Below are 144,179 nucleotides of genomic sequence, written 5' to 3' on the forward strand. Positions count from 1 at the left end.
AAGCAATAGACAATGAAATTGAATGACAAGAACATAATGGAACGACTCGCTGCTACGTCGACGTTCGTAAAGAAGAAACTCCGTTCCAGGCGATCTCGAAGAAGACGCTCTCAGGTCGCTCCATTTGTTTTGCAAAATAAGACTGTTGATCTCTCCGTCCATTCCAGTTCTTATTCTTATTTTTTCGCCGCCAATGATGTTTCTTGCGATTCAAGCGAATTTTCAAATCCGAAGAAGAGGAGTTTCGATGAAATTCAAGGTGGATATGGAGCTAAGAATCAAGGAAACGAAGGAGCTGGAGAGTCAGAGTTTTGTAGAATCACGAGACCGTATTACGAGAAGGAAGGAGAAGCTAGAGGAAACGAAGTTGAAGTACTGAGTGAATCTTCTTGCGTCGAATCCAATTCTGAAGCCGATTTTCGTCTTTTCTGTGAACGAAGTTCCAAGTTAAAGAAAACGAACGATAGTTCTAAGGAAATTGAGAGAAACAACGCGGTGTCGGTGGCGGTAACGCAATCAGATGTTTCCTGCATCGAGGTGATCCCTGATGAAATCTCAAAACTCTCGTCGGGTTTTAAGGAGAACGACCTCGTTTCGTTGACGTCCGGTTTTGAGTTCTGCTCAACATCGAACTTCGAAACTGCAGTCGAAGATAATGAAAACGACGTCGTTAACGCCAATTTCACCGTTTCGAACTCCAAGTTTGTTGAGGATAAAAATCCGAAGAGCGTCTCCGATTTAGATTCTCCGCATCTATTTTGTGACGAACAGTTTCCATCGGAGGAAGTCGTATCTGATTACTCATCAAGTCATCGGACTCTGTTTTCTGAGCTGCAATCTATTAATTTCCCTGAAAGTTCGGATTTAGATTTCATCGGGGGAAGTCGTATCTGATTACTCATCAAGTCATCGGACTCTGTTTTCTAAGCTGCAATCTATTATTTTCCCTGAAAGTTCGGATTTAGATTACTCATCAAGTCGAACGATGACTCTCCGATTTCATTGACTTACTCTCTCTTTCTCGATTTCAAACAACAATTCTCCAAATCAACATCTCCTTTAGATCCTAAATTTGCTTCAGCCTTCAAGCGCTGAAAATGAGCGTCAACTTTATCCTACTGTAATGAGTTTACTGAATATTTTATTGAATTATTGCTTGAATGATAACTTTTTGTTGAATGAATCTAATGATTTAAACTTTTATGTTTTTTTTATAAAAGTTGGTGAGGTTTGAAGATGAGGAAGACGAAGAGAGTTACAAGAGGTTGAGGGAAAGAGAAAGAAGGCGGGTGTTTTTGCGTGATTATGCCGAGGAATACCGGTTCACAACTGACCATGGCGATCTTATTCTCCAGCAACGTTCTTTCATGATCGTTGGATCGTTGAGGTCAGTCAATTCAATGACTTTTTATTTCTGAACTCGCTTTAATCTCATATGAAAGTACAATTTGGGATGTCCTCTGCATTGACGATTTTCCACATGCACTGCGCCATTGAATCAAATCGTGACACGTCACCATTTTAAGGCATGAAAAAGACTTGCTACCACTTTTTCTCTTGATGTTTATGAAAGTTGTAAAGGATTACTATTAAGAGTCAATACTTTTCGTCCTTTCCTATTGGCCAATTGCTGGTTTGTTCTTTGGATCCTTTTGTGATACTGTGATAGACTGTTTTAACCTCGGTAGCATGTAGTTTCCGCGCCTTACCATGAATTCTAATTTCTAGCGTATCTCCTCCCTAAGGTAGCCTGTAACTGAATAAGACTTGGGTGAAAAGAAACTCGTTATATAGATAGCATTGATCAGTCTTTAGCTTTCAACATTTTTTTAATATATATATATATATATATATAGACAGTCACAGTTTTTTAGTTTTACATTTTAGAATAGTTTAGTGAAAATAGACATTGAAATTAACAAGCAGGGAATGAAAAGAAATTAACTGAAATAAAACAATGAAACAATATTTGTTTAGTATATATATTTGTTGTTTATGTTGTTAAATAGCCTGTACCAACCTTTTCTTTATTCGTTTATTGATAATATGTTGTCCAAGTTGATTGAGCATGTTTTCTGATTATGAAAGCAGCCAAGTACTGCAAAGGAGTTTCAGCAGGAAACAATATTCCTTGGAGTTAGCTTGCTTGACAGATTCCTAAGCAAAGGATTCTTCAAAAGTAGGAGCCTTCAGATCGTTGGAATAGCCTGTCTTACATTGGCCACCAGATTAGAAGAAAATCAGCCCTACAACAGGTGACAATTAAGATAATTCCTCTCTTTCCATGGGTTACAATTACGGCAATGAATTTGCTAATGAGAACTTATTTGTGGCTATACTTAATAATACCAGTGTGCGGCAAAAGAACTTCTACATTGGGCGCAACACGTACAGTAGAAATGAAGTGGTGGCCATGGAAAGGCTTGTGCTGGAGTGTCTCAACTTCCAATGTTTCCTGCCTACTATCTATAACTTCTTATGGTAAGCTTTTCCCTCCCAAGTGCCAAGCACCTTCAATTGGAGACATTTAAGACAATCATTTAACTTGCACGTTTACCTATATTCCCTTGAAAATTTATTCTTTAATTGAAGTCATGTGATTGAATTTTGATTGCTTCCCTAGACATGTTATAAGGTTCTGAAGCAAGACCTATTCTCAAATTATCCTAGGTTCTATCTCAAAGCAGCCAAGGCTGATGCAGAGGTAGAAAAGAGGACCAAGTATCTGGCAGTGCTTGCACTGTCGGACCATGAACAGTTGTGCTATTGGCCACCGACAGTAGCTGCAGCTATCGTCATAATGGCTTCTATGGATGCCAATCAACATGGATCTTACCACCAAGTAATCGAGGTACAAATATACACAATTATGACATCAATATCTTAATTTGAACATTGTTCTTTTTCAAAATCGTAAATATCTTCACAATGTTTCGCATTGGTTTCCACTAAATCTATATTCTGATGTTAAGTCTTATGTTTTGGCAGATTCATATGAGAACCAAAGATAATGATTTGCCTGAATGCATGACGGTATGGCTACTATACCACCAAATATTACTGTAAAATAATCTTCGTTTGCTATTATTGAGTTCACTAATAATGTTTGATTAAACAGAGCTTGAACTGGTTGGTAAAGTATTTAAGCTAGCAGAATGTCAAAGAAAAGGGCTCTGAACACAAACCATTTCCATTCTTTCCCCTCCTTCACAAGTATTTGCTTGGAAGGTTGGTGGCAAAGACCACTGCATACCTGATCAAACCAAGGGTTACAAGTAACCGTCCAACGTCCATAATTGTGGCATTATTCATTTCAAACCCTATTATTGAAGGAAATCTGTTGTAAGTTCTTCATACTTGATAATTGTCCTTAAAGCTCATGTGAAGTAGAATATACCCCAACTATATATATACATATATTTTGAGGTTTGAAAAGGTCAAAAAATAGGATTTATATTTCATTACATGTCTCCATTTAGTAACTAAGACTCCAATGGTTTCGTTTTCCCAAAATTTTCCCAACAACCAAACAGGGAAAGCAAACATTTTTTTTAATATTCCGAACAAGAAGATTTACCAAGAACTATCAATGGTATGGAAGACTGGATTGAAGTTAAATAGGTAGAAAAAGATTGGGATGTGGGGGAAGGCATCTTTAGTCAGCGTGAAATACGCGTGCTGATTTCTTGGAAGCGCGACTGAGTCTTGTTCTTTCAGCTCTAAAAACGGAATAATATCTCTTTGGTTTCCTTCTTTCTAAAAAACTACTATACTTTCGCTGCATTGAATTATATACTTTGTGAAACCTCAAGTTTTAGTAGTTTTTTTTTAACTTTTCAATTAAATTTTGAAATAAAGAGATTTATTTTTTTTAAAATTAATTCAAACACATACTTATTCATAAATCCTAATACATACTTTGTGAAACCTCAAGTTTTAGTAGTTTTTTAAACTTTTCAATTAAATTTTGAAATAAAGAGATTTATTTTTTAAATTTTTTTTAAAATTAATTCAAACACATACTTATTCATAAATCCTAATACAAGAAAATCGAATAGTGTTTTTGTGCTACAAATTAATTTAAGACAGTTTCAATTTAAAATGTTAGAATAATGAACCTAAAAAGTTAAACAAATTCATAATTATTTTCAATTGCAATTGAAAAATTATATTGTATGAGTTTAGGACTTACAATCGAAAATACTATAAAGAGTATAATATTTTCAATTGGAACATGTTTAATTTAAAAAATTATATAAAACTTTCGGTTAAACCTAATTACCAATTGATGCATCGCCTAGTAAAGAGAAAAAATTAGTTGACCCTTTTTCTTATATGTAATGTGAGTAAGAGGGAGGTATGATAGTAGGTTGCTCCCAATGCCAGGTTGAGAATAATTTCCGTGGGAGACCTCCGAATTATAAAATACCCTCCATAAAATTTGATCTCACAACCACAAGATTAAGAACATTGTACTCTACCAACTTAACTCTTAATTTCCAATGACGGAGACCGCAACACCTTGTTTTCTTTGTATTTAATTGATTCAGTCTTTTTTACTTTTACTAATATTATTGTATTATGACATTTGGCATGTCCCTGTTTCCTGAATAGAATAGGGTTTTACGCATTTCCATGCAGAAATGGAGAGAAAAGTTGTCTAGTTCATAAGAGAAAAAATTATAAAATTTTAAGGTTTAAAATAAAAATTTTAATAGAAAATATATAAAAATAGAAAATATATAATAATTTTAAATTTTCAAATATCGACTTGGTTCACGGAATGTAAGATTATCAGTAGGAATAAAATATTACCAGAGAATATGATTACTGAGAATGTTGTATTTTGTGTTTGGTTGGTTTAGCAGGAATGTAAGATTACTTAAATGAATAAAAGATTATTGGAATGTATATTTGACAAAATTGTCTTTATTATATATTTGTATAATATTACAAATTGTAAAATATTTATATATTTTCTTTAAAAAATTAAATTCATAATATTTATATAATTTTTTTACAAAATTAAAAATATAAAAAAGGTTTAATGAAAGGGTAAATTTTTTTAATCCCTAAACTTCATATAAAATTTTAATTATAGATTATTTTTTGTAAATCTAAAATAATTTAAGGATAAATTTATAATTTAACCTTCGTAGAATTTTTATTATTAAATGACAGAATAATGATATTTTTGAAAAAAAATAAAAATTTAAGGGCATTTTAGTCCAAAATGCCGGTAATGTTACAATACTTAAGGGAATGAAGGTAATGACATTCCCAGTAATATACCCCAAAAAATCTACTATTGGTAATAAAACATTACCGAGAATGAGATTCCCGACCAACCAAACATGGGAATGTGAGATTCTCATCCCATGAAAATCCCATAATCCTTGAACCACCCCTTAGGTCTATCTTTGGTTCCACCGAAGATCAGACGGAAAAATTATACCATTAATGACAAAGCTTGATTGAATTGAGAACAACTTCCCCCAATTGCAAATGACATTGCCAACTCAATTACAAACATTCCCGATCAATACTTAAGGCCCCATAGCAATTAAATTCTATTAAGACCATATAAGAGTAGATTTCATATTAAATATTACAAAATCTAGGGATGATCAAAATATCCGAATTCGATGGTCTCGATTTGACCTGACCTTATAGGGTCGTGGTTTTTATTTAATTTTTGGGTTTAGGGCTGGTTATGTAATATACAAGTTTGGGGTGGGGAGGAATCAATTTTAATGTAAAAAATCACCGGTCCGATCTGATCCGATTAATTCATAATTTTTTATATAAAATATATTTAATATTTTAAGAATTTTAATTTTATATTAATAAAATATGTTCTTTAATTATTAAAAATATAAAAATTATTATAAAATATATTATTTAACCTTTTAAAATATAATAAATAATTATAAAATATATTATTATAAAATATATTATTTTAATTATTTTAAAATATTAATATATTCATATAGGATTGAGTCGAAGTTGGAATTTAGTCTAAAAACCGGGATAGGTTCGGAGCGGGAAAAAATTAAAATTCATCGAAGCGGGGTGGGGCTGGGTACAAGAAATATGTTTATGGGTCGGGTCGAGCAGCAAAAAAACCCGCCCCGTGTCCATCCCTAACAAAATCCTTTAAATTCAAAGGGTAGATTATTAGTCTAAAAACCGGGATAGGTTCGGAGCGGGAAAAAATTAAAATTCATCGAAGCGGGGTGGGGCTGGGTACAAGAAATATGTTTATGGGTCGGGGTCGGAGCAGCAAAAAACCCGCCCCGTGTCCATCCCTAACAAAATCCTTTAAATTCAAAGGGTAGATTAAACTGGTAGTCCCTGATCTTTTAAAGCATTTTATATTTTAATCAATAAACTTTTAAAACTTACATTACAATCACCAAACTTTCAGAACGATGATAGTGATAGTAATACAAACAGATTAATCATTACTAGATTAATCACCAAACTTTTGAAACGGATAGTTTGGAAGCTATAAGACTACTAGAGCACAAAATCTTGAATGATGCTGGTTCGTCATCACTGCAACACATTGGTGAGTTGTTAAATCGTGAATAAGAACCAAGTTGGTTGATGGTTTAGCCAAGTTAGCTTGGTACCTCCCTTTCGGGTATCATTTGTTTCATACTCCACCTGAGATGATTGTACATATTCGAGATATGCGGAAAGCTCATGATATGTAGAAAGTTATAACTTTATAGTTTTCTTCTCATGTAATAATAATAAAAAAAAGCAGATTAAAAATTTAATGATTGTAATGCAAATTTCAGAAGCTTGGTGGCCAAAATGAAAGTACCCTAAAAACTTAGTGACTACCAGTATAGTTTACCCTTAAATTTAAAATATGTGAATAGGGAGGACGAAGATACAAAGCTCAAAATCCATTTCAAAACACTACTGGCTTTCCCATCTTTTCTTCCCTTTATATATGATATACAATCTCAAGAAAATTAATGCACTTTCTCAGATCATGACAATGGTGGAGACCCTCTCCAACTAAATTCCAAAATCAGGACTAATCTTCAAACTCCATTGAAATGTAGCATCAAGTAACTTTTTCTTTGAGTATTAACTGAGGGGTGACCTTTGAGGAGTGCCTTTCCTCTTGTTCAACCGTTTACGAGGCTTTAAACTTTCGATCACCCATGTTTTGGTCTCCTCTTCTGAAAGATCTATCGACGAGAGTGACGATTGCTTTCCCTCCGAACTTGGTTCTGAATTTTGATTGTCTTTCAATGAAAGATTCTGAATTTCTTGTATTTGTAATCCCATTTTATGGCTTTGGCCTTTAGGCTTCACATCAACAGCTGATACCTGAAAAAACATTGATTAGGTTATGGTTTTAGTCTTAGATGAGGAAATTAAAGTAGAAAACTTGAGTTATAAGAAATGAAACCCAAAGTTAACTATTTTACCTTGCATGCAATGGAACAAAAACGATTAGGTGGGTCTTGAAGGTATCTTCCACAAGCTTCACAGGCTGCACCGGTTTTCGATTTCGTTGATGGTTTGGCATCTTTAGGTTGAGGCCTTGGATTCAAGTGAACAGCCTTTTCACCATTGATTTTGTATGTCTGTCAGATAATCAAAACTCATTCAGTAAATAAAACTGTATATGATGATAATTCCTATTCAACCAAAGTTCATCAAAAGAGAAAAAGTAAAAGACAATCAAAGCAATCACTTAAGTGAACTGAAAGTTGAAAATGTGGATGGAAAATAATTAGAAAGCAATCCAGTAATAGAACAGGGAAAAACAATTTGGATGGTTCTGCAAACATAATGATAAGAAATCTTCTCTCTTTGATTTCAAATCTTTGATAATCACAATTTCATAGTCATCTATGCATATATCAGTAACAATTGGAAGAAATTAATAACAAAGAATTACTTATCCCGAAAAACATAAAGAATTACATCGAATTGATTACCATTACCAAGAAAACTTCAAAGCTAAAGAGTAGTGAGTTTATGGAAAACCTGAATTTTGGAACAGTTGAGATGCTCCTGCATTTTTTGAAGGCGAACTACATCTTGGTATACGTATTTGCAGATCTGAAGCGACTGATGCTGGCAATGAGCCTTGCAATGCCGGCAAAACTCGAGACAACAGTCGATGCAGAACACATTTTTTTCGTTTTTTCTTAGGTCTTGATGATCAAAGCAAGGACCAAAGAACTCACTTTCCAGAAGGGTACTGAGCCAATCTGTTTTCTGCTTAATGTACAACCCACAACCCACCTACAATACCAAATTCAATTCATTAAATATCAAACGAGCCTTGAAATAAAGTTCTAAAATTCTTGAAATTATAACAGTTAATTCCAAGTTCATATCAATGGAAACACAATAGTAAAGTTAATAAGCAATAGATAAGATTCAACTTTTAGTGTGAATATACCAATTACAAGTACAATTCATTCAAATTTCAAAAACTACAGTATTTCAAGATTCTAAATTTCAGACACCAAGAATAAAGTAGTTGAATTCATGAAAATGGTTGAGAGTTTCAACAAAATTAAATTAACCCAAGAGAGTTAACAGGCTGCTTTCCATGAGTATATGATAGCTGCAATAAATACACTATTGAAAAAAAGATTGTTTTTCTTTGCATTTATCTAAAATTTCCTGGAAACCAAACAGGCACTTTATCCCTGATAGTCAAGTAAAATCAAACAACAAAAACAAGAAACAAATACCCATCATTCAACACTTCAAAATTAACATTGGCGGAAAGAGAAAAATAAAAAAGAGGCAGATTTTTCACCATTTCTTTGCTTTGAATTGGATTATATATTTTTCCTATTTCTCACTTGCTCTGATCAATACTCATATGAATACAATTTGCAAAGAAAGATTGAGAAAAAAAGAAGAAGAAAGAGGAGAGACTGCAAGAAGAGAATCCTACAGAACGTGGAAACTGGGGAGAGAAAAAAAGTGAAACTGATATTATAAGGAATGTTCAGTGAAAAAATAAAATAAAAATAGAGTAATTTGTGCAATATCCTACAGAACGTGGAAACTGGGGAGAGAAAAAAAGTGAAACTGATATTATAAGGAATGTTCAGTGAAAAAATAAAATAAAAATAGAGTAATTTGTGCCATTTGGTGAGGAAATAATTATATTGGGCTGTTAAAACATGATCAGACGGCTATTATTAATTTGTTTAAAAAAATTAGATGATCGAAATCATGATTAAATAACAAAAAATTACTGGTAATTTTCCTCAACTACTAATAAATAAATATAATTAGTTTATATTAGGATAAACTATGTATTGAGCTACCCAACTATTCATATGGTTCCATTTTGGTCACCTTTCAAAACATCACTAACCAGGAGGAGCTAAATTTTTTTTTGGGGTATCAACTTGAAAAATTATATGAAAAAAAATTAGGTGGAAAAGTTGAATTTTAATTTTTTATTATTAAATATTTTTTAAAATATAGTGTCAATTACTTTTTTAAAGTGTATCATTTTTCTTTTATATTATATATATAAAAGTATATCATTAATATTACGTTTTGGTTGCATTTTAATCAAATAACTCAACCAAAAATCTCAAAGAATAACAATAATTTCTTAACTATTGATGTGGCTTGCTTCATATATTAATGTACGACGTTTTTAAAAAATCAATACAATTAATTTATATATTATTAATGTATGACCTTTTTAAAATTATTTATATATTAAAAAATGAAATTTAATAAATAAATAATTGTTGCATGTAGATGTGAGTTACAATAAAGATTTTGTTAACAAAATTTATATACATAGTAAAACTTTATTCAATGTAAAATTGAAAATAATAAATGAGATGTCAATTAAAACTTTTAAATACAATTTTATGGAGTAAATGAAAGGTACCCATCAGAAGGAAATGTCCTTAAAAGAGTAATTGGTGACGATCATAATTAAATGGGTAAAATACACAAATGGTACTCCGGCTATAAGGCATTGCTTTGTTGAGTCAATCAACTATTAAAGTTACAAAATTGGCCACACGCCTATTCATATGTTTAAAACTTGTCTTTTTTGATGAAAAATTGGCTAACGTTTGAGCTGAACATTAATATCTTGACAGAGATATAATAATCGTTTGAGATTCTGTGATCAGATTTTATCATATCACAATCAATATGTTAACGTCCAAATCAAACTGTCGTAATTCTTTTAAAGGAAAAGGACGATTTTGGAATATATGAATAGACAAATGACTATTTTGTAATTTTTAATACTCGGAGGACTCAACAAAGCAACACCCTATAGTCAAAGGACTATTTTATAACTTTTCCTATAATCGGGAGACCATTTGTGTATTTTACCTTAGTTCAATTCAATTCAACTAATGGGTGCATGCTCAAAATGGATTAAATAAAAAAACTACAAAACAAGATTGCAATAATTTCTACATTAATTATGTTTTAGAAATCATTGAATTTCATTTAAAAAATAAAAGATTTCTATATAACCATTAATATTTGATTTATTAATCAATTAATCTAAATTAAGTATTGTAGAAATTCATGGTGAGATATTCAATTTGTTTCATTCACAATATTAATATTTAAACTTTTAATCTTACTTAAGACTTTGTTTGATATAAATGACGAAAATAAAGAATGATAGAAATTTTATATTAATTTGACATAAGTTAAGCTTTTTTATTTTTTTTTAAATATTCTAGAGTGATTATAATATAATATATGTTCAAAATATCTTTAATATTTTAACAGTGCACATACGTCCTCGGCGCAACTGTTTCAACCCAAATCTATAAAAAAGACAAATATTCCATTTTACCAATAAAGTAACGTAACGGATGTAAGCTTACATTGTTAATGTAATTTATTATAATTGAACTTTAGTTAATATTTTCTTGTCGTTACTTCAACACGACGGTTAACAGTGTGATAGTTTTTTTTTATCTTTGGTGAATTACTAGTATTGATTGTCATTTTATTTAAGAGTTTAAGTAGTGGTAAATTTAATCGAGTCAGATAAGATTATAAAAATAATAAATTTCTTCCATCACATACTAAATTATGTCAAATTAAAATAAACAAATTAAGTCATAAAAGGAGCAAAATCATAATTAGACCTAAACTTCATATCGGAGGATGAAATATGTAATAAACCTTTTTGTAATTTACAGTGATAACAATAGAAGAAATAGAGAAAGGAGTGTTGTAACACCTTCAACTCATATTCGACCCGGATACGAGTCCAGGATGTCACATTGACTAAACAAAACAATACTTAAAAAAACCCGATAAAACATTTGAACTTATTTTATTAAAATACCATAATATACATATATTAATACAAGTTTATCAAAACACTCAGAGCATACACAACTTAACCCTTTAGTTACATGCCAACATCCATCTCCATAACAAAATGACCTATTGATTAAGTTGCTTCTGATCTGATAGTTGCAGGAGTAATGTTGTCCAGCTGCTTAACCTCGATCGTCTACTTTATCGGATCCTACGTGTGAAACACTCACACGCTAAGTCATCGACTTAGTGAGGCAATATAATAATATCAATAAATATAAAGGAATTGCTAAAATGAGATGGGTTGCAATGATAAAATGTATGTAAACAACGCAATAACCAGAACCATGTTTCTTACACATATACTTATCAAATTCACATTCATAAGTTCACCTTATTAAGTTCATTAGCCCATGGTACCTACTGAGAACCTAATGTATGTGAGTATTGTGAGGTTGTGCACTATGTTGTCACCACAGCTCGTATAATTGCATCGAAGTGCCACGTAGAATTTCACCAGAGTGCCGCGTAGAATTGTACCGTAGTGCCATATAATAATGTCCATAAGGACCACATATCATTCCTTAAGAATCATATACATATACTAGGGATCAAGTATGTGTCTCACAAGACTTCACACATGTTCCAAAGAATATATATATATCCCCAAGGACCGCGTAGACCCTCTACCCTTGGCATGCCAACTATACCTATAGTTCTCATCTACATAACATGGGCTTTCACAATTCACATAATTTGTATCACGTAGACATATTATTTTCATACCTTTATCACATAGCTCATACACTTTTTTCTTGCATATTCATGTCACATAATGCATATAGTATGAATTCATGTCATGTATCATAATATGAAATGCGATCATGTATTAAAATATTAAATCTAGACTTATCACAAGTCTAGAACTAAATAGAATTCATATTCATGTTATGCATATGCACTCATGATGAATTATGTTTCGATATAACAAATTTAAGGCAAAATGATTTTTGGACTTGAATTGAATTTACAAAATGTTTTTGGACTTAATTGAATTTATTAAAAGTTTTAAAAGGTTTCAAAAATAATTCAAAGTCCATTAAATTCGGATTTGAGCCAAAATGCTAAATGGTGTCAAAGTGCATCCATGCACCCCTGTAGTGCATCCCTGCAGTGCATCCATACACTTGCACTAGTGCATCGATACATCATGCAGTGCATCCATGCACTTAAACACCGAATGCAATTAGTGCATCGATGCATCCTTCTATGCATCGATGCATCAAGGCTGTGCATCGATGCATGCTGCTGTGCATCCATGCACGAAGGCTACAACGACTAGTTTATTTGAATTTAATGAAGGGGTATCGATGCACCATGATAGTGCACCGATGCACCATGTTATGGGCAGACTTTTTGAGTAGAAAAATATCTCCAAACGGCTCCAAAACATCCCCAACGGCTATATACAACATCAAACACATTCCAAGCTATAAATACAAGCTAAGGACACTTGAAGAAGCAAGAGAACAACTATCCAAGCAACCAAACACAAGAGAAGAGTTTTTAAATCTTATTTCATCATTCCCTTGTAAATATTTTTTTCTTGTGAGCTTAATCTTGTAAACACCTACCTTAGAGAGGTTTTCTTGTTTACTTATTTTATCCTTTCGTAAAGGGGAAACGTTCTAGCTTATCCCGTGTAAAAGCTAGGGAAAGGTTCTAGTTTAGCCTGGAAAAACTAGGGAGTTGTAAGGTTATCTCTTTGTCCTCAAAAGAAAGAACAAATTAGTGAATTTGTTGGAAAATCCTTGGTGAGGAGATAAGGTAGTGGACGTAGACTTTTGTTTAGAAAGTCGAACCACTCTAAATCATTGTGCAATTTTCTATCTTTCAATCTCCTTACTCCCTAAACTCAAAAACTATTTCGACCCCTCTTTGCAAACTGTTTCGGTTGTCGAATCGAGCTTCCAAAAATCCCAACAATTGGTATCAGAGCCTAACTCGTTAAGAAGGTTTAACCACCTTGAGACGATCCTCGAAGAAGCTCTACCAATTCCCGACGCAACCGACAAAGAAATGACTTTTTCCTCTGGTGCTTGTTATCTTGAAGAATATCATATTATGGATTCACAACCGGTCAACAAGCCACCCTTCTTTAATGGAGCAAATTATGCACATTGGAAGAACAAGATGATGTATTTTATTCAATCCTACAATCTAGGAGCTTGGTACTCAATCATGGACGGTTACTCCTCTCCAACCGGCAAGTACAACAATTGGAGTAGAGAAGAGCAGAAAATTTTTTAGCTTAATTCTAAGGCTATACATATTCTATTTTGTGCTTTAGGTCCAAATGAATATGGAAGAGTCTCATCTTGTTCCAGTGCCAAAGAGATTTGGGATAAATTCCAAGTCACTCATGAAGGAACCGACGAAGTGAGGGAATCAAAGAAAAGTCTTCTCAACCATAGCTACGAGAACTTCAAGATGAAACCCGATGAAGACATAAAAGCTATGACGGATAGATTTTCTGTGATTGTCAACGGTCTCAAAGGATATGGAGAAGTAATCCCAAATGAGAAGCTTGTGAGGAAGATGATATACTCTCTTCCAAAGGAGTGGCAATCGAAGAAAACGACCATTATCGAAGCAAGAAACTTAAAGTCTCTCACTCTCGACGAGCCAATTGGTTCCCTCCTCACTCATGAGATGATGGTGAAGGAAGATGAAGAAAGGGAAGAGAAGAAAAACAAGAAGAAGAAGGAGGTAGGCATTGCCTTCAAATCCACCAATGAAAGCTATCAAGATTCAAGTGATGAGGTGGATGAAGACGATGATGAACAAGAAGAAGAGATGGTCAAGCTCTTGAAGGAACTCAAGAGATTCATGATTTCCAAGGAAGTGAAACATGAATCAACCAAGAAGAAGAGTCCCCCGATATGCTTCAATTGTCAAAGAAAGGGGCATGTCAAGTATGAATGCCCTCTTCTATAGAAAAAGGGGAAGAAGGCATTTGTTGCATCATGGAGCGATGAAGATAATTCCAATGATGAAGATGAAGTAGTCAACCTATGCCTTATGGCCACTCAAGAAGAATTCGAGGTATCTTCTAACTCAAATGAATTTATTTCATTTACTTTTGATGAGTTACAAGATGCTTATAATAGGTTGTATTTGGGATTTGAGACCATGAATTCCAAATATACAAAATTAATTTCAAAACTCAAAATTGAAAATAAATCGATTTTGAAAGCTAGAGTTGATTTTGAAAATCAAAATGAAATTTTGAAAAATGATTTAGAGCTTTCAAAAATCAAAATAAATGATTTAGAAAAGACAAATTTTGAGTTAGGAGTTAAGCTTAAAAGCTTAACAAAAGAAAAAGAATTAATTTCTAAAAACAACCTATTATGTTTAGAAATGAAAAAATTCTCACATTGTCATTTTCATGGTCATAAGGAACATACTTGTCCTTTGAATAAAGGAAAACGTTTTAAAATTAGGCAAGTATGGGTTCCGAAGGGAACAAGGGGCATTGAAACTAACGTTCAAGGATCCAAAGCAATTTGTATACCAAAATCGAAATAAATGTCTCTTGTAGGTGTGTGAGAGCAATGGTGATGAAAGTGATGATATTCAAGATGCTCTAGCCACACATGAAAAAGGAATGGGTAACCTCTAAACTTAATATTTTTTTTAATTTTAGTTATTTGGTTGCTCATAGGATTTATGCGTGCATGAGTTTTGATTTTAAATGATTATGAGTTGTTTTTAATCTCATGTATGTTAAAAAATGGTTATGATGAACATTTTAAATTTTTAATGATTTTTTCTTCAGTTCATCATAATAAAATTTTGGTCAAAATTGGTTTTAATCCAAATGACATCTCTTTAACAATTGATATCAAAATTTTCAAATACTTTGATTTTACAAATTTTAATTTTTGACTTAAATTTGAATGTTTATGCATGTGGTTTAAATGAAAATGATATCTCTCTAACAATTGATATCAATTTTTTTTTTATGCATAACATTTTTGGAAAAACTTTATGCATATGATCTTAAATTCAACAATTGATATTGCATAAAGTATTTTAGACTTGGATATATTGAATTTCATGTGTTACTAACATGTTTGTTATTCTTTGATGAAATTCAATTTTGTTTAAGTGTCATGTTCTTAAAAGCTAATTTTTGTTTGGAATGCATTTATTGAAGGGGAGCTTTGATTTTTCAAATGATTTTTATATGTCAAATTTACCACTTACTCTCCAAAGTTATTTTGAACTTCAAAGATCGAATTATTTTTGATATAACAAAAAGGGGGAGAAGTTTGGTTTGAAAAATTCAATTTCTAAATGAAAAAGGGGGAGCTTAACATTTTCATATATTTTCCAACAATTGTTAACAATTGGTATCTTTTTCATTAAGCATTTTATTAAGGGGGAGTTTTGCCAAAAACAAATTTTCAAATGTTTTGTTATATCAAAAAGGGGGAGATTGATGAATTATGTTTCGATATAACAAATTTAAGGCAAAATGGTTTTTGGACTTGAATTGAATTTACAAAATGTTTTTGGACTTAATTGAATTTATTCAAAATTTTAAAAGGTTTCAAAAATAATTCAAAGTCCATTAAATTCAGATTTGAGCCAAAATGCTAAAGGGTGTCAAAGTGCATCCATGCAACCCTGCAGTGCATCCATGCACCTGCACTAGTGCATCGATGCATCATGCAGTGCATCCATGCACTCAAACACCGAATACAATTAGTGCATAGATGCATCCTTCTGTGCATCGATGCATCAAGGCTGTGCATCGATGCATCCTACTGTGCATCCATGCACGAAGGCTGCAACGGCTAGTAACGGCTAGTTTATTTGAATTTAATGAAGGGGCATCGATGCACCATGATAGTGCACCGATGCACCATGTTATGGGCAGCCTTTTTGAGTAGAAAAATATCTCCAAACGGCTCCAAAACATCCCCAACGTCTATATACAACATCAAACACATTCCAAGCTATAAATACAAGCTAAGGACACTTGAAGAAGCAAGAGAACAACTATCCAAGCAATCAAACACAAGAGAAGAGTTTTTCAATCTTATTTCATGTTTCTCTTGTAAATATTTTTTTCTTGTGAGCTTAATCTTGTAAACACCTACCTTAGAGAGGTTTTCTTGTTTACTTATTTTATCCTTTTGTAAAGGGGAAAGGTCCTAGCTTATCCCGTGTAAAAGCTAGGGAAATGTTCTAGTTTAGCCCAGAAAAACTAGGGAGTTGTAAGGTTATCTCTTTGTCCTTAAAAGAAAGAACAAATTAGTGAATTTGTTGGGAAATTCTTGGTGAGGAGCTAAGGTAGTGGACGCAGACTTTGGTTTAGAAAGTCGAACCACTCTAAATCATTGTGCAATTTTCTATCTTTCAATCTCCTTACTCCTTAAACTCAAAAACCATTCCGACCCCTCTTTGCAAACCGTTTCGGTTGTCGAATCGAGCTTCCGAAAATCTCAACAACTCACCCAGATTTCTTTGTCTTTCCCTCGATCAATCCTACTTGTCGATTGTTCCAGAACTCGTTTAGGCTCGATATCTACATAGTAATTCATTGATACTTATCAGTATACTAATTAATATATTTTAAACTATCATTTCTTAAGCTAAAAGAAAATCCATTTTCAACTTTTAATTGAGGTATGAATCGATGCACTACACCATGCATCGATGAATAAATCTTATTCGATGTTTGTATTTAATGGGGTGCATTGATGCACTCCTTATGCATCGATGCATCGATGGCATTCAATGTTTTCTTTTAAATTAATGCATCGTCATTGATGCATCGGTGTACAATGAATGTGCATCGATCCACATTGCCCAGAATTTTCATTTTAGCACGAAAATCTCTTCTTAGTCTACTTAACACTTTATATTTCCCCTCTTTTTATATCCTTAACTTGCATACTCTTACTTAAACTAATTATTATCCATTCCATACTTTTAAAACTTAAAAATCCAATTCTCCATGTAGAGTTTAAGAATCTAACCCAAATTCCAACATGTTCTAATTTGAATTCTAACACTTCATACCTCTTAGTTAGCTTTATGACAAGTCAAATCCCACTTCTAATTCTTATTAGGAATTCTAATCCAAGATTTCACTTTTCTACTTCATTTCTTTGATTCTTCATATTCTCCTCATCTTATGGTTTTAAGTTAATCTAAGCTTTCCTTAAGCTTAGTTATCAACTAAGGATCAATAAGCAACCTTAAATTCATCAAGAATTTGGTCACAAGAAAACTCACCTTTAGCTTGGCTTCACGGCAGAGAAGGAGAAGGAAGAAAACTCACGTGGTTTATTAAATATCCTTAAGAAACATTTAATTATTTCTTTGTCAAAAGACTCATTTTCCCCTTTAGTTCCCCATGCTTTGCTAATTGATCCTACACCAAATATTTCAATCAATTCCTTCAACTTTCAATTTATCAACTTTGATCACTAAATTTTAAAATTTCACAATTTAATCACTAACCCAATATGGGGGATGTTACAAATCTCATTCCCTTAAGAAAATTCATCCTCGAATTTTCATTGTACGAACAGATGGGGATATTGAAGTCGCATATCTTCTTCACGTTCCCACGTGGCTTTTTCTACCTTGTGATTTCTCCAAAGAACCTTGACCAATGGAACTGTCTTACTTCTTAACTGTTTGACTTCAAAAGCCAATATTCTCACTGGTTCTTTTTCATATGTCAGATCCGATTGGACTTCTACTTGTTCTGGTGCAATGATGTGAGAGGGATCGGATCTATATCTTCGTAACATGGACACATGGAAGAAATTATGGATCCTCTCCATTTCCGGTGGCAAGGATAACTGATATGCCATGGGTCCTATCCTCTTAACAACTTCATATGGCCCAATGAATCTAGGACTTAACCGACCAAAACGTAATACTTTCTTCCAGGGAGATAATTTAAGGAAAACTTTATCTCCAACTTCGAACTCAATCTCTCTTCTTTTAAGATCATAATAGGACTTTTGTCGATCAGAGGCCACTTTGAGGTTATGCTAAATTTCTCGAACTTTCTTTTCTACATCCTGAATTAAATCCGGACCAAGAACATTTTGATCTTTGAGTTCATACCAATTTAATGGAGTACGACATTTTCTCCCATATAATGCCTCATATGGGGCCATCTTTATACTAGACTGATAACTATTGTTGTAAGAGAACTCTGCCAGCGGTAAATACCTTTCCCATGATCCTTTAAATTCCATTACGCATGCTCTCAACATATCTTCCAATATCTGAATAGTTCTCTCTGATTGCCCGTCAGTCTGATGATGAAAAGCTGTACTAAAGTTTAAACGAGTTCCCAACGCTCCATGCAAAGATTTCTAGAATCTAGAAGTGAATCGAGGGTCTCGATCAGAGACTATGGAAACATGCACTCCATGCAATCTAATAACTTCTCTAATATACAGCTCTGCATACTTTTCTATAGAGAAATCTGTTCTAATCGGAAGGAAATGCGCTGACTTAGTTAATCAATCAACAATTACCCAGATTGATTCTCTTTTGTTCAGAGTCAAGGGTAACCCCGAAACAAAATCCATCGTAACATTTTCCCATTTTCATTGAGGAATGAAAAGCGGTTGCAATAATCCTGATGGAACTTGATGCTCAGCTTTGACTTGTTGACATATCAAACACTTAGACACAAATTCGGTGATGCTTCGTTTCATCCCTGACCACCAAAATCAATCATTCAAATCCATATACATCTTGGTTCTACCCGGGTGCATCGTTAATGGACTGCAATGAGCCTCTGTTAATATTTCTTTCTTCAAGTCGTCATTATCGGGTATTATAATTCTTCCTTTACAATACATATTTCCATCTGACTTAACCTCAAAGTCTTTAATCTCTTTGCTCTTTACTTGCTCAATTCTTTTCAAACACGTTTCATCTTTACTTTGCAATTCTCCTATTCGTTCCAACCATGCTGGTTTAAGTGTTAACTCTGCACAAAGACCACTGTCTCCCGTTAAAGATAATCTTGCATCCATAGCTCGTAAAACTGCAAATGTCTTTCTACTCAAAGCATCTGCTACCACGTTAGCCTTTCCAGGATTTATCACATCATAATCTTTTAAGAACTCTACCCATCTACGTTGCCTCAAATTCAACTCTTTTTGAGTCATTAGGTACTTCAGACTTTTATGGTCTGTATACAAGTAACATCTTTCTCCATACAGATAATGACGCCAAATCTTGAGAGCGAACACCACATAAACCATTTCTAAATCATGGGTGGGGTAATTCTTTTCATGTGGTTTTAATTACCTCGATGTATACGCTACCACCTTTCCTTCTTGCATTAATACACACCCCAACCCGTTATGGGATGCGTCACTGTATACTACAAAATTTTTGCTAGATTCCGGTTGAACCAATATCGGAGTTTCTATCATAATTCTCTTTAAAGCTTCAAAACTTTCTTGACATTCAGAAGTCCAAACAAACGGTACATTCTTTCTCATAATCTTTGTTAAAGGTAGCACTATCATCGAAAAATTCTTAACGAATCTTCGATAATAACCGGCAACTCCAAGGAAACTCTTAACTTCAGATACATTCTTTGGAACTTCCCAGTCCATTATAGCTTTAACCTTCTAAGGGTCCACTCTAATCCCAACTGCCGAGATCACATGCCCCAAGAAAATTACTTCGTTTAGACAGAATTCACATTTGGACAATTTCGCATAGAGATTTTTATCTCTGAGAATTTGCAAAACTAGCATCAGATGTGCGCTGTGCTCTTCAATGGACTTCGAGTAAACCAATATGTCATCAATAAAGACAACAACAAACTGGTTCAAATAGGGCTGAAAAATCCTGTTCATGAGATCCATGAAAGTAGCTGGTGCATTCGTTACTCCGAATGGTATTACGATGAATTCATAATGACCATATCTCGTTCTGAAAGCCGTCTTCAGAATATCTTTCTATTGAATCTTCAATTGATGATAACCCGAACATATATCGATCTTCGAAAATACCGAAGCTCCTTTTAGTTGATCAAACAAGTCATCAATACGCGGAAGGGGATACTTGTTCTTGATGGTCACCTTATTAAGATGTCGATAATCAATACAGAGACGCATTGATCCATCATTCTTCTTAACAAATAACACCGGAGCTCCCTAAAGTGACACACTTGGTCGAATAAATCCCTTTTCTAACAACTCTTGCAATTGATTCTTTAACTCTTGCAATTCTTTCGGAGCCATCCGATAAGGTGCCATTGCAATTGGAGCGGTTCCTGTCATTACTTTAATTTGAAATTCTACCTCTCTATCTGGAGGTAATCCTGGCAACTCTGCCGAGAAAACATCAGAGAATTCTTGAACTATTAGAATCTCCTCTAGCCCTTTCTCTATAACTCTTAAATCTATCACATTTGCAAGAAATCCTTGACATCCCTGTAGCAATAGCTTCTTAGCTGACATTACTGACATTACATTTGCTAAAGGATTAAACTTTTCACTTCTCACACTTATCTCTATTCCTCCTGGACTTTTTAGGGTTACCTTTTTCAATCTGAAATTAAAATCTCCATAGTAACGGAACAACCAATCCATCCCCAGAATCACTTCAAACTCGTAAAAGGGTAATTCCATTAGATTAACAGGGAATTCAATTCCCTGAACCTTTATGGGACACCCCTTACAGACTTTATTCACCCGAGTACTATGGCCTAAAGGATTTATTACTATAATCTCATTACTCGTAGCTTCTAAGAGAATCCTCAATTTCTTTACTAACTTACTTGTAATGTAAGAATAATTAGAACCCGGATCAATCAGTACCAATACTAATTTATCATACAGTTGAAAAGTACCTGCTATAATATCTGGGTCATCACGGTCTTCACTTGTCTTTTGATTGTACACCCGTGCGGTTGACCGAACTTCAGGTTGAACAGAGAATTCAAACTGATTCCTTCCTCTGCCTCTTCCTCGTCCTCTTTGTGAGGAAGAACCAACTCTTTCAGATGGTGCAGGCTCACCAACCATCAATGGATAATCCCGGATAAAATGTCCGGCATCTCCGCATCGAAAACAAGTCCCAGCAGCCATCCGACAAGCCCTAGAATGGTTTTTCCCACAGTGCTGGCACTGTCTCGCTTGACTCGGAGTAGATCTCCCAACACCAGATCCCACTGACTGCGTCTGTCTAGGTCTTGCCTGACTCGTTCCCCTAGCAGATGATGCAACTGATTCTGATCTAGCTTGTGATCGAAATCTTGAGTCTCTTCCCCTTTTTGATGGTGCTGAGCTAGAAGAAGCACCCGTTCTCTTTGATGTCTGAACTCTAAAATCCCTGAATCTCTCATTCTGAGCTCTTTCAAGAGCCTTGGCACGATTGATCACCTCTTGGAACAAGGACAAATTCAATACTATCAACATATCTTTCAATCTAGGCGTAAACCCTCCACAAACCATTCACAAGCCTCTTTTTCAGTAGGCCCAAGCTCGGATGCAAACCTACTCAATCTGTTGAACTCACATTCATACTCATATACAGAGCAGTTCATCTGTTTCAAATTCAAAAACTCATACTTCATATGTCGAATAAATTGATCTCCAATGTACTTATTTTTAAATTCATCTAAGAATAAAGACCAAGTCAACTGGTCACTGGGCATCCTCATGGTGACGTTCGTCCACCATATTCTCGCCTGACCCTTCAGCAACGAGACAACTCCATCTAACTTCTCCACTTCAGAACAGTGAAGACCATCCAACATGATTTTTAAATCATTTAACCAAAGATCCGCCGTAACCAGACCTTCTTCGGCTGCTCCCTTAAATTCGAGAGCTCCTAAACCTCTAAACTCTTTTGCTACATTCATCATTTGAGTTGGTGGAGCAGGAGGTTGAAGACACGTCAGAATAGCGTCTAACGTTCTGAAGAACGTATCCTGATCTTGCACAGACACTCCTTGAAATGCTTGTTCTTCACCTTGCCTGGCCAGGGCAGGTGAATTACTGCTTTCAGCAGGCCTATCTTCTCCCGCTTCACTTCGGGAGCTATTATGTCTGGACATCTAATAAGAATAAACACATTGTTCTGTTAGCAAAACAACATACTCATACTATACCAGATCAGAAGTTCTCACTATCTGTTGGCATGTATTCCATTTAAAGACTCTATAGACTCTGGTTTATGCCTAGAATCGGCTAAACCATAGCTCTGATACCATTAAATGTAACACCCTCAACTCATATCCGACCCGGATACGAGTCCAGGATGTCACATTGACTAAACAAAACAATACTTAAAAAAACCCGATAAAACATTTGAACTTATTTTATTAAAATACCATAATATACATATATTAATACAAGTTTATCAAAACACTCAGAGCATACACAACTTAACCCTTTAGTTACATGCCAACATCCATTTCCATAACAAAATGACCTACTGATTAAGTTGCTTCTGATCTGATAGTTGCAGGAGTAATGTTGTCCAGCTGCTTAACCTCGATCGTCTACTTTATCAGATCCTACTTGTGAAACACTCACACGCTAAGTCATCGACTTAGTGAGGCAATATAATAATATCAATAAATATAAAGGAATTGCTAAAATGAGATGGGTTGCAATGATAAAATGTATGTAAACAACGCAATAACCAGAACCATGTTTCTTACACATATACTTATCAAATTCACATTCATAAGTTCACCTTATTAAGTTCATTAGCCCATGGTACCATACTAAGAACCTAAGGTATGTGAGTATTGTGAGGTTGTGCACTATGCTGTCACCACAGCTCGTATAATTGCACTGAAGTGCCACGTAGAATTGCACCGGAGTGCCGCGTAGAATTGCACCGTAGTGCCATATAATAATGTCCATAAGGACCACATATCATTCCTTAAGAATCATATACATATACTAGGGATCAAGTATGTATCTCACAAGACTTCACACATTCCTCTACCCTTGGCATGCCAACTATACCTATAGTTCTCATCTACATAACATGGGCTTTCACAATTCACATAATTTGTATCACGTAGACATATTATTTTCATACCTTTATCACATAGCTCATACACATTTTTCTTGCATATTCATGTCACATAATGCATATAGTATGAATTCATGTCATGTATCATAATATGAAATGCGATCATGTATTAAAATATTAAATCTAGACTTATCACAAGTCTAGAACTAAATAGAATACATATTCATGTTATGCATATGCACTCACCTAGATTTCTTTGTATTTCCCTCAATCAATCCTACTTGTCGATTGTTCCAGAACTCGTTTAGGCTCGATATCTACATAGTAATTCATTGATACTTATCAGTATACTAATTAATATATTCTAAACTATCATTTCTTAGGCTAAAAGAAAAGTCATTTTCATCTTTTAATGGAGGTATGCATCGATGCACTACACCATGCATCGATGCATAAATCCTATTCGATGTTTGTATTTAATGGGGTGCATCGATGCACTCCTTATGCATCGATGGCATTCAATGTTTTCTTTTAAATTAATGCATCGATGCACTGCATGTGCATCGATGCACCTTAAACAATTTCTGGGATTTATCATTGATGCATCGGTGCACAATGAATGTGCATCGATGCACATTGCCCAGAATTGTCATTTTAGCACGAAAATCTCTTCTTAGTCTACTTAACACTTTATATTTCCCATATTTTTATATCCTTAACTTGCATACTCTTACTTAAACTAATTATTATCCATTCAATACTTTTAAAACTTAAAAATCCAATTCTCCATGTAGAGTTTAAGAATCTAACCCAAATTCCAACATGTTCTAATTTGAATTCTAACACTTCATACCTCTTAGTTAGCTTTATGACAAGTCAAATCCCACTTCTAATTCTTATTAGGAACTTTAATCCAAGATTTCACTTTTCTACTTCCTTTCTTTGATTCTTCATATTCTCCTCATCTTATGGTTTTAAGATAATCTAAGCTTTCCTTAAGCTTAGTTATCAACTAAGGATCAATAAGAAACCTTAAATTCATCAAGAATTTGGTCACAAGAAAACTCACCTTTAGCTTGGCTTCACGGCAGAGAAGGAGAAGGAAGAAAAAAGAAATATCCAGAACCTTGTTTCTCTCATTATCTTTCCACGTGGTTTATTAAATATCCTTAAGAAACATTTAATTATTTCATTGTCAAAAGACTCATTTGCCCCTTTAGTTCCCCATGCTTTGCTAATTGATCCTACACCAAATATTTCAATCAATTCCTTCAACTTTCAATTTATCAACTTTGATCACTAAATTTTAAAATTTCACAATTTAATCACTAGCCCGATATGGGGGATGTTACAAGTGTGGGATGATGTAAACAATTAAATAAACAAATAAATATCTTTTAGAAAAGATTTTTTTTATATTTAGAAGATATTGAAGAGTGTTTTAAATTTTATGATAACCTCATCTGTTTATTACGGATTTACTCTTTATCTTTTCCTTATAAATATTAAATTATACTTTATTATTTCATATACATTCTTTGTTTTCTCTTAAATTCTCTTTTATATCTTCAAAAATAGCAATGCTAATGGAGTTCTATTTCCTTATTTCGGGTGAACAAATTTGGGAAACTGTGTTAACCTTAGGGGAAACGACCAATTTTGGGATTACACCAATCTAGGCGAAATTGCTTCAAAGACAGGCAAGGAGGGATGCAAGATTTTATGTTAGGAGGGGCGAACTTATAAAATTTTAGGAGAGACGAAAACATATTTTCAATAGAAAATACAAAGAAATTATCTAAAATATACAGGGATTTGAAATTTTTAGGGGGCGACTGCTCTCGCCCGCCCCTTCTAGGTCCATCCCTGTCTTAGACAGAGATTACACCAATCCATGCGAAATTGCTTCTAAGGCAGTCATTACAAGACACATCGATTATATTATCTTTATTTTATTTATTATTTGTGTTAGCCAATGCTAACATCTCCATCTTGCAACAATATTTTTTTTACTAACAATTTAAAAGCAAATTATTATCGCTGTTAAACATAAACAAAGATGTTACCGAACCAAGATAATGATATTTTCTTGCTCATCTTATAAGTATGTACATGTTGGGAATAACGATCTTTCCCGCTTCGTGAAGTTAAGATAGACACTTAGAGATTAAAGGATAGTAAAGAGGGCACAAGAGTATAATTCTCCAATTTGGAGATTCTTCCACTATACAAAAGAATAGTAGGATTACAAGGATGTTTTCACAAAATTTGACTCACACTTGATAGCTCACTCAAGCTTGAGGATAAAGACTTCCCAATCTCTCTCTTCTCTCTCAAAGAGGCTCTCTAACTCTCTAGTTTCTCACTCTAAGAAGTAGACTCTCTTAGTGTTTTTGAATTTTGGATGGTTAAGAATGAAGTTTCTCACCCCTATTTATACTACTCAACCTCCGAATGGTGAAGATTACTTACATCCAATGGTGGAGGTTAATTATCTAGAATGCTCCACACACTCTAAGAAACTCTACACTCTTCCACTCCCTTCCATATTCTTCCATACTCTTCCACACATCTCCAGGGGATTTCACACTCTTCCAAAAGCTTCTAGAGAGTTCTACATTTCTTTAGAGTTCTCTAGAATGTTCTAGAAAATTCTACACTTCTCCAGAAAGCTCTAGAATTTTCTAGAACCTCTCCAATTAAGGAGGGATCCAACAATACAAACATTCTTTTATAAACTCCAAAGTCATATGTTACTAGAATCATATGTTACAATAATTAATTCTTAAGTTATCATACATTAACCATGAAAGATGGAACATCCACTTAAACGTTCTTCACAACATTTTAAATATTTTTCTACATTAAAAAATAAATGAATAAAACACTTATCGTTATCTTAAAAATACTTATGTAATAATTTTTCACCAATAGTATATCAAATAATTACATTTTATCAAAAATAATTTAAAAATATTTGATTTTGTGCAACTTCATTTGTAAGTAAAAAATCTACAGTGTCGGAGTTTCAAATACAACTCCTTTTAACATGAAGCTAACGAAAAAAAAGAAAAGTCAAATTGAAGTCTTAAAGGAGGGGCAAGAAAAGGAAGGAAATTTGTTTTACATTTAAAAATCTACTTTAATTAATTACTTTTGTAATATATTAATGAAATATATTAATTTAATTCCTATTAACATTAAATTCTTAGTTCAATCTAGAATAATTTAATTTCTTTTTCTTGCACAAAAAAATCCTTACAACAAATAAATCCATTGGGTTTCACCTATATTAATAAGGAATATACTCTGACATTTTTTGTATACAAAAATCCTACAATATTTACTATATGTATACCAAGATTTAAGAATGATATCTTAAACATGGTTGACATTAAATTTAATAAGAATTAATACACAAATCAAACAATCTTAATAGTTAGATTATTATCTTATAAAATTTTAAGTTAAAACATCACATGCAAGAGCTTATAAATATTTATTGTTAAAAAATTAAATCTTTAAACCCAAACTAATATAACAATATAAGAGGAACTAACAAATAGTATTTTGATTCTTGTAAAAGGTGCAGTGGCCCACCAACTTGTTCATAAAATATTATTTTTAGACTGACGTCAAAAACTCATTTATTGTCTAATAGATACTTTATTAATAATATTTTTTATTATTAAATACTTTAAGTCAAAATGAACTAATTATATTATAAAATCTCTTGCGCCATGTAACATGGATTTGAGATGTACATATTATATGAATGTACAGTGTTATCTTTAATAATAAAATATTAGAGAAAAATTCTAATTTAATTGCAATTTGAACACAAACAAACCACAACTCAGTTTGCTTAGCTAAATTCAAGCTTCAGCTACTATTTGGTGTTAATGCAGAAAATATGAAGCTTTCACATTTTCCAAGATAAGGTGGGGAGACGGTAAAAATACAATAAAAATTGCTTAAAAAAAGTTATAGTTACACTGCTACAATACAGAATGCTGAAGAATTTACAATATCTTTCCTATAGAAATTGTACAAATTGGCAGTCCCTTTTGATTCATGAAGCCTTCCTAACGAGAGGACAAAAAGCAGAAATTTTGAAGGCAAGCATGGACGTGGAGTGGTAAAGAACCTCGCCCAAGTTTTACAGCAGCAATCGTCAACTGTGGGTAAGTGAAATTTGTTTTCCCGTGAATTCGAAAACCTTTCTTCGTATCTTACTTCCGGTGCCTCCGCTTCTGCTCAGATCCGTACATCCTAAACTTTCATCAAGGAATTACCACTTTTTTCTATTTGCAATAGAACAATAATTTATGTGAAGGGCAAAATGTACTAGGCTAATCGGCATTTACACTAAATGAACAGCAGCACATATAACAAAATCGTTAACTTTCAAAGGACAAATGTGTCACAAAATATTTAGATAAATATACCTATAATTTGGCTCATTTTTTAAGGATACAGATCAGTGTCGCGACGAGTCATCTTGCTGGTTGTTTCTTTACCATGAATTCTCATCCCTGGTTCCTCCAAGTAACCCCCGCGCTGCATCATTGCACCCTTTCGTTCTCTCTCTCTTCCATCATATGATTGTATCCCGGTGGAGAGAGGTGGGGGTGGAGGGGCGACAGGAGAATATTGTCCAGCATCTGATGGCAAATAGTCTCTCTTAAGTTTCCGCCTTTTGACACCAGTTGCATCTGCATCATCCTCTTTCACAACATTTGCTTTCTCTATCTCCCTCTCCCTGTCTCTCTCCCTCTCCTCCACCTACATAGACACAAATGTAAGCAAAAACCTTTGCCCAAAAAAAAAACCGCTATGATGTCAAGGCCCTGATTTTTACCCAATGAGCAATTTAGAAGTCATTTTACTCTTTTTTAGCTTCACAGTTCAGAGCCAAAATTTACAAAGTCGAGAGTCTAAGCTTAAAATATAAGATCACCGAAAATCTAACACATGAATGTGAGATCATGCAGAAAGAACAGAACAGAGAGACATGCCATATGAATATGCGACCTAAAACTCGTAGGAATAGTAGGAGACCCTAAACTTGAATAAATGAGCAGAAGAAACAAGGACTTACTAGATGTGGGATAACACTACTAAACACCAAAAATAATATAAGAGTAAAGATAGAGCATTCCAATACCTTCAATGACAACCCCTCTTTTTCTTCTCTCTTTTTCTCCCGAAACTCATCCTCTCTTCTGCGCTTTCCATCATCCTGGGAAACCAAGGATTTTTCTTCCGACCATCTCCTCTCCTTCTCTTCATGCCTTGGAGAGAGTCTTTGAGTGTATCTTGTACTACCAAACCTTCTGTCAGGATCATCATCCCTTCTACCAGTAGCATTAACAGATTGAGGTACCATATGAGGAGGTAAAGGTGGCGGTAGAGGCAAGCTTTGCGCATGAAACCGGTCATCTGCATGAGACTTTTCTATGGATGTATCAGCATACCGTACTTTACTTCTTTCTTCTTTGCTGCGCTCATCCTTGACTTTATCACCAACTCTATCCAAATTTCTATCAGTGCTTCTCTCCACAGACCGCTCTCTTCCATGTCTCTCTATAGATTTATCTCTTGATTTCTCAGTCAAAATATCATCTGCACGAGACTTTTCAGAGCGCTCCAATCTATCTCTGTAATCCCTGTCATGTCTCTCACTTCCCTTATCTTTCGATCTATCCAAAGGCTTATCCACAGTCCTGTAGCCTGTCACCTCATCGGTTCCTGGCTTGTCAAAATCAGCTGATCGATGGTCTGTGGACCTCTCCCTGTCAGATAATCGAACTTCACCATCCAGATCTTTCGACTCAATATCCCCTTTACGGCGCTTACTTAATCTATCAGACTCTTCCACAGGACTCGTTCTCTTTTGCAGCTTATCAATGGACTTTGAAGATGCAACAGAACCATCTTGCTTAGGAGAATGAACCATTCGAGAAGATTGCCTTGATGCATCTGGGACTTCGGAGCCATCATCTTTCCCTGTAGAAAAACATAAGTCAGCAAGCTTATAAACAACAATATCTGCATTTAAGTCATCCATGGATATCTATTCCAATGAACCTTTAGGTGGAGCAGCAACTGTTTTACCATTGGAAATGATAGCTGAAGAAACGTTAGTAGTCCCACCTTGTCTGCCCTCTGTATGAGAGGGAACGTCTCTGTCAGTCGCAGAAATTGCAGAAGTTTTTCCAACAGCTTTGACCGACTTGCCATCATCTTTTCCAGGATCTTGCTTCTGTGTCTTTGTCAGAGATCCACTAGGTGCAGAGCGTTTGGCAGAGGCTTTTGACTGATGAAGAGCAAAAATGTGAAATGTGAAAACCCCAAAGAAAAATACGAAGAAGTGCCAAAATCACCCATAAGGGAGCATTAGATACCTCTAATTCAGCAGAGTTCTTTGCAGGAATTTTGGCTGCGTGTTTATCCAATTTATTAGAAGAATCATCAGGCTGTTTCTGATTTTCAAGTGATTTTGCTGCTCCAGCTTGTGAAGTAGGTAAGGGAACAGATGACACAGCATCAGAACCATTGGCTGACATACTACCTTTTGTTTTCAGATCAGATTTGCCGAGAGGGGCATTTTCTGCTCTTTCTGACCGCCCGTCAGATTTTGTTCTCGGAACCTGGTCCTTGACCAAATTCACATCTGATTGTTGAGTTCCCAAGGCAACTGCCCTGCCACCAGAGGCCTCATTAACATTAACTGATGAACCATTTTGTACAGAAATTGCATTACCAGGAACAGATTTTGAAGCCAGCGGCGGCACAGGCTTCAGCTCAAGATATCCCATTCCAAATTCCTCATCAGTAACCCATGATGACTGCAAAGTATAAGATTACACATGTTAGTGCATGAAAAAACAGGAAGAATAGACATCATGATTTAAATGCAAGAATAAACACGAAACAAAAATGTCCCTGGTACTCCATCAGAATCAGACTCAAATCCTCAAATGCATCTACAGTAACCCAGCAAGCAAAAATATAAAATGTTTTCTGACATGGACCAAAACCTTTGACATGTTTTCGGCATTAAGTGGGTACAATGGATAAACAGGATCATGTTAGTTTACCTTGCGTCTTTTCCTCCAATTTTATCAATTACCAAATAGATGCTGATAAGTAGTTGGACAATTTACTATAAAAAGCAAATATTTTTTTTTAAAAAAAATTAAAATTAATTTTTTTTTTTACAAAACAAAATGCATGGTTTACTTTCATGCAACTATTATGGTTAGGTGGGTGTCCCACTTTAGCTGTTAGCTAAACTTTTAAATGTCTAATTTTTGCTTTTTTTCTTCCCTTTTCTTGCGTTTAAGCAAGAAAAAAGAAGGCAAAAATCAACCAACATAAACCAAAAAACAAACCTCTACACTTATTTTGCCAAACTGTTTTAGCTTATAGGTATAACCATAACTCATTTAACCGAGTTTTTTTTATACATTGGTGCCCATATCATCTCAAGCAGTTACCTTTCTAGCAGCCAAAGCAGCAGCAACACCTGTTGCCAACACTTTGAGATCCTCTCTTTCATCATTTTTAATTTTGGCCACCTGTGCCCAAGAGGTTAAATAAAGGAGCATATAAATATATCTAAAGAAACAAATCAAATAAGAAACTGATGGTTCTCCACATTTCTTACCCGTTTTTCTAGGTTAATTCCACTCTTTCTGGTAACAGGGAAAACACTAGAAATTTTTGTCAACATTATTAAAGCATTACGAATCTCCATGTACTCAGTTGATTCCAAGCATTGGATCAATAACCTTGTGATCCTTTGGCTCCATTTCCAATGTACCTTTCATAAAAATATAATAATAAAAGAAACAAAAACTTAATCACAGAGAAGAATTAGCATAGAAATTCAAGATAAGCATAGATAATGTAAAACAGAAGCATCATAGACTACATTCCAGAAACAGATAATTACCAGTGGTTTACATGCAGATATCTAACATTTGAGAAATTAATCCATGACTAAGAAAATATTTTGGAGTATTCCAGATACCATTACAAGACAGAAGAATGAACTATATTTATAAGTTGTTTAATGAGTAAATTTCATATGAATAATTAATTTACTCAGAAAAATACCACACAAAAGCAAAATCACATTGGATCCTTAGAAGATAATAATAGAAATACTCTCAAGATATGATAAAGTTTATTTCATGTTCATTTCATAGAATTAGAGTGCACGTAAAATCCCAATGTGTACACACTCGATAAAAGCATTCAACGCAAAACTGCTTAAAGGTGCCAACCCAATATATCATCAGTTTTAACAAGGTTAAGTGTCAAAGTCGAACCACATAACTAAGCAAATGCCCATGACAAAGTTTAAATCAATTTCAAGCTTCACATATATGATATATTTCCTCAGACAAGATGTTCATATTCACTACACAGGTTGTACGCTGCAAATTGAAACAGAGACACCAAACTACTAAATGTTTCCTCAAAATGAACCTAGTGCACTGAGAATATTACAAGAACAATTCGGTACATCTGTTTTCTTGTAAAAGATGTGTAGGCCTCACCCTCACTATCAACCAAAAGGATATCTTAAGGAACCAAAATACATAAAAACTTACCTTTATGAACTGCCCATATGTAACACGCTGGCTATTTGGATATCTATAATACACAGCAAACCCCGGCATATTTCCACACTCGTGCTCATATATGGACTCATCACTCTGCAAAGGAAGCAGTGGTCAACAAAAAACCACTCCAATCAAACTAAATGTTTCAGTTAACATTAAAATTCCTCTGAAATATCAAAGCACGTATCAAAGCAGTAAATTGATCAATATTGGGTAATATGAGCCATGAGGAAAGCTTAACGGGAATCCTGTCTACCTTCCAGTAGTATGCAATCTTTAGTGTTTCATACAGAAACCTCCCTAGTCTTCCTGCTTCATACTCAGTGCAACAGCATATCATGGGTTGTAAGGTTTTGCATATCAGAACATCGATGTGATTCACAGTGTTAAAAAAAGGTGTGCCTAGAGAATGGAGAGTATGCACAAACATTGCACAATAGACGGCATCTGGCATGCTAAAGGTACATCGAGGAAATATGCAACGCTGGAGAAACTCCATGTTAATCTTTAGAGTATCAGGGCACGAACTCAGCCATTTGTCCTTTTCACGAGTAAGTCGCCTACGGGCAGATGCAACATTTTCCTCATGCTTATGAAGTTCACAAGTTAGACGATCTAAAGCTTCCTGAATTCTTTCCTTGTCCTTTTTCCGTTTGCTAATTGCTGAACTGGAATTATCAGGAAGCTCTTCCAGAGCCTTAAGAGCAGCATGCTGCTTAGCAATTTCAGACTCATAAACGTTTCTAGGAACATAAAGATCATATAGTGTAAGCCCCCAAAATGTAGCATAAAGGTCAGGAGAGAGACTATTCCAGGCTTTAGAAGCCAACATGGTTTTAACAGTGTCAAGAAGTTCAGACCACCTGCAAAATAATGATTATTGAAAGCAATCAGAGGGGCGAGCACTTCCGAAACTGTTGAGCTGTTTATTCAGCAACATGAAAATGTCCAATGTACAGAGGACGAAAATAATATTATCACATTGTAGGCTTCCGAAGAGGACCCAAATCCAGTATCACGCGGCTAGAATCATCCTTACTGTTAGACTCTGAGCATGCCCTAGCAACATCTGCAGTTTCACTAACATCTAAAGGCCAGAAAACATCAGAACTTCCTTGACACTTGAAGAGCCTCATCACAGGACGATATATCAAAAATGCAACCTGTGTTGAGAAAAATAACCTCAAAAAACATTTCCTCATTCTATCTAACCATGTCAAGATTCCCAGGCCTCTAACATGGTGCAGCGAGAGTGAAGAACACAAATGGACTCATGAAGAACTAAACATACCTCAGGATCAAGGTGGTACAAATGCACAAGATCATCAAGTGAGGGAATTAGTTGGGCATAAGCAGCAGGTGGTATCACTGCACTACATAGGAATTCTACATACTGAAGAAGAGTCCCATGGCTTCTGTCAAACTGCTCACTAACCATCTTAATGTAAGGAGCATCTGCATTTATGACAACCCTGTAGGTGATAATAGAAATGAGGTTAAACAACTGATTCCAACAGTCACTTTATAATAGATACCTTCCATTGAAATTTATTTAGGCAGGATTGGAATCCAACTACATAATTAGTCATCAATAAACACCAAATGAAAGTCAGCAGATATGTGCATACAGAAAAACAAATTGCTAAATGTTTCCAACAAATCTTGAAATTTTGAAACTTCCTCTCTTTCATGACAGATACCTAATAATAAACAAGAAACAGCGGATAGAAATGAAATAACAAGTTCAAGAAATATTTACAAACAGAACTATAGAGAACAATATAACATGTATGGATACACAAGGGCCTACATATAACCAACAACCAACACCCAAGTGTATCTACAATAAACCATTATAGGAGCAACAATACAAATCGTTGTACAACTTACAAAGAACGGTGTTGGGCAATAAGTAACAAAAGTGGAATAGCCAACTTAGGTTCATCCTTCGGAAGCAATGAATCTCTGAGCCTATTAGTGGATTTAATCAGTGCCTGCATAAACAGTTTTTAATCAATAAAAAACAATATGCTGCGACAGATATGATAGTTTGTGGACAAAATAAAAGAGTAGAACATTTTCAAACACAAATACGTAGATGATAGTTTCTGATTTTTTCTTCCATTAAAAAAAAAGAGAGTTGTATCTACTAATTTCTTCTAAATAGTAAACAATGGAACACACCACTAATAGAAAAAAAAGTTAAAACATTAATCTTTGCTTAATGAACTAGCGTAATATCAAACTTTAAATGATCACCTTATTATTTCGAGTTACGCCAAACGAAGTCACTTGATATCGAAGAGTTTCACTTCCAGCCATTGCATCCAACTGCTCCTCGGTCAGATTTTCTGTGAATTGTACATTTGCCATTTGTTGAATAAGCTCCTGCCTCGATCATAAAACTTCCAGTTAGCAATTTTAGTTTTCAGGCTTAACGATGAAAAATCTTTAAGCTTTCGGTCTTTATGTACTATGAACCTGCAGGAGAACAAGTTCAATTCCTTGGCCCTTTTTTAACTGATTAACCAGATACTGGAAAAGGCCCCTCAGCTCCATTGATGGGTACTTCTTACACCTACAAAAATATAAAAAAAAAATAAGCATAGTGAAATCTCAAAAAAATAAATGATGAAATATATCTCAAATCTAAAGGCATATACATCATAGCCGATGTTCAATGAAAAATAAAAAATAGTAAAAATGATCTGCATGAAACAACATGAAGAAAATATAGATGAGAAAGGATTCCGGGACTTTTTCATCTCATGAATTTTAAGGGTAACACTCCAAAATCCAACAAACAGAACAGCTTTATCTATAAAGACTAAGGTTTCAAGACAACGGGATGAAAAAGCTCAAGGTTGGCCTTTTGAGCTTAGAGACACGCAAAGGGAAAAATTCCGATGTCTGCAGTTTTGAAATGACGAGAATAAAAGGGCATTCAAAAATATCTAGGAAATCTACTTCATTTTCACGTTATACGAGTGTGTTTGGAATCATACATGTGTCGATGGAACTATTAGTAGAAAAGGAAAAAAATGCATAAAAAATCTCTGAAACTAGGATTACCATGCAAATTTTGCATTCTAAGTTTCAACACATTGAAAAAAAATGGCAGACAGAGTAGGTGAGACAACAACTTAATATTCTAATCTTGTTAATAATAAAGAATCCAACTGCCAGAGGATCTGTTAATAGTCAGTCACCGGCTTATCATGAAATTCTTTCTATTCAGGTCGGAAATTAGAGCCAAAATTTAATCCTCCCACCTCCTTAAATTCAAGGAAAATAAGAAGAAAAAACAATAAAAGCTAAAACTAATAAAATCACTGAAATAATATTTAAGTAAAGAGAGAGAATGAGTGCAACTGGTAGAGAGAGGATTAGAGAAAATTTGAAAAAGTTCATTGCTTCTGGTGAGGAATGGACAGTGTTCATTGATATTCTTAGTAAGAGGGTCTCAAGACGTGTGATATGGGATTTTTTTAGTCCCTATGGTCAGATTTTAAGAATATTCATTCCACGGTTTTTAGAGAAATCAAAGTACAAGTCGACGTTTGCTTTTGTCCAATTTGCTGATGAGGAAAGTAGGAAGAGAGCTATCCAATATGTGAATGGGAAGTGTTTGATGGGAGGAAAATATCTGTAGGGGTTGCTAAGTATCAAAAGGTAAATAGGAAGGAGGTTGTTGATGGGAAGAGTACGTTGATGATCAAGTCAAGAAAGCAGGATTCGACTTAGAATGGGGTAAAGGCACAGTCGATGAAAAGCTTCAGTGATGGTAGATCGTATAAGGAAGTAGTGAAGTCTGATGTTAGCAGGCGAAGAGAACAAGAGCCAGAGATTAATGTTGAGGGTAGCAAACAGAAAGCTACTGGTGCAAGGAATGTGTGGGAGATGCTTATTTCGACAAACAATTCGGAATGGGTTAAACGATCATGAACAGGTATAATGAAATCATCTTATGAGTTCGAGTCGATAAAAGAAGCTTTGGAGTCGATAAAAGAGAGATTGATTATCGAGAGTGATAGTAAGGTGGCAATTGGTTGGGTCAAGGATGTTGGTTCTTGTCATGTCGTTTATGTTCAAGTTGTTAAGGAAATTATTCAAAAGCTTAGTGTTTATGAAGGTCTTATTAGATGGGTTAGTAGAACAGCCAATATAGAGGCGGATGTTCTAGCTAAGGCTGGTATTGGTTGAGTATTATGTTCTGTCAAGGGCTGGTTCTTTTTGGCTTTTTATCTCTGGAGGGAGATTAGACTTTGTATTACTTTGTAATGTTTTAAGATTAATGAACTCCTAGGGCACTCTTTTCCTCCTTCCGCTGATTAAGGAACTATTTTCAAGTTCCGTTAATCATGAAGGGGGTTTTTAGTGAGGCCTACTATTCCTATAAAAAAAAAAAGAGTTCAGGTGTCGAGATGGGGATAAGCTTGGAAGGCTTGCATCATCACATTTGCCTCGGTTGAAGAATTCTCTTATGTTTGGGAGAATAAGATGGAAGAGCCGTCCTCGTGTTTCGATTGGTTAGCTCCGATATTAAATGAGAATGGAATACCTTTGTCTTTGTGCCAGATAAAATTGTGTGGTTTGCCTCTACTATGCTGGAATGAGGCTTTCTTGGAGAAACTTACAGGGAAATAGGGAAGGTTCATTTGTTTCAAGGATGAATCACTGCAAAGGTTTTGCTCAGGGTGGAGAGTCCATTCGATGTTCCTGAAACAGTTACTGTAGGCTCTTATGGTAGATCTTTCAAAGTTAAGATTTCCATGGGGTCTGTGTTGATTCAGCCGAAGGAGTTGGGGAGGAAGATGGATGAGAAAATTTCAAATAAGTTGAACAGTAATTACATCTTATCTGAGGCAGGGGATGATTGTGTTCATGCTATGGCAGTTGATAGAGAAGAGTCAGTAGAGTTTTCTAGGCATAAAGTTATCTCTTGGCTGAATAATGGCCATATCAGTGATATGAATGGAGTTAGTGGGGGACAGGCTGTATAAGGAAGTCAAATGCAGAAACTTCTAATTGTGAGCTGTCAGGTTTTGTGGATAGTAGGTCAATCCAAGTGGGAGGCCACGTGGGGCTAGGTCTGAGAGAAAATATTTTACCTGTTGAAGATACTAAATCTGATGACGAGGTTTCCTTAACCTTTACTAAGAAAATTTATCCTTCTGGGCCTGCTTATAATATAAAATGGATTGGAGATAAATTCATTCTTCAGCCCAATTTCAGTTCAGCTAATCCTATGAATTCTGAAGAAGATGTTGAGCCTAGGCGAGTAACAATAATTTCATGGGGGGAAAAGGAACTGGCGCAAGGTGAACAGAGTGTCGACTTGGTTGTGGAGCAGTCTGATGGGTAGAGGAGTAAACAGTAGGATCTTGTTTTAGGTCCTTATAGGCAGAATAATTTTCATAGGGATAGCGTATCAGGTGACCAAGAGGTTGATTCAAAGAAGAGGAAGGAGGTTATGGAGAATTACCAGGGCAGTTTTAAGGAGGGTAGTGTTTCTAATTTGAGTGTCAGAGAACGAATCTCGGTTTTAAGAGATGGAACCAGTTCAGGATTAATGGTGGATGATAGAAATTTAGTTAAGGAGAGCAGTTTGGATTCTTCAAGATATTCTATTCAGGACTTTTCTCGGGTAAAAAATTCAATGAACCGGAGAAGGTTAAGAATTGCACCATGTCACTCGGGTAGTGTGTGCTCGGAGGGCGAAGTGGAGGTGAGCTTTTATGATAGAGTTTATAGGAGGGTGATTAATAGTATGGTCAAGGAATCCTTGGAGCTACCAGGGAGGTCTCTCAGCCTTCTCAAGAGTATGTTCAAGCCAGAGCCGAAGCTGCAGCTACTAGGGAAGTATGTGACATGCTGAGAATTTTTTTTTTTAAAGGGGGACAATAGATTATAGAAGAGATTTTCAGGATGGAGATGTTGGGGTCTGTAAAGGGTTCCTGACTATAATTTGAGGATTGATTTTGGTGTTGTATGATATTAAATCAAATGTCAAAAATAAAAATTATGGAAGGGAGGCTTTGTCCTTTTGGTTTGAAAGGTTGGAGCCTGTGATGGAAGAGAAGGGTGTTCCTTTACCTTATTGTGCAGTATCCATGATGGGTGTCCCATTAAATTGTTGGTCAGTTTCATTCTTTTCCAGTTTGGCAGCGAGATGGGGTAAAGTAGTGAAGATTCAGGAGCAGACAGCTTAAAGAGTTGATTACAGGGTGGCTCAGATGTTGTTAAGGGTTGAGAGCCTGTTTGACATCCCTCCACATGTCATCATTAATACTTGTGGTAGGTCATTCACTATTAAGATTAAGGTAGATAGCAGCGAGGATTTCTTTCCTGAGCTTGAAGATGGGGTTGAGGAAGATGGTTCTGTAGAAGGAACAGTGGATCCTTGGGAGGAGGCTTCGTCGGAAGGGAGTAAAAGGGAGGATCGAGGAGGTATGCAAGTGTAGTTGAATATCCAGCAAATGTCAGACTATGAATAGGGCTGAAGAGTGGGTTCGAGGTATTTCTTAGGGGGTGGCTAACTTAACGAGGGTAATTTGAAAAAAAACGAAGTCAATAAAGGTTTAATTGTTGACGTTTGTACCGAGGGGACAGTACTAGGTGAAAGTTTCAGTAAGCAGATAGTGTCAGGGGCAATTTCTGAGGGGAGGAAAAAGGTGTCCAACTTACAAGGAGACACCTCGGGGAAAGATAAAGGTGTTCAAGATGATGGACTTATTTCCAGCATGGGTAGGTTAGAGGTGTTTGGGCCTGAGCAGGATAGTCCAAATTCAAACACAAATGGTAATAAGATTGAAGATTCAATATCTGTTACACCGGTTGAAAATGGTTTGCAGATTGGGTCTGAGAATTCTTCACAGCGACGACCTTCTGAGAGGAGTGCGTCGGTTAGTAAAGTCGAAAGAGGTTTCCATAACAAGGTTTATGCTAGGAGATGGGATGCTAAAAGTTGTGGCGGTAAGGATGCTGATTTTGTTTCAGAAAATGAGAAACAAGGGAAGGCAGAAGCATTAGAAGTTTGGAATGTATCTAAATTGTTGGGGGTAAAGTTTAAAGGAGAAAAGGATTTCGTCACCAGAGTTGCTCCTTTGGTAAAAGACAGGGATGATTAAAGGCTGGTGGTAGGACTAGGGGATTATGGTTATGAAATATATATGATGGTAGAGTGGTCCATTATGTGTTGGGATGTTAGGGGTTTGGGGAGGAGGGTTAAAGCTCGAGCTATTAGGAGATTTGTTGAGGAGAAAAAACCGACAATTTTATTTTTACAAGAATCCAAATTGGAAGTTGTCAGTACTATGTTAATAAGGAAAATGGGAGGCAAAATTCTTAATGGTTCGGTGGTTGTGCCTGCTATTGGTTCTACTGGTGGACTAATATCTTTGTGGAATCAAAAGGTATTTGTGGTACAGGAAGAGGTTATCCAAAGTAGATTTGTGGCCTTAAAAGGGTGGATGGATGGTTTTCCAGGGATGTGTTGTTTTATAAATGTATATGGTCCAAGTGTAGAGGCTGATAAGGAGATGTTTTTTAGGGAATTATCTTCGTTTCTGGAACAACTAGATTGTCCAGTGTGCATAGGTGGAGATTTCAATGCAATAATGACTCGGGAAGAGAAACTAGGAGGTGATGTGAATTCGGCTTCAATGAATATTTTTCGAGAATTTGTTTCTAAGGCGAATTTAATTGATTTGCCTTTAGTTGGAGGTCAGTTTATGTGGTGTAATAACAGGGAAGTTCCAACTTTTGAGAGTTGGATCGGTTTTTAGTTGATCAGAGTTTTTTTTCATACTTCCCAAAGATCAGTCAATCTTTGCAACCTTGGTCCATTTCTGACCATAATTTTATTCTGCTGGACAATAAGGTATGTAATTGGGGACCGAAGCCGTTTCGCTTGTTTAATTATATGTTGGAGGAGGAATGTTTTAGTGAGTTGTTGAAAAAGGAGCTGCTTAAATTTGGTACACAGAAGAATTCGATGTCCATTTCCAAAATAATTAACAGGGTGAAGAACGTGGCAAAAAATTGGGATAGAAAGGGTTTTCTTCAATTACCAAGCAAAATCAGATCGTTGGAGGAAGTTATCTAGGGTATGGAAATGAATTTGTAACAAGGGACTTCTATGGTGTCAATGAATTCTATTGTTGAAGCAAAGAGACAACTATGGGAGCTACAAAAGAAGGAATAATCAATTTGGTTGCAAAAGTCTAGATTGAAATGGAGTTTAAAGGGGGATAAGAACACAAGGTTTTTTCATCACAGTGCAACAATTAGAGGGAGGATAAATTGCATTAAGTCCCTCAAAGTTGACAGCGAAATCATAGAAGATCCTACTTCAGTTAAAGCAACAGTGGTGGAGTTCTTTAAGGGGTTATTTAATAAAAAAAAACACATTGGAGGCTGAGGAATTAAATTTGGATTTTCTTAAACTTTTAGAAGGTCAGAGTTCAACTTTGGAGAAGCCTTTTTCTGAAGAGGAAGTGTGGGAAGTTATTGTTCATTCGGATATCAATAAAGCTCCGGGCCCGGACGGTATGAATTTAGGGTTTGTTAAGAAGTTCTGGAGTTTTTTGAAGGATGATGTGATGTTTTTTAGGGATTTCTATGTGGGGAAGGAGTGGGAGTCGGAGATGAATTTTTCCTTCATTTCCCTTATTCCAAAGAAGGCAAATCCGGAGAGATTGGAAGATTTTAGGCCTATTAGTCTAGTGGGAGGATTATATAAAGTTCTATCTAAAGTCTTAGCTAGAAGATTGAGTTTGTGTATTAATGATATTATGAGTCCGTCTCAATTTGCTTTCATCCCGGGTAGAAACATATTGGACTGCTCGTTTATTGCAAATGAGAGTATTGACTTTTGGAGAAAGAAAGGGTTGAAGGGAGTAGTCTTCAAGGTGGATTTTAAGAGAGCTTACGATTCGGTGGATTGGACAATTTTGATGCAATTAATGAACAAAATGGGGTTTGCAGTTAAGTGGAGATCCTGGATGTATCAATGTATATCAACTGCTTCGATTTCGGTTTTAGTAAATGGGTCTCCTACGGAGAAATGTAATACATCCAGGGGTTTGAGGCAAGGTTGTTCGCTTTCACCTATGTTGTTCAATTTGGCTGCTGAGTTGTTGCATTTGTTGTTAACTAAAGCAGTGGAAATGTGACTGTTTTCAGGGTTTGATTTAGGAGTTCATGAATGAGCATTCAAGCTATCACATCTCCAATTTGCGGATGATCTTATAATTTTCAGTAAAGGTTCTATCCGTGATTTGAGGAATGTTAGAAGAGTGTTACTCATTTATGAACTTTTGGTGGGGTTGAAGATAAATCTAGTCAAAAGCAGGATTTTTGGTATTAATGTTGAGGATGGGGAGTTATCTACTTGGGCAAATGATATAGGCTATTCGGTAGTCTTTTTTCCATCAGAATATTTAGGACTTCCTTTGGGGTACAAGAGGAATTCGGCTGCTATGTGGGAGCCTATAGTGGCAAAAATTCATGCTAAATTGAGTGGTTGGATGGCTAATTCCTTGTCGATAGCGGGAAGGGTGGTGATGGTCAAATCGGTGCTGTGTTCCCTCCCCGTATATTTTCTTTCTATTTTCAGTATTCCAACCTCTGTGTTACTTAAACTTAACTCTATCATGGCTTCATTTCTGTGGGGGGGGGGGTTCGGTTGACAAGAAAAAAATCCATTGGGTCAATTGGAAGTTGGTTACTAAACCAAAAAAATTGGGGGCCTAGGAATCCCTAATTTAGCACTTTTGAACCGAGCCTTACTAGGGAAATGAGTTTGGAAGTTTGCTTCAGAAAAGAAGTCTTGGTGGAAGAGAGTGGTGTGTGCTGTTTATAATTTGGATCTGAATTCCATTATGATGGGGAATTCGTGGTCTGCTCGTGCATCGTGGATTTGGAAAGGTGTGGTAAAAAACTTCTTCAGCAATGATGGTTTTGGAGACTGTCTTAGAATGAATATGCGTTTGAAGACAGGGAAAGGGGAATCTGTGGAGTTTTGGAATGATGTTTGGTTGGGAGAAGTTCCGTTGAAAATTCTGTTTCCAAGACTTTGTTTTATCCAACAATAAAGCAGGTAAAGTGATGGAGTTTAGGGTGAATAATGCCTCGGGTTGGGTGTGGGATATCCAAATGAGAAGGAATTTGGCAGATTGGGAAATTGAACAGTGGCTACAGTTGATTTCTCTGTTGAATAATACTTCCCTTTATTCTACAGAAGATGATTGTTGGATTTGGTTAGGGAATGTTGAAGGAATTTTTACAGCAAAGTCTTGTGTCAACTCTTTCTTTGATCATGGTGGTTTTGAACAGAATCTTGTGAATTGGGAAAAACATATTTAGGTAGGGTTAGCACCTCCACGGGTGGAAACGTTTGTTTGGCAATTAGCGCACCAGAGAGTGTCGGTTAAAGAGGAGTTAGTAAAGAGAGGTGTAGCAAATATTGATGATCAATGTTGTGTATTGTGTGGTAAGGAGGTGGAATCAATATCTCATTTATTTCTGCATTGTAGGGCTGTGTGGGATCTGTGGTCGTCATTTTTGAAAATGTGGAATGTGTCTTTGGTGATTCCAAAGCATATCATTGATTTTTTCACTGTGGGATGATTTATTGCCTAAATCTTTGATTTGGAAATTCATTCCTAGGGCAGTGGTGTGGTCAGTATGGAAATGTAGAAATGAGATTATTTTTCAGAAAGGAAAGCTGGATTTGGTCAGATTGTCTTTCATTGTTAGATTTAGAGTAGCTTCATGGTTTGTAGCTCGGTTCAACGATTTGGTTATTCCTTTAGATTCCCTAGTAGGCGATTTAAAATTGGCTGATTAGGTGGGAAGATCAGGAAAGGACTGCTCTCAATCAATTCGCTGGGTTCCTCCCCCGGATGGGTTCTTAAAGCTAAATGTTGATGGAACGATGGTTTCGGGGTGGGATAAAGGAGGTATTGGTGGTCTGATTTGGGATAGTAGTGGAGTGTTGTTGCAATGGTTCTCTGAATCAGTTGGGGTGGTCCTCCTATCATGGCAGAATTGTTGGCAATTAAGAGGGGGCTTTGTCTTATGGATGAGTTAGATTTGGCTCCTAATCAGAGAGTTATTCTGGAATCCGACTCGATTAATGCTATGAAGTGGATCCAAAATTCGGGCTTATGCACTCCTTTGTTTCTATCCTTGGTGAAGGATATAGTTTCGCTTTTGGCAGCAAAGGATGTTATCATTAGGCATATTTTGAGGGCGGCAAACTGGGAAGCTGACAAATTAGCTAAAGATGGGATAGGGTGATTTTTTGGTTTATTTGGTTGTGTTGATTAACAGGAAATGTAACTTTCTGTTGTGTTAGGTGTTTTGATTTAAGTCTTATGTTCTTCAGTTTAAGGTTTAGGAGACAGTTCTGCCTATGTAATTTGGTTCTTATGAATAAAGTTTCTAGGCACTCTTTTCCTCCTTTGATCCTTCATGTTACTTTCACAACATGGAGGATTTGAATGGGGTTTTTAATGAGGCCTACTTTCTATCAAAAAAAAAATAAAAAAAAAATTATTACATGGAATATTAGGGGGCTTGGGAAAACTGAAAAAATCATAGCAGTGTCAAGATTGGTTTATAGAGAAAAGCCGATCATTTTGCTATTACAGGAAACAAAACTGAATGTTCGTCGAAGTGGATTAACGAGAAAGCTTGGGGGTAATCGGCTCAGAGGTAGTTGTGTTATTCCAACTGATGGTTCTGCAGGTGGTTGGATGTGTTTGTGGAATGAGAATCTTTTTGAGGTCAGGGATCAGCATAACCACAGTAGGTTTATGGCATTATCAGGGAAGTTCAAGATGAGTAATTTTGAATGTGTCATTATTAATGTGTATGGTCTATCAGTAGAGGCTGAAAAAGAGGATTTTTTTAGGGATTTTTTATATTTTGTGCAAAGTTTGAATATGCCAGTTTGCATGGGAGGATTTCAATGCTTATCTGGTTCTTGAGGAGAAATGTGGATTTACACAAAATTGGCGTTCTGTGGATCTGTTTAGGTCTTTTATTCAGTTATATAATTTGATGGATTTACTGTTAGTAGGGGGGGAGATTCACATGGTGTAATAATAGTCATCTACTTGGGTAAGGCTTGATAGATTTTTGATAAGTGGTTCATTTTTAAATCAATTCCCTAATGTGATCCAAAAAATGCTTCCCAAATCCCTATCGGATCACAATCCAGTTCTGCTTGTAGAAGAATGTAATAATTGGGGTCCTAAGCTGTTTAGGTTTTACAACTACTTGCTTAAGGAAGATGGGTTTGCTGGGGTGGTGGAAAAATCAGTTTCAAATCAGAGGAAGGTTAAGGGTGGTAGGGGTTTGTTTTCTCTTCTTAGAGGAACAAAGCAGGTCATTAGGAATTGGCCAAGGAGTAATCATAGGGGACTCTCTGACGATATTTCAGATTTAGAAGCAAGAATTAATGGATCGGAACTGAAGATACAAGGAGGGGGATTTCTTCTCAAGAAAGGGAACTGCTTGTTTTTTCGAGGAAGGAGTTGTGGAATTTGCATAGGAAGGAGGAGAGGATTTGGCTACAAAGGTCCAAAGTGAAATGGAGTATTGTGGGGGACAGAAACACAGTTTTTTCATCTGTGTGCACTGAATAGGAATAGAATTAGCACCATTTCATCATTGAAGGTAGCAGAGGACGTTATTTCAGACCCGGAACAGCTGAGAGGCTTCGTTTTTTGATTATTTCAAGGACAACTATAATTCGAAATCAACTCTAGAGGTGGATGAAATGGACTTGAATTTTGCTAAACTGACAGATGATCAAAAAAAATATTCTTGAAGTTAAATTCTCAGAACAGGAAGTGTGGTAGGCGGTTTTTCACTCGGATAGTGACAAAGCACCGGGGCCAGATGGTTACACCATGGGTTTCTTTAAGAAATTCTGGTCAACTTTGAAGCCACATATTATGAAATTTGTTGAAGATTTTTATAACGGAAGGAATTGGGAGCATGGGGTCAATCATGCATTTCTAACGTTGATTCCCAAGATCAGAAATCCTGAAGGTATCGAAGATTATAGACCAATAAGCTTAGTCGGCAGTCTGTATAAAAAATTTCTAAAATCCTATCTAGAAGGCTTGTGTCTGTTATTAAAGATTTAGTTAGTTCATCACAGTTTGCCTTCATTCCTGGAAGACAATTGCTGGATTGTGCCTTTTTGGCTAATGAAGTTATAGATTACTGGAGGAAAAAGGGAGAAAAGGGGTTGTCTTCAAGGTGGATTTTCGAAGAGCTTATGATTCGGTGGAATGGCCGATTTTGTTGAGACTTCTGAGAATTATGGGTTTTGGAGATAGGTGGATTTCATGGATAGATTTGTGCATTTCCTCTGCCTTTATCTCAGTTCTAATCAATGGTTCTCCAACTAATGAATTCAAGTTGGGGAAAGGGTTGAGACAAGGTTGTAGTTTGTCTCCTCTATTGTTTAATATTGTTGGGGAATTACTGAATTTAATGTTAATTAAGGCTGCTGATTGTGCTCTGTTTGAAGGGTTCAGTGTTGGTAGGGAGGATAATTTGTTTCATTTGACGCACTTGCAGTTCGCAAATGACTTAATTCTATTCTACAGAGACTCGCTTACTTAGATTCTGAATATTAGGAGAGTATTGAGGATTTTCAGTTTAATGACAGGCCTCCATCTTAATTTGTCCAAGAGTAAGTTGTTTGGTGTTAATTTGGATGATGATGTTCTAAAGGAATGGGCTTATAGTGCAGGATGTGGTGTGGGGACTTTTCCTACGACATACCTTGGGTTACCGATTGATACCACCAGAAATTCAGAATTGTTGTGGGAACTAGTACTGCAGAAGTTCAGCAGCAAATTAACAGGCTAGAAAGCTACTTCATTATCGATGGCAGGGAGATTAGTGTTGGTGAAGTCTGTTTTGTCGTCCTTGCCTATTTTTTACCTTTCGATTTTCAAAATTCCTTCAAAGATAAATCAGAAGTTGAATTCTTTGATGGCTAAATTCCTTTGGGGGAAGGTCCTATGAAGAAACAGATTCATTGGGTAAATTGGAAAATGGTGTGTCAACCGTACGAGGAGGGTGGCTTGGGAGTTCTGGACTTGTCTTTGACCAATAAAGTGCTACTTGGGAAGTGAGTTTGGAAGTTTGCGAATGAGAAAGATTCACAGTGGAAGAAGATGATATGTAGCAAGCACAATATCAATAACTTATCTCTATCAATTAATAAGGCTACTAATCCTCATGATTCATGGATATGAAGAGGAATTTTGAATAATTATGAGAAGAATGATGAAATTGGGAATTGTTTGAGGTCAAATTCAAAGATTCAAGTGGGGAATGGTAGATCAATTGAATTCTGGAATGATGTTTGGGTTAATAATTTTACTTTAAAAGAACAATTCCCTAGGATTTATGACTTTTCGATTAATAAAAGGGGATTAGTTGCGGACTTTGGCTGTCATGAAAACAATTGTTGGGTTTGGAATATCCGATTAAGGAGGAATTTATGCGACTGGGAATTGAAGCAATGGATTTCTCTAATGACTTTGATTGATAATATTGTTTTAATTGATTCAATTGATGATTTTCTATCTTGGTCAAAGAATGGAGATGGTTTGTTCTCAGTGAAGGCCTGCAGATCAGCACTTACACGTAGTTCTGGTGGGAATTTTCAGTGGAACAAATGGGTTTGGACTGGATTGGCTCCTCAAAAAGTTGAAACATTCTTATGGCAACTATCTCATCAAAAATTAGCTGTTAGAGTGGTGTTGTAGAAAAGAGGTGTTCCCATGGAAGATTTATTATGTCCTTTATGCAAAAAGGAGGAAGAAACAATTCAACATCTTTTCATTTTATGTCCTGTTGCCTGGGAGTTATGGAATAGGTTCATCATGATATGGGATGTGTCTACTGTTCTGCCCAAAGATCCTATGTCTTTACTCTGTTCTTGGTCTGTTTTAAAGGATTCTTCTTCTATTTGGAATTTTATCCCGGGTGTTGTTTTGTGGTCGCTGTGGAAGGCTAGGAATTTAATGGTTTTCGAAAACTGGAGTTTTGAAAGCTCTACACTGTTCTTCATATGCAGATTCGGGCTGGCCAAATGATTTTTAGCTAAATTTCCTAAGGCTAATATCCATGTTGATTTATTAATAGGGGATCATCGGATTGCAGACAAACTAGAAGTTAAATCTCACAAGAGGAAGAAGGATCAATGCTGGTTTCCACCTCCACCTGATTTTTATAAATTCAATGTGGATGGGGCGGTTATAGGCGATGGCTTGCAGGGTGGTATTGGAGGTTTACTGAAAGATTCGAATGGCTCTATCTTGATTTCTATTTCTAAGGCTGTGGGACCAGGTCTTCCTTTGCTTGCTGAGTTGAAAGCTATTAAGGCATGGATTTGTTTCTTAATTCGAGTTGGATGTTGAAGGGAAGACTTATTCTAGAGAGTGATTGTAAAACAGCAGTGGATTGAATTTTGAGGCCTTTTGATGCCCCGTCGTTTTGTTGTTCTTTGGTTGGGGAAATAGGGGATTTAATTTCGGCTAAAGACATTTTGGTTAGGCTGGTCCCCAGGGCTTGTAATTGGGAGGGAGATAAGTTAGCTAAGGTGGGGATTGGTTGAATGTTCTTTTAGTGTTTTTGTGGTTATGTTTAGTATCTTATTTCGGGTGATGTTGTATTTAGAGTCTTATGTAATTTTGGGTTATTAATATATTGAGGTACTCTTTTCCTCCTTCCGCTAATTGTCTCTTCTTAGGCAACTATGAGGGAGGTTTTTAACGAGACCTCCTATTCCTATCAAAAAAAAGAAAAAGAAAAAACATAAAAGCTAAATAACTCTCATATCCCAGGTTCATAAATGAAACAATAGCACCCAAACAGACAACCTTAAGAGCAGAATTTCAGAACAATTTAGGCAACTTAGACAACTGACTCATCGTGCTTATAAGCTTCCATCAATGCATTTATTTAACTACAATAAGAATAGACCACCCTTGGAATAGCGAAAGCATATGAGAAAAAGGGAGGGAAAGAGATAGATGGCATTAAAACGTGCAAGACAGAAGTTGACACAACTAGAATACCAAAGCAATTGTTCAATACAGATTAAGAGAGCAACGGTATAGAAAGGGAATGTTTCAGAGCTCCATTAAGAACTAGCCTAATTATTGTAACTGACAAGCCTTGACAACATCGCAAGTGCAGACGGACAGACCTTGACAATTAAATGTACCCCTCAAGATTCTGATTGTTGCCTCCTCAGAACTTGAAGTTTACTTCAAAAAGTTGCAGAACTCTTCCATCTAACATGTTAGTTGAAGAACTTTATTACATTTCCTTTATAAATGGCAGGAGAAAACAACCATGGCATTGAACAACTATGAGGACCCAAAAAATCATGAAATACCAATTAACCGCCATCCAAAACAACAGTTAGTGCAGCTAGAGCCATTGAACAATTATACATTTGATAAGCACATAAAAATCTCCACTGAAAGAACAACCCTCTTTTGAAGCCTAATTATTGCTGCAATTTCCAATAAGTCAAATTTGACCCAACATATGTTCCCCGAAAGACTCGAGCAGCTACCGACAGGACATATACAACCAATAACTAGAACGAACAACACAAAGGAGAAAGGTACTAGAAACAATAACCCAAAGAAACAGCTGATTTCCATGGTTAACTCCAACCTATGTCTAGGCTCTTCATAAAACAAGAATGTTAAAACAACAGCAGAATTTTAACCAGCATCTCTGCTAAAACTAAAACCATATCTACATAAAAAAATAACTCATGATGATCTCTCAATTAATCGGTAATACAAGCTCCAAAATTGCAAACCAACAAGTCCATTTTAACCACCAACATCTTCCATTCACTTAACAGCTTTGCAAAACATCACTAACAAATGGGATAATACGAACCATTATACCAGTATATTTCAGAGACAATTTTTCCTTTAACATAATTCATGGTCCAGATTAACAATTGTGGGACCTTTATAAAATTGAAGAGTCCATCTGGATTCAAAAATCGAGAGTGAAGTGGAGTTTGGAAGGGGATAAGAATACAAGGTTTTTCCATCAATGTGCAAGAGGCAGAGGTAGGAGGAATGGTATTAAGTCCCTCAAATTGGGGAGTGAAATCATCTCAGATCCTAGTAGGATAAAAGCATCAGTGGTGGATTTCTATAAGGATCTGTTCACGGAAAAAAATACTCTGGAGGCCGAAGAGTTGGACTTGGATTTTCTAAAACTTTTGACTGATCATAGTTTGGCTCTTGAAAAGCCATTTTCTGAAGAGGAAATATGGGATGTAATTGCCAATTTCAGGCCTATTAGTCTTGTTGGCAGCCTTTACAAGATTATTTCTAAAGTGCTCTCCAAAAGGCTTGTCTCTGTTATTAATGGCTTGGTAAGCCCTTCACAGTTCGCATTTATTCCGGGTAGACAATTGCTATATTGTGCTCTTTTGACAAATGAAGGCATTGACTATTGGAGAAAATTAGGGAGAAAAGGAGTTGTATTCAAAGCTGATTTCTGTAGGGCTTATGATTCGGTTGAGTGGCCTATCTTATTCAGAATTTTGAAGGTTATGGGTTTTGAGGAAAAATGGATCTCATGGATTTAATGTTGTGTTTCTTCTGCTTCTATTTCGATGTTAGTTAATGGTTCTCCTACTGAGGAATTCCACATTAGTAAAGGGTTGAGACAAGGGTGCAGTCTATCCCCTCTCCTGTTCAATTTAGTGGGGGAATTGTTAAATCTTATGTTGATCAAGGCTGCCGAAATAGGTCTTTTTCAAGGGTTCAGCATTGGTAGGGTTGGTAATTCCTTTCATTTGACACATTTGCAGTTTGCAGATGATTTAATCATTTTTGTAGAGATTCTCCAATGCAGATTTTAAACATAAGGAGAGTACTGAGGGTTTTCGGTGTTATGTCTGGGTTGCATTTAAACCCGACTAAGAGTTCATTATTTGGGGTTAATATGGAAGTTGACATGGTTAAAGATTGGGCTAACAAAGCGAGCTATGGAGTGGGGTCTTTTCCAATGTCTTATCTTGGTTTACCGATTGGCACCAGGAAAAATTCAGAGGGGATGTGGGATCCTGTTTTCCAGAATTTTAATAAGAGACTAACAGGTTGGAAAGCTAAATCGTTGTCGTTGGCGGGTAGACTTGTACTGGTTAAATCTGTGTTATCATCCTTGCCGATCTTTTTCCTTTCTATTTTCAAGATTCCTCTCAAAGTGACTCAAAAGTTGAACTCTTTGATGGCTAACTTCCTTTGGGGTGAAGACCATGATAGGAAACGAATTCACTGGGTTAATTGGAAATCGGTTTGTCAACCTTTCGAAGAGGATGGTTTGGGAATCCTTGACTTAAGGTTGATAAATAGAGTCTTACTTGGGAAATGGGTTTGGAAATTTGCTAATGATAAAAATTGTCTGTGGAAAAAGTTAATCTGCTGCAAAAACAACGTTAGTATCCTGTCTCTTTCAATTTTAAATGCGGCATCACCTTTAGATTCTTGGATATGGAGAGGTATCCTTAGTAACTTTGCGAAGAATGATCAGATTGGTGACATTTTGAGAGACAATTCAAAGATCCAAGTGGGAAATGGTCGGTCTATAGCTTTCTGGACTGAGGTTTGGATTAATAATTTGCCTTTACAAAATCATTTCCCCAGAATTTTTGCGTTGTCAACGAATAAATGGGGGAAGATATCTGAGTTTGGTGGGTATGAAGATAATGTTTGGGTTTGGAACATACAACTTAAAAGAAATTTGTGTGATTGGGAATTGGACCAGTGGATCGCTTTAATGTCGTTAATTGACAAGATTTCGTTGTCATGTTCTGTGGATGATTTCCTGGGATGGTCGGGAAAGGGGGATGGAATGTTCTCGATCAAATCTTGTAGACTGTCATTATATGGCAATTTTGAAGGGTGTTTTGAGTGGAAGAAGTGGGTTTGGGATGGTTTGGCCTCGTCTAGAGTTCAAACCTTTTTATGGCAGATTTGTCATCAGAAAGTAGCAGTTAGAGTGGAATTGAAGAAAAGGAGGACTCCCTTAATGGATGTACTTTGTCCTTTATGTCATTCCCAGGATGAATCTATAGCTCACCTATTCTTATCGTGCTCTTTTGCTTCGGAATTGTGGAGCAAATTTCTAAGGTTATGGGATATCTCTACTGTTTTTCCACACGATCCATCTTCTATTCTTTGCTCGTGGTCGAATCTTAGGCATAATTCTCTTATTTGGAGATTCATTCCGGCTGTCATTTTCTGGTCAATTTGGAAGACAAGGAATCTAGTTGTTTTTGAAAATGGAAAATGTGACAGTATTGTTCTGTACTTTATCACTAGATTTAGATTAGCGAAATGGTTCTTAGCTAAACACCATTCGGTTCGGATTCAAACAGACCTTCTAGTAGGGAATACTACGTGGGCAGATAAATTTCACATAAGTACTAGTACTAAGAAGGTTATTGGCTGGTCTCCTCTACCATCGGATATGTTTAAACTCAATGTTGATGGGGCAGTGACTGGAGATGGGATGCAAGGTGGTATTGGTGGTGTTTTGAGACTCTTTCAGTTGCTCTTTAGCATCTTTCTCTTCTGCAGTAGGGCCAGGTCTTCCTACTTTGACTGAACTGAAAGCTATTAAGGAAGGAATGTTTTTTTTCTATTCTTTAGATTGGGCTAAGAAGGGAAGACTTATTATTGAGAGTGATTGCAAATGTGCAGTGGATTGGATTTTTAAGCTGCAACCTGCCCCTACTTTTTTCAGTGATTTGGTGGAGGAAATTGGAGCTCTTGTTAATGCTAAGGGCGTCGTTCTTAGATGGATTCCTAGGAGTTGTAATTTGGAGGCTGATAGGTTAGCTAAGCAGGGGGATCGGTTGAGTGTAACATTCTTATTGTTGTATGGTTTTGTGTTTTTCCTTCGGGTTATGTATTGGCTCAATCCTTGTAATAGTTTGGTAGTTTGGTAGTTTGGTAAACAGGACTCATCCCCTGATCTAGTGTTATGCATTGTCGGTTTAGATTAAGTTGTTTTTGCTTTTGGATTGTTTTGGTTATGGGCGTTGTATGTTTCTCTGTGTTAGATGGGGGTGTTGTCCTGGTTGTTTCTTATGTATTTTATGTTGTTGAATAAATTCCTCAAGGCACTCTTTTCCTCCTTCCTATGATTAAGGAGCTTTCCCCAAGCTCCATTAATTACGAAGGGGTTTTTTAACGAGGCCTTCAATTCTTATAAAAAAAATCACTCTTACATTTCTCTTATTCCAAAAAAGGTGAATCCGGAGGCATTAGAAGATTTTAGGCCTATTAGCCTTGTTGGGGGGTTTTATAAGATCCTATCTAAGGTTCTAGCAAGGAGGTTGAGTCTATGCATTAACGAAGTTATAAGTCCCTCCCAATTTGCTTTTATCCCGGGGAGACACATTATGGACTACTCTTTTATTGCAAATGAAAGTATTAACTACTGGAGGAAGAAAGGATTGAAGGGAGTCGTTTTCAAGGTGTATCTTAAGAGAGCTTATGATTTGGTGGATTGGGAGATTTTGATGAAATTAATGAGCAAAATGGGGTTTGGTGTTAGATGGTGCTCTTGGATTTATAAATGTGTGTCAACGGCTTCCATTTAAGTCCTAGTAAACGGGAATCCAACGGAGAGAATTAAACCTTCAAGAGGACTAAGGCAGGGTTGTTCGTTATCTCCGATGTTGTTTAATTTGGGAGGGGAGTTGTTACATTTATTGTTGGCAAAAGCAGTGGAAAAGGGGCTGTTTTCGGGTTTCGAGCTAGGTTCTCTTGATAGATCTTTCAAGTTATCACATTTACAATTCGCAAATGATCTAATAATTTTCAGCAAGGCATCAATTCGTGATTTGTTGAATGTTAGAAGGGTTTTGTTGATTTTTGAATTGTTGGTGGGGTTGAAGCTTAACTTAACTAAGAGCAGAATTTTTAGAGTGAACGTGGAGGACAAGGTTCTAGATGCTTGGGCAAAGGAAATTGGATGTTCTAAGGGTGCTTTTCCTTCGGAGTATCACAGGTTACCGTTGGGGGCCAAGAGGAACTCTTTTGCTTTATGGGAACCTGTTGTGTAGAAATTTTACAGTGCATTATCTAGTTGGAAGGCTAAATCCTTATCGTTGGCGGGAAGGGTTGTTTTGGTGAAATCAGTTTTGTGCTCTCTCCCCATTTACATCTTATCTATTTTTCGGATACTAATAAGTGTTTTCAACAAGCTAAACTCGATCATGGCAGCTTTTTTATGGGGAAGCTTGACAGGAAAAAATAACATTCATTGGTTGAATTGGAAGTTGGTGTGTAAGCCAAAGAAATTGGAAGGTTTAGGGATTCCGAATTTGCTGATTTTGAGCAGGGCTTTATTGGGGAAATGGGTTTGGAAATTTGCTTCGGAGAAGAGAACATGGTGGAAGATAGTGATGTGCAGTGTGAATAATTTGAACTCGAATTCTATGATGATTGGGAACAATTGCTCAGCCAGAGCTTCTTGGATATGGAAAGGTGTGGTTAATAATTTCTTTTCTTCTGAAGATTTTGGGGATTGCTTAAGGAATAAAATGTGTTTAAGAGCTGGTAATGGGGAATCAATGCAGTTTTGGAATGATATATGGTTGGGTATGGTTTCTCTGAAGGAGATGTTTCCGAGACTTTTTGCTTTATCAAAAAATAAAATGGGAAAGGTGGCAGAATTCAGGTTGCACAGTATATCCGATTGGGTTTGGGATATACAATTGAGAAGGAATTTGGTGGATTGGGAGGTTGAGCAATGGCTGCAGCTTATTTCCTTGTTAAACACCTCATCTCCTTTATTACTCGAGGAAGATTGTTGGATATGGCTAGGTAATGGAGAGGGTTGTTTTTCAGCTAAATCCTGCATCACAAAATTTTTCGATAAGGAGGGCATTAATGGAGAAGAGGGTTTTTGGGACAGGCACGTTTGGACAGGGGTTGCACCTCCTCGTGTAGAAGCTTTTGTTTGGCAAGTTGCATATCAAAGAGTAGCAGTTAAAGAGGAGCTGTTGAAGAGAGGTGTCGTTGGGAATGATCATCCTTTATGTCCGATTTGTGGGAAGTGTGAGGAGTCAATTTCACATCTGTTTCTGCATTGTGAGGTGGTTTGGTTTCTGTGGTCCAAATTTTTGAGGGACTGGAACGTTTCATTTGTTGTTCCTAAGAATATGACGAATAGTTGAGGTGTGGAGGTGTATTATTGTTCTAATTAATAAAAGTTAGAGGCACTCTTTTCCTCCTTCCAATGTCTTTCATGTTATGTTTGTAACATGTAGGATAAGAAGGGGGTTTTTAATGAGGCCTCATTTTATCAAAAAAAAAAGAATATGTCGAATATTTTGATTTTGTGGGATGATTTAGTTCCGAGATCTAATATTTGGAAATTCATTCCAAGGGCGGTGCTGTGGTCAGTTTGGAAATGCAGAAATGAGATTGTTTTTCAAAAAAAGGTGGATTCTGCTATGCTGTTCTTTCTTGCTAGATACAAAACTGCTACTTGGTTCGGGGTGAATTTTAAGGATGTTTATATTCCTTTCGATTCCCTAGATGGGGATCTAAAACTGGCAGATTCGAATGGTAATCAGAAAAAAGGGTGTTCTACTTCTAAGTGGGTACCTCCTCCACAAGGCTTCCTTAAACTCAATGTTGATGGAGCAATGGCTAAGGGTTGGGACAAAGGTGGAATAGGTGGTTTGATTAGAGATGACAGGGGTTTGTTACTGGGTTCATTCTCAGAAAATATTGGAGGTGGTCCTCCAATTCTTGCAGAACTAATGGCGATCAAAAGAGGTTTGACTCTCATCGAAGAAGTAGGTTTCTCTCCAAGTCGGAGGATTATTTTGGAAGCGGACTCCACCACAACTCTGAAGTGGATTAAACATCCTGGCCTATGTACCCCACTATTTCAGAACTTGGTTAGAGGTTTAGCGTCTAAGGTGGAAGGACATGGCATCATTTCAAGACATATTGAGAGTCGCCAATTGGGAAGCGGATGAGTTAGCAAAGGCTGGTATTGGTTGATCAAGTGGTATTCTGATTGAGGTTTCTATGTTCTTGTATTTGTCCAGTTTTTTAGGTCCTGGTCTTACTGCTGCAGGTCGTTTTATGTTTTTAAGTTTTATGTCAAGCTGTCTATGACTAGGAATTGGTTGTACGTTATGTTTCAAGCTGTCTTGTATTCTTCAGTCTATGACTAGGAACTGATATAACATGAAGGATATGAAGGGGGTTTTAATGAGGCCTAACTTCTATAAAAAAAATACTCAAAAGAGTGCCTTCCTCATTAGCTTGCATTTCAATTGCATGGATGAAACTGAAGAAGATACTTATAGAAAACCTAACAATTTAATTATATCATCTTTTCCAGAACTAATGGTCTTCAATGTTAAACCCCAGTCACAGAATTCTATGTAGCTCCGTAAGTAATTCCCGCCTAATTGGCAAGACATGATGATGAAACTTATCAACCATCAGAAACAAGTCAGTCAAAATCAGTAATGTCCACCAAACCCAGAAACTGAAGTAAAGCATGTCAACATATACCTACATTCTATATAGATTGTAACCTGTATTTCCGTTATCCTAACAAATTCAGCAACAAAAATACCAAAAAAGATCACATATAAAAATGCAGGCAAGGAAAGAATTGGTACAGTTACAAACAACTAGAAATTCCCTTCAGAGGAATGCATTAAAAAACAGGAGGATAATACAGCAACACAAATGGCTCAAGCCACATGAGAACAGACTCATTTACAATTAATTTGGACAATATACCTCTTAACGGGAAAACATGAAATGTAATATATGTTAGTGAAAAGAAAACTGCATTAAAAACTGCAGACTTTTGCAAAGAGATAAATATACATACAAGTGCCCCCAAAATGATGCCAAAGATTGAAGCCAATCTGACAAATTTAAGCCGTCATCCTTCAGTTTATCTCGCCCTCCTTGTGCAAGTCGCTCAATCACAACATACTCCAAAATGTCATACTCAAGCTGCATGGGAAAAAAAGGAATCAAAATAAAGAAACAATGTTATATAAATGGTGCATAATGACAGAATATCCCAACCAAAGTCCAGATCCGGTTTAGTTTGGATTTGAGTACTTGAATATGGAATTACGGATTGCAATTTGGGTTTCAAAATCTTGAACAGAGAAATGTTTAGATAAACTCTAGATTCAGAAATTTAGAATTTTAAACAAAACTAATTTTCATTTGAATTACTAAGATTTAGATTTAAGCTAGATTCACATTGTAATTTTATTGTATTAAAATTAGGTTAACTACTAACCTTTGATAAAATTCCTTATATACATTGGTTAAATCAAATGATTCAAAACAAACTGATCATTTATAAATTAAGTCCGATTAAAAGGGGAAAAAAGTAGCTAGCAGAGTTTCCGCCTTTCTCACCCCCACGGGCGCTCCTACAATGTTTCAATCAACTCTTTCTCCATTCTTTTTTTTTTTTTCACCACCTTCAATGACTACAACAAGGAAAAAAGGAAAGAGGACAAAACGGAAGAAAAGCCACAAGGAAAAGGAACAATAGATGCAGACCTGTGTCAAATACTTGAATGCGTCAACAACTGGAGTTATCATATCCTTGTACGCCTCAATCTGAAAAACTTCCAAAGAGTAATGAACCCATGTAAAATTTTGACAATGCATAAAACTCAAGAAAAATCAATGATAAAAACACAAGACCTGGTGAACAATTGTTCGAAGTACAGTCATTGGACTAGCATGAGCAAGTTTTGCAACCATCCGGCCTAACTGCTTCAAATTTTCCTTAGCCAACCGTTTCAAAATCCTCCTAGTGTCCAGCTACAGGAAAGCAGAGGTTCAAACTCTTCAGGCACCAAACTTCAACAAGAAATAAGAACACTATTAAGAAGATAAGCTACTTTACTTTAGCAGTTTGTCTTGCAGCCAATATGGTAGGATTCTGCTCATCATCCTTTTCCCACTCGCCATATAACCGATATCGCACCTAAGTAGATGAGGTTCATCGTGCAAGATTGTCTAGCATGTCTAATAAATTCTCAAAGGGAAGTATGAAATAACTGATGGAAAGCCAACCTCATAGGGAAGGAGATTCATTAATTCCCAAATCTCTTGCCCAACTGCTGGATTTGCAGGTACCAATTGCAAAGAAGGAAGTAGACATGCTCCTAAAGTTTCTTCTACTCTTGACCTTGCTTCCTTCAAGTAAAGGTGAGGATTTCGATATCCACGGGCAACCGTTTCCCCATTCAAGGCTCCATCAGCATTAGCTACAAGCTCAAGGGAAGATAAATAGTAACTCCTTAAAACTCTACACACCTGCCAATAAAAAAGCACATATAATCACCCATGCCCTTCCAGGAACACAATAGAAGTGAAAGTAGATACTGAACACATTGGAGACATTACACTAATACCTTCTGCAACAGTAGAGTATCACGGTAGAGTTGAGGCCCAATAGTAGCCAGCATCTGAAAGAGTTCCTTAGGAAGATCAATAAAGGAGTTGCCGACTGCTGAACCTTTTGTATCCATGTTATCAATACCAGGTCCCGATGTAGATGAAAAGCTTTGGAGATGTGTCTGGCGAACAACATCATATGCTGAAGAGATTGACTTTCCAATGAGCCTGAATATGTATATCATAGTTACAAACAAATAGAAAACCAATAAGAAACAAAAAAAAATATAAGTTTTTGTAGGAATTATTTTTTTTTGATAAGATTAGAAGGCCTCATTAAAAACCTCCTTCTTGATTAATGGATCTTGAAAAGAAGCTCCTTAATCATTGGAAGGAGGAAAAGAGCGCCTTAGATTTTCATAAAAGAAAATAAGATTACAACCTCGATAAATCTCTTCGAAATAACCCTTACAACAGTCTATAAATCCCACCCGAACAGGAATCAAATGTTAAACTAAAACAGCAAACAACATAAACATTAGCCTATTCCAGCCTTTGCTAAAGCATCGGCGTCCATATTAGCTGACCTAGCAACCCAATTTATAACCCCCCAAAGATCTAAGATTGTCAACTATATCACTAACAACGAAAGCATAAACAACTGGGCATGAATTGACATTGTTGATCCAGTCTACTGCAACCCTGCTATCACTCTAAACAATCAGCCTATCTTTGACCCTCCCTTGAGCAGAAGCATATAATGAAATACCCCTCTGAATAGCTTTAAGTTCGATCATAGTCGGAGGTCCCGGACCAGCTGACTCTTGAAAAGAACCTAGGACTGAACCTGAATGATCCCACCAAATACCTCCTATACCCGATTTCTTCCAGTCACTACTACAATCCCTTATTTTAAGGGATCATATCTCCTAGGATTAGTATTTTTCCTTTCTTAGAATTTCCTACTTTAGAGAGATGATTTGAATATAAATATGTAATCTGTCCTATTGAAAAGAATAAGAAATTACAGAGAATTACTCTGATTTCTACATGTATCAGCTTAGGTTACGGTTTCTTTCCAACCTATACGATGTCCACAACTTCTTCTCCTACTCTGGAGATCACTTCAAATCCAGAAAATTTTTCTGGTTCTGCTGCTCAATCAGAAGGTAATCTGGTCATGAAAAAACCAGAAGGTAAACCTCATGCTACAGTTTTTTTCTCCTCCCAGTCGTCCCCTAATTGGATCCTCGATTCTGGTACTACGGATCATATGACTTATAATAAGGATTTGTTTTGCAATTTTTTTCAAAACTTTGGTAAAGCTGTCAAAACGGCTGATGGTTCTTTGTGCAAAATAGAAGGACATGGCACTGTTATTCTCAATGACTAGATTGTACTTAAAAATGTCCTCTTCGTACCAAATCTGGCTTGCAATCTCGTTTCCGTTGGTAAACTTTCCACCGACTTGCATTGCTCTGCAATTTTTAATGATATTGATTGTACTTTGCAGGCACTGAACTCGAAGAAGATGATTGGTAAGGCCAGCTTGCAGAATGGTCTCTACATTCTTCCTGCCTCTACTAAAACCGAAATCTCGAAATCTTTCACCGCTTTAGAAAAAGTTAATAATGTTATGTTATGGCACTATCGTTTAGGTCATCCTAGTTTTCACTATCTTGCAAAAGTTTTTCCTGCTCTATTCATTCATAAAAGGCCAAATTCTTTTTCTTGCAAAGTTTGCTCTCTTGTCAAACATTCTAAATCAACTTATTCTCCTTCTACATATAAGCCTTCTCACCCTTTTGCTTTGATCCACAGTGATATTTGGGGTCCTTCTCGGGTGAAGAATGCTGATAATTGTAAGTGGTTTATCACTTTCATTGATGATCACAGTAGGATAACTTGGACTTATTTGCTAAAAGATAAATCTAAAACTGCTGGTGTTTTTACCCAATTTTATAACATAGTTCTCACTCAATTTGGGTCTAAAATTCAGCTCTTTAAATCTGATAATAGCAGTGAATTTTTTTGCTAAGTCTTTGGGTGCGTTTTTCAGGGAAAAGGGCATAGTTCAGATTAGTTCTTGTGTTGACACCCCCACAACAAAATGGTATTTCCGAAAGAAAAAATAAACACCTCCTTGAAGTTACTCGTTCTCTTCTATTTACCACTAATGTTCCAAAATATTTGTGGGGGGAAGCCTTATTAACTGCTACATATTTAATCAATCGAATGCCTAGTAAGGTTTTACAATTTCAAACACCTCAATCTATATTTTTGCAATACTTTCCCCATTTTAAACCTATCTCCTCCATTCTTCCACTTAAAATATTTGGTTGTACTGTTTTTATCCAAAACATTGCTCCTAATAAGTCCAAGTTAGATCCTAAATCATTAAAGTGTGTACTGGTTGGGTATTCTTCACTTAAGAAGGGTTATAAATGCTATCATCCTCCTTCAAAACGATTTTTTACCACTATGGATATAACATTTTATGAGCAGGATCCCTATTTCATTCAGGCTGAAATTCAGGAGAAGACATGGAAGGATTTTCAGCCACATCAGGTATCTCCTCCTACTCTTCATTCTCAACCTTCAGAATTGCCACCAATTTTGTCCTTACCTACAGATTTGTCACCTGTAACTACTCCCATTGATCCACCGGTAGTACCTATCACTACTTCACCCATACCCACTTTAAATACCCTTCCTGAAAATACACCTACTCCCATTCAAAATATTCCACAAACAACACCAATCAAACAACTTCGTTTCTATACAAGGAAAAGAAAAACATATTCCTGAGGCTGTTTTGCAATCTGATGCTTGCCGAGAATTGGATTTGGGTCCAGCTGCCGAAATAGAAGAAATCAATAAGTCCACTTCCCCTACTCTAGATGACTTCCCTATTGCTATTAGAAAAGGGGTTAGACAGTGCACTAAGCATCCTATTGAAAAATTTGCTGGTTATAATTCATTGATGTCGTCTTTTCAAGCATTTACAACAAACTTGGATAAAAAACAGGTTCCCACAAGCATAGCTGAAGCTCTAAAAGATTCAAAATGGAGAAGGGCTTTTGAAGAGGAAATTTGTGCACTGGAGAAAAATGCTACTTGGACTGTTATGGACCTTCATCAAGGAAAAAAGGTTGTTGGCTGTAAATGGATCTTTACTGTAAAGTATAACTCAAATGGTAGCATCCAACGATACAAAGCGAGACTAGTGGCCAGAGGCTTTACACAAACATATGGGATAGATTTCACAGAAATTTTTGCACCTGTGGCGAAGCTGAATACTGTTCGAGTACTCCTAAGTTTGGCTGTAAATTGCGATTGAAAATTACACCAACTTGATGTAAAAAACACTTTTCTTAATGGCAAGCTAGAAGAAGTCTATATGAAGTTGTCACCTGGCTTAAAGTCTGTTGAAGGAAATAACAAGGTGTTCAAGCTCAACAAGTCTCTATACGGGTTAAAATAATCACCTAGAGCTTGGTTCGAGAGGTTTACTAAAGTCATCCTAAAAAACGGCTAAAGTCATCCTAAAAAACGGCTACAAGCAATCCCTCGCCGATCACACTCTTTTCATCAAGGTAACTTCTACAAATAAGAAAGCTATCCTTATTGTGTACGTGGACGACATAATTCTTACCGGAGATGAAGAAGAAGAGATTTGCAATTTGAAGAAGTTGTTAAATAAGGAATTCAAAACCAAGGACTTGGGAAAGCTAAGGTATTTCCTAGGAATGGAGGTGGCAAGGTCAAAAGAAGGACTTGTGATCAACCAAAGAAAATATGTACTTGATTTACTCAAAGAATTTGGTTTTCTTGGTTGTAAGCCGAATGATACACCAATGGAGGCAAGCTTGAAATTTAACAAAGAAGATGGGTCCTTAGTAGACAAAGAGAAATTTCAAAGATTAGTTGGGAAACTAATTTACTTATCCTTGACAAGGCCAGATATAGCATTTCCTGTAAATGTGATATGTCAACACATGACTAATCCTACTGAAGAGCATATGGCAACATCAAATAGAATTCTCAAGTACTTGAAGAAAACTCCAGGACACGGTTTAATGTTTAAGAAGACACAAGACAGAACTGTTAAGATCTTTACATATTCTAGTTGGGCCGGAGACCTTACTGAAAGGAGATCCACTAGTGGCTACTGCACCTTTGTTTGGGGAAACCTTACAACTTGGAGAAGTAAGAAACAATCTGTCGTTTCAAGAAGTAGTGTTGAAGCTGAATTCAGAGCACTAGCATTGGGAATATGCGAAGGAATTTGGCTACTTAAACTACTGAAAGAACTTGTCACTAATCAAGAGGAACACTTTGAAGTTTTGTGTGATAATCAATCTGCTATTCAAATTGCCAATAACCCAGTTCAACATGATCGGACAAAGCATGTTGAGATTTTTTTTTTTGATAAGAATGACAGGCCTCCTTAAAAACCTCCTTCTTGATTAAATAAGGAGGAAAAGAGTGCCTTCGAAACTTTATTACTCCTCCGAAATTACATAAGATTTAGCATAAACACCATACTGAAAAAACACAACAGACTAAGCTACTCAACAGACAACCAAAAACCTAAACTCAAACGAATACAACGCACTGGAAACGACTAAACATCAACCAATTCCCATCTTTGCTAACCTGTCAGCCTCCCCATTACACACCCTTGGAATCAGTCTAATTGAGTGCACCTTGTCCGAGATAAAAGATGAAATCTCTTTAACTAATGGGAGGATAAAAACAGGGGCCAAAGCTGGGGTATGGACCCATTCCACAGCCGACTTACAGTCACTTTCCACAATCAACCTTCCAACCTTAACCCAACAAGAAGACATATAGATTTCAATGCCTCTCTTAATAGCCTTTAACTTAGCAACCGACGGGGGACCCTGACCTACATTTTCTGAAAAAGTCAGAAGGGAGTTGCTATTCCAGTCTCTCAAAATACCTCCTATACCTCCATTTGAGCCATCTAGTCTAACAGCTCCATCGACATTCATCTTCAAAAAGGCAATCACACTTTCATACATTCCTTCAGAAGAACAAGTTGCAGACATTCTTACTAAGGCTTTGCCAAAGCCTGTTTTTAATAAATTCCTATTCAAGCTGGGATTATACAATGTATATTCTCCAGCTTGAGGAGGAGTGTAGGAATTATAGAAATATATGATTACGTAAATATCCTTTAATTAAGGGATTCTATAAATATTCTACAATCCCTTATTTTAAGGGATCATATCTCCTAGGATTAGTATTTTTCCTTTCTTAGTGTTTCCTACTTTAGAGAGATGATTTGTATATAAATATGTAATCTGTCCTATTGAAAAGAATAATAAATTACAGAGAATTACTCTGATTTCTACAGTTTCCTAAAGTGCCAAAACAATTAGACCGAGTCTAATCAGAACCACTCAGAGAAAATGACAAGTATCCAACCAGCTAACAAAATTCTTACAACATATATTAAACCGCCGTCTAGGATAAAGAAAGAAGGGACCTAGAATTTACCTGAATAACTCTTTACAGATTTGAACATGTGCCACCGGATTAAGAGGTGAAAGGCGATCAAACAGAATATGGGCATGGTACCTGAGAAGTATAACATCTTAAGTAAAAATTTAAATAAAAAGAAGTAACAAAATTCACACACAGAGGACAAGCTAAAACGGCATCAATTTTCTCTACTTTAAAGCTTATGTAAGCACTTCCAATTTTTTTTAAAAAAAAAGAACATACAGTAGGCAATTGGCAAGAATAATAACAGTATTGTGATATGGTCCACACACATGGCATAATTACTGCTAAAGTAAACTTTTCAGAGCTTTTAGCAATAAAACTGTCACAGGATGACCTGGTGATGCGTGCATCCTGGCATTAAAATATGAGAATATCTGACCTAGGCACACTGCTGGTTATAGAAAAGAAGAATATTGACTTGCAACAAGAATCGGAAATTAAAAAAAAAAACTTCAGCCAAATGCCATCCAGAACGAACATGAAAAGGTTACAAAGAAAACAAATTGAAACCCAGTAAAGAAATAATTTAATCTTACAACAAGAACAAAATAATCAGTTAAAAGTTAGAGGGGGAGAGGCTGGGAACAGACAGACTGAATAGAATACAATAGCCACCTAAATAATTGTGAACTACAATCAAGCTTACCAATCATCTACAAAAAGAAAGCCGGTCAGCAAGCCTAAAGTCTGACTATTTTCAAGCTCTGATGATCTTTCATCGTCAGCCTCATTTTCCATATCTAGAGCAGCAAAAAGGTCAATCCTTACATCTCCTGGTTTTTCATCCTCCATGAGATCTTTACCAATAGCAGCAAGATTTATTTTTCCAATTTTGCTAGCCTGCAGAAATTAAGGTGTATTCATATGTGAATTACAGGATGAAACATGTCAACAATATTTGGAGGAAACTTTTTTTTTATAGGAATTAGGCCCCATTAAAAGCCTCCTTAGTTATTGTGTTTAGAAACACAATAATCATTGGAAGGGGGAAAAGGGTGCCCATAATTTATTACCAAACATAAGAATTACAACCGAAACGAAACACACAATACAAAGACCTTCATTACAACAACCCAGTAACCCAAACTCACAAAACCACAACCTCAACACTCATTAACCTATTCCAGATTTAGCTAAACATTCAGCTTCCCCATTAGAACATCTGCTAATATGCCTAGTCAGAACACTAAACTGCATAACAGTTTTCTGGAAACATCTGCTAATATTTGGAGGAAACTTATACAGCTCTAACCACAACTTATTGGTGTTCACCAATATATGAAGGGGGCAGGGGAAACGAGAGTTACCAATGCCTCAACCAAGAACAGTGAACATTATGAGAGTGACTTGGATACAAAGATAAAAAGAAAAGGAAATACCACACTTTTTACAGGCAAGTAATTCTATGCATAAAATTGCAATAATCGTGATTTAAGGGGGGAAAGGAGGACAACACAATAAAACTACCTCATCAAGCCGTTTTGCGGAGAAACCATTATAATGCTCAAACGCCTCGTCATCCTTTGGAAGTAAATGAGCATAGCTGCACAGATGCATAAAGACCAGCTAGAAAAATTGCAGATGAGAACAGCAGATTGAAATGTCTATACAAGCCATCAATAGGGAAACGTAAATTGTTAAAATGTAAAAACAAAAAAAGAATGAAAATACATGGAATAAGTCACATCAGATGAGATCAATTCCAATGTTGACACATTATACATTGCATGTAAGCCTTTTATAAATCAATTTCCCGCTTAAAGACATGGAAAATCAAAAGAAAAATGATAACTAAAACAAGAGTGGTTGGAATGGGTCCATTGCAAAAAACACATGTTCCTTTAATATATTCTGCAGCTCTGAAAATGAAATATTAGATTAGACATCACCAGATTGTTAGAAAAAACACATGTTCCTTTAATATATTCTGCAGCTCATAGATTGTTAGAAATAACTTAGAACAAAAGGCATCACCAGATTAGACAGTGAATCTTATATAACTCACATGCTATCAAGATCAATAAAATTTTCCTTCACTAGAAGTGCTGTAAGCCTATAGAGCCCAAATGGGGTAGGCGTATTTACTTCCATGCGCTGATAGTATTGGAACTTAAAACCGAGAATTTGTGAAGCATGAGACTGCAGGAAATCAGTAATAAATAAGCAACTCAAAGGTTCTTAAGATCCAGGATAACATAAATTATCATTCATCTCAATCAGAACTGTGATGTTTACCTTTGGAAAGATGGGAATCAATTGCAAAAAAGCATTATTATCTGGCTGAAGTTCATAACACTCCAACACCTAATGAATTGGCAAATTATTGTCTTAACAAATTAATTCAACAGAATTAATTTACAGAAAATAGGATGAATAATCAAGATTGGAATAAGATAATCAGCAGTGATCAGGGGAAAAAAACTTACGATGTCAAAAACACGGTTTGGGTCCAGATCAAAATGTCCAATTAATGACTGCAGAAGTTACACCAATTACAGAACGCAGGCCACAACTAAAATTAAAGAAATACTGAACAGAAACAAGTCAAACCTTGATTATGCCTATTCTAGCTGTTGACGAATTTTGAGTTGAATCTTCAGAACCTCGGCAAAGGAGAGTTACCTACAGATGCACAAAAACTGATTCCCAGGACAAAAACTTCTAAAGTAACGACATGGGCCTCTAGCACTAATCCAAGCTAAATATCCAACTGTCCAAATCCTAGCCTAATAAAAATCTTATGAAAACTACAAAGGCGAACCCCAGTCGCCTATCTGAACTAATTTGGTTCTTTTAATAGCAATTCAAGTTTCTGTATAAGCATTTCTCTTTATATGCCAAATGTAAGCTGCCGTAGTCTATCTGATATGTTGACTCCAGCCACACCGTAATTTCAAAAATCAATCATAGTGCTAGGAAAAATAATCAAAATTCCTATAGGTGTAACAGGGCCTTCAAGTAAACAGGTCAAAGAATAAAACATGCCATGCCACAAATTTATTAATAGGCAGTGACAGGGCAATTGATAAGCCACTGAAAAAATTTCATCCCCATATCTTCAAGAAAATATAACAAAAGGCAATACAAAGAAAAATAAATATTCCAAAAATCTTATCAAGTTGCTGTCATACCAGCTTAGCATAGCCCTCACTCTCTTCTCGAAGGAGATTAAATTTTGTTTGCTGATAAAGAAGCCGTGTATTTACTCTGACCTGGAATCAGTACAGAAAAACATCAAGATGAGTAATGTCAGTATTACCTCAACCTCATGACTTTGTCACATATACTGATGCAAGTATCTGATTTAATCAGTTAAGCAAGCCAACATAAACGACTCCTAGACTAGCTCGTGGGAGCTAAACTGAAATCCACATAACTAAACAATGTCTGTATTTCCACACTAATTATGAGTCAATAGTTGAAATATCCAATATCAAACCAGAAAATTAACCATGCATCAATAGATATTATGTAGATATCATTAAATTTGCTTACCTCTTTAACCTTCAAATCTGGAGCCTTTATCTTGATCATCTCCACCTCCGATAGGAACTCTTCCTGTAATGTTACAAGAAAATTAAGGTATTTTTGCATTACCATAAAGTTAACATGTCAACAGAGATCTACCATTCAGAGAAACCCAAAGGTCTAATATCAAGAAATAAACATGCGGCCAAATGATCAACAACATAACAAGTTTACAGTGAGAGAGAGAGAGAGAGAATATTACCTCGCAGCGCTCTTGGAAAAGCCTCAGTGGAACCAACGAAGACTCCATTAGCCACTTTGCCTACAACAAAGACCATAAACCCAACAAGTAAGGAATAGGAAATTTCTCTTCATGAACGACCACAAAGGTCATATGAAATGGAAAACATGTCCGGTTGCAGATCATAAATGGAACACATATAAATGTGAAACAATAACATACTACTAGAATTCAATAAGATATGATAAAAATTAAAGAAAAATCATCTGCTTCACTCTGAGATTCATGCAGTACACTGAGCTCCTAATAATAAATTCAAAATTAATTGTATTGACTGCCTTAAATTTCAACCTTATAAGTCCCAAGTTATTTGAAATTTAATAATTTTAATTTAAATATTTAAAGAAGTAATTCTTGCACAAAAAATAGGCAACTCGCCTACTTTGTTTCCTGTCATATCGATCATTCAACTATTAGGGTAATTATTTTCTTAGTCAATTCTATAAAGGTTACCAGTTAATGTTCAACGTCAAAGTCCACTCTACAATATCCTAATCTTTGGTTCACTTGAGTTTCGAAATTTCTCTTAATTCAGTGGATATATCATCAAAGTCAAATTTCACAGGTATTTAAATCCCTAACAACTAATTCTTCACTTAATTAAGCAAGAGATGAAAGAACCCCATATGAAAAATAAAATCATTGCCATCAGAAGTTTCATGCTTCTCAGATCCTTTGATCCTCATCAGACGGAATTCATAATAACTAATAAGAACTAAGGATTTTGGGAATAGAAAAATCATGCAAAACATGTTATGAACCTTTCTACAATGCAGGTAAATTTAATCTTTTAGGTGTATGCTCTTTATAGCATATGGATCAAATCAGAACCTTAATAAGTTACATCAATCACTACAGTAGTTGTGGAAGAACCTATTTATTGCTTAGTTATATAAAACTAACGAACTGAGGAGCTTACAGCATTAAGCATTCATTTACGATTAAATTCTTAGCCCTAAATTTTCAATATATCAAAAAGGTTTTTACTATAAAGAGTTCCAGTTAGAGCTCCTTTATGACTATATTCAAGAAACATATTTTTCAATGAAATCAAGAATTATGACATTAATGACATTAAAATATAAAAGAGAAACAGAAAAAATAGGATTAAGAAACACAAGCAAATTGCTTACAAATACATATATGCATTTCAGATTATATACTGACCAATTTTATCAAATGAATGCGGTGTTCGCCGGCCATTGTAAACTGCAAATAGGAAAAACTCATAAGCTACAATCAATCATGTCAAGCTATACATTTGATATAAAGAAATTGTCCGTTTATAATAAATCCAATAAAATGATGGATAAGTGAATCAACAAAAACACCATTGCAGCTCATAAAGATGAAGTGAGACAACTGTAAAAAATAAAAGCCTGACAGGCCCAACTTATAAAAACAGAAGTCTAGATAAGAATAAACCACACTAGAAGGATTAACAAAACCCAGAACTCTGCCTCTCTCTCCCCCATTCTTTATCCCTCCCTCTATCTCCTACTTCCCCTCAACACCTAATAATAACAACTGCATTGGAACAACCAAGAACTCAATCTCAGTCTCCATGCCCCAGCCTCACACGCTAGGGGTGTAAACAAGACATTTATACTTGCAAGCTACTTCGGTTTGACTGAAAAAAGACAACATGAATTTGGAGTGGGTTAGTATGAATTACAGTATAACCGACCCATCATTCTAATCAGTATCAAAAGGATTTCAACAATGTACCAAACTGGATAGAAAAATCCTTTGGTTCCGTTTGCTAACTAGAACAAAAACAAGCGCCCAACTTCATTATTCTTTCCCATTTCTACCAGCTTATTAAATATGCTTCAATATATCCCAGGTAAAGAGGGAAAAAATAACTCACGTCTTGAGCCATTTGCGTGACGATATCAGCAAAACAGGAGGCCAACTCATCCTTCGATACTCTCTCGGTAAACTCCACCGCATCCAATACCGCTTTACACTTCTGGAACGGCAATTCCCCGCGAACCTGACATAATTACACGGCAACAACAAAATTTTCAACTAAAAGAATAAACAAAGCAAGAAAAATTAAACAAAAAACAAAGAGAAATACCATGGTCCAGCAGAGCTCGTAGAGACAGCGAAGCATGGGAACGGGTGAAGAGAAGGATAAGTTTGGGTTTGCATTTTTGCACTCCCGAATGATTTCCTCCGTTACGTATATACACTCTATAGGAGGGAGAGACATTCCTTCTTCTGTTCTGTTGTTGATTTTTGCTTCCCAAATAAAAAAAGTTCTGCAAACCCTAAGGAGAATAAAAGAAGGGGTTGGGGTTTGAGATCGCAGAGAGAAAGAGGAGGGATTGGGGAGGGCTGGATTGTAATTAAATGGGCTTTTCATGGGGCATGTGAGAAAGAGGAAAAAGGAAAATCAAAGGTTCTAGGGCTTCAAAATTATCTGTTTTGATTTGGAGATGACAATGATTCTTCCGGTTTAGTATTTCATTTTTCTGGGCCGAATCTCCATAGCCCGGTCCGATCCACTATCCAGATTGAAATATTTTTAGGCTGAATTACTAGCTCGGTGTTTAATCGGTCAGGCCATAATAATTATATACATTATTAATAAATTAAATAATTATATGTTACGTAAATAATATATGGAGTATTAATTTTATATTTAAAAACATTATATAAATCATAATAATATATTTTTGTCTCAGTTTTGTATATAAAATTTTACGTTGCTAACGGATATAAATATTTTTAAAATGGAATATGATATGAAAATAATAACAATAATAGATGCGTGATAATTTTTAAAAAAAATATTTATTTACTTAAGACATAATAGTAAGATTGATCCTCATTATTTTTTATTAATATTATCGTTAAAGATTAAACTTTTAAAATGTATTTAAAAATTTATAAAAAATATTCAAGTTCACAATCCGTTTCATTCTTTACTTGTATTATTTTTAAAAAAAATCGATTTTATTTTTATTTTTCTTAATTTTAGGTGAGATTTTCTTCTTCTTTTTCTATTGATATCGTTTTTTTTTCTAAACAATCTTAACAACCACCTTCTATTATAATAATTAGAAGTTGGTTTGATTCTAAAAAAATATTTATAATTTTTTACTATTTTAATGGATTTTTTAACCATTAAAATCTATTAAAAAATCTATCATTATTTACTTTTTCTTGTGAAATTCGCTCTCTATCATTAAGATTGACAAGAAAATTATCAAAATTTATTTTTGAAACTTAGAAAATATTTTAGCTTGCACCAAACTTTTAAGCAGTATTGTTTTGAAGCAATGTTGTTTGTGAAAACTTTTCGTTTAATTTGATAAATTATATCATGTATCACTGAACTTTTAATTTCACTAATTATAACATTAAACTTTTAATTTCATCAATTATAGCATTATACTTTGATTTTAACTTCATTTATGTCATTCTATTTTAACAACACGGTGACCAAGGCATATTTTTCTGTCAATACGATGATGTGGACAAAGCGATCACGTTTTGGTGACAACTATTGACGTCTAAAAAGGCGTCGTTTTAGGCACTAAACTCTAAGGGTGTCACGAATCAATTGACTTCAATGGTTAAGGGACTCATTATTCTCCCTAGAGGTCATAGGTTCGAGTACCAACAGAGGTATGAACGTTCATAGTTAATTAGTTGAGAGTCTTTAAACATATATTACCTTGTATTTATCTCAGTTATATAAAAAACTTTAAAGTGTAACAATTTTCACACTTAACTTTTAAATAAATTCATTTTTGACATTACATTTTTTCCGACTGTCACTCACCGTAGGTCAGAATTCATCATTTACTAGTATTCACATAATAGGGTTCTTATTCACACATCTTAGTTTTACCTAGTTTCAGTTTTCAATCCATATACACAAATGAGCATATTATCACACAATAACACGTACTGCATCACAATAACATCTATTATCACATAGCATTGGTGACCTAAATAGGAAATCTCAATATCTAATTGTATAGAGATGATAGTAAAAACTTGGTCTCATATAAAATCATAACCAAAATTGGCACTTACTGATCTATCATTTACAATTAAAATGGCCTTTTGAGATTCTTAAAATTATCCATGGGATCAACACATTCCATTTTGTTTCTATGAAGATTCAACGTCTTCAATACCTCCGAAGCTTTCTCCTTAGTTTTCTCATCACACCCGACCTGCAAAAGCAGCAACAGCTTTTGAAAAGCGCCCACTTGAAGAGCTTCAAATACGACACTTCTATCATCTTCAGTTTCTCCCTGCTTGCAGAGTTTCCACAACACAGACACAGAAAACTCGGTTGTCAAATCGGAAACTCTAAGGATTTTCTTAACCAAAACCGGCATACTCAAGGCATTGTTGCAGACCATTCGTCTCCCTTCCTCGGTGTCGCATATTCCGTCGAGAACACCCAACGCCTTCTCATATGCTCCATTTGGCGTCGACTGATGTCTTGAGTAGCAATGATATCGTGCCTAAATTTACTAGCTTCCTCACTTGTTTCTCCTTTGTTGAAGATGATGTGATGATATAGTAAATGATGAGTAAAGCAGCTTTTGTAGATGATGGACAAATTGGGTCTTTAATCAGCTTGAACAATGCTTCAATGGCGCCTTCTGTCTCTGATAATTCGTTCACTTTTCTTCCATTGTCTGATGATGAAGAAACAATCTCCTTTATTACCAGGACAGCGTTTCTTCTCTAATTAAATTTTTAATACAATTCATATATAGTTGTTTAAAAATAATTATGAAAATTTAATTTAATTTAAAAATATAAAATTAGTAAACTCATTTTTATATTTAATATTGCATTAACTATAACTTAATATATGTGTGTCTGAAATATAATTTATTTACTAGATTTGTTTCAATAATTTAATGTGTGAAATAATCTGAAACAAAATATATAAAAGAGTTTACAATCGATTATCAAATGGAGTATTTACCTTAGTGTTTGAGGTGTGCCTTAAGACACTTGTGGTCTATGGTTCAAATCCCTCAAGTGGTTTTTTTTTACAATTTTATTCAATTAAAATATTAAAATTAATTAAAAACAACTCTCTGATCATGTGGTGACTCTTGTCATTTTATCACAATAATTTGTTGACACGTGACACATCCGTATTGGATGGTTAATTTTTAAATTAAAATAAAATTAATATTAAAATGATATAATATGTAAGTACTAATGACCAAATATATAATTATGCTAATTTCATTAACTGACACATCACCATCTCCGTTAAAAATTAACGGTCAATGGTTTGATTGAAGCATTTAAATAGTTGGATAGTCTTATTGATTAAATTGAAACATTGATAGTCAAAATGAAATATGGTAACAGTTAAGTGGTTACCCATGAAGTTTACCCATAATTTTTCCCATGTTTGATTTTAGGGTAAACTACACCCAATATGACTTTGTTATGAGTTTGATAAAAAAAAAGGTCATTTTTTAAAAAGTTGCAAATAAGTCGCTCAATTAAAATATTGTCACAAACAAGTCACTTCATTATTAAAATTGAAATGAGCATCTAATGTGGAATGCTATAATAACATTTTGGTCCTTAAAATTGAAATATTTTATCAATTTTATCTTAATTCAAAATAATTTAATAAATTTAACTTTTTATATTTAAACATTTCATCAATTATTTTTTATGATATTATCAAACCAAGCGAGTTTAATGGATAACAACAATAATTGAATGACTATATTCTACCATAGAGCATCAACAAGCTACTATTAGATTGTTTTTTATACCAAAAAGGTAATATAATATTTCTAGGAGAAGAAACAATAATTTAAGACAATAACAAATATTAGATTGATATAATTTGTAAATATAAAATATTAAATGCATTGAATTATCTTATATTAAAACTAAATTGACAAATTATATAAATTTTAATGACTAAATTGATAAATGATTTATTTACAGTAATTAAAGATATATTTATAACTATATAAAAATAATATATTTATTACTAAAATCATAATTAAATAATATTAAGTATAATTTACCCTTATTTTCATTTAAGAAAACAAAATTTACCAACTTTACAATAAAAATGAATTCACTCATGCGCATGGAAATAGGGTGCTGATCGAGCAAGTTGAGTAGTACTCAATTTGATTAAAAATTATTTAGTTCGTGCTCCACTCAACTCAATATTCGACAAATTTTTATTTGATTCGTATCTCGTTAAGCTCACTAGAAATTTTACTTTTTTTAAATATATATATATATATATAATTTAGTAATACTATATAGAGTTTAATATAAATATGTTAGGATATAATAGACTCAATTGAACAACCGAAAATGTGCAAAGGGGGTGAATTAGCAATAAAATATTTAGGGAGTAAGGAGAGCAAAAGATAGAGAAAATTTGGCACAGAGATTTATAGTGGTTCGACTTATCAACCAAATCTACCTCCACTATCTAAGCTCTTCACTTAAGATTTTCTAACAAATTCAATAATTTGTTATTTCTTTTTAAAGGATAAAGAGATAACCTTTACACTCCCTATCTTTTCACTTGGCTAAGATAGAACCAATCCCCTTTTACAAAAGGTAAAAAGAAGTAAACAAATAAACCTCTCAAAAGTATAGTATTTATAAATTTAGCTTACTAAAACACTAAATATTTACAATAGAGATAAAATAAGATTGAAAAACTCTTCTCTTGTGTTTTATTGCTTGGATAGGTGTTCTTACCATTCTTCAAGTATCCTCAACTTGTATTTATATGTTGGAATGGAGTTGTGGTCGTTTATAGCCGTTTGGGGTTGAAATATCTGCAAAATAAAACTGCCCAGTAAAGAGGGTATCAGTACTCCTAAAGGGAGTATCAGTACTACTTTTGTTATTTTTAAATCAACTAGTCTTTACTAGCCGTTGAGACCTGATGGTATCGATACTATGTCTATGGTATCGATACTACTATACAGAGTAGTATCGATACCATTTTTGCATTCTGGAATTTGTGCATTGCTGGTAGTATCAATACTACCTAGTGAGTATCGATACTTCCCTTACCTTTGGTATCGGTGCCATTTGAACAATATCGGTACTGTTCATGAGGTATCGATATTGTAAGAACAATATTGGTACTGCTTGTCCAGAAAATTATTTTGTGCTCAATTTCAAGCTTTAAGGACTTTGAATTACTTTTAAAAACTTTGAATAAATTCAATTCAAGTCCAAAAACATTTTGCCTTAAATTGTTATATCAAAATATAGTTCAACAATCTCCCCCTTTTTGATATAACAAAACATTTGAAAAAATGTTTTTTGGCAAAACTCCCCCTTAATAAAATATTTAATGAAAAAGATACCAATTGTTGGAAAATATATGAAAATGTTAAACTCCCCCTTTTCATTAAGAAATTTGAATTTTTCAAATCATACTTCTCCTCCTTTTTGTTAGATAAAAAATAATTTAACTTTAAATGTCAAAAATAACTTTGGAAAGTAAGTGGTAATTTTTACATTAAAAACTATTTGAAAAATCAAAACAACTCCTCAAAAATTGCATTCCAAACAAAAAATTTATTTTAAAAGCTTGACACTCAAACAAAATTGAATTTCAACAAAGAATAACAAACATGTTAGTAGCACATGAAATTCAATATATCCAAGTCTAAAATAATTTATGCAATACCAAATTGAAATTAAGTGCATATGCATAAAACTTTCCGAAAATGTTATGCATTTGAAAAATTTGTTATCAATTGTTAGAGATATATCATTTGCATTTTAAACCACATGCATAATCATTTAAAATTTAGGTCAAAAACTTAAAAAATTTAAAATTGAAATATTTTGAAATTTTGATATCAATTGTTAGAGAGATATCATTTGCATTTAAAACCAATTTTGACCAAAATTCATTATGATGAACTAAAAATTATGAAAAATCATTAAAAATTTAAAATGTTCATCATAACACTTTTTTAATATACATGAGATGAAAAACAAAACATAACCATTTAAGATCAACACTCATGCATGCCAAAAAATCAAATGAGCAACCAATTATGCAAAAATAAAAATCTTTTAAGCTTAGAGGTTACCGTATAACACCCTAACCCGTATCCGACCCGAATACGCATCCGAGGTGTCACATTGATTTTTCAAACTCTTTGACTCTTTTAAAATATGATTAAAATTTGACTTTTATTAGACAAATGAAAATATTTTTGTAAAACATATCAGAGCATCTAAAATTTAAACATTTATAGTACATGTCAACAACATTTATAAGAACAAAACATATACCATATCACATTTCTCTGATTTGAACATCTGCAAAGATATGATATCCTGCCATTACTTACTCTCCTTACATCTCGTATACTCCTGAACCTACTTGTGAAAACACTCACACGCTAAGTCATTGACTTAGTGAGACATTATGAGTGCTATGAAACAATAAAACATTTGTATATTTTTATAAAAGAAAGGTTAAATTATCAAACATCATCAGTATTATAACTTATAACCTCTCTTATTAATCACTGAAGAAATTATACTTATTTTATTCTTTATTATACCTTCAAGTCATTACTAATATAGATTTTTAGTTTCATATAAACGACATATGATTGATACACTTTTCATTTCATATCCAATTTTTTAATTGGCCCAACGTATAATACTGAGAACTCTAGGTATTTGAGTACATTGAGGTTGTGCACTAATGTTGTCACCACAGCTCGTAATTTGCACTGAAGTACCACATAATTATCCAGAATGACCACATAAGTTTTGCACCGAAGTACCACATAGATTTGCATCGAAGTGCCATATAGGTTTGTTCTGAAGGACCACATAGATTGTCCCGAAGGACCATATAGAACCCTCGACTCTTGGCATGCCGACTATACCTCTAATTCTCATACATATACCTTGGGCTTTAACTTTGGCATTATTTTACATTTCACTATTTAAAGTATGTCTTATTTCCATGGAGTACATTCTCTTAGTCTAATTTCACGTAAGACATTCTCACTTAACACATTTGAACATAGTGTAGTTCATGTATATCACATTTGCACTTATCATTTATGTTCCGTAGACCATATCCACTTAGCACATATTCAAATAACATTTCACATAGATCTTTATCACTTAGCGTTATCAAATGTTATTATTTATTCACATTCAAACATTTACTCATGGTATTTTGTTTCACATAGCATTATTTATTATTTTCATTTAATCACATATATCATATATTCATAGTGATTTACATAATTATTTCATATTACATATCATTATTCAACTTATTCATTTACTTGTATAAAACATACTCATATAGAAAATCTTCACATATAATCATATAATTTCATTTTGTTCAAAACATTTTTAGTTCGGCTCATCACAAGCCTTCCTTCAAATAACAATCAATTAAGTAAATAGCACTCACCTTTGCCTCAAATAAGTTCTAAATGAAATCCCTTTCTTCCAATATCGCATTATGTCGATTCTTTCCGTACCGCTTCGATCCAAATCTTTAAAAATAGAGTCACGGTGGCCAAAAGAAGAGGAAAAAGAGAAATGACCCAACTCTCCAGATACTTCTTCTTTTCTCCCTTTCCAACTATCTTTAAATATTAATTTTAAATTCATATGATGATAAAAGACCTCTTTTCCCTTCTACTCTTCCTTCTTTGCTAATAAATCCTAAACACAAATTTTCAAAATTAGTCCTTAAACTTATCAATTTATTCCAATTAAACCATTAAATTTTAATTTCTTACATTTTGGTCACTGACCCTACGTTTGGGGTATTACATACCCATTCCTTTTAGAGTGTGGCTAGAGCATCTTGATTTCTTCATTTTCATGACCATTGCTCCCACATACTTACAAAAGACATTTATTTGGATTTTGGTATCTAAATTGCTTTGGATCATTGGACGTTAGTTTCAATGCCCTTGTTCCCTTAGGAACTCATACTTGTCTAATTTTAAAAGATTTTATTTTCTTTATGGGACAAATATATTCCAAATGACCATAAAAATGGCAATGTGAGCATTTTGTCATTTTTAAACATAATGAGTTATTTTTAGAAATTGATTCTTTTTCTTTTGTTAAGCTCTCAACCTTAACTTTCAAATCAAAATTTTCTTTTTCTAAATCATTGATTTTGACTTTTGAAAGATCTAAACCATTTTTCAGAATTTCATTTTGATTCTCAAAATCAACTTTTGCTTTCAAAACCAAATTATTTTCAACTTTAAGTTTCAAAATCAACTTCTTATATTTGGAATTCATGGTCTCAAATTCCAAATACAACTCATTATAAGCATCTTGTAACTCATCAAAAGAATGTGAATTTAAATCATTTGAGTTACTCTTCATGAGCCATTAAGGACACCATCTTTGTTGGTTCTTCTTTCTTATTTCCATGAAGCTTTTCGAGCTTATTCCAAAGCTCATTGGCACTTGAACAAGAAGAAACTCCTTCATTTACTTCGGGATCAAATGCACAAAATAACATGTGCATGATATTAGCATTAAGTTGAGATTTCTTTCATTCTTGGGCATTACACTCATTCTTTTTCTTCTTTGGAGAAGAGTAGCCATTCTCGATCATCTTTCATGCATCAAGATCATTGGATTGGATAAATAACTTTATTAATTTCTTCCAATAATGGTAGTTGGCTCCATTGAAGTATGGAGGCTTGTTGATCAGTTGAGAGTCTTCCATATGGAACGAGTCAGAGGTGAAAGCCATCTTATCGGTTGCTCTGGGAATCGATAAAGCTTCTTCGAGGATCATCTCAAGGTAGTTAAATCTTCTAATGAGTCAAGCTCTGATACCAATTGTTAGGATCGAAGAGACTCAATTGAATAACCGAAAAATGTGCAAATGGGGTGAATTGGCAATAAAGTGTTTAGGGAGTAAGGAGAGCAAAAGATAGAGAAAATTTGGCATAAGGATTTATAGTGGTTCGACTTATCAACCAAGTCTACCTCCACTACCTAAGCTCCTTAGGATTTTCTAACAAATTCACTAATTTGTTCTTTCTTTTTAAAGGATAAAGAGATAACATTTACACTCCCTATTTTTTCACTTGGCTAAGATAAATCCAATCCCCTTTTACAAAAGGTAAAAAGAAGTAAACAAATAAACCTCTCAAAGGTAGGGTGTTTACAAATTTAGCTTACTAAAACAATAAATATTTGACACGTAGAGTTTCTTAATTACATAAAGGGAAATAAAAATTAATGTGCATTTATTTAATATTTAAAATAAATAAATAAATAAATGAAACACATGGTATTTTGTTTAATTATGTTCGTGGAGTTAAAAAAGTTGAACACTTGTTAATATTGATTGGGTAATTATTATAATTTTGTTAAGAATAAGGTTTGAGACTCAGTAGTAACCTCATTTCGCCTGAGTTGTAATTGATTTTTCAGAAAAGTTTTTTTAGTATTTTATTAGTAAAAAAAGTTAAAATTAATTTATTTTCCTAATCAATAGAATTTTATTTACATTTTTAGAAGATGATTTATGGATTGATATTTAATTTTAAAAAACATTTACTTTGTTTTTTATTAAATTAAATTATCTTACGATAAAATTAATATATTTGTTAAGTCAATATCAATTATTTTATTTTTATAATATTTAAATATTATATTATTTTAAATATTTTATTGAACTTTTTACTCAAAAATATAAAATAGTTGACATTGATATTGATAAAAATAAAATAATTAGGATTAATATAACACTTTTGTTATTTTTACGATGATTAATTTAATTTAATAAAATTTAAAATTTTAAAGGTAAAAAAATACAAATCTCTTGTGTCTTATAATATCTCAAGGTGATAGAGCAACAAAAACACAACATAAAGTAACAAAAGATAAGGGGATAATACGATGATGATGAAGTTACCTTCTGTTGGTTCTTCTTTATTATTGGTTTTCACTCTAATTTCTGGTTTTGTTTCAGGGTTTGGCAAAAGGCTCCCGATTCTTTCATTTGATGAAGGGTATAGTCAGTTGTTTGGAGATGATAATCTAGTTCTCTATAGAGGTGGTAAAGTTGTTCACTTGTCTTTGAATGAAAGAACATGTTTGTTTATTTGTTTTTTTTCATTATTCCTTTTTGTTAGTCCCTGATTATGATATTTTTGGGGTTTCTCTATTCATTGTTTTAGTAAAAGAATTTTTTTTACTAAAACGTAAAGATGTTCCCTATAACTGTGCCAGCTGAGCATGAAGTGTTAGAAGAAATGCAATTGGAGGAGGATAATGATGAGGGTTCATCTAATAAAGCAACTGAGGGAGAAAACAAAAATGCCACAAAAAATGTTGTTCCCGCCCCTTCATTAGAGGAAGTCAGCCCCCACCTCCTTTCCACAAAGACTAAAGAAGCATAACGAGGATATTCAATTCAAGAAGTTTGTCGACATTCTGGACCATCTCCACATCAATGTTCTTTGTCTTGAAGCTATAGAACAAATACCGACATATGCTAAATTTCTTAAAGAGATTGTTACCAAGAAAAGAAAAGCTGAAAAGTACAAGACTGTTGCCACGACAAAAGCATAATGCTCTGCCTTAAGCAACCTATCGCTAAAAAGCCAAGATCCAAGTAGCTTTATCATTCTATGAGGAGAAAATTATGTTGGGAAGGAACTATGTAACCCTGGCTCAAGCGTGAATTTAATTCCTAAGTCAATCTTTGTGAAACTTGGAATAGGAAATGCAAGACTCACCTCTGTTATCTTAAAACTAGCCGACCGCTCCCATGTTCGTCCTGAGGGGTGAGTTGAGGATGTCATTGTAAAGGTGGATAAATTTTTGTTTCAGTAGACTTCCTTATACTGGATTGCGAGGTTGATGCCATGACACCCATAATCTTGGGGAGACCCTTTCTAGCTACTGGGCGTATTCTTATCACCTGTGAAAAGGGTGAACTCACCATGAGAGTGGCCAACCAATGTGTCACCGTGAATGTTTTTCGTACTCTCAAGTACATGGATGATTTTGAAGAACGTTAGAGCATTTTTGAAGTGGATTCATTGATAGAAGGAGAAATTGATCAATTTTTCATGATAATTTCATTCAGCTGGAAATTTATGAGAGGCTTATTGAGTGTCGATGAGCTCAATGATTTTTCTATGGAGGTGCAACATGCTAGCTTTCTCATAGCTAGCCCAAGTACACTATTTGAACCTCTTGATTTTGATGAGTTTGTTCCTCCTAAGCCCTCAAGTTGGTCAAATTACTGCGACATTACAATAACGACAACCAGGTTGTCTGTCGAGTGACACTGAATTCACTAAACCTCATGGCTAAGAGTAATGTAATGTACTCACACTACGGAGTGGCACCCAAATCAATGTACAAGACAAGTTTGGGGGAAGAAAGAAGAATGATTTACCCCTTATAACTGTGCCAACTAGGCATGAAGAGTTATAAGAAACATAATTAGAGGATGATAAGGATGAGGGTTCATCCAGTAAAGCAACCGAGGGAGCAAACAAAAATTCCACGACAAATGTTGTACCCACCCTTCATTAGAGGAAGTCAGACCCCCAACTCATTTCCCATAAAGACCAAAGAAGTATAACGATGCCATTCAATTCAAGAAGTTTGCCGACATTCTGGACCAACTCCACATCAATGTTCCTTTTCTTTAAGCTATAGAACAAATGCCGACATATGCTAATTTCTCAAAGAGATTGTTACCAAGAAAAGAAAAGCTGAAAAGTACGAGACCATTACCACGACAAAAGCATACTACTATGCCTTAAGCAAGCTTCCGCGAAAAAGATAAGATACAAGCATCTTTATCATTCCATGTTCGATAGAAGAAAATTATGTTGAGAAGACATTATGTAACCTTGGCTCAAGCGTGAATTTAATGCCTAAGTCGATCTTCGTGAAGCTTGGAATAGGCAATACAAGACCCACCTTTGTTATCTTGAAACTAGCCGACCATTCCCATGTTCGTTCCGAGGGGTGAGTCGAGGATGTTATTATAAAGGTGGACAAATTTGTGTTTCTGGTAGACTTCCTTATATTGGATTGCGAGGTTGATGCCATGGTACCCATAATCTTGGGGAGACCCTTCCTAGCTACTGGGTGTATTCTTGTCGACTATGAAAAGGGTGAACTCACCATTAGAGTGGCCAACTAATGTGTCACCGCGAATGTTTTCCGTACTCTCAAGTACATTGATGAGCCTGAAGAATATCAGAGCATTTTCGAAGTGGATTCATTGATATCAAGAGAAACTAATCAATTTTTCCTTGATATTTTCATTCAGCTGGAAAATTATAAGAGGCTTATTGAAGAAGAAAGTGTCGGGGAGCTCAATGACTTTTCTATAGAGGTGCAACAGGCTAGTTTTCTCATAGCTAGCCCAGGTACACAATTTGAACCTCTTGATTTTAATGAGTTTATTCCTCCTAAGCCCTCATTACAACATGCACCTACCTTAGAGTTAAAGAATTTGCCACAACATCTTAAATATGCTTAAATGGGTAGAAATGAAACTTTACCAGTTATTATTTCCTCTACTCTTACTCCTAACCAAGAATGTAGTTTGTTAAGTATTTTGTCACAACACAAGAAAGCGTTAGGATGGACTATGTTGGATCTGAAGGGGATAAGTCCCACTATTTGTATGCAAAAGATACTACTGGAAGAATGCCATAACAAATCCATAGAGCCACAAAGTAGATTAAACCTAATCATGAAGAAATCAATGATGAAAGAAATTCTCAAATGACTTGATGTGGAGTGATTTACCCCATATCTAATGGTTCATGAGTGAGTCCCGTCCAATGTGTGCCAAAGAAGGGAGGCACTACCGTAGTGACTAGCGAGGACAATGAGTTGTTACCAACACACACTGTAACTGGATGGAGAATATGCATGGACTATCGCAAACTAAGCAAGGCCACCAAGAATGACCACTTCCCTTTACCCTTTATCGATCAAATATTGTATTGATTGGTAGATAAGGCATTTTATTATTTCTTGGATGGATATTCAGGGTACAATCAAATTGCCATCGCACCAGAGGACTAGGAAAATACTATGTTCACATATCCATATGACACTTATACTTTTCGGAGGATGCTTTTTGGACTCTGTAATACGTTGATAACTTTTCAGCGCTGCATGCAAGCTATCTTTCTGACATGGTTGAGGACCTCCTAGAAATTTTTATGGATGCCTTCTCCGTTTCTGGAGATGACTTCAAGAAATGCCTCGGCAATTTGGTAAAGATACTCAAGCGATGTGAGGAGGTTGACTTCGTGTTGAATTGGTAAAAGTATCACTTCTTGGTGACCGAAAGTATCGTGCTAGGCCATAAGATCTCACATAAGGGCATTGAAGTGGACAAAGCCAAAATCGAGGTGATCAAGAAGCTACCCCCACCAACATCTGTCAAGGGCATTATGAGTTTCCTTGGACATGTTGGGTTCTATAGAAGATTCATAAAGGACTTCTCCACGATATCCAAGCTTTTATGCACTATGCTTCAACAAAATCAGCCTTCATGTTCGATAAAAATTCTCAAGGCGCATTCACCAAGCTGAAACAAAGACTTATCTCTGCACCCATAGTGGTTCCCCCGATTGGACGTCACCATTCGAGCTAATGTGTGATTTGAGTGATTTTATCGTGGGAGCTGTGCTTGGGCAGCACCGAGGTAAAATTTTCCATGTTATATATTATGCTAACCGCACCTTTAATGAAGCACAAATGAATTACACAACCACTGAGAAAGAATTACTTGTCATGGTATTTGTATTTGACAAGTTTAGGTCATACTTGATAGGAACCAAAGTTATTGTTTACACTGACCACTCAGCTATAAAATACTTAGTGAACAAGAAATATTCCAAGCCTAGACTCATTAGGTGGATATTATTATTGCAAGAATTTGACTTAGAGGTGATAGATTGAAAAAGTACTGAGAACCAACTGTAGATCATTTATCTAGGCTAGAGAACAATTATGAAGGCCATGCCATTTTAGATATTCAAGAATAATTCCCTGATGAGAAATTTTATATGCCACGACAATTCCATGGTACGCTGATCTAGTAAATTTTCTTGTTAGTGGTATTTTTCCTTATGAATTGAACAGTCAGAGCAGGAAGAAATTAAAGCATAATACCAAGTTCTACTTCTAGGATAAACCATATTTATTCAACCAATGCACCGATCAAATAATTTGATGTAACGTCCCTGAGGAGGAACAAAGAGATATTCTACACCATTGCCACACAACCCCCTGTGGAGGCCATTTCGGAGGTGCGAGGACAGTTGCTAAGATCCTCCAATTAGACTTTTATTGGCTTTCACTGTTCAAGGATGCACATGAGTTTTGTAAAGCATGTGATAGATACTAGCGCACTGGGAACATTTCCAGGCGATATGAAATGCCATTGCAAAACATTATAGAGATCCATCTCTTTGATGTTTGGGGTATTGACTTCAATGAACCATTCCCATATTCTTTTGGAGACTTAAACATCTTGCTTTCTATAGACTATGTATCTAAGTGGATTGAAGTAATTGCAACACCAAGGAATGAATCTAAAACCGTGCTCAAGTTCCTTCACAAGAACATCTTAACCCAATTTGGAGCACCTAGAGCCATCATCAGTGACGAAGGAACTCATTTTGATAACAAGCTAATTGCCAGGGCATTACAAAGATATGGAGTACGACACAAAATTGCCACAACATATCACCCACAAACTAATGGGCAAGCTGAAGTGTCTAACCGGGAGATTTAAATCCTAGAGAAGGTGGTGAACCCTAGAAGGAATGATTATTCCCCGAAGCTTGACGAAGCGCTCTGGCTTATCGAGCAACATTCAAAATGCCTTTGGGAATGTCACCTTTCAGGATAGTATATGGGAAAGTATTCCACCTACATGTGGAGTTAAATCATAAGGCATATTGGGCTATCAAGAATTTTCACTTTGATGCGCAACTAGTTGGGGAGCAACAATTACTCGATCTGAACGAAATAGAAGAATTTAGAGCATAAGTATATGAAAATGCCAAGCTTTACAAGGAAAAAAAACCTATAAGTGGCATGATCGAATGTTTTTACCAAGACATTTTCATATTGAACAGTAGGTGCTCCTTTTTAACTCGAGACTGAAGTTCTTTCCCGGCAAACCAAAGTCACGATGGTCTGGACCCTTTGAAGTACACTATGTCTACCCTCATGGCGCTGTTGGTATCAAGAAGATAGATGATGAGACCATTTTCAAAGTTAATGTCAGTGTCTGAAGGCTTATCAAGGAGCTTCACCCTCGTGTGACAAATTGATACTCTTCTTATAAGATGCCAGAATCTGCAGAGCTTTTTGAAGATGCCATGACATTTTAGATTTACTCATATACATAAATAAAACGCTTATTTTATTTTGCTTTATATTCAGTTTTTTCGATTAATTAAGTTATTATGAATTTTTAGGGACCCACACAGAAGGTATGTGAGAACCATACGGCTAAGGGGATAGGAGTGTGATGCACCTAGACAAAAGAGCAGAGAAAAGCTTTACTTTTGACTTTTTGAATTTTTTTCTTTATGGGGTTTCCTTTTTCATTTAATGCTTTTGTCCTTTCCCCAACCTATACCCCATCCACCCATTAAAAAACCCTATTTTTTTCTTTTTATTTTATTTATATCTTTTTACTCTGTCACTTCAACTTTATCTCTTATTCTTCCCTCCTTCAAATTGTACACCATTGAAAAAAAATCAAGCTTTTTCATATTTTCTTTCTTTTGTTAACTAAACAATGGTGCACTCATGTCCTCCAAGAATATCTCCCTCATCTCCATCGTGTTTCATCGATGAAGCAACATAAGAACGATTTCAAGGGCTAAAAAACCATCGGGTTTTCTTTGAGTTAGGCTTCATTTTCTCTGAAGCTGAAGATATCGACCTTGGAGGCGATGTCATGGACATTATTTACCAATACAAGTGGAAAAAATTCGCTCGCCACCCTGGGAACATGAATGCCTCTCTTATGACATAATTCTACACCAACTTAACTGACCCAAATCAACATGTTGTGGTGGTTCATAGTATTTCTATTCACTTTACCCCTTTGGCTATTAATCGTTACTTAAAATTGTAGGATATTGTTGATAGCCACACTACATTTGCAAAGGAGGCTAATAATGAGACTTACCTTGCCATTTTGGAAGACCTATATTTTTTAAACACAAAGTGGAATGGGCAACAAGTTAGCCGACGATAGGTGGATAGCGAGAGGCTACAACCAAGGGCTAAGTTATGGAATCATTTTATAAAGTATAAGCTTCTCCCCACTACCCACAACAACATGGTCTCAGTGTAGAGGATGCTTCTGTTGCACTCTATTTTGGTGGGGGTGCTTTCTTGACATAGGGAAGATAATCATGGAATAAATTTTTATTTAAAGTGGCCCGCCAGTGCCTTGGTGTTTCCAAACCTCATTACGACACTCTGTAGTAAGAAAAAGGTACCAAAGGAATAGTTTGACGAAATATTGCCTGGGTTGTATGGTATTACAAAGGTAAACTGGCTATGTTGCTTGGATTCAAGGAAAATAAGGGCAAGGAAAAAGAGGAGAGCACCGCCTGCACTGATACAAACCAAGATGCCATGACAAAGTTAGATTCTTTAGAGGAGGTCGCTAAGTGAACCCAAGATCACGTGGACCAGCGAACCAACAATCAAATGACCTTCTTTGCATATGTTAAGCACCAGAATGAGTTTATGGTGAATACTTTCATGGAGATCATTCCACACGTTAATCTTGATATCCAGTCTTCTCCGATACACTCTTGTGGCTATCTGCAGATGTCACAGTGTCAGAAGATGCTCCTTAGCCCACTGATGATAAGGATCCAACTGATGATAATCCAATCCACTCAGTACCAACAACTGAATGCCAAGAGACTAAGCTACAACTCTCAACCTTACCAGCACTCTTGCTGCCCACGGAGCCACTTAAGGTAGTACAATCAGAAATAAAACATCAAATCCCTCTGTGAAGGAGTCGACGCCATTTGAAGAATGCGTTTCAGTGTAGGTAGCCTCAATTCACCTCGATCTCTGAAGGCCTTAGGACCCCCTACTACACAACCATCATATTTTGAACAATCCATCACCACACCATTGTGAAAGCGCCCACTTTGTACAGCGACACCACCACCATAAGTAGTCAAGGTACCTTGCATTGCATTGCATGTAGTCTAGTTTTAACTTAGTTTTTATTTAGCATTGAGGACAATATTTCTCTCAAGTTTGGGGGAGGTAGGGTTCTTAATTCATTGCATGATATTATTAGTAGAATGAATATGCCGTGACATTAGTAAGTGCTCGAATTAGTTTTCTAGAATAAATTAATGATGCCCGATGATGATTAACTATTTATGGCTATAATTGAATGTACATAATTGTTGACAATGATAGAACCAACTCTAAGACTTACTCCTTTAAAACTTTTTGATACACGATTGTATGTTTTCCATTCTTAAGAAACTTGGAAATTTTTTATAAGAAAACTCTTGTATGCCTTGGCATAAAATTTAGACAATGTCCTTGAATGATGAAAACCCTACATGTTTTTTGTAAAAAAAAGAGAGAGAGAAAATGTAATTGCGAAAAAATGCTTCGGCATAACTGTAGAGGGACACTTCACTATGCTATGGCATTGCCTGGATACTGCATTTAAATAAATGACAACCACAACATATGAGTAAATGAAAGTAGTCACAGTATAACTCTGTCCAATAGGCTAGGGAATGGAGTGTTTGCTCCACCTAGTTGTCAAGTCTAGAGTGGTAGGTATGATAAGTTGACTCCCCTCGTAGCTATGTTAAAGAAGAAAAAGAAAACAATGTGGAAGTAAACTTGTAAATGTTGTGGCAAAACAAGAGACTTTGCTTAGAAATTTTCTTGATTTGTTAAGCATGGACTTGAACAATCACGCACACGCACATGAAGGATCATGCCCTAGGAACAATACTTGATTTCTCAAATTAGTCTAGCGTGTTGAAGCTAACTGTTTTGAGGGCTGAAATTATATCCCATAATGACTATCTTGAACCTAAACTTGTCATGATATTTTTATTTTGCTTATTACTATCCATTGCTTGAGGACAAGCAATAACTTAAGTTTGAGGTGTGATAACTCAGTAAAAAGGTCATATTTAGGGTATTTTCACTTAAGTTATTGACTGTCTAAGAGCTCATATAGGATCATATAGATGAATTTAGAAGCATATAGTTGCATATGGTGGAAATATATTTTACCGTGGCATTTTATTTTTAAAATGGTGCTACATTCTGGGGAAGGTGTTTTGTCTGATGATGTGCAGGATTTGGGAGCAAGGATAAGTAATGAGAATTATCGTGGCATGATATGAATGCTTAGCAAAATGCAAATTCCAACTCTGAAGGCATTTCAGAAGTGAAAAAGACAAAAAAAGATATTTTTAAGAGCCAACTATCCCTATCTTCATATGCCTTCAGCTATTATACACCTATGAGGAAACATTTGTCACCTAGGTTGGCTGATCCTGTCGACGCCTACGCCTAGCTGTAAACCTCCTAGAATGAACCACTGCAAGCTACCCAGGAGAAGACCATTTTCACCTCTGTTGCACCCCTCACATGAAGGAAACCAGCTCGGGGTATCCTAGGATTTTTAACACAAATTCTTAAGATTATTCCCCACTATAAATAGGAGATGAAACCACCAGATTTGAGGACCCTTTTTACATATTGTTTGAGCTTAATTTCAAAAGAGAAAATGTATCTCCTTTTTGTCGTGGAATTCCTCCATTAACAAGCTAGAGGGAATGGCGAGCTAGGCGTTTGAGAGGAGTTAGTGAGCTAGGGTAATTCATGGTGACTGAAGGGAGATCCGACAGTGCACGTCGAAGGCTTTTCCTCAATCTCTTTATTATTTTCTTTCATTTATCTTAGTTGGGTTATATGGAACGAATTAATTTCATGCATTGTTGCTTTTAATATTCGAACCCTACCATGAAATAGTCTTATTTGGTGGGAGTTCATTATGGATACTTAAGTTTTATTTTAATGGATGATTGTTTTTGTACGCTGTTATTTTTTTTTACTTATGATGCTTAATGCCTTAAGGTTGTAGGAACTATGAGAGTAGTCATTCCTTAGTAGAATGCTTAGTGTTCGAGAGAATGACTAAGTATCATATCTTTAGTGTTCAAAAGAAACTAGGGAGGATCCACATAAGCAAGGGGTTCTAGATAGTAACTAGACCCAATCCAACCTTAGAAATAAGGATCAATCGACTAAAAAGAGTAATACTTGATTGAGAGGTTAAATGCTAGTGCTAACGCTGAGTGGTATTGCCGTGACATATTCTGTTAATCTGAACCAATAGAATCTTGCACCTGCTAACGCCGAAAGGTATTGCCAAGACATCCTCAACCCGTCGAGTCCCTTAACTAAAGATATCATAGGGCATCTTTAGTAAACTTTGTCGAGCAAATAAGGCATAAAAGTAATACCATCATGAGAAATTAGACTTAAGTTTCCTAAGTGGCTCCTATCATTCATTCTTATAGTAACTTGTTGTGTGATGATTCAAAAGTCATTTTAATCAAATCTAATGTTTACATTTTGTTTTGCTTTTACATTTTCAATTGATTCCACTACGCTCGAGTTATTTTTTCCAATACATTTCTATCCATTTGCCACGACATCTCCATTTGCTGCCACATTACAATACACCATCATTCCATTCCCATCAACATTCATTTCATTTTGCCATATCATTATAATTTGTACATACCATTACTAACTTTATTTGGGTAAAATAGATAATTGCTTTGATTGAACTTATAAATTTCCTCCAATCCATGTGGATATGATACTCACTCATCACTGTATTACTTGTTCGATTGTGTATACTTGCACATATTTCGTGACCATATTTTGTAGTCATAATTGTAGACGTAAAAAGGAAGAAGTTTTGGGAATTATTAGACGTTGATGTGAAAATTTTTAGTTATGAAGATTTAATGTTGAAGTTTAATATTTGAGTGTTGATTTTTGAGTTAGAATGATGATATAAGATCGAATTGCAAATTTGGTTTAGTGTGATGGTTGAATTCGAATAGATTATGAAATATGAGATTGAATTGCAATTATACAAAGGTGAAGGTATTAAGTTGAATATATTTTTACCAACCTGGAATGTTTGGGATTGATTAGAATAAATTAAAAATGATGAAAGATCAAGATGTAAGTTGTAAGAATTGATGAAGAAATTGAGGATGCAAAATAATGAAAACAATTTAGATTTTTGAATCTAGCAGTGAGTTTGAAAAATCACCAAAATTTTATAAAAACGATTAGCAGGTGATTTTTATACCGTTGTGGTTTTATGTCAATCTAGTTTAGTTTAAAACAAACAGGGATCGATTTCAAGTTGTATAATGAAAGATATAAATTGTTGATTGATGATAGGTCAGAAAATAGGGCAGCATATTCTGCTCAAAACAGATTATGGAAATTGGATTAGAAAATTCACTATAAATTGTACAAGTTGAATTGGAAGGAATGCTCTATATGGTTACATACATATTCGAGTCTAGTTTTCAATGGAAGAAACGAAATTAAATTCCAGTCGTTATATCAACACACAATAATGATTCTTTTAGGGTAGTGCAGGTTGTCAAAATATGGAAATTTTAGAATCGAATAAGTATCGATATAATTTTTATGAATTTAATTACTAAGTTGTGCTTATGGTAATATTATACTAATTTATATTTTGAAAATTGGTATGTGATGGATAAATAATGCTTGTGCAGATCATGATAAAAAGCAAGTTTAAAGTGATTCAAAATCAAATGAAAAAGTTCAAGAGTAAAGGAATATCGGTAGTAGGATTTCTAGTGAGGCATTATCAGGTGAGTGCATTTTTCTTATGCTTTTAAAGTATGAAATGAGGAAGACTTGTGATAAGTTAACCTGGATGATTTGGAAAGATTTTTTTTCAAATCTTTTTTTTATATTTTATATTACTTTGTCAAATGATTTCTTTGAATGATTTCTGGTATGAACTACCCACCGTATTTTATACTATCAATGATAATTACTTTTATTGATTATGGTAAAGAGCCTTGAAAAGTGAATGATATGTGAATTAATGGAAATACCTATTGTAAATGCATTGAGGGTCATAGGTATAATTGGCGTGCCATAGGGTTAGAGCATTATATGATACTTGACATGTTATCTGACGTCATGTGTGTGACAGTGGTGGTACTACATGATATTGTGCGCGTAACCTGACGTTTTTGTGACTGTGGTGCACTGGTACTTAGCACTAACCTGACGTCTGTGTGACGGTGGTGCTAAAGTACTGGGAATACATTTTATGGCACGATTTTGACATCTAAGTGACGGTAATGCCTGCACATATGGGATGAGAGTGTGATGTATTCCTAAAAGTGGCACATTGATACTGTGTTCTACAATACTTGTGCATTATAGTGGTTGTGAATTGGAATGAAAGTGAAATATACAAGTTTGATAGATTTTATTAAAAGTAAAGTTTTATATGATGATTTCATATTTTGTTATATATATATATATATTTTATTTTCTTATACATGATTTATTTTCTATTCTTAATTTATTATTGTTAGTAATATAATGCCTCACTAGGTATGTACTTAGCGTGTGATGATTTTCATGCGTAGGTAGTAGAAAGCATAAGGAGTAAGGAGTTAGGTTTAATATTAACTGTTTGAGGAATCAAATATGCTCTATAATCAGTATGACATCTTTTGAATATTGATAATCTAGTTGGCATTTATATCATATGGTTATAATACTTAGAGCTAGAAATGTTTTTATTTGGTTTTAAATGAATAACACTGTTTAATACTATTTATTGGTTTACTATATAGTATTTTGGAATCAACGACTTTCAATGTTATCAATTATTTAAAATATTTTATGATTCTTGATATCATTTGACTCGTGTTTAAAAAAATTTATTGGTTTTCAGAAAGAACTACTTTGCAAATTCTATGTGACATACTGGACTTATATGCGGGAACATATACGGGAAATGGGTGTTACATTTATTGGTATCAGAGTTGTAGGTTTATCCGATTCCCGGCCTAAACCAAACATGTTTTGAATAAAAAAGTATATACATGCGACTAGGATGTCAATATTACTGATATGTTGAATTAGATTTGATTGATGTTGTTCCTTACTAATATAGAATGAATATGTGTTTATATAGATGTCTAGGTGGATGGATCCCGTCAAAAGACCGATCAGGAGGTTTTAGAAGAGACCGATAGTAATGAAGTTAATCATGAGCCTCATGTGTAATATGAAGAAAGTGCAACATCGACACAACAGGGAGTGTCTGTGCAAGATCAGGGGGTATTCTTTCAAACTTTAGATGCAATACTATCGTGTTTTCAACTGTCTGTCCCTTCGGCTCCCTGAGTGTCGATTGTTAAAGAATTAAAAAGTCTGGGAGCTCCTGAATTTAAAGATGAATCTAAAGAGGGTCCAATGGTTGCAGAACTTTGGTTAAATGATGTGAAGATTATGTTTGATGGGTTCCATTGCACTGATGCAGAGAAAGTAGATGGAGTTGTGTCTATATTTCGGTGACAAGCTCGTATATGGTGGACGAATGCTACTATGAATGTTCATCCTGAACAGGTGACCTGGAAATTCTTTTAGGAAGAATTTAAGAACAAGTAAATTGGAAGCCAATTTATTCAATAAAATGAAGTAGCAATTCCTGAATATGAAACAAGGAAATCAAATAATTTATGAGTATGTGTGCGAGTTCAACAAGTTAAGTTGATTTGCAGTAGAGTTAATCCCTGATGAAAAGGCCCAATGTGATTGGTTTAATGAAGGTTTGCGACCAAAGACTAAGGAGTATATATTGGCCTTGAATTTGCCTACTTTTCAAGAAATAGTGAATCGAGCCAAGGCAATTGAACGAGTTCATACTGAAAGGATTATCAAATAAAGAATGTAGTCAACTAAGAGATCGGGAGCATCTTCAGCTGCATCCCAGTCCAAGCGAGGTCGAATTTCAGGTCCTTGATATCAAAATAGATCTGAGTCTACTGCATCAAATCATAGAGGAGCAAATACTAGGAAAACAAGGCAATCTCAGACTTATGTCGTTGGTTCTTGAAGATAATTCAATAATGAAAATCAATTGTGTAAAGTCTGTGGGAAACCACAATCTGAGTATATCGAGCAATTTCTAGGGCATGTTTTCGATGTGGAAAGGTTGGTCATTTTGTATGAGATTATCCCATGATAACTAGAGAACCAGTTCAAACTGAGAGATCTACTACTGTTTCTTAGAGGGGAAAAGGAAAGACTCAGAATAGTGGACCAACAGGATCGCTTCCCAGCCTAAATTCCGTACACCAGCCAAAGTATACAATATCAGAACGGATGCAGATCGAGATGATCCAAAAATCATTATAGGTACATTTTATTTTTATGATAAGCATGTGTTTATTTTAATTGATCATGGTTCTACGAATTCATACATGAGCACTAAGTTAGTTAAAGAGATGAATTCAGCTAGAAACCATCTCTAGTGATATAATAATAGCAACTAATCCTTTAGGTCAGAGTGCTCGATTCAATCATATATGTAGAGATTGCTCGTTAATGATTCAAGGAATTAAGTTTCCAGTGAATTTGATGGAATTACCTTTTGAGGAATTTGAGATAATTATGGGCATGGATTGGATTTCCCCCAATCATAACGTGGTGGACTTTCAATTAAAGAGGTTAATTCTGAAAGACGTAGAGGGTGTTGAAATCATAGTGTTGGTGAAAGAATAAATCCATTGTCAAATGTGATTTCAGTAATGTTTGCTAAGAAATTATTATTAGAAGGTTGTCAGCTTTCTTAGCCAATGTAGTAGACACCCAAGTTATAGGACATAAATTGGAGGATATTCGACTGTTCGGGAGTATTCAGATGTATTTCCAAATGAACAACCAGGTTTACCACCAGATCAAGAAGTGGAATTTAAAATAGAGGTGTTACCTTGCACTGTGCCTATTTCGATGGCCCCGTACAGAATGGCTCCGAATGAGTAGTGAGAATTAAAAGCTCAATCGCAATAACTATTATATCGAGGTTTTATAAGGCTGAGTGTGTCACCATGGGGTGCACATGTCCTGTTTGTGAAAAAGAAGTACGGTTCTATACAATTATGCATAGATTATCGTCAACTAAATAAGGTAACAGTGAAGAACAAAAATCCTCTTCCAAGGATCGAAAATATTTTTGATTAATTAAAAGGTGCATTGGTGTTCTCTAATATCGATCTTCGATCGAGTTATCATCAGTTAAAGATTAAAGAGGAAGATGTTCCTAAAATTGCTTTCAGGACTCGGTACGACCATTAAGAGTTTGTGGTGATGCCGTTTGGATTAACTAATGCTCCTGCAATGTTTATGGATTTGATGAATCGAGTGTTTCAGCCATATTTGGACCAATTCATGGTTGTGTTCATCAACGATGTTTTGGTCTACTCTAAGACAAAATAAGACCATGATGCTCATCTTCGCATTATTCTCTAGACACTTCAGGATAAAAAGCTTTATGACAAGTTTTTCTTGGCCATGTTATTTCAGAAGAAGGAATAAGAGTAGATCCCAAGAAAGTTCAAGCTATGGTTGAGTAGAGAACTCCAAAGAATATTTTTGAAGTCCAGCGTTTATTGTGACCCAATGGTTATTATCAAATTTTTGTAAAGAACTTTTTGATGATCGCTTCTCCACTTACCAAGCTATTAAGGAAAGATGTACCATTTATTTGGACTGATAAGTGCTAAGAAAGTTTTGGGACGTTGAAGACAATTTTAACAGAAGTTCCAGTGTTAGTACAACCAGAATCAGGAAAAGAGTATGTGGTTTATAGTGATGCATCTTATAATGGTTTGGGATGTATATTGATGCAAAAAGGGAAAGTTGTAGCTTATGCTTTATGGAAACTTAAGACTCATGAAAGAAACTATCCTACCCATGATTTAGAATTGGTTGTCGTGGTGTTTGCCTTGAAGATATGGTGTTATTATCTATATGGTGTTATTATCTATATGGTGAGAGATATTACATCTATATTGATCATAAAAGTTTAAAGTATCTATTGACGCAAAATGATTTGAACCTAAGGCAAAGAGGCAAAGAAGGTGTATTGAACTTCTCAAGGATTATGATGTGATCATTGATTATCACCCTGGAAAGTCTAATGTCATAGCAGATGCTTTAAGCCGAAAAACATTTTCTACTTTATGAGCTTTAGATGCTCAATTATCATTAAAGGAAGATGGAGTGATGATTGCAGAGTTAAGATTAAATACTACCTTATTGGAGAAAATAAAGGATCTTTAAAGAAATGATGAAAAATGTAAATAAAAAATCAAGCATGTAGAAAAAGGTGAGACTCAAATTTCTGAACTTAAGCCCGATGGATGTTTATATTATAAAAGAATAATTTATATTCCTAATTATGAGGAATTGAAGAAAAAACTTCGCTTCGAAGTGTATTATAGTCCTTTGATGATGCACCCTAGAGGAAACAAGATGTATAATGACTTGAAAGGTCGATATTGGTGGCCATGTCTGAAAAGAGCTATAATTGAGTTTATTTTTAAATGTTTGACATGTCAGCAAGTAAAGTCATAACATCAAGTGTCATCTGGATTGTTACAACCTATTTTCACTCCTCAGTAGAAATGGGAAAGAGTTACTATCGATTTTGTAATAGGTCTGCCTTTGACACCCAATAAAAAGGGCTCAATTTGGGTAATTGTGGATAGATCAACTAAGTCAACACACTTTATTCCAGTTCGAGTTGATTTTTCTATGGATAAGTATGCTGATTTATATAAAAGAGATTGTTCAACTACATGGAGTACTTATCTCGATCGTGTCTGATAGAGATCCAAAGTTTACTTCAAGGTTTTGGAAGTCTTTGCACAAGGCTTTAGGAACTTGACTTGACTTTAATACTGCTTTCCATCCTTATATAGATGGACAATCAGAGTGGACTATTCAAATTATGGAATATATGTTAAGGGCGTGCGTAATTGAATTTAAAGGATCATAGGAAAGGTATATGCCTTTAGCAGAGTTTTCTTATAATAATAGTTATCAGTCAAGTATTAAGATGACACCTTATGAAGCCTTATACGGAAGAAAGTGTCGAACGCCATTAAATTGGTTCGAACTCAAGGATCAAGATATCATTGGTCCTGATATGATTAAGGAAGTGGAAGATAAAGTGAAGATTATAAAAGATAATCTTAAGATTGCAGCTGATCGACAGAAATCTTATACAGATTTGAAGAGGAAAGAAATATAATATCAAGCTGGAGATAAGCTGATCGACGGAAGGGTATTACGTTTTGGACGAAAGGGAAAGTTAAGTCCTAGATTCGTTGGTCCATATGGAACTATGAAGAAAGTGGGACTAGTGGCTTATCAGCTAGCACTACCCCTAGAAATAGATAAGATTCATAATGTATTTCACGTGTCGATGCTTCGAATATATCATTCGGATCCTTTGCATGTTATCACTCTGGAGGAAATTTCAATTTAGCCAAATCTCACTTATGAAGAAGAACCTGTTAAAATATTAACTATGGACTCAAAGAACTCAAGAACAAGATGGTTTCTTTAGTCAAGGTTCTTTGGAGAAATCACAAAGTCGAGGAAGTTGCATGGGAAATAGAAGAAGATATGAGAAAGTAGTTTCCACATCTTTTTGTATCAGGTACGTGTTGAAAATTTGAGGATGAATTTTCTTAAGGAGGGGAGAATTGTAATATCCCAAATTTTGTCTAGTGACCAAAATATAAATTTTAAAAGTTTAGTAGCCAAAGTATAAACTTTAGAAAAGTTTAGGGACCAAAATGTAATTTTAAAAATTTATGTAATTCAGACATGTAAATGAAAAGTTTACCCCCGAGAATGAAGTTTTCGTGCGAATCAGATTTTTCATACATATTTTGTATTAAAAACTACAAAGCGATAAAGTTTTTGATAATCGAATCGAATCAAATTTTCAAGAAATTTTGAAGGATGATGAGACAAGGTTAAAAAGGCCATTTCTATGACTTAAATTTGTAGGATTTAATTTGAACCATTGGATTTAAGATAGTTTTCCATAATCAATTTGGATCGTTGGATGAAAAATGGCTAGATTGTAATTTTGGAAAATTCAAAGGGCAAAGTTGGTAACTACTAACTCATTGGTTTATATTTGACCATTGGATGAACAAATTGACATGTGGTAAGTTATGGAGCCTTGGATTTCAAGGGTAAAATAGTTATTTTGCATTAAATGAATTTTTAATTAATTTTATTATGAAAAGATGACAAATTAGGGTTAGATTTTTGTTTAGAAAAATCAGGAGATTTCGTCATCTATCAAGTCTTGGCCATGAGCTTCATAAGGTATGGGAAAATATTTTATTTTTGATTTTCAAGCTAATTTGTTATGAATTTGGATGAAAACATGAAATATAAAATTATTCTACATGAAATTCTCTATCATTTGGTACTATTATTTCATGTTTTCGATGCTTAGAACATTGAATTCTTGAATTTGATAGACAAAGGGGATGTTAGGTTTTGATGATCTAAGGATTGATTATGTAGCAATATTCGACCATTAGGGTTTATTTAGAAATAATTTTTTTGAATTAAAATTTATATGGAATTGATTGTAGATGAATGGAAATGATGTTTAGAAGTTGAATTCATGCTTGAATCAAGTTGAAAAGTTGGTCTTAGGTGACCCCTCATATTCGACCATAGGGGAAATAATTGGGGAAATTTTAGAAAAATTATTTTGAGGTTAGACATGATGAATGGATGATTTAACAAGCTTTAGAAAGTTGTTTGGATCAATTTGGAAGCTTATGAAGGTTTAGTGACAAGATGTAAAAAGGAAGAAGTTTTAGGAATTATTAGACGCAGAAGTGAAAATTTTCAATTATGTGGATTTAATGTTGAAATTTAATATTTGGGTGCTGCTTTTTAAGTTAGAATGTTGATATAAGATCAAATTGCAAATTTGGTTTAGTGTGATTGCTGAATTCGAATGGATTAGGAATTATGGAATTGAATTACAATCATGCAAAGGTGAAGGTATTGAGTTGAATATATTTTTACCAAGCTGGAATGTTTGGGATTGATTATAATAAAGTAAAAATGATGAAGGAACAAGATGTAAGTTGTAAGAATTAATGAATAAATTGAGGATATAAAATAATGAAAATAGTTTAGACTGTTGAATCTAGCAGTGAGTTTGAAAAATCACCATAAATTATATAAAATGTATCAGCAGGTGATTATTATAATGTTGTGTTCGTATGTCAATCTAATTTAGTTTAAAACAAATGAGGATTGATTTCGAGTTTTATAATGAAATATATAAATTGTTGATCGATGATAGATCAGAAAACATGGCAATAGATTCTACTCAAAACATATTATGGAAATTGGATTAGAATATTGACTATAAATTGTACAAGTTGAATTGGAAGGAGTTCTTTATATGGTTAGATTCATATTCGAGTCTAGTTTCCAACGAAAGAAACCAAATTAAATACGAGTGGATATATCAATACAGAATAATGATTCTTTAAGGGTAGTACAAGTTGGATGAATATGAAAATTTTAGAATCGAATAAGAATCAATAATTTTTTTTATGAATTTTATTACTAAGTTGTTCTTATGGTAGTATGATACTAATCTATATTTTGAAAATTGGCATGTGATGGATAAATAATGCTTGTGTAGATCGTGATAAAAAGCAAGTTCAAAGTTATTCAAAATCAAATGAAAAAGTTCAAGAGTAAAGGAATAGTGGTAGTAGGATTTCTAGTGAGGTGTTATCAGTTGAGTGCATTTTTCTTATGATTTCAAAGTATGGAATGAGTAAGACTTGTGATAAGTCAACCTCAGATGATTTGGAAAGAAATTGTTTTCAAATCATTTTATTTTATATTTCATATTACTTTGTCAAATGATTTTTTTGAATGATTTCAGGTATGAACTGACCAACACATTTCATACTGTCAGTGATAATTGTTTTTATTGATTATGTTAAAGAGCCTTGAAAAGTGAATGATATGTGAAATAATGGAAATGCCCATTGTAAATGCATTGAGGGTCAAAGGTATAATTGGTATGTCATAGGGTTAGAGCATTATATGATACTTGACAAGTTACCTGACGTCAAGTATGTAATGGTTGTGCCACTAGCAGCAATATTATATTTCTAGCACGTTACCTGATGTCACGAGTGTGACAGTGATTCTATTACATGATATTGCGAGAAAGTACCAGGAATACATTTTATGGCACAAGTTTGACGTCTATGTGACAGTAATGCCTGCACATATGGGATGAGAGTGTGTTGTATTCCTAAAAGTGCACATTGATACTGTGTTCTACAATACTTTTGCATTATAATGTATGCTCGTTGGAGTCGGATTCCATGCATTCTCATTGATTTACATTAGATTGTGAATTGGAATAAAAGTGAAATATGCAGGTTTAATAGATTTTATTAAATGTAAAGTTTTATATGATAATTTCATATTATGTTATATATATTGTATTTTCTTATACATGTTTTATTTATTATTCTTATTTTAGTATTGTTAGTATTATAATGCCTTACTAAGTGTATACTTAGTGTGTGATGATTTTCACGTGTAGGTAGTAGAAAGCATAAGGAATAAGGAGTCAGGTTCAACATCTACTTTTTGAGGAATCAAATATGCTCCATAATCAGTCTGACATTTTTTGAATATTTATAAACTTGTTGGCATGTATATCATAGGGTTATAATACTTAGAACTCAAAATATTTTTATTTGGTTTTAAATAAATGACATTGCTTAATACTATTTATGAATTATGGTTTATTATATAGTATTTTGGTATTGTCGGCTTTCAATGCTATCGATTATTTAAAATATTTTATGATTCTTGATATAATTTGATTTGTGTTTAAAAAAAATTACTATTTTTCATAAATAACTACTTTGCAAATTCTATGTGGCATCCTAGACTCGGATGCGCATACGAGAAATAGGTGTTACATTTCTTATAGTTTCATATGACCTATTGGAGTCAAATCTACCATCACATGACCATATTGTCTTAACATGTGAGCCTACAGGTAGCCATTATAGACAACTGACACATGTACTAACAAATTTTTATATAACGTTTTGAGCATGATCGAGAGATGAGATAGGACTTCTATGAAACCACCTCACCTATACTCTCTTCTTTGCTCTATCTCCTTATGGAGATATAGCACTTCAATATTGACCAATGACCAATTTTCGACCAAGTAATCCACCTAATAACTAATTTTCAACTAACTACTCCCTAAATTAAAAAAGATAAATTGTCAATTATCCTTTTGATGTCATCAATAATAACTAAAAAAGCATATACAAATTTATAACCAAGAAAAACAAAATACAAACATTTGGTTTCAAAAGCATAATTATCCCGACCTCATGATCAGAACATTCATTAAATTGTTTATGTTTTAATAAAAGGAAAATAGTAAAGTATACTAATGATCCCCTGACTATGATATTACTTTGTTGAATCTCTTGATTATTAAAAGTTACAAAATGGTCCCCTGACTATAGCGAGTTACTTTATTGAGTCCATTAACTGTTAAAAGTTGCAAAACGGTCACTCGACTATTCATTATGTTCTAAACTCATCTTTTTTCGTTAAAATATTAATGGTCGTTTGAGCAGGACGTTAACAGGCTAAATAAGATATGATGATCATATTTTACCATATCTTAGTCAGTAGGTTAATATCCAGCTCAAACTGCTGTTAATTTTTTAACGAAAATTGACTAGTTTGAAACATAATGACTAGTCAAGTGACCATACTTTCTATAATTGAGGGACCATTTTGTAATTTTTAATAGTCAGGAGACTCAACAAAATAATATCTTATAGTCAGGGGACCATTTGTGTACTTTACCCAAAAGAAAAAATATTTTGTTCCACCAACATAAAACTAAGTATATAGATTACTCTAAGGATGCATGTGTGAGGATGATGTTAAGAATGTAGAATCCATCAGTGATGTTGAAGGAGAAGACAAGTAAGCCTTAGGTCGAATTTGTAATACTTCTGACTCTCCAAATGGAGACCTAGCAAATAATATAATATAATATCGTATAATTACAAATAATATAATAATGTCTATAAAAATATATAATAAATTTGTCGACACTCGATTTCATCCCGACAATATTAATATTATTATTTGCTTTATTATTATTATTAATATCTTTTTTTTATTTCTGTATACTTATACAAGCCCAAAATACAAGTATCCAACCCACCAACTGATTAAACCCATCTACAGCTACCCGTTTTGAGTCTTGCCCAACCCACCAGGTCTAGGCCAAGAATGAAGCCCGCGAGACTCCAAACCTGTTAGGGTTTCTAAACCCCCTCTCCAATGCCTCTCCTTCGAAGCTATTGGATCTAACTTTAGATCTAACAGTTTAGATCTACCAATAGTTAGGGTTTTGAGAAACCCATATCAGTCGCACCATCTCAATCGCATGATCTGGACCCATCTAACGGTCTAGATCAAGCCTTAGATCAACCGCCGTTTCCACTAATCCTCGACCACTGATGCTACCACTAACTGAGTCCCCTGTCATTGTCAGAGGCACATGTCAACAAACAACAAACCAACATACAAAGCAACCATAAATCCACTCGTAAAATCTCAATCATTTTTTTGTAATCATTCGATTTTGAGAGGGAAAAAGGAAAAGAAATCTGTAAAAATGGGTTATAAAGACCTCGAACTTTATTGTAAAACTCTATTGGTTTTTAGTTTAGAGGAAAGAAATAAAAAGTAAAAAAAAGTCAGAAACACTTTGAAGGTATTTTCCATATTTTTAGTTTTGAAGAAAACAAAAAAATAGTTTATTTACGAAAAATGACTAAGCAACCAAAACATGTTTTGCATGTCACTTAAACCAAATAAGGAAGAGGTCGAGTAGTTTACCTGTGTCATGGGGGTATTAGCGGTTGCCGTAGTGAGAGAAAATCGAAGGAGTCGAGGGGCCTTTAGGGTATTTAGAGGGTTTTTGGGGTGTTTTAACCCTAAATCTAGGCTTAAGGGTTTAGATCTGAGCATTTAGAGGGTTTTGGGTAAGTTTCAAAATTCTGACCACCATGTGCGGTGGTCGAAACGACGGTCGGGGGGAAAAGTAGGGCGACCGGCATTAGGCCAACCGAAGAAAGGAAGAGAGAGAAGAGAGAGTTCTTAAAAAAATTAAAACCCTGTTTAAAATGAAAAAAAGATTAAGTATTATTTATAGAACGATTTTCGAGAGAAATCACGCTTAAGTCCCTCGACTTTTAGCGTGTTTTTGCAAAATAGTCACTTGTAGGGACCGATTTTATAATGTACCATTTTATGTGTATGATTTGTAATTTTTGGTTTATTGCTGTTTAGTCCCCCTAACTTTAGTGTATTTTTGCATGTTAGTCACCTGTAGGGACTATTTTTGTAATTCACCCACTTTTATGCATGTTATATATTTTTGGATTATTTACATTTTAATCCCTATATGTTTGGCTTTTTTTACATTTTGGTAATGAGAGAGAAGAGAGAGTTCTTAAAAAATTTAAAACCCTGTTTAAAATGAAAAAAAGGATTAAGTATTATTTATAGAAGGATTTTCGGGATAAATCACGCTTAGGTGCCTCGACTTTTAGCGTATTTTTGCAAAATAGTCACTTATAGGGACCAATTTTATAATTTACCCATTTATGTGCATGATTTGTAATTTTTGGTTTAATTGATGTTTAGTCCCCCTAACTTTAGTGTGTTTTTGCATGTTAGTCACATGTAGTAACTGTTTTTGTAATTCACCCACTTTTATGCATGTTATACATTTTAAGGATTATTTGCATTTTAATCCCTACATGTTTGGCTTTTTCTACATTTTGTCATGTGTAGTGATGATTTATTTTTTTTAATATTTCTGGACTGAATTAGTAATTTACCCTTTTTATTCAAATGTATGTTTTAGACTAGGAAAAATGGAATATTTAGGAGTAATTTTAATTTATTTTAATTTGGTCCCCATGATTTGTTTATTTTTATTCTTTATAATTTTAGAATTCAATTTTAAAAATGCTCATTTTTTGTTACTTTTATACTTTATTTTATTTTAATTTTGACATAATGGCTTGATTATTTATGTAATACCCCAAAAATCAGGTCAGAGACTCTATTAAAAAGATTTAAAAATTGAAGATTTATTTGAATAAATGGTAAAAGATGAGAAAATGATTTGGAATAGTGTTTTAGACTAATTTGTAACAATAAATGAATTAAGAGAGCATTTAGGTCTTTTAAGGGGGAAATGAATTTAAAATACATTTCCTTATTAGGGATTTCAATAGGGGAAAAGAGGAAAGTTAAGTTATTTTACTCATCTTCTTCTTCTTCCCGTGGGTTGTGCTCTCCTCCATAGAACAATGTAAATTTCATTTAACTAGTTCTTCCTTCCGATTCTGGTTTGCTCTTGTAACATTAACTGATGTGTAAGCTTAAGGAAGGGTTAAAGAAGATTAAAACTAAGAGGTGTATGTTTTATATGAGATTTAAGGAAATGTATTTTTAAATGATATGTTGATATATAAGTTTTTGTTGAGGTTTATTAGTAGAATTGACTTGTCAAAGGATTGAATAAGAGATTAGAAACATGGGATATGATTAAAAACATGCTAGAAAAAGTGATATGATTCTTGAGTTGAGTTGTTCTATGGAGATTTTAAATGTTATAAGAGGTTAAATGAAGGAAAGTTAGTTGGGTTAGGTAAAGAAGAGTTTAATAATATTGTTGGAGGTAAAAGTAAGAGATTAGAGGGGAAAATTTAGTAAAAATCGGGCTGAAAAATGGTAATCTGGGTAAGGGTATCGATACTGATAGAACAGTACTGATACTATAACTTTAAATGGGTAGAAATGTGACGAACAATATCGGTAACGATGCAACTGGTATCGATATTGATGGGGTATCGATACTAAAAGGGAAAGTATCGATACCGTGGTTAACATAATGCCAAAATGGTATCGATACCGAAAGGGAGTATCGGTATCATAGTGTAGTAGTATCGATATTGAGAGAAAGGTATCGGTACCATAGTATAGAAGTATCGATACCATGGTAGGGGTATCGATACTGTTGAGCCTGGAACTATAAAATAGATTGAAATTGTTATAGAAATTGAAATAATGGTACTTTTGAGTATTATTAAAGTATAAATGTTAGGGAATATACTAACATTTAGTATGATATATGTCTTTAATGAGTGCTTGTGTAGATCATAATCAAACTCTCGAGTCAAGCAAAACGAAAGGCAAAGATAAAGTATTTGAGTAGTTAGATTTGCGTTTTGGATATAATAGCGACGCAAGCCAGGTGAGTGCATTTATTATGTACCTATATGTGATGATAGTCATAGATGTATGATTTCTTAATATATGTATGGTGATTACAAAACGACACTATGTGTGTAATTCATCATATGTTGATGAACAACCGTTTCGACACTATGTGTGCAATTCACAGAATTCATCATATGTTGATGAACAACCGTTTCGGCACTATGTGTGCAATTCACGGAATTCATAATATGTTGATGAACAACCGTTTCGACACTATGTGTGCAATTCACGGAATTCATCATATTTTGGTGAACAACCGTTTCAAAACTATGTATGCAACTCACAGAATTCATCATATGTTGATGAACAACCGTTTCGGCACTATGCGTGTAACTCACGGAATTCATCATATGTTGATGAACAACCGTTTCGATACTATGCGTGCAATTCACGGAATTCATCATATGTTGATGAACAACTGTTTCGACACTATGTGTGCAATTCAAGGAATTCATCATATGTTAGTGAACAACCGTTTAGGCACTATATGTGCAACCTACGGAATTCATAATAAGTTTATGAATTTTCGTATGGGCATTGGGTGTGCAAAAACTAAGAAATTCATAATAAGTTTATGAATTTATGTATGGGTACTACGTGTGCAAACTATAGTGTTTATAATGAATTGCAAGAGTTAATTGATATTATAAATAATTATTATAGTAGAAACTATTCTAAAATAAAAGACTAAATGCATAACGGTGTATTAAAGGCAGGAAATGATGTCATAAATGAAATGCATAATGATGCATTAAAGGCATGAAAGGATGCCATAAATGAAATACATAACAGTGCATTAAAGGCATGAAAGGATGTCATAAATGAAATGCATAACGGAGCATTAAAGGCATGAAAAGATGTCATAAATGAAATGCATAATGGTGCATTAAAGGCATGAAAGGATGCCTTAAATGAAAATAATGAATAACTACTAAAGAATAATGGGAAAATGTACAGAAAGAAAAGTATGTTGGAAATACCAAGAATGTTTATGTAACACCCCAACCCGTACCCGACCCGGATACGAGTCTGAGGTGTCATATTGACTTTTCAAACTTTGACTATTGACAAAATTCAAAGAAAATTTAAAGCTTTCATTAAAGTAAAAGCAATTTAGTTACATAATTTGACCACAATAACCAAAATCGATCAGAGCATATTTAACTCAATCAATTAGTACATGCCAACTATATTCAAAATAACAAAAATCATTTAACTCATCTATTTTCTGATCTGAAATCTTGTAAGGGAGATGCTGACCTGTATAGCTCCTCACAGCTTCTATATTCACTTTCTGTAACCTGCGTGTGAACACTCACACGCTAAGTCGATGACTTAGTGCATAAAGAAACACATCTAATGGAATTCATACCCACTAATCATGCATGACTGTTTTATGCTATCAAATTATACAACTAATTTACATATACATCAACATATATTCATGTATATTATGTAACAGATACCATAACCCCTATCACACATATATCATATCATGCAATTCATATCACACATCATATACATATATCACATATATTGTTCTCATATCACCAACCTGTTTATCCTTACTAATTCCCTTTTCATTACTTCAATTCTGTCATATGAGCATATAATGATTATAAACATATTATATATATTTTAATATGCCACAATACATTACTAATTTCTATAATCATATAATACATAAACGCATAGCATCTCATATCACCATGACATATATGCACTTCTACCATGTCACGAGAAATACACATATCATTATATCAAATTATGTTTTCTTTTCAAAGCCCATGTACACATGTGAGAACTATAGATATGTGAGTCTATAGAGGTTGTGCACTAAGCTGTCACCATAGCTCGTATAATTGCACCGAAGTGCCACGTAGAATTGCACCGGAGTGCCGCATAGAATTACACCATAGTGCCATATAATAATGTTCATAAGGACCACATATCATTCCTTAAGAATCATATACATATACTAGGGATCAAGTATGTGTCTCACCAGACTTCATACATATTCCAAAGAATACATATATATCCCGAAGGACCACATATCATTACTTAAGAATCATATACATATGCTAAGGATCAAGTATGTGTCTCGCCAGACTTCACACATGTTCCAAAGAATACATATATATCCCGAAGGACCGCGTAGACCCTCGACTCTTGGCATGCCAACTATACCCCTAACTCTCATGACACATAACATGGGAATTAATATTTATGTTAACATACATTCACATATACACATAGTCATGTAGTTCTTTCACATAGCTCATCGTCATATAAATCACATATCCCATATACATATAAACACATGGTTCACTTACGCGTAGAACATTTCCATATAATCGCATAGTCATATAATATTTCATATAACATATATTTTCTCTTACATATATCTCATATCATGTATCATATCTTGTGATCATATAAACATGTTACTTATAATCACATAACTTCTACTCATAGGGATCAACATCATTAAACTTAGTTCACTTTTTCATATTATCATACATTTATATACTCTTATATGTCCTATCAATAACCTATAAACTTACTCATATTCTCATATATACTATTTTAATATAATTGTATAGTAATATTCTATAATTGTATCATATAATGATTTACCCAAGTACTCCTTTATACTTCACAACTCTTTATAAATTTTACTTTCACTTTAATACATAAAACATAGTTTCCTTTAATTTATAATCTTCCTTATATAACTTTTATCCTTATTTATGCCCTCGAATTTATACTGTTCTCTTTGAGTCTCCTAACATTTCTCGTATATCACTTATACCATATCATATGACTTATACTTGATATCTTTTCTCTCATGTTCATTTCATTTCTTATGACTTATCATATACTTATCCATGTTCTTCCATTATTACATAAAAGTTTTACATAAATCATAGCATATAAAGCATATCATTATATTAGTCATGCATCATACAATTAATGTAATACATATAATCACATATAGTTATAACCACACATAATCATGTCTATGACTTCATGCATATTACTCTAGGAAATAGAATCATCGCAAGTCTTATTTCCATTAAACACTACATGTCACTAGTATGCACACCTTGGCCTCACTAGTCAATTCCAATCTCTTAGCTTTTCCTGATCGATCTTACTTGCCAAATGTTTCAGAATGCTTTACGCGCAGATCTACATAAATGTACATTTTGAGGCAATCATTAGATACCTACACCTTGTAATTGGATACTAGCAACTTAAACGAACTTATTAACCCATATTCACATTTTCCTTTAGGGGGAATCGGTTCCCCCTGTGGGGAATCGGTTCCCTATGAGATTCTGGAATTTCTGGTTCGTTTGAGGGGGTATCGATTTCCCTGAATGGGTACCGATTCCCCTAGCCCAGAAATCATATTTCAACACGAAATTTACTTCATTTCATCTAAACACTTCATATTCAACCTCTTTTATATACTAAACTCAAACACACATACTTAAGCCCATTTGTACTTATTTAACCCATCTTAATTCTCAAAATCCTCTCATTAATGAAATTCATAATATACTCAAATTTCAACATGTTCTAAATTCCTTTCTATCACTCCAAATCTCTTAATTCAACTATTGACAAGTCAAATTCAACTTATCAACTTTATTTCAGATTTCATTCAAAAACTCAAAATCTTTAATCTCTCCTAATTCACCATCCTTTGTTTTTAATGATATAGCTTTCCCTAAGCTTAATTATCATCCAATAATCAACCAAATCCTAAATTCAGCTAAATCAATAACAAGATCTTACCCTTGCTTATGGCTTTACGTGGAAAGAAGAGAATGAAGAAGACAAGTTTGGAACTCTCTCATTTTCCCACGTTTTAATACTCAAAAGGGATGATAAAATCTTTCCCATGAAAAGACCATTTTGCCTCTTTAGTTCTATCTTTTCTATTTAATCCAATATTAAATTATTACTTAAATCCCAAGACTTTTAATTTCATTTCTAATTGAACACAAAACTTTCAAAATTTGCATTAGTCACTGACCCTGATTTGGGATGTTACAAATCTTCCCTCCTTTAAAGAAAATTCGTCCTCGAATTTTCACTGCATGCCTTTATAATATCACGTCTTCTAATATTTTCATATTGCTTCCCTTGATATTTCCTGCCACCGCTACAACCTACCATTTTCCCATACTCAATTCTTCATATACGTCCACATCTTTATAAGTCCATATATATTTTCATTATATAGATAGCAACCCCAAATCCTTAATCCTCACTATTATGGATTAATTGATCTTTTCCATCATTCTCTATGTGCTTTGCACATAAATCAAGCTTTTGCTCATTTCTTAATCCTTGTGAGTATTATTATACACACAATCTTTTCATATAACCCTTACGTATTTGTTCAAAGAATAATCACCCATTCTCGTTCTTCTAATAATTGAAAATTGTACTATTCAATATCAACTTATAACTTATATCTCAATATACCTCTTGTCTTACTTGATCGTTTAACCTCCATCTTTGTCTTTTCCTATCCCTTTATTCTTTCATTCCTTCCAACATCAAAATCTCCTTATAACATAGATCACATATTTTCTTCAGGCTCTCATACTCTTTTCATATCGTTTATACTTATCCCTGATTACTGATCTTCATCGCATCTTCATAACTTTGGTAATCCGCTTTACTTAGCTCCTTTTTAAACATACCAATACTTATTTCCTTGCCTACATCATATTTATATGATCAAAACCATATCCTAATTCACATCATACTTGATTAACTTAACTTTATATTTTCTTCAAATCTTAGAAATTTATTATCCATACTATTACAATTAATTAGTCACAACTTTTCCAATTTAGGGCATAAGCCCTAATCAGACTAATCATATTCATCTTCTCAGTTGAAATCCAATCAGTGCAATTTACTCACTTATCTAGTCCACGCTCTGATTCGTATACAATATTATTCTCTTGTTTCCTCTATTACCTTACATTTCCGTGATCAAAATACATAATCGTGTCTCAATTCACACCCTACTTAATTAATTTACCTTGACATCATCTTTTAATCTTTTACCTTTTATACACTTACCATCACATAATTCTGTTAGTCACCACCAATTATTCCAATCTAAAGCATAAACCTTCATCGAACCATTCATATACATTCATTCCAGTCGGAATTATCTCAGCAATAGTTTACTTAACTTATCAAATCCACATTTATTATGATCCAAATATACAACTGTATCCAGATCCACCTCATCTTTGGTTTTTCTATTCTGACAATATCTCAAAATCTTATAATTCACATACATTTTCCATCACATAATCTGGTTAGCCAACGCTAACTCTTTTCATCTAAAATGCAAACCCTTATTATAGCCACACTCTTGCTTATACACAATATTATCCTTTTGTCTTAAATTCATAAGCTCTATCTCCATATCTCTTATACACTTGTCACTGATGCATTTATTCTTGAATTCTTATACAAATACTCACCACATCCTTTGAACTTTTTAACAATCTTATAGTGACACTTGTTCACCATATTCTATCTTATCCACATAATAACAAAACTACTCAATATCGTGTTTCCGATTCAAAACAATGAAAACTTTCTATCATTATTCAGATATAATTTCAGCTTTCTGAAATCAACTTTTGATCTTACTAGACATTTCCTGAGGTGTCCGCTCTTCATCCTGCCTGGCCAGGGCAGATGAATAGCTATAACAATCAGGAATATCATCTTTCCCTTTATTTCGGAATTATCACGATCAAATTTATCCTACATTAAACTAATCTTATTCTATTAGCAAGACAACACACTCCTTACACTATCAGATCAGAAATTTTCACTCTATGTTGGCATGTACACATTTTATGACACTTTGGACTTCGGTTTATGCCGAGGATCGGCTAAACCTTAGCTCTGATACCATTAAATGTAACACCCCCAACCCGTACCTGACCCAGATACGAGTCTGAGGTGTCACATTAACTTTTCAAACTTTGACTCTTGACAAAATTTAAAGAAAATTTAAAGCTTTCATTAAAGTAAAAGTAGTTTAGTTACATAATTTGACCACAATAACCAAAATCGATCAGAGCATATTTAACTCAATCAATTAGTACATGCCAACTATATTCAAAATAACAAAAATCATTTACTCATCTATTTTCTGATCTGAAATCTTGTAAGGGAGATGCTAACCTGTATTGCTCCTCACAGCTTCTATATTCACTTTTTGTAACCTGCGTGTGAAACACTCACACGCTAAGTCGATGACTTAGTGAGGCATAAAGAAAACACATCTAATGGAATTCATACCCACTAATCATGCATGACTGTTTTATGCTATCAAATTATACAACTCATTTACATATACATCAACATATATTCATGTATATTATGTAACAGATATCATAACCCCTATCACACATATATCATATCATGCAATTCATATCACACATCATATACATATATCACATATATTGTTCTCATATCACCAACCTGTTTATCCTTACTAATTCCCTTGTCATTACTTCAATTCCGTCATATGAGCATATAATGAATATAAACATATTATATATATATTTTAATATGCCACAATACATTACTAATTTCTATAATCATATAATACATAAACGCATAGCATCTCATATCACCATGACATATATGCACTTCTACCATGTCACGAGAAATACACATATCATTATATCAAATTATGTTCTCTTTTCAAAGCCCATGTACACATGTGAGAACTATAGATATGTGAGTCTATAGAGGTTGTGCACTAAGCTGTCACCACAGCTCGTATAATTGCACCGTACTGCCATATAATAATGTTCATAAGGACCACATATCATTCCTTAAGAATCATATACATATACTAGGGATCAAGTATGTGTCTCACCAGACTTCACACATGTTCCAAAGAATACATATATATCCCGAATGACCACATATCATTCCTTAAGAATCATATACATATGCCAAGGATCAAGTATGCGTCTCACCAGACTTCACACATGTTCTAAAAAATACATATATATCCCGAAAGACCGCGTAGACCCTCGACTCTTGGCATGCCAACTATACCCCTAGCTCTCATGACACATAACATGGGCATTAATATTTATGTTAATATACATTCACATATACACATAGTTATGTAGTTCTTACACATAGCTCACTTACGCGTAGAACATTTCCATATAATCGCATAGTCATATAATATTTCATATAACATATATTTTCTCTTTCATATATCTCATATCATGTATCATATCTTGTGATCATATAATCATGTTACTTATAATCACATAACTTCTACTAATAGGGTTCAACATCATTAAACTTAGTTCACTTTTTCATATTATCATACATTTATATACTCTTATACGTCCTATCAATAACCTATAAACTTACTCATATTCTCATATATACTATTTTAATATAATTTGTATAGTAATATTCTATAATTGTATCATATAATGATTTTACTCAAGTACTCCTTTATAAAGTTTATATTACAGGTTCAATTAGTATCATTCTATCCTATAAATAATTTCCACTTATTTTATATCATTTTCCCTTTTTACTCACATAAACCATCTATTTATTTAGTTCAATTTCTTATGACTTCCACATTACTCTTTAATAAAACTTTGTAGCTCTTCACTTTAATACATAAACCATAGTTTCCTTTAATTTATCAATCTTCCCTATATAACTTATGTATCCTTATTTATGCCCTCGAATTTATACTATTCTCTTAGAGTCTCCTAACATTTCTCGTATAATCACTTATACCATATCATATGACTTATACTTGATTATCTTATTCTCTCATGTTCATTTCATTTCTTATGAATCTATCATATACTTATTCCATGTTCTTCCATTATTACATAATAAAGTTTTACATAAATCATATAGCGTATACAAAGCATATCATTATCTTTAGTCATGCATACATACAATCAATGTAATACATATAATCACATATAGTTATAACCAACACATAATCATGTCTATGACTTCATGCATATTACTCTAGGAAATAGACTCATCGCAAGTCTTATTTCCATTAAACACTACATGTCACTAGTATGCACTCACCTTGGCCTCAGTAGTCAATTCCAATCTCTTATTTTTCCCTTGATCGATCTTACTTGCCAAATGTTTCGGAATTGCTTTACGAGCAGAATCTACATAAATGTATATTTTGAGGCAATCATTAGATACCTACACCTTGTAATTGGATACTAGCAACTTAAACGAACTTATTAAACTCATATTCACAATTTTCCTTTAGGGGGAATCGGTTCCCCTATGAGATTCTGGAATTTCTGGTCCGTTTGAGGGGGTATCGATTCCCCTTGAATGGGTACCGATTCCCCTAGCCCAGAAATCATATTTTCAACACGAAATTTACTTCATTTCATCTTAAACACTTCATATTTCAACCTCTTTTATATACTAAACTCAAACACACATACTTAAGCCCATTTGTACTTATTTAACCCATCTTAATTCTCAAAATCCTCTCCTCGTAATGAAATTCAATAATTATACTCAAATTTCAACATGTTCTAAATTCCTTTCTATCACTCCAAATCTCTTATTTCAACTATTGACAAGTCAAATTCAACTTAAAATTCAACTTATCAACTTTATTTCAAGATTTCATTCAAAAACTCAAAATCTTTAATCTCTCATAATTCCACCATCCTTTGTTTTTAAGATGATTTGAGCTTTCCCTAAGCTTAATTATCATCCAATAATCATAACCAAATCCTAAATTCAGCTAAATATCAACTAACAAGAGATCTTACCTTTGCTTATGGCTTCACGGTGGAAAAGAAGAGAATGAAGAAGAGAAGTTTGGAACTCTCTCATTTTCCCACGTTTTATAATACTCAAAAAGGGAAGATAAAAACTTTCCCATGAAAAGACCATTTTGCCCCTTTAGTTCATCCATCTTTGCTATTTAATCCAATATTAAAATTCTTTACTTAAATCCCAAGACTTTTAATTTCATTTCTAAATTGAACACAAAACTTTCAAAATTTGCAATTTAGTCACTGACCCTGATTTGGGATGTTATTGTTTACGATGATAGTATGAAAGAAATTTGATTTAAATAATAGGGACTTATCTAATCCTTATGGATGATACGAATTAGTTTAAAACCAAATAACCTAAATTATACTTATGTATACATTAATGTTCTTTACAATATTATGCCTCGCTAAGTATATACTTAACGTGTGTTGAATTCACATGTAGGTAACAACAAAGACTAGTCGGGTACTGGGAGCAGTAGCAACTACCATCAATCTAAGGTTGACTCTCATCAGTAACAGTAGGACAATCAAGTTTATTTTGAAAAATTACTAGTATGTAATCAAAATTAAGAGAACATTGCTCTAAAATGTAATTAAAGTGATAACTCTAGTAATAGGTTTCAACGACTGTTTTATGGTTGTATTAAAATGTTTTTGGTTATATAAATTTCAAACAAAATTTTACGGGTTTTACAAATGGGTGAATGTTTTTAAAAGTCATGTGACACCTATGACTTGTATACGGAAACACATACGGGAAATTGGTGTTACAGTTATTACCAAGGATAACAAAATACTGATGTGGCATGTTACAACCACATTGATCACACTGTAATTTCATAAAAAAAAGAATTTATTTATTTTATAAGCCCCCTCTCTCCTTTTCCAACCTTTCCTTCTCATCTTTGTCCTTTATCCTCTTCCAAATGACCATTGCAACAATGAACTACAATTTGGGTGGGTGCTTTAAGGGTCTTTCTTTATCATCAATCTCTACCTCTTCATTTTTGAAAGGTGAAGAAATTATTCTGCAATATTAATGTTAAAGTTGTATGCTATGCAGCAGGTCAACAACATTAATTTTCATGAAGAATGTATATATTGTTTCCCTGGTCATAGGAAATGAAATTGCAACTTTAGAAAACTACAAACTTAGATTCAAGTAAAAAAATATACTTCAGGATCTGCATTCATCTTCGACAACTTGATTTTCGAAACATGGTGCCTTGAATTTATATTTGTCTATAATTTTACTCCAACAATGCCATCAATGCACTACAAAAAAACATGTTTTCAGTGGCGTTTTTAGTCCTATAAAACCGTCGCTAAAAACATTTTCGGCGCTAGGAAGAGTGTCGCAAGAAGCGTCGCTAAAACGAACGCCACAAAAGGTAGCGACACTTTTTATTCTCAAACGCCGCTAATTCTCTTTTCTTTAGTGGCTTTTTTTACCACAAACGCTGCTAATTCTCTTGTCTTTAGTGTCATTTTTGCCAAAAACCGTTAATTCTCTTGTCTTTAGTGGCTTTTTCGCCACAAACGTCGTTAATTCTCGTCTTTGGTGGCATTTTTCTGCCACAAACGCCGCTAATTCTATTGTTTTTAGTGACGTTATATAGGATTAAACCTTGGGTCTGATTATATTTTTTTACCACAAACGCCGCTAATTCTATTTTTTGCCACAAACGCCGCTATATATTTATGATTTGTAGTGGCATTTTTACCTATAAATTGTTGATCATCATTATCTTAATCCTTAAACTTTCATTAATGTTAATATAATATTATTTTACTGATAAGTTTAAACCTTGGGTCTGATGATATTATTTAAAGAGTTAGTAATGGCAACTGTTATTTTGCAGTAACCAAAAGCAATGGCCTAGACAGTATGAACAATGAGTAACTATTATAAATAATGAGTATTCCCAAAAGAGAGTAGCTTTTTTCCCTTTTCCAAACAATGTTTCAACTTTTTTCATCAAATGCTAAACTTACAGAAGAACCAACTCAATTCATTTCATTAAAAACAATAACAAGCGTCGGTGAAAATAGAAAATAAAACAAAAGAAGTTTTTAGCTTGAACCCAAAACGAAACAAATTAACAAAACCTTGTTGAATAATATAAAACAAAAGAAGTAGTAACTGCAAAAAGCATCCAAGTTCTCAGTCAACAATGCAGTTCATAGAGGTTTACCTGCTGTAGAAGACATAGACAAGAATACACCAACAAAACCCCTTCTGAAAGTTTATCTCCACATAACTGCAAAAAGCATGTAGCTGCATCCATCAAAAAATCATAGCTAATAATATGAGTAAAGGGGAAGCACAACACTGTAATACTAGCGAAAAAAAGAAAGTAATGGTGCATCAAAAATAGTACCTGTAAAATAAAAGGGGGAAATGTAAGCCCATGAAGAGATTGGGCTTGTTTGGAATTTATGGTATCTTCATCAGAACCAAATAAGCAAACCGCATTCTCCCCGTCATATCCATAGCCATCACCTTCTTGCTCTCTTCTAGTATGTCCACAAGGCCACTAAACCAGTAAATAAAAACAGAATCCCTGACTGTAAATCATTAGTGAAATCTAACTGCCCACGAAGAGTGGTGATCAACCGAGAAAGACTAATTTTCAGACATATTGAAAATTGAGTATAATTCAATCAAAATATAAGAGTAGAAAGAGATGCATCTGCACACAACACATCATACAATTTAAACATATTCAACAACCGGGATTGAATACTCTTATTGTAAACTTAAAGTGAAAACATGTCAAAAAAGAATATTATGTGGGTTAGATTGGTGTCACCAGATAATAATAGCATAATGGATACAAGATTGATTAATTAGATGCAAATTTTACAAAGTTAGAGAACCAACTAAACGAATTCATAATGAGTGCAAACCTTTCTTGCCCAAGCAACTCAAAAATCAACTTTAACAAGCATGCACCTCATGGGGCATTTTCATAAACAAATTAGAGTGTTGTTTTACTCGTCAATAACTTATTAAGGGATCAAAGTAAACAATTACGCAAGACTGATGCCTTGGAAATATCCTATTTCAAGCAAATGAAAAATTCCTGACAAACTACACGTTCGTAAGAACAAAAACATTTGGAGTGGAACAGAAACAAAGATGTCATAAATCAATAGAACTAGCAAGTTCGTAAGAACAAATCCACTAACCCCTTTCACCACGTTTCTAACTGGTTTGAGGTGCAATTTCTCCTCCTCCCCAATGGTAACCGACCATCCCATATTGGGAAAGAAATGGACATTGTTAATTATCACCAGAAATGCATATGGTTTTTCTCCAATATGAAACATATATTTTTAACGTACGAGATCGCCATATTAATATCTTTGTATTCATACATTGTATATAAACACGTGTTGATGGTAAAATATAAACATATCAAGAGCAACCTTCATTGAACACCCTTATAATTCCCTATCCAACACTACAGCTATATCTACATCAGAAACAGAGATCTCGCATTCATCCACAACTCCTGTTCAGATTGCAGATACTGATATAATCTAAGTATTAATTTTCTTTTTCTATCAGGAACATATAGCTATTCTCACACAGACTCAATGCTACATTCTTACAATTTTCGACAATTTTTTGAGGGAATAAACAATCAAAATGAAATGTTTAGATTATTCTCCCTATACATCAGAAATTACATAAATGGCTCCATAGATTCATAATTCAGCCACTTCATCATAAACGATTTTAAGAAAAAATCCACGCAGAAAACTGAAAACCCCAAATTTAAAAACAATTTATTATTCCCATTATAAAAAAACAAGCAAAACAGGAGGAAGAGCTTGAAAATAGAAAAACTTCATTGAGAATACCTTTTTCTTGGATAGAAAATGTGGGTTTCTTCTGAAAGTACACAAGTGATGAGAAGAAGGGGAGAAACTAAATTTAGGGTTTGCAGAAGAGTGAAAAGAAGAGCAATAGTAAGTTAAATTACATGCTATTAATCAACAAATTGAAAGTTCACTTGCATAGCTCGAAGTGTCAACCGATTCTCAAACAAGAAAGTCTCATCCATCATGAGAAACCTTAACAAAATCGAAGCATATAAGTTCAGGAACCAATCTAAATAGAAAATAAATGAAAAGGAAAAGAACAAAAAAATTGACCCTATGTGTTATGACAAACTTGAGAATTGGAGAAAAGGAAGATGTTGAAGACCGCGCTTTAGGAGAACCAGATTGAAGACCACCGCCTTCCAATAAAACCGCTCTATCTTCCTCCTTCACGACACCATTTCCGATTTCGACTAAATTCATATCGGAGTGTCTACTAACAGAAATACAAAGAAAAACAAATGAAATTTTCACCAATAAATTACATTAATTAATTGTGTAAAAAACATTACAAAATATGGAAATTCAGAGCTTACGCTTTAGACGCAACTGTATTTTTCTTGTATTGTAAATATTCCACGTAGATCCAAGCTAAAATCACCGGAAATATGCCGAGAAAAAACGAAACCTATAAAACAATTCAAACAACAACATTTCATAATTATTTAAGAAAAAAAGTTTAAAATGCAAGATACGATAGCTTAGGAGAATGCTGAGGAGAGTGGAAACGTACCTGTGTCGAAACGATTTTTGTAACCGGGGCGGGACTTTTGAAAACCGCGTTATTTTTAATTATTATCTTTTCAATTGGATTTTTAATTAAAAACAGTGTAATTTTAGAAAATCTCTTGTTTCGAAAAATTGGAAATTCTTTGACGATAAAAATATAAGGTTCGAGGAGTCGCCACCAATCTTTGATTAGGGTGTGATTGGGCACCCAAAAACATTGTCATTTTAAATAAAAATTAATTTTAATTAAAACGACAAATTTACGGTCTACGTTACCAAAATCCAAGTTCGGGAGTCGGTTACGCGTGGGGAAGGATTAGCACCCCCACAACGCCCTAAATCAGTACCTAGTTGATTAATTAATTTCTTTGCAACGAATTTCACAAGTTCAAATTTAATTTGATTAATGATCCCTTTAAACAACAAACATGCAAATTTGCAACATTCAAAGCAACAAAATAGATTTAATTTAAAATTACCAAGTCATTAGAAAGATAAAGAATATTCGATTATTTAAAAATATCGAGACCAGATCTTTAGTTCAGTTCTAACAACCTTTTCTCGAAAAGTTTAAATAGTCGAATATTTCCTTTTCTTTCGCTCCCAAATTTTACAATGATATATCCAAATTTAATTAGGCGTTACTGACGGGATACCATTTTAATTTAAAATCGTCAAAACAACTTTCCTGTAAGTTAAGAAAAGTCATTCTGATAATTTTAGATTAAAAGGACATTACCCTTAATTCCGATTATGTGATTAGATCGAGTTATGCACACGAGATTAACATGCTTTTTTTTAAAAAAAAACAACTAAACAAAAGTGTACTAACAACATACTCGGAATACTATACATGCATACATTTAAAATAAATATAAATTAAACTTACGAACATGGATAAAATATTAAACAAAGGGGCTAAAATGTAAAGAACACAAAAGACAGGCTCTTTTCATAACATTTTCATTTCTGGGCAGTCCAAACATGATACAACCAAAATACTACATAGGATCAAAATGCAAGTTTCTAAAACTATGCATCCAATGTAAAAACAACACAAAAATGGCCCCAACATGAATTTGGACTATCATGAAAAACGCTGAAAATCATGCAACAAAATCAAAAGATAATAAAGTTTAGTATAGGGACCAAATCGAAATGAAACAAGGTTGGGATGGCCACGCCAGACATTAACCCCTTTTCCTAAAATGCACAGTTTTCCCCTCAGCTATCAAAACGCTATCGTTTTGGACCTAAACGAAACGACGCCGTTCTGGCGTTCTGTTATATAGGTTATTAGGGTAAAATCTGAAACCCTAAATCACTTCAAATCCTCCGCCCCAACCAGGCAAACCCCGCCGTTCTCCCCTGGTGTTCTCTACTTCTGTTTCACAACCCTGAAAACCACCAAGGCTTCCACAGCCTCCACCGTTCAACGGCTCCGATGAGGAGCCACACAAACCTCGATGACTCTAAACAAACATCTACCTAAAACCTGACCCTAGCACGAGACTCAACCCCTCGAAACCCGTTGTTAAACCAGGCGAACCCGAGCCTTACCCCTCATTCATTTTTATGAAAACACGCAACCACCATGGGTTTCATCCCTCGAAGGCTCCGATGAGGAGACAAGGCCACAAAATAAAGCTCATTTTCTCCTTCTAAGGACCATATCCTTACAACCAAAACCCAAACCCCACCGAGACCCTAGAACCCGAGGCTTAAAATGACATGCATGACTCAAAATCAACGGGAGACAAAAGTTTTACCTTCTCACAGACGGGTATGGGTTTCTAGTGAAGAAAGCTACTAGATCGGGAGAGTAAGTTTCTTTTGCTTTTCCTTTTTTTTTTCCTGGCTGTTGACGAATGATCTGGGTATTTTTTCTTTTTGGTTGCGTTGATGGCTAAAATTGTTGGTTTCCCTTTTTGTTATTTTTAGTTTCGTATCTGATTCGTAATGGTCAACTCTCGGGTTCTCTCGTTGATGCGTGTTTACTTCTTTCCCTTCTTCAAATCCCCCTCCTTTCAGCCGTTTTCTCTCTGGTTATTTCTAGTAGATATTTTCTCTTTTTTTTTCTGTGCCTTCTGCTCTGCTTCTTGTTTGGTGCGTTTGCAGGTCACGGGCGCGAGCTGGTCACGGGGGTGGTCGATAGTTCTGGGAGTTCCTCCTGGTTGATCTGCACGATGGCTCGGTATTCACGGAGAGCTGTGAGCCGTTGGATTGTGAATTCAGATCCAACGGTGAGGGCTCAGCTGCACATGGAGATGGTGAAAGGAAACCCTAACGGGTCTAGGGTTTCCTCAAACGGGCCACAATTCTCGGGCTCCCACTTTGGTTCAGTTTCATTTATTGGGTCAACGGGCTCTTCATCAATTGGACTTGCTGTAATTGATTTTAACAATTTTGGCCTGTAAAATAAAATGATTACTTAGTGAATCCATGTACCATATTTATTTATGTATATATATATGATCACACGCATAACCACATAGATAAATAGACAATCACTATATAATTAAACACACCCATACAACTAATAAACTAATAATAGTATAAATAAATAAACATATGCAAAACTTGGTAATAATAACTAATTAGTAATATGAGAACCCCAGACAAAAACGGGTGTCCACAGCTGTCCCTCTTTGCTCATTCTTGTGTTAACAAGAATAGGGCAAAGATAAAGAAGACAACGCGTTTTTGTCTAATTTCGTCTTTGCTTTGAAACTTGATAAGGGATTTGCTCCACTCCTTCTCCAGGGTAGGTGAGACTTGAAAAACCTTCTGTCAACGGGTTCGTTCCCTCTTCCTTCAGGGAGTATAGAACTTGAACAATCATTTGCAAACGAGTTTGCTCCCTCTTTCTCTAGGGAGTATAGAACTCAAACATCTTCTTCTTACGGGTTCGTTCCCTCTTTATCTAGGGAGTATAGAACTCGAACATCTTCAAACGGGTTCGCTCCCTCTTTCTTTCAGGAAGTATAGAACTCGAACATCTTCAAAAGGGTTCGCTCCCTCTTTCTTTCAGGAAGTATAGAACTCGAACATCTTCAAACGGGTTCGCTCCCTCTTTCTTTCAGGAAGTATAGGACTCGAATAATCTTCTGCAAACAGGTTCGCTCCCTCTTTCTCTAGGGAGTATAGAACTCGAATATCTTCTTCTTACGGGTTCGTTCCCTCTTTATCTAGGGAGTATGGAACTCGAACATCTTCAAACGGGTTTGCTCCCTCTTTCTTCAGGGAGAATATAACTCAAATATCTTCTTCAAACGGGTTCGTTCCCTCTTTATCTAGGGAGTATGGAACTCAAACATCTTCTAACAGGTTCGCTCCCTCTTTCTTTAGGGAGTATAGAACTCGAAAATCTTCAAACGTGTCTGCTCCCTATTTCTTCAGAGAGTATAAGACCCACAATCTTCATCAATCACGTCTTCCCCCTATTTCTTCAGAGAGTATAAGACCCACAATCTTCATCAATCGCGTCTGCCCCCTATTTCTTCAGAGAGTATAAGACCCGAACAATCTTCAACAATCGTGTCCGCCCCCTATTTCTTCAGAGAGTATAAGACTCGAACAATCTTCAACGATCGCGTCTGCCCTCTATTTCTTCAGAGAGTATAAGACCCGAACAATCTTCAACAATCGTGTCCGCCCCCTATTTCCTCAGAGAGTATAAGACTTGAACAATCTTCAACGATCGCGTCCGCCCCCTATTTCTTCAGAGAGTATGAGACTTGAACAATCTTCAACGATCGTAGGGAACCTGTAGATATTTTAAATCATCATGCAATGCTATGCTCCTATTCATACCTACGATGTATGCAATTATGCAATTTAATGCACTTTCTTCAAAGAAACACCATCTCTCGACGGATCTTGGTTTTGTTTTGGGCACAGAACATTTGACTAGTTCACCCCATCTGATAATCTCAAAACCATAACTTTCGGCTTGACATGACTTTGACTCCTTTCTTTCTTGAAACCCACTAGTACCCATGACCAACTTCTTGATAAATGACAATTTCTTTGGGTCATCTATTAATGGCTGAGATTGTCTATGAATTCCAAAGTTTTAGCTTTTCGCAACCATACAAGCTTATGGGTAAAACCATTGCTAGCTTCAGAATACCTGCATTTCCAAAACCTTTTGCATAATAATAAAAAATGATCTCATGTACCACAAGTTAAGCTATGCATTTTAACTTTTTCAAAATTAGATGCTTGTAAAAGGGAAATTAAGAAGGGAAAATATTTCTTTATTTATATAAATGCGAAGAATTTTTAGGCAACTACATGACAAACTTTTAATCGGAAAAGAACCAAAGGATAGGTGTCTTCAAATATCAATAACACAAATGCTTTTGAACTGGCACGCCGTCAGAATGACTCGAGTGTAGCTTCTGTCAAAAGGATCTCCAAAATGGTGATGACACCTAAGAGTGCGAAACCCTTTCTGGACCCCAAAATCTCCCATTATTGGATGCCATAAACCAATATTGAATCTCACATGCATTCAATTCCTCCTCTGGTTGTCCCCATCGAGACTCATTGATCTTTGGTCTCAACCCCAATGGCCATTGTCGTTACCCATGTCAGGAGCTCTTCCTACTCCCCAAAAACAATTCAGATCCTCCACCATACACGAACTCTGAATTTAAAACTCAAATCGCCCTTTGCGGGTTTTCGACTCGACCTCCTTTGGTTTCAAGACGCCCTTTTCGAGTTTTCATCTTGAACCCTCATTTTTTCATTTTTTTTTCATTTTTCATTTTATTATTTTATTATTTTTTTATTTTTTCACTCATTTTTTTCTTCTTCTTTTTTTCTTCAAGAAAAATACTTCTTAACTGCGTCAGAATTCACTGGATAAGGTAATTCAGACCCATCCATATCAGTTAAGACTAGAGCTCCCCCAGAGAAGGCTTTCTTGACAACATAGGGTCATTCCCACTTGGGCATCCATTTCCCTCGGAAATCTTTTTGAATGGGCAATATCCTCCTGAGAACCAAATCTCTTTCGTAAATTTCTCGAGGGTGAACTTTCTTATCATGTGCTCGTATCATCCGCTTCTGGTATATCTGGCCGTGACAAATAGCCTTCAATCTCTTTTCTTCAATCAGATTCAATTGGTCATATCTGGCCTGTACCCATTCTGCCTCATTTAGCTTCACCTCCGATAAAACCCGGAGCGAGGGAATTTCCACTTCAATAGGGAGGAAAGCTTCCATCCCATAAACTAGAGAAAACGGAGTTGCCCCAGTTGACGTCCGTACAGAAGTCCGATAGGCAAACAGAGCAAATGGCAACTTCTCATGCCAATCTTTATAAGTTTCAGTCATCTTCTCTATAAGCCTCTTAATGTTCTTATTAGCCGGCTCCACTGCCCCATTCATCTTTGGGCGATAAATCGTGGAATTATGATGCTTTATTTTGAATTGCTCACATACAGATTTCATCATCTTGTTGTTTAAGTTCAATGCATTGTCAGAGATAATTCTCTCTAGTAAGCCATATCTGCAGATGATTTCCTTCTTCAAGAACCTACATACCGTTGACTGGGTAACACTTGCGTAGGAAGCTGCTTCTACCCACTTGGTGAAGTAATCTATTGCTACCAGAATGAAGCGATGACCATTTGACGCTTTTGGAAAAATTTGCCTAATAACATCCATGCCCACATAGAAAACGGCCACGGAGCTGTCATCACATGCAGCGGATGAGGAGGGGTGTGCATTCTATCCCCATAAATCTGACACTTGTGACACTTTCGGGCATAATTGATACAATCAGTTTCCATAGTTGACCAATAATACCCAAATCTCATAATCTGTCTGGCCATTACATGCCCATTAGCATGGGTGCCACATATTCCTTCATGTACTTCTTCAAGAATCATTTTCGCTTCTTTAGTGTCCACACACCTTAATAAGACCTGATCCATGCTTTTCTTATATAAGGTCTCACCATTAAGCACATACATTGCTGCCATTCTTCTAATGGTTCTTTTGTCATTCTCAGTTGCCTGTTCGGGGTAACTTTGATATCTTATATACTGAAAGATATCATAGTACCAAGGTCCTCCATCATCTTCTTCTTCAATGTTAAAGCAGTGGGCTGGATACTCATAAGCCTTCATCTCAATAGGCATCATATTTGAATGCTCGTTCATCTTAAAGGCCGCTGCCAAAGTAGCCAAGGCGTCTGCCATTTGATTTTCTTCTCTGGGGAGGTAATTGAAAGTCACTTCTTCAAATTCTTCAATAAGTCCCAGAACTAGTTTACGATATTCCACAAGTTTGGGGCCTTTCGTTTCCCATTCACCTCTGAGCTGGTAAATTACCAAAGCTGAATCCCCATATACCCTCAGCATTTTTGCTTTGAGTTCAATAGCTGCTCTAAGACCCATAACACAAGCCTCATATTCAGCCATATTGTTTGTACAATCAAAATTGAGCCGACTGGTAAAAGGATAATGCTCTTCACTTGGTGAGACCAAGATTGCCCTAATCCCATGCCCCAAGGCGTTTGAAGCACCATCAAAGTTCATCTTCCAGTATTTACCGGTGAGCGCAACTGTTTCTTCCTCCGAGATAGCCATTAAATCCTCATCTGGAAAATCGAAGTTCAACTGTTCATATTCTTTTGAAGCCCTACTCACAATGAATTCTGCTATGGCGCTCCCTTTAACCGCCTTCTGGCTTACATACTGGATATCAAATTCGGACAACAGGATTTGCCAACGGGCTAACCTTCCAGACAATGCAGGTACTCCTATTAGATACTTTAAAGGGTCCAGCTTAGATATGAGCCAGGTAGTATGATACAACATATACTGTCTAAGTCTTCTGGTAGCCCACACTAAAGCGCAACACAATTTTTCAATTGGTGAGTATCTGGCCTCACACTCAGCGAACTTCTTACTGAGATAATAGATAGCCCTCTCCCTCTTCTCAGTTTGATCATGTTGCCCCAACACACATCCCATTGAATTGTCATAAACGGACAAGTAAAGAATTAAAGGCTTTCCTGGGATAGGTGGCGCTAGGATCGGAGTATTCGAAAGATATCTCTTTACTGCCTCAAAAGCCTCTTGGCAATCCTCACTCCATTCTCCTGAATCATTCTTACGAAGAAGGCGGAATATGGGATCACATCTTTCGGTCAGCTGCGAGATAAATCGAGCGATGTAATTTAATCTCCCCAAAAATCCTCGAACCTCTTTCTGTGTTCTTGGGGCTGGCAAATCTTGAATGGCTTTTACTTTATCGGGATCTATTTCAATTCCCTTTCGGCTCACTACGAATCCCAACAGTTTTCCCGATGTCACCCCAAAAGTACACTTATTTGGGTTAAGTTTTAGTTGCCACTTCTTTAATCTTTGAAAGAGCTTCCTCAAATTCTCAATATGTTCCTCCTCCGTCTTGGCTTTGACAATCATATCATCGACATAGACTTCAATTTCTTTATGCATCATGTCATGAAACAACGTCACCATGGCCCTCTGATAGGTTGCCCCTGCATTCTTTAATCCAAACGGCATGACTTTATAGCAAAACGTCCCCCACATAGTGACAAACGTTGTTTTCTCCATATCTTCAGGGTACATTTTAATTTGATTATAGCCGGAGAAACCATCCATAAATGAGAATAAGGAATTTCCAGCAGTATTGTCCACTAACGTATCTATATGTGGCAAAGGAAAATTATCCTTTGGACTAGCTCTATTCAGATCTCTATAGTCGACACACATTCGTACCTTCCCATCCTTCTTTGGTACTGGGACAATATTTGCTACCCACTCAGGATATTTGGCCACTGTGAGAAACCCAACATCAAATTGTTTCTTCACTTCTTCTTTAATCTTGAGCAGCATCTCGGGTCTCATTCTTCTCAGTTTCTGTTGTACGGGCTTACAATCAGGCTTTATCGGTAATTTATGGACAACCAATTCTGTATCCAGCCCTGGCATGTCCTCGTACGACCAAGCAAATACATCCTTGAATTCTTGAAGTAATTCTATCAAGCTTTGCCTTCCTTCAGCAGACAGGGTGGTACCAATCTTTACTTCCCTTCTATCCTCATCTGTACCCAGGTTCAAGATCTCTGTAAGCTCTTCGTGAGGCAGAATCTGCTCATCTTCCTGTTCCACCACCTTTAGTAATTCTGAGGGTGGTTCACATCCCTCATCATCATCACAACCTTCGATTTCCCCTTGACATATGGGCATCTCGAAATCAATCTCTGGGTCAGAGTCATTAGCATTCGTATTATTGATATCTGAGTTCCTGAAAGGATAACGAAAAAGAAGATATATATACATATATACATACGGGAGAATCTTTTCCCATATAAACAAATAGAAAGAAATAATATATGCGTATATTCAAACAAAAATGCATGAGGAAATGTTTGTCATTTGGGAATTAACAAAACACATCTTTTATTGAAAGCAAGTAAAAACACACAACTTAACCCTTTACATCAAATCACCTATTGTCCCAGGGTATGAACAATAGGGAAGAGTTTTAGTGTATTACTCTACAAAAGATTTGTAAACTACAGGCAATTCCTCCGCGGTCCAGTTGTTCAACACAAAGCCCGGTGGCGCAGGGTAAATGCCCGTAGCTCTCATTTCTTTGAACTCCTCATCGGTTATGACATTAATGCCCAAGTCCTCCAAGGCATTCTCAACTATCACTTTACTTCTTTCCAAAGTCCCTTGAAACATATATCCTCCTGATACGAAAATGCTGCTCAATGGCGGGAATGTCATGGGCTCCCAGCTTGGGTCCTCACCAGTCAATCTTGCCTTTCTCAATTCCTGAATCTTCTTGATGCTTCTCAGTTTTTCTTTTAAAGTCGGCTGATACCCTAAACCGAACCTGTCTCTTTTAGTTACAGGGTAGATTGGGCCCACCAGTCCTTGCAACCGACGTCCAAACCCTTTGCCAGTTTTTGCTCCTCTTCCAAGAGTCAACTTAAGCCCCATTTTGGTGCAGTTTGACAATCTAGGCTTCGGGATCTTCTTTCCTTCTGCCACAAACATGGCATTGACATATTCCAACGATCTGAAAGAACATTCAACAGCTTGCTCTTCCACTTCAACGTATGGAGCAGTAGTAGAAACCGAAGCAATAATGTCTTCTTCAGAATGAATGCATATAAGCCTCCCATCAATTGCAAATTTTATCCTTTGGTGCAACGTTGACGGAACCGCACCGGCCTGATGAATCCAGGGCCTTCCCAATAAACAATTGTATGTAGGCATGATGTCCATCACAAGAAACTCCACTTCGTATATCACCGGGCCAATAGTCAAAGGGATATCAATCTTGCCTAGAACTTCTCTCTTCGTTCTATCAAAAGCTCGAACCACACTTTGACAGCTTCTCATCAGGGTACTGTCCACTGGTAGTTTTTTCAGGGTCACCAAGGGCATCACATTTAACGCTGAACCGTTATCTATCAGTACTCTGGATAGAACATGCCCTTTGCACCTAACCGTGATGTGTAGAGCCTTATGATTGCCAATCATCCCAGAAGGGATCTCGTCCTCAGAAAAAGATAAAAAAATTATCGGCCTGGATATTGGCAACTAGTCGGTCTAGCTTTTCTGTGGGTATCTCCTTCGGGACAAAGGTTTGGTTTAAAACTTTTAACAGGGCGTTGCGATGAGCCTCTGAACTCAGAAGAAGTGATAGGACAGAAATACGGGCATGCAGCTTGTGCAGTTGCTCAACAATACTGTATTCACTATGGTTAAAAAATTTTAAAAATTCCATCGCTTCATTCTCCGTTACTGGCTCATTGACGATGGGTTCATCTTCTTTTATCTGCACATATATACTTTTTCCTTTCTCGACAGCAATCTTCTTCTCAGGTTCTTTGCGATAACATCTACCACTCCTGGTCATGTGTCCCACTTCATCTACCTCTTCCTGTTGCTTTGCCACCTCTCCTATTTGACAAGTATATCTCCAGGGTACCTGTTTATTGTCTTTGTACGGGAACAGAGAGGGAGGTGTAATAATCACCTTTGGAGCTACCTTCTCAGCCACTCGATTCTTGGGAGTAATGACGAGGGGACAACTAGCACTATAGACCCCTTTGGATGATCCCTTAGAGGCGTAAACTTCCGCTTCTTCTTTCTCAGCCACTTCTTTGAAGAACTCGATTTCCTTACTATCCATCATCTCTTGTACCAGCCCTAAGAAATCCGAACACTGTTGTATACTGTGTCTTGTACAGTTATGGTAGTGGCACATCTCTTTATTGTTGAACTGTTCACATGGCAGATTAGTCTTTAATAGTCCTACCTTGACCATTTGGCACCACACCCAAGACATGGGTGACATCACCTCACTAATATTTTTTACAGTCATTCTTCCTTTCTCTTCAGCGACTGCATTAATCCCGGCTCCTGCATGGTTTGGCAATGGATTCTGGTCTATGTTTGGCTGTTCACTGTCACCAAAATTGATGACGTTTCTTCTCCTCAGAGCTTGGATGACCTTTTTAAAAGCGGGACAATTTTCAATAGAATGTCCGGAAACCCCTGCATGGTATTCGCACTTAGCACTAGCATCATACCACTTGGGATACGGGGGTTGTATAGGGTCCACATGATAAGGTGAGACTACATGTCGATCATATAATTCGTGGAATAACTCCTTATAAGTCATAGGAATCGGATCAAATTGAGGCCTCTCTCTCCTTGGATCTCTTGCCCCTTGTCTATTGTCAATTTGGGGTGATGCTACCGTTCCCTATGGTCTGGACACTGTGATATTATGGGAATCATACTGCCTTACGTTGCTGACTTCGTTTTCCTTCTTCCTCATCAGCTGTTTCTTACTGGAATCTCCTCCCTCAAGCTTCCCGCTTTTAATCGCCATTTCAATCATTTCTCCCACCGTAACTATATCAGCAAAACTTCGAGAAGGATTACCAACAAAATGTGAGAAAAATGGAGCCTTCAAGGTATTAACAAAAAGTAGGTTCGTTTCCTCCTCTACCAACGGTGGGTGGACTTGTACTGCTACCTCTCTCCACCTCTGAGCATATTGTCTGAAACTTTCATTATGCTTTTTCTCCATTGCTTGCAGCACCATTCTATTAGGCCTGACGTCCTTCACATGCTTATACTGGTCAAGAAAAGATTTGGCCAGGTCTTTCCATGTCCTGACATCAACTCTCCTTAGTTGATTATACCATCGCAATGCTGAGCCTACTAAGCTTTCCTGGAAATAGTGGATCAACAGCTGGTCGTCCCCTACGTAACCAGTCATTTTCCTGCAGAACATTGTGATATGGGCAGAAGGGCATTGGGTACCGTCGTATTTCTCGAAGTCAGGAGTTTTGAACTTGGGAGGTAGGACCAGATCAGGAACTAAACTCAGTTCCTTAGCGTCGAGACCATACAAGCTGATATCTTCTTTCATAGCTTGTACTTCATTTGCTAGCTGCTTATATTGCTCCTGCAACAACTTGTTTTCGCTCTTCTTTACTTCTTCATCAAGGTCCGGGACCTGGTGATATGGGCTTTCTTCGGGATGCGAATAAGATCCCGGTTGCGGATTAACTGCAATGCCGTCAGGATTTATGTGTACTTTGGTATGGATAGATGTTCCTTGGATATTCGGAGACTGTACCGGGGTAAACCCTGGAGGGTAAAGTGGTTCTTCACTTGTTTGCTCATGGGCCTTTCCGTGCTCTGGATTTCTCCCTCCCAGTATATTTGCCAACTTAGACAACATATCCTCTTGAGCCTTAAGCATATCTTCTTGCATTTTCCTTAGATCATCTTGCAATTGCAGTTGAGTTCTTTCAATTTGAGCAATCTTATCATCCATGGCCTTCCTTGTGTTATAGTGATGCTTGAAATTTCCCAGTATTCTGTAATGTATCCCTTATTGTTAATTTTAATGCTTTGAGGATGAATGCAAATGATGTAAAGTGTGATAACAAATGCAACACAAAACTTAAATTGCAAATAAAATGCAAATGCATGCAGAAAGGCATTGATTCATAAGACGCGATCAGTCTTAGAACAACTTTCATTTAGGACAAAAGCATCATCTTTACAAGAAAAGTCCATTACAGAAAAGGCCTAGCTCTCATGTTCAGCTCTACTATCTGATTGACAAGCCAATCGACCCTCTTTCCTACATCTGATGCTGGATTGGTGTAGCTCTGGATGACTTTTGCTTGGAGGTCCATCTCTCCCAACTGCCTCGCAACGCCGCTTAACTGATTCATGGTCTCTCGGATCACGTGATTCACGTTTGTCTTCCAGTCTCTAAAGTGATCGTTTGAGTTTTGCCATTGCAGTCTGGTGCCTTGGACGGTGCGCTCGAGACCAGCGATTTGTGTCTGGCAGCTTCGTAAGGCAGCCTCTAAATCATGAATCTTCTTTTGCAAAGCAGCGTTCTCCTCGAGGCTAACCCTTTGATCCACTGGGCAACGCTGACTGTTTTCTGCAGATAAGGAACTTTCAAGCTGCATAACGTAGGCACTGTACTCTTTATTCTTTGACTTGGCTCGAGCTAACTCTTCCTCATGCCTTGATTCCATTTCATGCATCTCTTGATTGAGTACCTCTATCCGTTTGTTCTTTGCTCCGCACCTCTGTATCCAGAGGAATACTTCATCCTGTTTGCCTTGGAGCACACTCTCCTGATGTTGCCTTTCTAATTTTAGCTCTTCTTTGCTTTGCCTCTTCTCAGTTTCGAGCTTGTCGATTCTTTGCTTTCTAACCTCAAGTTCAAGTTGCATGTTATTTGCCTTCATTCTGAGTTCTTCAATATTAGCATGCAATTCTTCTTCTCGCTTCTTGCTCAAGGTGTACCTTTGTCTTAACTCTTTAGCCTCTGTCCTTTCGCTCTTCAGTGCCCTAACCCAGGACCTTCTCTCGGACTCAAGTTCTTGATTTCTTTTCTTCTTCTCTGTCTCTACTTCTCTGACTCGATGCTCTCTCTCGGCTCTGAAGTCTCTAACTCGACTATCCCTCTCAGCCCAGAGCTCTAACCGCCACTGCTCTGAAGTTCTCCCGAGGCCAGCAATTGCCCGTGCTCGACTCATCTTTTGGTAATCACTCTGTAAACTAGTGAGATTGGCCTCCACTTCATCCTTTCTCTTGCGCATAAGCTCAAACTGTGTATTATAGAACCCCCTATCGATGTCCAACATGAAATTCTTTTGTCTAAGGGCCTCACACTCTGCTTCCTTCCTGGTGATTTCCGCTTCGAATTCACTCTTCAGTATCTCCAACTTAGACGGTACGTATTTAAACTGTGCTTCCAAAGGAATTGTTTGGTCACGATCCACCAACGGAAGGATATCATTCTTTCGCACCGCCCTCCATGCCACGTAATCTGGCGTCAGTATGACCTCAGCTGCTATGAAATCAGTTCTAAAGGTTGACTTCCACGCCTCTGACATTGCACGAGCAGTCTTCTTGTAGTGATCTCCACAGTACACAAATTCAGATGCCTTCAGACCGGGTGTAGCTGGGACGAATTGGCGTGCCCCAAATTGCCTCAGTACCATCAGTGGCACATAGCCTACTCCACCCCATAACCCTAATAGGGTTACCCAATCGGAATCCCCGCATTTGTATAACACATCCACAAAAGCTAACCAGGGGACACGCCACACTATATTATGCTCCTGTAAATTTCTGAAGAGTGAAACCCTATCCTTCCTGGTGAGATGCTCTAGCCACTCTTTAGTGAGAAAATCTTTTAAGGGTGAATAGGTCGTAGAAAACCGTCGACTATACTCTCGGTCAATTTTCCAGAAGTGACTGCGTATCCAAACAGTAAGCAACTGGACACACCCGGTGAAGCGGCTACTCTCAGCTCTTCTGCAACTGCTAAGTGCTCTGAATGTTTCGGCCAAAACCGCAGGAACAGGGTTTACCTTCCTTTCCAAACGCTCGAATAAATCGACCACTGCGGCTTCCACGTGATAAAGAACTTTCGGGAAAATCATCAAACCATAAATTCCCAAGGCGAACATCTCCATGCTCTTCTCGATATCGCTATACTTGACGATAAGCTCCTTGAGGCATGACCAAGGGAAGCAATCGGACTCTCCCTTCTTTTGGATTCGATCAGCAACCCACTTCTCCCCCATCCCAGTAATCCTTGCGAGCTTGCTCTTAAATGATTGTGTCCTTGAGGCTTTTGAGTAGATTCGGTCCAAGTGTATCGTCTCGAAATGAAACAAGGAGGTGTATTCTTCTAACGTGGGAGTCATGTCTTCCTTGTTGAAAGTGAAGCAGCTATATGCGGAATTCCAAAACTGGATGAGAGCTTTGATTAGGGGTTCGTTTACTTTCACGTACAACAGAAGGGCGATGTCACCATACTTTTGCCAGAAAGAGTATTTCACATCAGAATTCCAACTTTCCCAAATTTCGCGTAACTCTTGCAAATCGTTTTGATTTAGACTGACCGGAGCAACCTCTGGTAGTACTTATATGTAATCTTCAGTCAAACTGTCGCCTTTCTTCCTCTGAGTTTCTTCAGACCATGACCTCACTTCCGCGTTATCCATTTCCTTGTTATGAAAGCTCTTGTCCATTTTATGACCGCCTTCTACTTTTATGACCACCTTGTGAATCAACACATTTCTTCATGAATGATGATGCAATGCAGCAATAATAAATAAAACATAAAACACAAACAAAAATAAAACTGTGTTAGTATATACAATGAATAGTCAAAGAATAAACAAACAACATGACGATAGAAAATATATACATCCTAAACCTTATTCACATGGTATCTACCCGACATGGCATCTACCGAATCATGCTTTAGTAGATCCTACCCAACATGATATTTACCCACATGCTTTGTTACTCATAAAAAATCCTAACCGCATGGTATCTAATTCACATGCCTGTTCGAAAAATAAACCTAACCACATGATCTGTAGTTCGCATACTTTTTGCAAAAAATAAATTCGAGGGAAAAGTTAGAATGAGTTTCCCCTTTGTGTCTGCGGATAGAGATTCAACATAAGATGGGCAGAGTTTCAGTATTTCTAAAAGGGTCCTCGAATTGTCCTTTGCTGGTGCCCCCTTGGGCTTGCTAGACCCTCGATCCTCGCCCATTATAGGCTTAAAACGGATCAAGTTCAATTTCGAGAGGATACATTTCCCTATGTCCATGCGAGGAAACTCAATGTTTCACTCGTAAACATAAGGCATGTACCCCAGAGGTTACTAGCTAAAGCCCATGCGGAGAAAAGTAATTTTTCTCACGTAAGCGTAGCTTTCACCCCTACCTAACGGGACAGAGCACAATTATAGTGCTCTAAATATTAAAGGTTTACAGCAACAGTGGGGAAACTCATAATCCTTTGCCTCGATCCAAGAGAAACAATAGACTAAAGTGAAAGTCAGAAAACTGAAAACATGTAGATCACACATTAGTACAACTATTTACTCATTAACCCAAATTACAAATTAAGATGCACACAAAACAATTCAAACAAATAAGGGATCAAGAACCAAATCAAAGCGAACTTATAACTTTCGTTTGCAAAGACAATTAATTAATCGACTATAGGCCTGACTCTCTAAAAAGTCCCCAACAGAGTCGCCAAGCTGTCGAAACGATTTTTGTAACCGGGGCGGGACTTTTGAAAACCGCGTCATTTTTAATTATTATCTTTTCAATTGGATTTTTAATTAAAAACAGTGCGATTTTAGAAAACCTCTCGTTTCGAAAAATTGGAAATTCCTTGACGATAAAAATATAAGGTTCGAGGAGTCGCCACCAATCTTTGATTAGGGTGTGATTGGGCACCCAAAAACATTGTCATTTTAAATAAAAATTAATTTTAATTAAAACGACAAATTTACGGTCTACGTTACCAAAATCCAAGTTCGGGAGTCGGTTACGCGTGGGGAAGGATTAGCACCCCCCCCACAACGCCCTAAATCGGTACCTAGTTGATTAATTAATTTCTTTGCAACGAATTTCACAAGTTCAAATTTAATTTGATTAATGATCCCTTTAAACAACAAACATGCAAATTTGCAACATTCAAAGCAACAAAATAGATTTAATTTAAAATTACCAAGTCATTAGAAAGATAAAGAATATTCGATTATTTAAAAATATCGATACCAGATCTTTAGTTCAGTTCTAACAACCTTTTCTCGAAAAGTTTAAATAGTCGAATATTTCCTTTTCTTTCGCTCCCAAATTTTACAATGATATATCCAAATTTAATTAGGTGTTACTGACGGGATACCATTTTAATTTAAAATCGTCAAAACAACTTTCCTGTAAGTTAAGAAAAGCCATTCTGATAATTTTAGATTAAAAGGGCATTACCCTTAATTCCGATTATGTGATTAGATCGAGTTATGCACACGAGATTAACATGCTTTTTTTTAAAAAAAAAAACAACTAAACAAAAGTGTACTAACAACATACTCGGAATACTATACATGCATACATTTAAAATAAATATAAATTAAACTTACGAACATGGATAAAATATTAAACAAAGGGGCTAAAATGTAAATAACACAAAAGACAGGCTCTTTTCATAACATTTTCATTTCTGGGCAGTCCAAACATGATACAACCAAAATACTACATAGGATCAAAATGCAAGTTTCTAAAACTATGCATCCAATGTAAAAACAACACAAAAATGGCCCCAACATGAATTTGGACTATCATGAAAAACGCTGAAAATCATGCAACAAAATCAAAAGATAATAAAGTTTAGTATAGGGACCAAATCGAAATGAAACAAGGTTGGGATGGCCACGCCAGACATTAACCCCTTTTCCTAAAACGCACAGTTTTCCCCTCAGCTATCAAAACGCTACCGTTTTGGACCTAAACGAAACGACGCCGTTCTGGCGTTCTGTTATATAGGTTATTAGGGTAAAATCTAAAACCCTAAATCACTTCAAATCCTCCGCCCCAACCAGGCAAACCCCGCCGTTCTCCCCTGGTTCTCTCTACCTCTATTTCACAACCCTGAAAACCACCAAGGCTTCCACAGCCTCCACCGTTCAACGGCTCTGATGAGGAGCCACACAAACCTCGATGACTCTAAACAAACATCTACCTAAAACCTGACCCTAGCACGAGACTCAACCCCTCGAAACCCGTTGTTAAACCAGGCGAACCCGAGCCTTACCCCTCATTCATTTTTATTAAAACACGCAACCACCACGGGTTTCATCCCTCGAAGGCTCCGATGAGGAGACAAGGCCACAAAATAAAGCTCATTTCCCCTTCTAAGGACCATATCCTTACAACCAAAACCCAAACCCCACCGAGACCCTAGAACCCGAGGCTTAAAACGACATGCATGACTCAAAATCAACGGGAGACAAAAGTTTTACCTTCTCACAGACGGGTATGGGTTTCTAGTGAAGAAAGCTACTAGATCGGGAGGGTAAGTTTCTTTTGCTTTTCCCTTTTTTTTCCTGGCTGTTGACGAATGATCTGGGTATTTTTTCTTTTTGGTTGCGTTGATGGCTAAAATGGTTGGTTTGCCTTTTTGTTATTTTTGGTTTCGTATCTAATTCGTAATGGTCAACTCTCGGGTTCTCTCGCTGATGCGTGTTTACTGCTTTCCCTTCTTCAAATCCCCCTCCTTTCGGCCGTTTTCTCTCTGGTTATTTCTAGTAGATATTTTCTCTTTTTTTCTGTGCCTTCTGCTCTGCTTCTTGTTTGGTGCGTTTGCAGGTCACGGGCGCGAGCTGGTCATGGGGGTGGTCGATAGTTCTGGGAGTTCCTCCTGGTTGATCTGCACGATGGCTCGGTATTCACGGAGAGCTGTGAGCCGTTGGATTGTGAATTCAGATCCAACGGTGAGGGCTCAGCTGCGCATGGAGATGGTGAAAGAAAACCCTAACGGGTCTAAGGTTTCCTCAAACGGGCCACAATTCTCGGGCTCCCACTTTGGTTCAGTTTCATTTATTGGGTCAACAGGCTCTTCATCAATTGGACTTGCTGTAATTGATTTTAACAATTTTGGCCTGTAAAATAAAATGATTACTTAGTGAATCCATGTACCATATTTATTTATGTATATATATATGATCACACGCATAACCACATAGATAAATAGACAATCACTATATAATTAAACACACCCATACAACTAATAAACTAATAATAGTATAAATAAATAAACATATGCAAAACTTGGCAATAATAACTAATTAGTAATATGAGAACCCCAGACAAAAAAGGGTGTCCACAACCTGATCGGGAGTGATCGGGCCGACGATTGCCATTATTTGGAAGTGCCAATAAAAGAGGAAACAAAATGAAAAGTGAAGTTACGCCGCCAAAAGAAGGTGCATTTGAGTGCAAGGAGTCGATTTGATAAACGGGGAGCAAAAAATGTTAGGGAATATAAAAAGTGAGATCCGGCTGAAGGGTTAGGGAGATAAAACTTTTAAATTTTATTGCGTTTTAAACCCAAATGCCACAAACATACCAAACTATTGCGTTGTTCGTAAAAAAAGCCACTAAAGTACTACTCTATTGCAGTGTCTGTTGGAAAAACGTCACTATAGATGAACCCTATTACGACGATTGTATAAAAATGTCGCTAAAGTACTACTCTGTTGCAGCATTTTTATACAAACGCTACTAACGTACTACTCTGTCACAACAGTTGTTGAAAAACGCCACTATGGATGAACCTATTGCGGCATTTGTATAAAAAACCGCTTTTCCTGAAATGTCATTCTGTTTTAACTTGTTTTCCTACTGCATGGATTTTTATTATTTACAAGCAGCTAATTTAAGACCTTCATTTTTCTTCTTTGCGCATCTGCAAGGGATAGGAGCTGAGAAAGCAGATTGATGCACCTGCTTACATCGAATGCAGTGCCAAGTAAAATTTACATTACGTTGATTTGAATTAATCATACAAAAGCTTGCTTCATCTGTCTTGGTCAGTTGGTATTTTTTTCATTTGAGTGCTAGTGGAGTTTTGTATCAGTTTACATTACGCCAATTAAAATTTAAAAGAACTTCACTTCTAGAATTTTTATTCTCTAGCTTTACATTTCGTTGTTGTTTTCAGGCCCTTTATTTATTCTAATGAGATTACACTAGCTTTGAACCTTATTGCTTTCAGGCCTGTTACTGTTACTGATTATAATGAGATTACAAACCACTTCATCGAGTGTATCTATGTTCATTTGTACAACACCAAGATGAGGGTAAGAGACTGAGAGTTTATGCTCTAGTATACAAAATTACATTCCAACTTATTTTAATTTAATTTTGTTTATTTTTAGGAATTACTTGTTTTATCTCAACTTTGTATGTAGGGTTGCATCAACACTCAGCCTTATGTAGGGTTGCATCAACACTCAGCCTTATGTAGGGTTGCACCAACATTCAGCCTCGGATGACAAATTATGTTGGTGGCATGACTACTCAGCCACAAGTGGCAATAAGTGAGAAAAGCGAGAGAAACAGAGAGGATATGAAGAACTTCAAAATCAACTTGAAGCTATGAAGCAGCATAATCAAGCAAAAATTTCTTCATCCTAGGTGATTTCTTAGTTTAATGTTTTGTTTATTCTAGTGAACAATATTGAACTACGTTACATTTTTGTTGGATGTTTGTAAACTTTGAATTATTCATATTTTTATTTTTTTTTGTTTAATTGGAAGTGTAATTTTATTTTTAGGTTGTTATTAGATATTGTTACAAGTTAAATTAGGGTAATATAAAGTAAGAACAAAACATATTGAAAATAGCGATGATGAACAATTTATGGGTTTAACGAAGAGCAACCCAATCAAACTTACTTATGCCAACTTTTTACAAATAGTGTTGTTTGTGGTAAAAATGGCACTACAAATCATAATATGTACGGCGTTTTGTATTACAAATGCCACTAAAAACAATAGCATTAGAGGCATTTGTAGCAAAAAACGCCACTAAAAACAATAACATTCGCGGCGCTTTGGTTAAAACGAAGCTAAAAACAAGAGAATTAACAGTGTTTATGGCAAAAAATGCCACTAAAAATAATAGCATTAGCGACGTTTATGGTCAAAATCGGTACTATATGTAATACCCTAATTTTTTCCGGGCCTTTTAAATCCATTTGAAGATGATCGAGAATCAATTTGTAGATATTTGTGCCCGATGAGAAATTAATTCGAATGACATGAGGGTGTTGATGAAAAATGAATGGAAGCTTGCATTCGGGTTAATATGAAGTCGAGAAGCTTTAGTGCTGAATTGGATTGTAATCATATTTATTTCAGTTTGGAATTCAAGAGATAAATTGGAATAAAAGCAATTGATAAAGCAAAGCGATAGAAAGACGAAGACTCTTGAGGTACATTCAAAGCAGTCCAGTGGACAGTGTGCGTCATCCATATTGATCGCCAATTTTGAACATGTTAAAAGAATATTTGGATGAGGAAGTATTCTTAACATTTAATCCTCTATCTCTTACGTTTCCAACGCACTTTGAATCGCTTCAATCCGATATCGGTAGCTCAAGATATAATCAGATAACTGAAGACTGTGCAGGCTGGAAAATCAATACGGGAATTACGAATTCAATTCAACAAACCGTAGTTTTCTTTGCAACAGCACATTAGACCATGACTCACGTTGGGACAACTTTTTGAAACCCTTGGGAGACATAAGCAGCTGATAATCCACTCAAACCAGATTGGATTCACTCCACAAACACGTCCAAACTGCTGCACGTGGAAAGCATTCATCTGCTGGAATAAAACTGCACTACAAGCTCACAAGTTTAGGCAACGTGTTGAAGCATTTTTCAAGATATTTCCAGCTCATAGAACATGACAACAATGGGTGTTAAAGTATGGCACATATTTGGCAGCATATTGGAGCATTCTCAAGGCATTTTCCAGCACATAAAACACGGCAAAATGGGCTAATAAAGAATGGAGAACGTTTGGCAGCATGTTAAGTACTTAAGGACATAAACAATTCATCAAGGGAACATCAAGAACATGTCCCATGATGCACGGTTTAATGGAGCATTATCAAGACTCTTTCCAGCTCACAAAATACACCTTGTCTTGAGGATTTTCGGCCAGCAAACATTCTCCTTTCATTGACCGAATATATGCATAGTTTATGCATAATATTGAGCTCAAAATATGTTGGATTATATGCTAAATGTTGCCACATCAACAAAGCACCATTCAAGCACATCAAAGTGGGTGGTTCGGCTAAGGGAGCAGTATATTAAAGAAAAAAAGAAAAAAGGAGTGAGGGGGGATTCTCAGATAATGAGCTAAGAGAATTCACAAGAGAAAGGAGGCAACCATTTCAAAGAGGGGACGACCAGCCCTTGCTTTGGGACGACCAGCCCTTGCTTTGGGAAGAATCTGGCCACTCACTCGAGCTGGAGAGAAGGGCATACACGTCTAGTTGCTGCTGGAGATCCTACACAGAATTGGAACGGGGAAGCTTTCGGGTTTCAACGAAAAAAACAGTATGTAAAGGGACTTTCATCTCCCATTTTTTATCATTCGAAAGAAGTAATTTTCGGGTGTCCATTCCCGATTTTGTTGAGTATTCATGAGCGATATAATCAAATGTAATTCGGGAATGAAAGAAAGCAATTGAAAAGGCGAATGATAATTTCACAAGGTATATATTATTATTCGTTTTCGATTCTCATGCTTGTAGTGTGTTCTTGTCTCTACCTTGTTTATGTTTCAATCTTAAATTAATGCTCATCTCGTTTTAATCCATATTTAAGTTTTTTATGTGTATGCATGTATGGTTAGTTAGAGTTCATTTCGATTTTAGCACTTGGAATGTGATTATTTGTGTTCTATGATTTAACTTTTGTTTAATCTGTGATCTTAGTCTTAGATTTATCTACTTATTAATTTCAATCATTATGTTGTTCTTTCTTGTATATATGATTTCATGATAATGTGCATGTAAATATGAATATGGTAGGTTAGTAATTTCAAGTATTAAGATTTTAAAAATTCCTTTGTAAAATGTATAGCCATAGGTGTATGCACATGTTTTATTTTAGACTTTGATATTTATTCGAATATGTGGCATTATATAAATTAATTTTACATGACATCCTATTGCATAATATGTATGATATCCTCACGTGCATAACTCGACATTATTACATAATCAGATTAAGGGTAATACCCTTTTAATTTAAAACTGTCAGAATAGCCTTTCTTAACTTACAGGGAAGTTGTTATTGACGATTTTAAATTACAAGTGTATCCCATCAGTGACACCAAAAATTCGATTTGTTCACTTTAAAATTTGGGAGTTAAAGAAAAAGAAATGATCGGCTATTTAAATTTGTTGAGAAAATGTCGTTAGAACTGACCTAAAGATCTGGTCTCAATATATTTAAATAATCGAACGTTCTTTATCTTTCTAATGGCTTGTTAATTTTAATATAACTTATTTCGTTGTTTTTGAATGTTACAAATTTGCATTTTGTTGTTTTAAGGGATCATAAATCAAACTAACTCCGAACTTGTGAAATTCGTTGCAAAGACATTAATTAATCGACTAGGTACCAATTTAGGGCATTGTGGGGGTGCTAATCCTTCCCCACACGTAACCGACTCCCGAACTTGGATTTTGGTAACATAGACCGTAAATTTGTCGTTTTAATTAAAATTAATTTTTATTTAAAATGATAACGTTTTTGGGTGTCCAATCACACCCTAATCAAAGATTAGTGACGACTTCTCGAACCTTATATTTTTATCATAAAGGAATTTTCAATTTTTTGAAACGAGAGGTTTTCTAAAATCGCACTGTTTTTAATTAAAAATTTAATTGAAAAAAGAATAATTAAAAATGACGTGGTTTTCCAAATCTCGCTCGCCCCACGTTAAAAATCGTTTTAACAGCTTGACGACTCCGCTGGGGACTTTTTTTAGAGAGTCAGGCCGATAGTTGATTAATTAATTGTCTTTGCAAACGAAATTTATAAGTTCGTTTTAATTTTGTTTTTGATCCCTTGTTTGTTTTGAATTTCTTGTTTTCATTTTATTTGTGATTTGGTTTACAAATAAATAGTTGTACTAACGTGTGATCTACATGTTTCAGTTTTCTGACATTCACTTTGTTGTGTTTCTTGGATCGAGGCAAAGGATTATGAGTTTCCCCATTGTTGCTACAACTTTTTCTAGAGCCTTCTAACTGTGCTCTGTCCCGTTAGGTAGGGGTGAAAGCTATGCTTACGTGAGAAAAAATATTTTTCTCCGCACGGGCTTTAGCTAGTAACCTCTGGGGTACATACCTTATGTTTACGAGTGAAACATTGAGCTTTCTCGCATGGACATAGGGATATGTATCTTCTCGAATTGAACTTGATTCATTTTAAGCCTATAATGGGTGAGAATCGAGGGTCTGGCAAGCCCAAGGGGGCACCAGCAGTGGACAATTCGAGGACCCTTTTAGTGATATCGAAACTCTGCCGTTTTATACTGAACCTCTGTCTGTGGTTCTTTAGAGGACACCAGGGGAAACTCATTCTAACCTTTCCCTCGAATTTACTTTTGCAAGAAGCATGTGAACTAGAGATCATGTGGTCATGTTTATTTTTCGAACAAGCATGTGAATTAGATACCGTGCGGTTAGGATTTTTTGCGAATGACAAAGCATGTTGGTAGATATCATGTTGGGTAAGATCTACTAAAGCATGATTGGGTAGCCAGCATGTGAGGGTAGGTTTTATTTGATGTTTACTGTACCTATTATTTTATTGTTTATCTTATGTGTACTAACCCGTGTTTGTTCTATGTCTATTTTATTTTGATTTTATTGCATTTGCATCCTCATGTCATCAAGGGGGTGTTAATTCGCAAGTGATTGACAAAGAAGAAGGCTGAACATATTGAGGCAAGAAATTCTCCACTATGTAGTCAAAACTGGGAGATCCAGAGATGTTCAAACGATCCATGAAGGAGGACATCCGATGAACGAAGAGATCTGAAGCTGATTGAAGAATTCCTTTAAAGCTGCAAAGGCCAAGATGCTGACTCAAGGGATAGATACAGTCATACCAAGGATGAGAAGACCCTTCATAACGACATGAAGACCAATTCACATTGGAGGTAAGAATTGAGATTTCAAGATTCAATTTAAAGACATTCGACGTCATCAAAGGTGATGAAATACGCCGACAAATTTGGAGGTGCAATACCAGATCCCATGAAGAGTACGACTCAAGAAAATGAAGAGATGAAGAATCGCAGTTCTATTTTGACTACATGGTGTACTTATGAAATTCTTGTTGTCTAAGTGAACGGTTGTTCTTAAGTGGTCACTTTTGGGATTAACACCTCGTGCATTTGCATTTGCATTTGCATTGCATGTATTTGTTTAAGTATTTTGCATGCATTAATTATGAAAACATGGGAATAACTTATGGAAGATTATGTGACAGTAATACCAAGATCATTCATTCATATTAATTCAAACAAATAGAAGAAATTGAGCTATTTAATGAGAAGTCACAAGATCAGATGCAAGAGCAGTCGGTCGAGTTACAACATGATACAAGGAATCGAACATCGGGTTCTTTGCAAGGTGCATCGAATCAAATGATCCAGGTAGTGGCACCAAGAGCTGTTGGTAAAGAAAGAATGGATGATAAATGAAACCAATGGCATCATACTAATGCATCAAGAGTGATAATTTGCCCCGGAGCATCTAACTCAAACAAAGGGAAGAGCCTCGTCAATTTTGAGCAATTTGAAGACGAGTTCAGGTGGTTAAATGAAGCCGTTAAAAATATGAAGGTTGTTAATGCAACTCACAAGGAGTTATAAGCCAGAGAACTCAGTTTGGTCCCTGATTTGGTCATCCCACATGAATTTAGGGTGCCTAATTTTGAGAAATATGATGGCACCAGTTGCCCCCTAATTCATCTGAAAATGTTTTGCAGAAAGATGGAAGGGTACTTAGATAATGATGATCAGTTGATTCATTACTTCCATGATAGTCTTGCTGGACCAGCTGTGGTATGGTACAATTGTTTGAACAAAGAGCAGATCAAGACATGGGTCAACCTAGCTGATGCTTTTTTGGGGCAATATCAATATGTTAAAGGCTTAGCCCCAAAACGTCATGACCTTCAGGGGATAAGGATGAAAGCTACCGAGACCTTCAAAGAATATGCCCTAAGATGGAGAGGAGTGGCAGCACAAGTTCAACCTCCTTTGATAAAAAAAGAGATCTCATATATGTTTCACGATTCTCTTTCAGCTCTCTTCTTTGAGTTAATGCTGGGAAATTCGATAAATGAATTCAAGGATCTTATGGTGGCTGGAGAAGTAATTGAAGATGCGAATAGCAAAGGAAAATTGAAAGTCACTTCCAAAAGCCCAAGAAGTCAAGAAGCAAAAGCTGATGAGGTGAATGAATGTCACGTCCAGAGCTCCCGCAACCGCAAAAGAAAAGGGGCAGTATGATACTCAAGTCGTCCGAAGAAGGTCCCAAGATTGAAAAATAATTTGAAAGTATTTCAAATGTCTATCTCGGATCTATATCCTCATTTAGTTAAAGGTCAATACATCACACTGAGATCATCGAAAGTGCAACCAAACCCTTCTGCCCACAGCTACGATCAAGATAGTGTTTGTGATTTCCATTTGGGGGCATTGGGGCATTATACGGGTAATTGTAGGCCGCTATTGAAGGAGATAGAGATGTTTGTGGAAAATGGGACGTTGACACAAGAATTGGTGAAACAATGGATGACGAACTCGAGTGGGGTACCAGAGCACAATGTGTAGCACCCGATCGAATCAAACACCACTGCATCAGAAGAATAATGGGACATTCTGACTGCGCGTAAATCATTTTGTTCATCATGAAACTTTTTGTCATTTGCAACATCTTGTTTGAACATGTTTTTTGGGACTTTCTCATTAGTTTTTTGTAAAGATATTTAAATGAATTCATGTTACTTTAAAGGATGGTGAGCATTGAATCGAATTCATGACTTGAAATTCTTTGAATATCAATTGAATTAAAAGCTCTTTAATTATTAGAGTTATAAATCTTTGACAAAATGGCAAGGTTGAAACCTGATAAAACAAGGACCTTGACCTTATCCCCAGAAGATATAATCAAACACCATACCTTTTTATTGTAGGGACCGATATAGCCTTCTTCTATCATAATGGAATGAACCATAGGCTTGGTATTCAGGTATGCATAGGAGCGGGCAACATGGGGCATCTTTTGTGTATGTCATTACAAAACTGTCTAGACCATTTTTGTTGACGATGTTTGATGATGACTATGATCTTTACGGATGGAATAGTCGAGTAGGTGAATCTAGTTTAGGTCAGTTGCTTAGAAATTGAACTCTAACGATGAGATTTTCTGACTTTCAACAACACCTAGACTATAACAGGTTCTTCTTGACAAGCTTAAGAAACGAAATCCGTATACCCAAAAATATATATATATATATATATATAATATATGTGTATACAATAAAGCTGAGCTATTACACTAAGGCAATTGGTTATAGAGGAAACTCGAAAGCCCTGGCTTTATGATTAGATTATATTCAAACCATGACCTTGATCGGGTACTTGGCAATTCGGTGTATGCTCCACTGTGATTGTCAAGTCAAAGACTTTGTGATGAGATGAATCCTTCAGCTAGCCCGATAGAGGCAAATTACAATAAAGCTGATTTCAGCTAGCCAGACAATGGCAAATTAAATCAATTTTTAAATAAAGAGTTGCGGCAAAAATGGACTAAGGGAGTTAAGGAACACCTGTTATAGTCAATTTCACACGTGCACTCAAAAATTTCATTTTTAGATCGATATTTCTGTACTGCCTTGATTAGAGGAGTCTACGAAGCTTGAACAAATGGAAGATTTTAGAGAATTAAAATAAAAGTGTTCTAGAAAGTCTAGTAATGGATTATGCTAGCTGCGTCATTTTGTCTGCATCTGATTAAAATACCAAGCCAAGAAAGAAGGGCATGTTGCAATATTCATGATGACCGAGAAGGAAATGATATATCGGTGGTTGAAATCTTAGAAAATAGAAAGCCAACTTGAAGCCAACCCCTTAATTTTGACACTTGTCAAAGAGCTATAACCCTGAAAATATTAAAGAGTTATTGACTCTTTTGATATTCTGTGAACTCATGTTTATGATTTGATTCGATTGTGAGCCTGAATTAAGGGGCAATATT

General features: G+C 35.4%; 2 protein-coding genes, 1 long non-coding RNA gene and 2 pseudogenes across 4 annotated transcripts; 1 reads left to right on the forward strand and 4 right to left on the reverse strand.

Annotated features, from left to right (window-relative positions):
• LOC120173422 overlaps positions 1-3,151 on the forward strand; it is a 3,172-nt pseudogene extending 21 nt beyond the window's left edge.
• A 3,919-nt stretch (positions 3,152-7,070) lies between these two features.
• LOC120169730 lies at positions 7,071-8,936 on the reverse strand. Its single transcript, XM_039177856.1, has 4 exons — positions 8,804-8,936; positions 8,017-8,277; positions 7,452-7,610; positions 7,071-7,350 (listed from the first exon to the last, which is right to left on the reverse strand). The coding sequence occupies exons 1-4, from the start codon at positions 8,804-8,806 to the stop codon at positions 7,105-7,107; spliced, it is 669 nt and encodes a 222-aa protein (XP_039033787.1). The 5' UTR covers positions 8,807-8,936; the 3' UTR covers positions 7,071-7,104.
• Positions 8,937-27,332: 18,396 nt separating this feature from the next.
• Positions 27,333-69,249, reverse strand: LOC120169739 (THO complex subunit 2-like). Of its 2 annotated transcripts, none has more exons than XM_039177872.1 (33): positions 68,905-69,249; positions 68,692-68,817; positions 67,989-68,030; positions 66,783-66,842; positions 66,548-66,610; positions 66,184-66,264; positions 65,603-65,674; positions 65,479-65,526; positions 65,288-65,356; positions 65,058-65,191; positions 64,520-64,595; positions 63,699-63,892; positions 63,044-63,124; positions 57,535-57,745; positions 57,194-57,436; positions 57,024-57,104; positions 56,819-56,938; positions 56,672-56,731; positions 55,977-56,104; positions 34,497-34,593; positions 34,275-34,403; positions 33,906-34,009; positions 33,307-33,487; positions 32,997-33,178; positions 32,272-32,878; positions 32,004-32,108; positions 31,052-31,207; positions 30,882-30,962; positions 29,787-30,230; positions 29,536-29,698; positions 28,547-29,388; positions 27,857-28,164; positions 27,333-27,651 (listed from the first exon to the last, which is right to left on the reverse strand). In XM_039177872.1, the coding sequence occupies exons 1-33, from the start codon at positions 69,190-69,192 to the stop codon at positions 27,612-27,614; spliced, it is 5,616 nt and encodes a 1,871-aa protein (XP_039033803.1). In that variant the 5' UTR covers positions 69,193-69,249; the 3' UTR covers positions 27,333-27,611. The 2 variants fall into 2 exon arrangements, with proteins under 2 accessions (XP_039033803.1, XP_039033796.1); XM_039177865.1 differs by having other exon boundaries at positions 29,497-29,698.
• Positions 69,250-70,854: 1,605 nt separating this feature from the next.
• On the reverse strand, positions 70,855-75,775 carry LOC120173434 (annotated as a pseudogene).
• A 39,011-nt stretch (positions 75,776-114,786) lies between these two features.
• LOC120166909 lies at positions 114,787-116,673 on the reverse strand. The gene is made up of 3 exons (XR_005519989.1): positions 116,511-116,673; positions 116,198-116,410; positions 114,787-114,864 (listed from the first exon to the last, which is right to left on the reverse strand). It is a non-coding gene; the product is annotated as an uncharacterized LOC120166909 (long non-coding RNA).
• Between the last annotated feature and the right edge of the window lie 27,506 nt (positions 116,674-144,179).

The sequence above is a fragment of the Hibiscus syriacus genome, unplaced genomic scaffold (genome assembly GCF_006381635.1).
Source record: "Hibiscus syriacus cultivar Baekdansim isolate YM2019G1 unplaced genomic scaffold, ASM638163v2 tig00003041_pilon, whole genome shotgun sequence".
NCBI lineage: Eukaryota > Viridiplantae > Streptophyta > Magnoliopsida > Malvales > Malvaceae > Hibiscus > Hibiscus syriacus.

Bases quoted from the DNA above. Each gene is read 5' to 3' on its own strand.
- LOC120169730 (XM_039177856.1), bottom strand. The intron at 7,611-8,016 runs GTTTTCCATAAA...ATTATCTGACAG, and splicing joins TCAACTGTTCCAAAATTCAG to ACATACAAAATCAATGGTGA. The intron at 7,351-7,451 runs GTAAAATAGTTA...ATGTTTTTTCAG, and splicing joins TTTGTTCCATTGCATGCAAG to GTATCAGCTGTTGATGTGAA.
- LOC120169739 (XM_039177865.1), bottom strand. From the start codon at position 69,192: ATGAAAAGCCCATTTAATTACAATCCAGCCCTCCCCAATCCCTCCTCT. The intron at 31,208-32,003 runs GTAAGTTTTTAT...TTTTTATGAAAG, and splicing joins CATATGGGCAGTTCATAAAG to GTACATTGGAAATGGAGCCA. The intron at 30,963-31,051 runs GTAAGAAATGTG...TCTTGGGCACAG, and splicing joins GAATTAACCTAGAAAAACGG to GTGGCCAAAATTAAAAATGA.